General features: G+C 32.3%; 2 protein-coding genes across 6 annotated transcripts; one reads left to right on the forward strand and one right to left on the reverse strand.

Moving 5' to 3' along the window:
- Positions 1-9,837: 9,837 nt before the first annotated feature.
- On the reverse strand, positions 9,838-34,946 carry LOC143042027 (DCN1-like protein 5). Its single transcript, XM_076214244.1, has 10 exons — positions 34,841-34,946; positions 25,889-25,963; positions 25,316-25,449; positions 24,889-24,971; positions 24,390-24,463; positions 23,847-23,938; positions 21,489-21,597; positions 16,433-16,537; positions 14,928-15,030; positions 9,838-14,671 (listed from the first exon to the last, which is right to left on the reverse strand). Exons 2-10 carry the CDS (start codon positions 25,955-25,957, stop codon positions 14,613-14,615), a joined length of 828 nt encoding a protein of 275 aa, XP_076070359.1. The 5' UTR covers positions 25,958-25,963; positions 34,841-34,946; the 3' UTR covers positions 9,838-14,612.
- Positions 34,947-35,032: 86 nt separating this feature from the next.
- LOC143042028 (cytoplasmic dynein 2 heavy chain 1-like) lies at positions 35,033-105,422 on the forward strand. 5 transcript variants are annotated; one of them, XM_076214247.1, is made up of 78 exons: positions 35,033-35,109; positions 36,422-36,626; positions 37,460-37,772; positions 38,225-38,470; positions 38,870-39,102; positions 40,687-40,935; positions 41,943-42,016; positions 42,541-42,700; positions 42,949-43,124; positions 43,579-43,774; positions 44,098-44,206; positions 44,603-44,751; positions 45,291-45,389; positions 45,795-45,934; positions 46,465-46,693; positions 47,203-47,330; positions 47,993-48,236; positions 48,722-48,871; positions 49,336-49,538; positions 50,087-50,242; positions 50,733-51,015; positions 51,288-51,446; positions 52,117-52,340; positions 52,994-53,126; positions 53,514-53,744; positions 54,140-54,253; positions 54,541-54,818; positions 55,217-55,356; positions 57,661-57,779; positions 58,112-58,294; positions 58,833-59,056; positions 59,983-60,086; positions 60,584-60,798; positions 62,022-62,198; positions 62,839-62,926; positions 63,305-63,512; positions 66,251-66,380; positions 66,627-66,782; positions 67,335-67,433; positions 67,823-67,843; positions 72,264-72,430; positions 72,835-73,081; positions 73,259-73,410; positions 74,071-74,215; positions 74,598-74,868; positions 75,035-75,184; positions 75,483-75,715; positions 76,367-76,589; positions 76,971-77,113; positions 77,591-77,836; positions 78,575-78,712; positions 79,226-79,448; positions 80,401-80,452; positions 81,686-81,809; positions 81,954-82,075; positions 82,503-82,716; positions 84,161-84,412; positions 85,125-85,145; positions 92,091-92,189; positions 92,443-92,566; positions 92,985-93,148; positions 93,904-94,023; positions 94,462-94,596; positions 94,909-95,052; positions 95,478-95,633; positions 96,202-96,312; positions 96,663-96,867; positions 97,656-97,819; positions 98,533-98,658; positions 98,968-99,078; positions 99,420-99,575; positions 100,114-100,192; positions 100,611-100,804; positions 101,441-101,662; positions 102,247-102,462; positions 102,875-103,074; positions 103,585-103,783; positions 104,635-105,422. In XM_076214247.1, exons 2-78 carry the CDS (start codon positions 36,441-36,443, stop codon positions 104,791-104,793), a joined length of 12,933 nt encoding a protein of 4,310 aa, XP_076070362.1. In that variant the 5' UTR covers positions 35,033-35,109; positions 36,422-36,440; the 3' UTR covers positions 104,794-105,422. The 5 variants fall into 5 exon arrangements, with proteins under 5 accessions (XP_076070362.1, XP_076070360.1, XP_076070364.1 ...); XM_076214245.1 differs by lacking the exon at positions 80,401-80,452 and adding an exon at positions 80,721-80,772; XM_076214246.1 differs by lacking the exon at positions 80,401-80,452 and adding an exon at positions 80,721-80,772 and having other exon boundaries at positions 35,077-35,156.
- The last annotated feature ends 38,757 nt before the right edge of the window (positions 105,423-144,179 follow it).

The raw sequence follows: 144,179 nt of genomic DNA on the forward strand, positions 1-144,179 counted from the left end.
GGTAGTACAAAACACTACATTTATACGTCATATCACAATATTTCCGACCTATGGTCTCATTGGAGATTGCGGCTCGATTAAATGAGTATTTCCTTTATTAGTATAGAGATACAGCTATCAGCTGTGTTATGTATAGATAAATCTCACCAGTGTTATTTAGAACAAGCCATTCTCCTTCAGATCCATATCCTGTCATAACTCCTATAGACTTGATAGAGAACGGATTTGGGTCATGCCAGGATAAAACTTCGTTTCGACACCTATCTACTCCTTTTCCAATGCTGATCGATCCATTTATCCAAGAAATCCAAAATGCTTTATATTCATTGCAGTCCAAAACTCCAGCATGCATTAATTTATACGATTCCGCTTGCTGGTGTAATCTACGGATACGAAGTTTGAAATTTTGATAGGATCCAAAAGCAATCTCGTAATAGTTTTCTTTTGACGACATTTGCTTTGAGCGACATAATGAAACAAAAGCATTGTTGCATGCTTTTATCAGAAAAGTAACTGAGTTATCTATCTTGAAGCCGTACCTTGACAACGAAGTGTGGTAGTCCAATATGTTATCCGGGTACTTGTAGGCATCTTTGTTTTCAGTGTTATTGGTGTGAATAAGAATAACACAATTTCCTGTAAAAAATATTAGTTTATTTTCACTAAAATATTGAAGAAGTATTATAGGAAAATATTTATCTACCTTAGTACATTGATCTTGTTACCTGACAATTTTACCATGAACACGTAGTTTTACCTGCGTATTGTTTTTATGCAAATAATCGTTCAAGATCCAATTAAAACTCTTGCAATATAGTCATACCTCCACATGAATCTCTGGATTGTCTTCAAATGATATCAAATTTAGATATAACATTAACCAGTACCAATTTTACTGTAAATTTGTACATTTGTACATTTGTACATTTTTACCAGATGCAATATGGTTTCAATGATGTCGAAAGCTTTAAATCCTAAACATAATACACTGAAAAGCTGATCAAACCAAACATTACAAGTTGGAGAAAGAGCTGTCTCATTGGTAATAATGCAACATCTATTAAAGTTAAAGTATGTTAACTGATGCAGGATGGTTTTTGTAAAAGATTATATAACTGGAGAATTTCAGGAAAGGTGTCAAACTTTCGTAAAAAATCGCAGGGGTTCCGCGGAACCTAGTGTCTCGCCTACTTTTGCTGTTAATCGCAGTCTGAACAAACATGAGGGGAAAAAATAATAAAATATTCCTCTCGATACTATCTTTTCAGTGTAAGAAGCTTCACTCCAAATTTTGGTAAAAATCAAGGATAGTTTATGAATCAAATAAATGTTTTGAAAACTTTAACTGCAGACTGTATGTTATGTTAACTGGAAGAAAAACTAAGTCATTTATAAATAAAATACGGAAAAACAGGTACAAAATTTTAACACAATTTCTTCTAGATCCTAGCTTTTGATCATAAACAAGCTTCTGTCCAAGTCTAGAACAAATCCAGGATAGTTTAAAAAAGTTATTAAAATTTAAAAAAAAACTTTAACCAATGTAATGTTTCCTGGTAGAAAAACTAAGTCCATTCATAAGTAAAATACAGAAAAACAGGATTTTTTTTACACAGTTTACTTCTGGGTACTATTTTATGATCATAAACAAGCTTCTGTCCAAGTTTGGTAGAAATCCAGGATAGTTTAAGAAAATTATCAAAATTTCAAAAAACTTTAACCACAGAGTGAATGTAATGTTTTATGATAGAAAAACTAAGCTCGTTTATAAGTAAATACGGAAAAACTAGAATATTTTTTTACTTTTTACAAAATCACTTCTGGATACTATCTTATGATCATAAACAAGCTTCTGTTCAAGTTTGTTAGAAATCCAGGATAGTTTAAGAAAGTTGTTAAAATTTCAAACACTTTAACCACGGAGTGGATATTTGCGGACGCCGCCAACGACGGAATGTAGGATCAATATGTCTCACTTTTTCGACAAAATTGGAAGGCTCGACAATAAAATATACAAAATGTTTTTCTGAAAAATAGATTTTTAAGGGTTGTAACCGTGGAAATTTAGGCTTTAGATAGACAAAAGGAATACACTTACAATTATGGTATGACTAATGGATAAATGGCTTATGCACTATCAAAATAAATTAACTTTAAAATACTGATAAATGCGCAAAGTATTTTCTATTACAAACATCTAAAATGTATTATAAGTATTTCTTACCTATCCCAAAGCAGGTAAGGATCAGGTAAACAATTTTCATCCTTTGGTTTATATCTCCAAAATTTACCTCAAGTCATTACAGGAAGCCGAGTTTGTAACGTAGAATCGAACGATTCTGAATTGTAATATATTTTATATGCATAGGATGCATATGAAAGAAAAAGTTATTGAATTACGCTTACAACACTGAAATTAATTTATGTTTCATAAGAACAAAAGGAATTTATGCTAAAACTGATCTATACAATACAGATAAGGTATAGTGTGAATTTATAGCAGATTGTTCAGGTATGTTCGCGTTGTAAAATGACCTGTCACCAAATATATAGATATTGTACATATATACTGCAGCTGTACTATTTGCAAAGAAAAAGCCTCGCTTTCTTCAAGTTTCTACGCTTTGTACAAATAAAATTTAAATTTCACGACCATATGTATTGTTATTCTATACGCGGGATTCACATATTGAACATATGCTGTATATTTGAAAAAATTCGATATCCCCCTCAATTTTTCCATCTCATGCAATTTAAATACTATACAAGGTTAATAACCTCAAAAGTAAGGTTGGGGTTGATTTGGGGAGTTTTGGTCCCAACAGTTTAGGAAATAGAGGCCATAAGGGTTCAAAAGTAAGCTTTGTTTGATTTCATCAAAAATTGAATTATTGGAGTTCCTTGAAATGCTGAATCTAACCGTGTATTTAGAATCTTGACATTTTTATTTTTTTTAAATTGGTCTACGTCATTAAGGTCTAAAGGGTTCAAAACTTAACTTTATTAGATTTCTTCAAAAATTGAATTCTTAGGTTCCCCAACTGTTCCGGGTTCGACCTCTGCAGTCGTATAAAGCTGCACCCTGCGGAGCATCTGGTTGTAATATGTACAACAATCAAACATCAATCCACACCAAACTGAATGTAATTGAAAGACATCTAGAGGTCAATATACAGTCTCGAACAGAGGACAAAAAACCCCAGAAAAATATAGCGAATTTTGGAGAATTTATATTATTACATGTACATGCATTTGAAATATTTAATATATATTGTTTCAATTTTTTTAGTTTTAGGTTCCACCTAGCTAACATTTTAGAAAACTTGGATTTCAATGTTAGTCTATTAGAAGGATATTTGATTTTCATTGGTTGTACATGTAGATATGGAATCTTATTTTATCATGAAGTCAGATTTGAAAATGACTTGGGGAATAAAGTTTTCAGTAAAGACTGAATGTCAGTTTTAGTCTTATATATGTACTTTAAAATTTTAGTCTTACATGTGTATGATTATGTGTACATATATCACTGATTCAGTGGCAATGGTAAATAGACACTGACAAGTCTTGGATAACATTTTATAGTTTTGAATGTTTGTTTATCAGTTGTCTAAAATTAGGTGGAGGTGTGTTCTTATTTCCAACAGAGGGGCACTCAACCTATATCAATTTGTGCATGAAGCAAATTGATAGTTGCTAGATACTGAATGATTATACCAGAAGAAAGTTTTAACCTGTGCGTATATATTTAAAATAACATAAAAAAATCATGTCTTTTTCAGGACTTCTTATCCAACCATATAGTATGGCATGTTATTGAGATATGGTTTTGGTCGATGGATGTTCATGAAGAATCTGTAGTACAAAGTATATCACTGGATTTAGCTCTTTGTCTAAGTGTATAATGTATTATTAAAGTACTTTGCTTTGAGCTCAGTTCATTGTTATGCAATTCATTCTTTGTGAAATAAAGATTTGACAGACAACTCTCATGTACAAGGATTTGTCAAAGAAGTATCATCTATGTACAATGTAAGTAATAAGGAGATAAAAGCATTCTGTTTCGACTTGAACCAAACATTATACAAATGTATGTTCATTGACCAAATTTAAAAAAAAAAGACCAAATTTACCCGACAATGCTACTCCCACTACTAGCAATATGATGCTAGGTTGTTTTAATACATCTGTTCTGCCTACTGATGACTCGGTCCTGAGTGTAAATGGTCCTTCAATTTAATGTTTAAATTTTTTTTATGAATTACAGTAAATGTTAATTACTACACTTTCATACCACAACAAATACTGTATTGGTACATGTATCATTTATATTTGTATCCATATAACCAAAAAAAAAATGAAAAGAAAATAATTTTGCATAACCTTTTGAATACTATTACTTTGTAAATATTTAGACATATTAAGACTAATTAAGTAGCTGTTGATAATATCCACTTGACATGCTTGAAATTCTATCAGATTACTTTTGGAGCAGTTATGAGTCTTTGAAGCATGCTCACAAAGGTTCTTTTGGTGAATCATTGTCATATTGGTCAAAAATTTTCTTTTCTTCGACCGGATTTGGAGGAGATATTATCAAAGAATTGATAAAAATCAGCACAAAGATTTACTTCCTAGATCATCTAGCCCAAGCATCATGTCAGTCATTGTCATTACTAAAAAATGAATAGAATAGAACCATACAAATAGTAAGCAAATGCATATAAAAAAGATGTGGTATGATTGCCAATGAGACAATTCTCCACAAGAGACTAAAATGACACAGAAATTATTAACTACACGTCACCATATGGCCATCAACAATTAGCAAAGCCAATACCCCATTATCAGCTTTAAAAGGCCCCGAAATGACAATGTAAATCAATTCAAACGAGAAAACTAACGGCCTTATTTATGTACAAATAATAAACGAAAAGTGAATATGTAACACACAAACAAACGACAACCATTGAAATACAGGCTTCTTATATCATGTTATCAAATCTATAGTTCATCTCCCATTTAGAAAAAAAAAAAAACACATGAAAAAATGAACCTATAATGTGTTGCTCTCGTATCTACAAAATGTATCCAAAATCAAAGATGTGGAACATATTCTATCATAATCATTTGGTAACTAATGTAATTACTGTCTCTTCCATGTCCGTCTTGAACATACAAACTAAATATTAAATAAACAATACTCCTAATGCTCAGGTTGGTTGTCATCGTGCAACACAGTTAATAACACCATATAGGAAAACATAGAACTCCCTTTTGTCATAAGACACTGTCAAACATCCAAACATACTATCCACACTCATCTGTGTCCACACTTGTAAATACTATAAAATAAATATAACATAGGAAAAAATAAAAAAATCCTCAACAGTATCAGTGACTGCTGTGGGTTGTAAACTTGAGCCAAGATGGAGGTCAGGGGCGGATTCCACTATTCTAAAAGGGTGGGGTTACAACCATTTGTCCCAATTCAAAAGCATTGATCATCAAAAGAATGGGAAAGGGGGTCTTACCATTGTGTCACTTGTATAAAACGTAAATTTTCTGCTGTAATGAACCAAGTGCCAAAATATATTTCTTACCATGGAAAGTTTTCAAGAGCATCCTTGTTCCGATAAAAACAACTGCACATGTCTTAATAAATATTTAACAATCGTATTAATTAATTCATAGCGATATCAACAAATTGAATGCATCAAAAGCTAAAGGACTTTGTAAGATTTGGGGATATTCTTTTAAGTTGTCTACAAAAATATTGGCCACATGTATTACATTTTTTCTTCTTAGAATCTACTTTAAAAACTTTTTTTAAAATTCATTTCTCTTTTCAAGAGTGGTGATAAAGACACCAGGAAATTAGACACCAAATTCCATATTGCCGACACTAATCATTATTGATGGACTGGTCAGTAAGTAACAGTTAGAAATAACTATTGGTACTTCCAAGACAAATGTGTTTTTTGGAGGTAATCATTATATCTTTTTACCTTAACCGCAAAAAGTATTAAAAAACCAGATGCTCCGCAGGGTGCAGATTTATACGACAGCAGAGGTTGAACCCTGAACGGTTGGGGCAAGTATGGACACAACATTCAAGCTGGATTCAGCTCTAAATTTGGATTGTGATTAAATAGTTGACACAACATAGGTTCCTGACACAGAATGAATGTGGTCTAATAAAGTTAAAATTTGTTTTTGCCTTTGAGCAATTCACTATGCTGTTGAATATTAATCCTCTCAAAAAAAGTTAGAAGAAATTTTCTTTTTATTTATGAAATCTGAAATGAGAAAAATTGACCCCCCCCCTAAATTTTTTTTTCACATCCCCTTTCCCTTATTCCAAAACTGATCTCAATTCAAATTACTAATGGAGTTTACAACAATAACTACTCATTTAAATACATCATAAAATATTAAAATGTAAAAAAGTGCTTGTTATCACTGAATGGTAAAGATTGTTTTAATTTATCAGTTGGTAGTAAAAGTGAATATACATTGTATATTGTATAAAACAATGATTTAAGCTGATTCAACTACTATTCTGGACAAAGAAAGATAACTCCAATTGAAAATTTCTTGCTATTGCACAATATTGTGCAATTAGATATTTCTTGCTATTGTGCAATACTGTGCAATTGAAAATACTTGCTATTGCACAATACTGTGCAATTGAAGATTTCTTGCTGTTGCACAATACTGTGCAATTGAAGATTTCTTGCTATTGCTGAATACTGTGCAAATGAAAATTTCTTGCTATTGCACAATACTTAATATAATAATTTTGGATCCTGATTTGGACCAACTTAAAAACTGGGCCCATAATCAAAAATCTAAGTACATGTTTAGATTCAGCATATCAAAGAAGCCCATGCAAGAATTCAATTTTTTGTTAAAATCAAACTTAGTTTAATTTTGGACCCTTTGGACTTTAATGTAGACCAATTTGAAAACGGGACCAAAAATTAAGAATCTACATACACAGTTAGATTTGGCATATCAAAGAACCCCAATTATTAAATTTTTGATGAAATCAAACAAAGTTTAATTTTGGACCCCGATTTGGACCAACTTGAAAACTGGGCCAATAATCAAAAATCTAAGTACATTTTTAGATTCAGCATATCAAAGAACCTCAAGGATTCAATTTTTGTTAAAATCAAACTAAGTTTAATTTTGGACCCTTTTGGACCTTAATGTAAACCAATTTGAAAACAGAACCAAAAATTAAGAATCTACATACACAGTTAGATTCAGCATATCAAAGAACCCCAGTTTTTGAATTTTTGATGAAATCAAACAAAGTTTAATTTTGGACCCTTTGGGCCCCTTATTCCTAAACTGTTGGGACCAAAACTCCCAAAATCAATCCCAACCTTCTTTTTATGGTCATAAACTTTGTGTTTAAATTTCATAGATTTCTATTCACTTATACTAAAGTTATGGTGCGAAAACCAAGAAAATGCTTATTTGGGCCCCTTTTTGGCCCCTAATTCCTAAACTGTTGGGATCTCAACTCCCAAAATCAATCCCAACCTTCCTTTTGTGTTCATAAACCTTGTGTTTAAATTTCATTGATTTCTATTTGCTTATAATAAAGTTATTGTGCGAAAACCAAGAATAATGCTTATTTGGGCCCTTTTTTTGCCCCTAATTCCTAAACAGTTGGAACCAAAACTCCCAAAATCAATCCCAACCTTCCTTTTGTGGTAATAAAGCTTGTGTCAAAATTTCATAGATTTCTATTTACTTAAACTAAAGTTCTAATGCGAAAACCAAGAAAATGCTTATTTGGGCCCTAAGTAGCCCCTAATATCTTAACTGTTGGGACCAAAACTTCCAAAATCAATCCCAGCCTTCCTTTTGTGGTCATAAACCTTGTGTTTAAATTTCATAGATTTCTATTTACTTAAATTAAAGTTATAGTGCGAAAACCAAAAGTATTCTGACGCCGACGCCGACGTGATACCAATATACGACGCAAAAATTGAAGCAGTCGTTTAAAAAGTTTGGTTTGTGATTAAAAAAAAAAAAAAAATCTTCAATAATGCTTTATGTTGTACATATTTTAACTAATCAAAATGAAAAGCAAATTATTTATTGAAGGTAACAATTAACAACAAAATCAGTATCCAGTACATAGTCTAAGCAGGGGTTTGAGGTCAGCATGTTTCATGTGGTACAACTCCAGACTAATTAATTAGGAATAACAGTACTGTAGTTGAAGAGTGCCACCGTCAATTGTAGATTTGACGGTCGCAAATGCAGTTTTACTGGCGACACGTAGCGGAGACAGTAAAACGGAAATTTGCGACCGTCAAATCAAAATTGACGGTGGCAACTCTTCAACTACAGTACTGTTATTCCGATTCTAATGCATTTCAAAAAGAAATAATACGATAAAACTTGGAAAAATGTCTAAATTTGACAAATAAAAAAAAATCCGCGAAACTTCATGAATGATTTTGGCGCAAAGACGTCATGGGTAAACGTGACGTCATACAAATAAAAACTTACAAACTGGAGGTTATTACGTTACCTGTACGCTTCAAATTCGGATAAAATAACTTTAAAACGGCAAATTCGAGGTAGGAGTTGTTTTATTTTAGATTATATGGTAGTAATCGAATATTTGTTGATTAAATCATTTCAAAATGGTTGTCCCTCCTTAGTTACGCCTGGTCAACTGTGGATTTGACGGCAACTTTTAGCCAATGAAAAAAATTGTTACATACAAATTGCATTAGAATGTGGGATAACTTAGTCAAGAGACAAGTCTGAAGGAGTCAAATAAGGCTGACTAATAAGTTAACTTGGACTGTCTACCGGTATTATGTATTGGGAATGAACAATTTTCAACACTATTGTGCTATTTCATGGCAGTCAGTTTTTCTTGGTGGAAGAAGCTGGAGTTCCTGGAGAGAACCATCAACCGTCTGTAGGAAAATCCTAGTCAAATGAAGATTGGAGTTGTACGCACCTACCACATTCAGGAATCAAACTCACAACCTCAGTGTTGACTGGCTAGTGATACATTAGTTTAATTATATAGACCACTAAGCCACCAAGGCCCTGAACCTCTGTGCAGACAACTCAAATTATCAATAAGGCAACTTTTGACCGTCAATAAAGTCAACTTGGACCGTCTTTTATGACAATTCACACAAAGTATTAAAAGAGGACTCGAACTATATCAATGATTTTAAATTTTTAAATGTTATTATTTTACATGTCAAAAAAATTTGCAAAACATCATATTATATTATATAATAAGTTATACGTAGTGCTCATATTATATGTATCTTATGTGAATGACATACTTTTTTGGAATTAGTGTGTACATCTTTGGTTGTACTTGGTGCTTGAATTCATAAAGCTTTATTCAACGAGTTAAATTGTCACCAATTTAGCAGCCTTCAGCTGCTGTTGGTGTGTCTTGCATTTTGATCCACTTATTATGGAGATGTTTTTTGTGATTTGTGTTTTTTTCTCCTCGAATTTTTGACATTTTCTGATTAAGCATGAAGTAGTTGCTACAGCGCAAGTAACAAACAACACTCAATCAGTCAATGTTTACCCTGCAAAATTATAAAAGTCAGTCATTTATATTTGTAAGTTTTATTGGAAGACACTTTAAATTCAGCCTGATACATATTTGACCTTATTACAACTCAGTCCCTAAGTTTTAGTTTGTAACCCGGATTTGTTTTCTGTCCATCAATTTATGACTTTCGAAACAGCTGAATACTACTGTTGCCTTTATCTATTCAAACCAAGTGAGATCAATATATCAATGGTTATGTAGAAACAAGAACTACATTATTTATTTAATTAGTTTATTTCTCTTGATGATATAGAAATGATAACAGCACCTTAAATAAAACTTAAACATCTTAATAATATGTTAAAATATTATGTTGATTCAACTGCATCTTTTGTTACTCTAGTTCATATCCTAGGAAGAACTATTCAATAATTTAATATTACATATCAATATATTTAAGAAATACAGAAGAGCTATCACTACAATAGTTATTTTAGATATATAACTGCTTTTAATGTTCCTCCATCTCAAAAGCAAAATAAATATAGAAGTTGTAAGAAAAGTATCAAATAAAATAATTCAATATTAAGTAATAACTGTAATTTGAATTGGGCTTTAGGTGTAACGACTTTTTGCTCATTAAATTGAAATTTCTGTAGTCTTAAAATGAAAAATCACCTCTGAATAAATTGATATTCTTCAATGAAATCAATGGTTTCAATTTATTTTAATTCAAATTTAATATATATAAAAGAATATGTAGGACCAACCTTTTTTATTATTCTGAAATCAGAACTATTTAAATTTTAATAGCTTATGTGATACAGAATACATATTGTGATCTCAAAACTATTTTGTTTTTAACTGCTGTCAGATGTTAAAATATTGAAAATGTAAAAAAAAAACCAAAAAACACAGACACTGAATTGTAGTGTTCTTTGCCCATAAATTCTAAAGACATCTCAAGATGTAGTCTTACTTAATGATGACAGAAAACAATATCATTTTAATGGTAGTGACCATCACTTAATTCTGTACATTGATACACATTCATTATCATAATTAACCTGAATAAGTTATGTATGCAATACATCTATATTCAAATACTTTCATGAAATAATTTTTCATCCATCTGACATGAACCAATTCAAGATAGCCTTGCTATAAATGAATTAATCTTTCTCAAGAATATTAAGTTCTTTGAAATTAAATTAATCTAAGAACACATTCTGTAGAGTTCCACATGTCAATTGTATACCTTAAGTAAGTAAGTACATACATATGTCCACTTTCATAAGCTTTTACTCCATTCACTTTTGTAGAATACATTACAATTTTTATAAAAATCCACAAATATCATATAAATAATCATGTGTAAGACATACCATAGCATATACATGAGTTTAAACGAAAGACTGATTCTACGATAATGTTGAAGACAGCTGAAACTAAACAAACTTTTTCTGAGTCTTGATTATATTTCCCGGGAATGCATGGAGAAGCATAAATTAAAAGTTGAAGAGAAATCTAAAATATCATATACATGTATTTTAAATATTCAATTAATATGGACAGAAGACAATTTTAACAGTATATACACAGGTTTAGCACTGTTGATGTTTATTTGTTTGTACAACTAAATTTTACATTATAAAACTTTGTTTAAAGTTAAGTTTTGTTCTAAAACTAGTCGTCTGAGAGAAAATAGTGTTACATGATTATCAACACTTATGTTTCTTCCCCTGACCTTTTACCAACTAACCGTTTAGGTTGCAAGATAAGAAAATTTGAAAACTGTTTGAAATATCATTTACTACTGATATTTGTTCAAGTTTACTTGAAATGAAATTGTCAATCTTGTTTATACAATGATGCTGTTAAAATATTCTACGAGGTACACATAAAGATGGAGGATTCTGAAATTGGGATATTTAGGCCAGTGCTTAAAACAGCAAATGGAAACCTAAATCAACCATGCAATCTACAAAATGTCTGGAGTGAGAAAAAAATGTAACAAAGAAATAATGAACAAACATGTTAAACTTGTATGTACCCACTATATATATCATTTATAAAAATCATCACAGGACGAGAAACAGCACTAAAATGACATTCAAAAACACACACACGCACATAAACACAGTATTCATAACATATTCATACATATACTATGTATTCCAAATAAAAACATTTATATTTGTAATATTCATTTTAAAACACACTTTCACATGAGATATCTGTTAATAGTCACACATATAAACATTGAATCTATTTTATTTACACGAATCTTCAAAGAGATAATTAACCTTTAATTAATTGGAATCAATCTTACAGCAGAATGCATTGAGTGTGTAGGTAAAGGTAATAATATCTTCGGTTAGCTTGCTTGCTAGCTGAATCTTTAAGTCATTATCATGATTATTAAGTTAGGTAAACTACCCTTCTTTAAGAGTTGACTAGTCAGACATATATATCTTATCAGTCTGTAGGACTAGACTACTCCCAAAGGAAGGTAGTATACCTAATCTTATAATGACTTCACAGTCCAGCTAACAAGCAAGCTAACCTTTATCTACACACTCAATGCAATTTCCAATACAAATTACTGCGATAAACAGAATTAAACAACTGATATTTTCTCATACAATTAAATTAAGTTTTTTATATATCTAGTATATTACCTCTAAATTGTTATAAATAAGTAATTTGCTTATTGTTCAATTTTTATTTATGTAACAAGTTCAATAAATACATAAAACATAACTCTGATGATATAAATGAAGAAATGAACTGTTTTATCTACAAATGAGCCAGTTTTATAGTAAAAGCTAATTTTTGTTAAATCAAATGAGGGCAGAAAAAAACATATATATACTGTGCAAATTATGAATAATATAGGAATACTTAATAGTAGTTTATAAATAATAAGTGTTTTTTCAAACCAATATTATCTGAATATACTTATGATAACAATAATTTAAATACTTGAGGCCATATGCGTCAATTGTTAGTCACACGATACTGATAATTTTGAAAAAACTTATTATTTAGAAAACTTAAATTCATTTTCAAAAATTGTTTCCAATTCAACAGTCTTCTTCATCATATTTGTTACACCCCTCAATAGGAAGTTCATGAAATGTTATGATTTATCCTGTATAGGGGCATAGAAGACATAATTAGTAAGATGGAAGAGGGTCAGATTGGGGGTCCTTTAATCCTGTATTCTTCAAACATTTTAGGCCATTTTTCTCTATTCATTATAAACTTTGCCTTTATTTTTAATCTTTTCTGTATATTTTAGCACCCCATTATTCTCTATTCTTGATTTTTTGGTCAATCTTTCTGCAGTTTTTGCTATTTATTCTCTGCTTTGTACCCGGAATAATTGAAAAGCAATACCAAGTTGCATATCTTCTGACAATTTCTAAATTAACTAAGAGTATGAAGAAACTTTAAACTAAATAAGATGAAGTTTATATCTGTAGGAAAAAGATTTCTGAAAAAGTATGCAAGAACAAATTCACTGGCAGGTACTTCTGATCATCTTAAACACAATAACTCTGGACAAAGTAACATCTACCACATACATATATGGAAAACAAATAAATACATATAACATTAACAATTAGAAAATTTTCCCAAAAAAATAAACCAATGAAAATATAAATAGGTAGCAGTTTTTTTATACATGGCAGTTATATAACACAGTACTTGCAAGATACTTTCAAACATAGCTTCCTAGGAAATCATTCAGATATCCATTTTATGGAGGTTCATATAACAATTTACAAGAAAAATATTGAATTTGTTTCAAAGAAAGAATAGTTCAATTATGAAGTCACTTCCTTGTGTATAACAGATGTTCATATGTCAAGCATAACATTAGCACCTAACTACATGTCCATACATATCTTAATCTTTTATGAAAAAGATAAAATTATAAAGGCAGTTATGTGTCGTTAAATATAATGTATACATATTTTATAGATCTGGTACTTGAAACAGACCATTATCAAGGAAGCCAAGAATTTCAAATAAATGCATATTTTGGCAAGAATAGAATTCATATTGAGAATGGACAAAAAATATGCATCTGAAAAAGGAAAAAGTTATAATAATACATGTAAAAATACAAAAATTCTCTTGACATATCTTAACATATTTGCTAATTGCATACAAGAACACATTAACTACATGTTTATATACAATACGTTAGCAATGAGCTGCTGAGTAGCACTATATAAATAAGTTATTTTCTAATATGAATGATTCACAACTATCTATCATCAACATGTAAATCATAAGTCAATGTCTTTCTGGTATATACAAACTTTCATACTTAACAATTAATTCATGTTTTTAACACTTTTTAAACTACATCAATGCTCAATAAAATTGAAATATTAAACCCTGCTTTTATATGTAAGCAATATGACTACAAAATTACTTAGGTATGGTCCATCTAAATGTCATTTATTTACCCTTTTGACTATCAAATTTTCCATTCATTGTTAAACAAGCCTAAAAAAGTCACAATTTAAAAACAAGTATAAACATCTGAGGTCTTTATTTACAATTTTGGGTGTACTTTACGTAATGCATATTATACACCAGGAAACATTTTTATACCAATAATGTGCAATATTTCGTAAGTTGTTCAATTGTTTTCAAGATGTAAACTTTCCATTTCTATCATTCATTATGGATATCACAACATAGCCCTTGCTTCTCAAAAAACAGATAAAATCAATTTAACAATCATTACCAATATGTTCACTAAGAATATTGAAATACCAGTAAAATAATTGATCAGATTTTTTTTTTGATTTGTAAGAAAGTTTGCATATGGTAGGAAGATCAATAAAATATTATAATAATGCAATAAATATCTGTTGTTAAATATATTTTTTTTCCCCTCTTTATGGCTAAGTTTTATATGACACAAATCTTCCATTTGTTATTGTAACATTTTGCCCAACCACATGGGGATCATGTGACTACCATGTGACCAAATAATGGAAGCTCCAGGATTTTACAGTTCAATGTTTCAGCTAGCCATTCTGTGTTCTTTCATCCATTCTACAAACTCATCTAATAAAACTGGCCCTTAAAGTAAATAATGATTTGATTATTGACCAATTCTAAATATCTAATAAAAGCAACATCAGTTTTAAAATTTTCTGGTAAATTATATATTTTATAAAATACAATGTACAATTGAAAATAAAAATGATGCCTCTGCTTGCATTTAAGTATGAAGGGGCATAACGTGGAAAATCATTCAGCCTAGATTTCAAAGGGTTCATAACTTCCTTTTTAAGTCCACAATAAATTAACCTGTTAGTATACATGTACTACTTACATGCTCCATCTTCATCATAATTGGATAAATCAACATTAACAAGTCGACTGAACTCTAGTATATTGCACCATTGGTCTTTATTTATTACTTTATATTTAGATTGCTGAAAATAGAAAATCATTTCTTTTAAAGACAAATTTGGAATTCAATTGTAGATTTTTAAATAGTAAACTTAATTCCCTTTTTTCTCAAGAACATCTCATAATTTCAAATCTGAAAATCTAAGACACTTGGTAATGATCTTTTTATTATTGGTAAACTGTATTTAGAAATTTTTATGTTTCCAATATTCTATTCTTTTTTATAAATATTGACCTAAGAAAAGATTAAATTATTCCTTGAGATTAATTGAACTTTATTCTAATTTTTGAAATATTTTTCATCGTTTTTACAAGTTTATCTAATGATGCTTACATTACTAACATATATTTCAGTCAAATTAAAATGTAAATTACGACTGTTTTACAGTGCTTCTTACATAAAGTTTTTGAGTCGTTCCTGTCATTGTAAAATTGTAAAATTGCAGAATTATGTCAATGTTGAGGTTAAACTGATACAAGTTCTTGAAAGTGGCAATAAGAAGAAAATATTATTTTATAGTGATCGTATCTTTTAATGTAAACTCGCTGCATTCAATCAAAATGCGGATATAACATGATCAGGTGTAGATTTAGTAAGTGTTTGTAAACAATTGCCATGTGTTTATTGTGCAACAAGTCTTTACATTACTAAACAAATGACTATATTTAGTGACAACTTGAATGTTTTTAATCAACTAATAGAAGTTCCTGTGTATGTTTCACGCAAAAATGCATGAATGTTGATGTATATTTTCGTTTCCGGCTTTACCAAGTGTGTAGAATCTAGACGCTATCGTGTTTTTACCTCCAAATTGAAAAGTTCAAGTGCTACCTTTGCTCAAGAATTATGTATTCGGAATTAGCGTGACTTTAATCTTCCGATAGATGGAGCAACATTGATATCACAAATGTTAGCTTAATCTGCCAAGGGTGAAGAGAACGGGAATGGATCGTAACCCTTGGCTAGCGAATGGTTTTAAGGTCACTCTGTCACAAACATTTAAAACACATCTTACTTTATATACAAGACATGAATCAAAATTTACAGATATATTCAAATTTATCATACAGAAGCACTAATGCTTAGAAATTGCAATAAAAGTTGAGAAAATTGAATTTTGATTGTAAAAATGAATGAACAGGTATTTAGAATACAGCAAAACAAATAGAGTTTGTATTGTTAAATTTTTACTAATTTGTAGAGATCCTTATAGATCTTTTTGACATAGAACCTTTCAAAAACACTCTATTGAGGAAATCCCTCTTTATAATGTAAATTTAAACATTTATGAAGACATCAGCATGATTTCTATTAAAGGTCAGTGTCAAAGTGGCAGAAGGGGTGGTTTCTCAAGACTGGTATTAAAGTGCAATTCATATATGTAAAATAAGCTACAATCAGCTACAATACAGAAAAATAATTACCTCTAAAAATTGATGGAACGATCCAAACAATGGCCAATGTTTACCTAATACTAATGCTAACATAGCTTTGGCTGTATCTATATCCATACTTCGTTGGTCTTTATCCTGGAATATACAAACAAAACATTTCTTGAAATCTTCTCAATATGTTAGACAACTAGATGTTATAATAATTGTAACCAGATGCTCCGCAGGGCGCAGCTTTATACGACCGCAGAGGTTGAACCCTGAACGGTTGGGGCAAGTATGGACACAACATTCAAGCTGGATTCAGCTCTAAATTTGGATTGTGATTAAATAGTTGACACAGCATAGGTTTCTGACACAGAATGAATGTGTTCTAATGAACTTAAAATTTTTGTTTTCTCTTAGAGCAATTCACTATGCTGTTGAATATTAATCCTCTCAAAAAAATGTTTGAAGAAATTTTCTTTTTTATTTATGAAATTTCAAATGAGAAAAATTGAACCCAATTTTTTTAATCACATCCCCCTTTCCCTTATTCCAAAACTAATCTCAATTAAAATTTCTAATGGAGTTTGCAACAATAACTACTCATTTAAATACATCATAAAATATTAAGATGTAAAAAAACTGCTTGTTATCACTGAATGGTAAAGATTATTTTAATTTATCAGTTGGTAGTAAAAAGTGAATATACATTGTATATTGTATATAACAAAGATTTAAGTTGATTCTGGACAAAGAAAGATAACTCCAATTAAAAAAAAATCTTGCTATTGCACAATATTTTGCAATTAGATATTTCTTGCTTACTATTCTGGACAAAGAAAGATAACTCTAATTAAAAAAAAATTTGCTATTTCACAATATTGTGCAATTAGATATTTCTTGCCATTGAGCAATACTGTGCAATTGAAAAGACTTGCTATTGCACAATACTTAATATAATAATTTTAGATCCTGATTTGGACCAACTTGAAAACTGGGCCCATAATAAAAAATCTAAGTACATTTTTGGATTCAGCATATCAAAGAACCCCAAGATTTCAATTTTTGTTAAAATCAGACTAAGTTTAATTTTGGACCCTTTGGACTTTAGTGCAGGGCTCACGCTACCAGGCGACTTGGGCGAAGAAGTCGCCTTCCCGACCGTCACTTCGCTTTCCCCGACCCCCAAAAGCGAAATCAAGTCGCCCTGTTCTTGACGATAGATGCTTTCAGTCGCTTCCGTCATCGGACATTTTCAATTTTTACCAAGTTGATGAAACATCAATTTTTTACTGATAATTAAAGAAATTCAGACATAAACGATTCATTATCTTTAGAAAAGAGGTTGAAGCATTGTCTTCGCAGTGTGTAGCAGGTTATTTGATAAAAATACAACTTTTTATCACTTCCTGCATTCCCGCAAGTTTCGGTGCTTGTTACTCGAAAACGTACATCAACCTAAATTTCGGCGGCAAAATAAGTTTGTTACTTCATTTAAACGTGACAAAAGTTGCCTCCAGTAAATGTTTAATCCATTTATTGCATTAAAACCGTCATGTTCCTTTCCAAATAACTTGTCAAACATCGTTTATTTTTGTAAATTTTCTTGCATTCGTCCGCCATTGACCGATTCCTAAAATACGGATCTGAACCGGACCAGCTATGACCGAAATCCGTACTTTTACAATATTTACTACGGACGCACGGATGGAACAGCTGACAGAAGAATATTGATCCCAAAGGGGAAAATTACGCATTCCACACGCATTAAGAGACTTTTGGTTACATCTAATTGATTGGTGTATATAATTCCCTATATTTTTTACGGATTGTTTCAAACTATTGATTAAAGTTGCTTAACTCTGAGACTATTATACTAATATCAATATATTATGGCCCAGCTTAATAACTTTTATATTTTTTTATGAGAAACACTGAATTTCATACACAAGATAATTTTTAATTAAATTGTAATCATGTAATTGATATATTATAATTTCTTTACATTTTTTATAATAATTTTTTTTTTTAGTGCTAGATATCTATTTGGTAGTTTCTCACAAGAACCTTAAGTTTCAAATGTTACTTTAATTGTAATTTTTTACTCATATGAATTGAACAACATAAAAAGAACATTATTTACATATGGCCCTTTATACTATTGTAAAATCCAAACATTGTAGCGCACCGCGCGAATGAGCACTTCTCTTTCAAATCTCACCACTTCTCCCTATCAGTTTCAAAAAGAGAAGTCACTTCTCCCTATAATTCTGAAGTAGTGTGAGCCCTGCTTTAGTGTAGACCAATTTGAAAACAGGACCAACAAGAGGCTGTCACAACGACAGCAAACCGGATTTATTTACATTTATTTGTGTCCTGGCAATATCAGATGATATCATTACTGATGAATGGTGAAAGTGAAAATCATCAATATCAAATTTGACCTCTATTTTGTCATCAGTATCAACATTTTGAAATAATAATATTTGAAAAGCTTAGATTGAATGGTTCATGAGTAAATGCAACAACGTGAATGGAAACGCCATTTTACGATCTTTCAAGAACCATAACTCCTGAACAGTAAAAGTCAAAATCGTCATTATGGAACTTGACCTCTATTTTGTCATCAGTAACAACATATTAAAATTTCAAAAGCTTTGGTTGAATGGTTCATGAGAAAATGCACGGACACGACGGGAAACACCATTTTTCAATCTTTCAAGAACCATAACTCCTGAACGGTAAAAGTCAAAATCGTCATTATTGAACTTGACCTCCATTTTGTCATCAGTAACAGCATATTAAAATTTCGGAAGCTTTGGTTGAACAGTTCATGCATAAATGCACGGACACGACTGGAAACTCCATTTTTCAATCTTTCAAGAACCATAACTCCTGAACGGTAAAAGTCAAAATCGTCATTATTAAACTTGACCTCCATTCTGTCATCATTAACAATATATTAAAATTTGGGAAGCTTTGGTAGAACAGTTCATGAGTAAATGCACGGACACGACTGAAAACTCCATTTTTCAATCTTTCAAGAACCATAACTCCTGAACGGTAAAAGTCAAAATCGCAATTATTGAACTTGACCTCCGTTTAGTTGTCAGTAATAACATATTAAAATTTTAAAAGCTTTGGTTGAACGGTTCATGAGTTAATGCACGGACAACATTTGATTGCTGCCTTTCAAGAACCATAACTCCTGAACGGTAAAAGTCAAAATCGCCATTATTAAACTTGACCTTCGTATAGTTGTCAGTAATAACATATTAAAATTTTAAAAGCTTTGGTTGAACGGTTCATGAGTTAATGCACGGACAACATTTGATTGCTGCCTTTCAAGAACCATAACTCCTGAACGGTAAAAGTCAAAATCGCCATTATTGAACTTGACCTTCGTATAGTTGTCAGTAATAACATATTAAAATTTTAAAAGCTTTGGTTGAACGGTTCATGAGTTAATGCACGGACAACATTTGATTGCCGCCCGCCCGACCGCCCGGCCGCCCGCCGTACATCCCCAAATCAATAACCGACATTTTTGTCACAAAAATCCGGTTAAAAATGAAGAATCTACATACACAGTTAGATTTGGTATATCAAAGAACCCCATTTATTCAATTTTTGATGAAATCAAACAAAGTTTAATTTTGGACCCCGATTTGGACCAACTTGAAAACTGGGCCAATAATCAAGAATCTAAGTACATTTTTAGATTCAGCATATCAAAGAACCTAACTGATTCATTTTTTGTCAAAATCAAACTAAGTTTAATTTTGGACCCTTTGGACCTTAATGTAGACCAATTTGAAAACGGGACCAAACGTTAAGAATCTACATACACAGTCATGACAGTTAGATTCGGCATATCAAAGAACCCCAATTATTCAATTTTGATGAAATCAAACAAAGTTTAATTTTGGACCCTTTGGGCCCCTTATTCTGTTGGGACCAAAACTCCCAAAATCAATACCAACCTTCCTTTTATGGTCATAAACCTTGTGTTTAAATTTCATAGATTTCTATTTACTTATACTAACGTTATGGTGCGAAAACCAAGAAAAATGCTTATTTGGGTCCCTTTTTGGCCCCTAATTCCTAAACTGTTGGGACCTAAACTCCCAAAATCAATACCAACCTTCCTTTTGTAGTCATTAACATTGTGTTTAAATTTCATTGATTTCTATTTACTTAAACTAAAGTTATTGTGCGAAAACCAAGAATAATGCTTATTTGGGCCCTTTTTTGGCCCCTAATTCCTAAACTGTTGAAACCAAAACTCCCAAAATCAATCCCAACCGTTCTTTTGTGGTCATAAACCTTGTGTCAAAATTTCATAGATTTCTATTAACTTAAACTAAAGTTATAGTGCGAAAACCAAGAAAATGCTTATTTGGGCCCTTTTTGGCCCCTAATTCCTAAAATGTTGGGACCAAAACTCCCAAAATCAATACCAACCTTCCTTTTGTGGTCATAAACCTTGTGTTAAAATTTCATAGATTTCCATTCACTTTTACTAAAGTTAGAGTGCGAAAACTAAAAGTATTCGGACGACGACGACGACGACGCCAACGTGATAGCAATATACGACGAAAAATTTTTCAAATTTTGCGGTCGTATAAAAATAGCAGTCTACTGACAAATGGTCTAAAAAATTTGTATTTTATAGAATGTTTTTGATAAATATTGGTCCTGGTATTAATTTTTTCTTTCCAACTGTATAGATTCAAGCACCTAGCTTATGTATATGCTTTTATATTCCCAAGTTTTTTCTCCATTTCAAACATGCAAGGTTAACTTCACTAAAAGGCAAGTGTTTTTGCATATATATAAGTTACAGTACACACATAGTGAATGAAAACAGTTCAATCTTTGTGGAAATTTTTTACTGAAAGCTGATGATTTGCTGTGATATTCAATCTCTCTGCATATTCTATTGATATTACAGTTTATGGTTGTAAATCAGTGTGTCGTCACTTCAAAACACCAGTTATCAACCTGTTTTAAAAATTATTCACTGAATATAAGCAAGAGTAATTTTAACTGAGTCATTTTGTGTGCAGTGAATACTAAGGTAATAACTATTAAAGTGACATACTCTTGCAAAATCAAATGCAAATCTGTAAATATTTTTAAAAGTAGCTGGATCATCCAACAATGTTCTGAGGTAGTCTAATCTTAACTGTAGTTTTCTCACAGAATCACACCTACAATTAAATAAATAATTGTTAAACTTACTTACACACACATAATAATACAATTATCACCAATTCTAATGCTATTACAGCTGAATACATTGAGTATGTAGGTCAAGGTAATATCTTTGGTTAGTTTGCTTGTTAGCTGAACCTTGAAGCCATTATTAGGTTAGGTAAGCTACCCTAACAGTTGAATTCATGATTATTGATAATAATGTTGTGCAATTTCATTAGATGTTTACAAGACATTTGTAAAGGTTAATTTCAAACATTTTAAGAGTATTGCATCAAAATAAGAATAACAGTAATGTATTAAGAGTTGCCAACACCAACGATTTGACGGGGGCAAATATCTGCTCTGTTACTGTTATCCCGTAATTCAACAGCATGCCATAATATATAACAATATTCTAGTAATCAAAGTGCTTATGAGCAATGAAGGGTTAAGTTTGCACACATTTTGCAATTTTGTGAATCTAAAATAAAACTAAATATTGAATTGTATAAAATTTAGTAAGGCAAAACTTAAATAACAGTTCATGAATAAGGCCAGGATTTTTTAATTTGTTGGTTTACGGATCCGCCGACCCGATTTTGCCGATTTGCAAATAAAAATAAAATTGACTTTTCATGCTTTTTTATTCCTGACGACCCTAACAAAAACATTATCGCAAAAAAATAAATAAAATTTCTTTTTTTTATGAAATGAAATGCATTAACCACTAACGGAATTGATAATACTTTAATTTGGTGTGAAAACTAAAACTTCCAATTTACGTATCTCAAAATAGACAAATCAATCATAACTGACCTTGAAATGTCGTTTGCGCAAATAATTTATCGGAACGAAACCTGTGTTTAAAACCCATTACACATTAAGTTCTTTTTTCGTATTTGTCATCATTCCGTGAGATAGAAACATGGAAAATGAACTTGTCCAACAGTGGAAGACCTCTGACAAGTTGAAGAAATTAATTAAAACAAATCCTTTGGAATTTTCTTCAGACTTGTGTCATTGACAATATTTTTTTTTTTAATTCCATTTCGATATAAAAAAAACTGGAATGCATGACAACTTATGAACCCGATTTCCCTTTTATAGTGGACGAGTCTATTACGTTTTTGTCATGTGTGTTGAGACTTATTTTCGTACAACGTTTTTTTCTTTTTAGAACCAAGTTTCCTGAAATTTATTTAGGGCTACGTTTGTGAAATAACGATTTAATTTCGTATTTGTCCGTCGACACAAACCCCCTTTTTCACAGAAAATTATTAGACGATGTGAAGCTATAAGCAAAAATATATCATTGAACTTATATATAAGAAATGATGATCAAAAAGCAAACCAAACATATTGTTAGAAAGGTGAAATATATATTTTTTGCATATTTTTCTGTTTTGAGAGATATTTTATTTCTTTTTTTTTTCGACTGACCGACCTGACTTTTTCATGGAGAAAATCTGTAAACCAATAAATTAATAACCCTGGCCTAAGGAATTGTAGTAGAACCTTTTTTTGTAACAAAATAATACACCATGTATTTTTGATGTAAATTTTAATGAAGAAAATTTTCTTAATAAGTATGTTTATTCACAAATACATCATATTGTAACTTAAATATCTAAGTATAACATATCATTAGGAAATTGCTTAACATTCGTGTTGCTTATTCTTTAGTTTTATATGTTGTGTCGTGTGTACTATTGTTAGCAATGGTGTTGTCAGTTTATTTTCGATTTATGAGTTGGACTGTCTCTCTGGTATCTTTCATCCCTTTTTTATTGGAACTATGAAAGATAGTGAAAAATCTTGGAATTAGATTTCAAATCGGTATCGTACGGTTTTGATTGTTTTTCATGAAATTTTACCCAAAAATTTAAGCAAAAGTCATTCTGTATTCAGAGGAAAACTAAAATTTCTTAATATATTAAGATTTGGTCAAAAGTAAGAAAATTTACAGCAGATTCCATTGAGTGTGTAGCCAAAGGTAATATCTTTGGTTAGCTTGCTAGTTTTAGCTGAATCGTGAAGTCATTATTAGGTCAGGTATAGTACCCTTCTTTCAAAGTAGCCAAGTCCAACAGACAGATAGGTTGGTTATCTGCTGGACTAGTCTACTCTTAAGAAGGGTAGTTTACCTGACCTAATAATGACTTCACAATTCAGCTAACAAGCAAGCTAACCAAAGATATTACCTTTGGCTTCACACTCAATGAAATCGGCTGTTTATTTTGCTAGTTTTTTTTTTAAATCTTACTGTAAGTCTGTCATGCCTTTTAACCATTCTGCTTTAGTGAAGAACCCCATTGATTTGGCTTCTAACTTCCATGCTAGAACCAACATAACAATCTGAAGATATAAAGCACACATAAAACATTCTGTAATATTGATTTTTAATTTCGTTTAATTGGTATCCAATCAATTCAATATAGTATTTTTAAAGTTGAAAACAATATGAATATGCAATAAGAACGCATATATATGTTGCTTTGCTAAAAATATCACATAAAAATATAAAACAAGATGCCCCCCCCCCCCTTTCACACTATCTTTGTCTTTGTTCAGTGGACTATGAAACTAGGACTTTAGTTGTATATGCCATATAAGTATGTAAAGTCTGAACATGCTTAAGGATTTGCAACTTCTGATATGTCTACTTGACATGAGGTTCTTACTCATTCTTTTACAAAGCAAATTCAAATCCTTGTTTTGGGTTATTTCATCAGAAATCATATCACATCTCCATCATGATCATTGTGTCAATATCTTTTTATTATCACTATACTGTTCTAATACTAACATTTTCTGGTTCTACACCAATGTCTTCACAAAACTTTTCCATTCCTTCTGGACCTAATGTGTCTTCATCATCAGCTATAAATTAAAGAATGATTATACGAATTGCTCAATAGTCATTAGTAAACTAAAACGTATATAATAAGCATTATGTGAGTATTGCATAGTCCCCAACCAGTTAAAAATTCATTGTAATGGAACAAAATTCTCATTTGATCTACTACACCTTGTAATGGTGAAAACTATAACAAAAATCAAGTCAATATCTTCAGGCATGACGAAAAACTGTGGATTATTGATTGAATTTTAAAGTCCAAGGACCATAACTCTGCATAGAATCATCAGACTAGAACAAAATTCAAACTTGATCTAACTTGTCATGATAAAACTAATACTATATACCAATTTTCAAATCAATATTTCAAGCAATGTCTGTGACATTTGGTTCTTGTGTAGAGTTGTCTCATTAGTAATCATACCACATCTTCTTTTTCTATACTTACTTGTATATTCATGGAACCATGCTATACATCTTTTATTACTGAACATGCTATCTGTGTCCTGGACTCTTTGGTCACGTCTGCTCCTGTTTAATGAATGAAATATTCATTAACATCTATAGCGTTTACAGTAAAGAAAGTATATCATATTTTAATTATAAATTATTTTGGGAGCATTCACAAAACTGTTTTTTTATTCAAACACCACTAAACATACATTGAACAATAATTGTCAATTATTTTTTTTTATGCATTGTGCTACAAATTTATTTTACTGATCATTCAACAATTTCAACTGTTACTTCAAACATGAACAAGACCTTATTCTGGTACTGGACAATCTGAAATAATGACCACTGGCCTGTTCATACTGTAGTTTTGCCAATAATGAAATTATTCCTTTGAAATCTATAAAAAAATATTTTCTTACCAAGAAGATGAAACTTTTGCTTTCTTAGATCTGGGGTCATCAAAAGTAGGTGAGGATCTTTTTCTTCTTATAGGCATATTAAAATAATTTACATTTACGCAGTGTGTGTGGCAAGTTGATCCTTCTTGTATGTGCTGAAAGTAGAAATTTTAAAGTTCAAAGAAAAATATTCATAAACTTATTTCCATAAGACAATATCTTATTGTTCTGAAAACAACTGGCCAAAGGCCCTGTAGAGACTTTCTCCCACACAGAGAACTATGTGCATCTTTAACATTGACTTCTCTCTAGACACATGATGAAACAACAAATTCAACATTTTCCCCACTGTACATAACCATAATCATAACTTTTTTCGATCAAATTCTTGACTGGTTTCTAGATTAATTTATTGAACTACATGTAGATAATTTTTGTTTACAACACTAGCATCAAATTGAATGATCTTTTCGGTTTATTGTATACATGTATGTGTTCAATTTCACGAAATTGAACCTGTCTTAAAACAAATATAAACACATGTGTCATTGTGTGTAGCAATCCCCGTTTACAGTTTCGAATAATAATATTTACCAAAGTATTCAACTGACTGAAAAGATGACCTTCTGATTCTTCCTCTTCTTCCACGCTTAAATCATGCATACATACCTACAAAACAGTAAACATCCAATACAATATACATCTGACAGACAGTATTTTTACTTCTAGATTTATTTTGCGGTGAAAGTAGTCATGGTTGTAGACTTTACATTATTTCATTAAGCAAAGATCTATAGTGACCCATAAAATTAAGAATTGAATATGTGTCAAAGAGAAAACAACCTTCATGACCTTCCCAAAAGACAGAAAACATCAAAAGGCTATGAAGATTGAGATCTGGTTTGAAAACTGAAGGATGATGACTTTTGGTTCTAACTATTCTTTGCCCTTGCTTACAATGTACAATACAATTGATCAAGGTTTCCCCTGGGTCAAAACGTAATTAACCTTCATTCATGATATTTTTTTTAAAAACAACTTTAAATTTGTGAAACTTGGCAAGTACAGACGAGATTTAACTCTAATAATAATCTCATTTAGTTTAGCTTGCTATTATATCAATTGAAGAACCCCAAAGACTTTTAGGAATATATATATAGTTTTTGTCTCCATAAAAGACGCTTAAATGTCCATGTCATTTTTTGGTCTTTGGCTCGTTTTGCCATTTTGCAAACATGACTTCAGCAATGTTCAGCGATTTGCTGTTTTGTTCTATGAATTAATGGTAGTCTATACTGTTATTCTTGTCACCGTGATGAAGTTATAATAATACAAGAAGTGCAGAGGAAATGCCTGAAATGTCCCCTGATACGGAACGTCTGGAATAAGTATGGTATCGACGAAGACCCAAATTTAATGTACAAAAAAAAACATGATCATGAACAAGGCAACAGTACCAGTTTAAACATTGTAAATAAAGGTTAACTTAAATATTGTTCGGGTTTGAAGAAGTTATTGTATATTCATTGAAAACTGCATTTTACCCCTATGTTCTATTTTTAGCCATGGCGGCCATCTTGGTTGGTTGACCGGGTCAAGCCACATATTTTTTAAACTAGATACCCCAAAGATGATTGTGGCCAAGTTTGGATTAATTTGGCCCAGTAGTTTCAGAGGAGAAGATTTTTGTAAAAGATTACTTAGATTTATGAAAAATGGTTAAAAATTGACTATAAAGAGCAATAACTCCTAAAGGGGTCAACTGACCATTTCGGTCATGTTGACTTATTTGTAAATCTAACTTTGCTGAACATTATTGCTGTTTACAGTTTATCTCTATCTATAATAATATTCAAGATAATAACCAAAAACAGCAAAATTTCCTCAAAATTACCAATTCAGGGGCAGCAACCCAACAACGGGTTGTCCGATTCATCTGAAAATTTCAGGGCAGATCAGTGTTCTCCCCAGGCCCTTAAAGGACCACGGGCCCGCAATGTATAATTTTCTACCGTGGTGGTTTCGTTCTTGCCGCGATGTATAACTTTTCACCGTGGTGCTAAAATTTTCGGTAAAAAAAATCATATAACGGTAAACCTTTCCGTGGGGTATAAAATTTCAGATGAAAATTGACCAGTTCAAACCAGTTCAATCCAGTTCTGACAACCAAGATTGTTAACACCAGTGATCGATTTACCTTTTGAGGTTAACCTTGATGATTGGGTTTAATCGATGCACATGATTCTTGTGTTTTAATTAACTAAGAGATCATAACTTAATGATCACAGACTTATGAGACTTTGGAGGGACAAGCAGACATTTGTTAATAAACTCTATTACTCCAGCCTTTGGCCATAAAAGATTTGCGTATTTTTAAAAACGTGAGTTACTTCCCCAGATTTAGCTTATTACAAAAATGTGCTCCTAAAATATTACCCATCATTTAAAATAGAAATAAAGTACAAATCGAATGCAAAATTATATAAGGATGTTACCTCAAGGAAAAAAACTTTCTTTGAGTATACAACAAAAATATATTGCAAATTATTTTTGACAATCATACTTTTATTAAAGCACAGACATATTATATTAAATAAGTAGTATATCCATTTACACATCTACTGACTGAGTTAGGGCTGTATAGTAAAACAAGGTTGTTGAAAACATCTGTTCATATAGCTGAATAGTATTAAAAAAATTTAATGATTAACTTTCACAAAATAAATTTACAATGATTGGAACTCAGCTAGACATGACAGCTAGATCGATGTCTAAAAGAATCATGTCTAAAGCTTTGGAAAATAGTATTTAATTTACTAAACCTTCTACATTAAAATTTAATCTTGTTTAAAGTTAATTGTTATGGTGTAATCTAACAAAAATGGGGAATGTGGGGAATGTGTAGTGTAACTATACAAGTATCAGGACAAAATTGGCTTGATCAAAGTATAAAAAGTGACTAGTTTAAAGACTAAAAGTGCTTTCTGTTATTTATTCTTAAAAGATATTTAAGTAAACAAACTGTTTGATTTACTTTTTTTTTACCCAAAGTCTACATAAAACAGTAAACAAAACAAAAGACAAAAAGGCACAAAAACTAACAAGAAGAAAAAATAAGCGATGCAACGCGACACGACATATTGTACAAATCATTTCGACACGTGTAACCCTGGTGCTATCCCAAAATCCTGGGGAGAACACTGGGCAGATAGATCTTGACCTGATAAACATTTTACCCCATGTCAGATTTCCTCTAAATGTTTTGGTTTTTGAGTTATAAGCCAAAAACTGCATTTTACCCCTATGTTCTATTTTTGCCGTGGCGGCCATCTTGGTTGGTTGACCGGGTCAAGCCACACATTTTTTAAACTAAATACCCCAAAGATGATTGTGGCCAAGTTTGGATTAATTTGGCCCAGTAGTTTCAGAGGAGAAGATTTTTGTAAAAGATTACTTAGATTTATGAAAAATGGTTAAAAATTGACTATAAAGGGCAATAACTCCTAAAGGGGTCAACTGACCATTTCGGTCATGTTAACTTATTTGTAAATCTAACTTTGCTGAACATTATTGCTGTTTACAGTTTATCTCTATCTAATAATATTCAAGATAATAACCAAAAACAGCAAAATTTCCTCAAAATTACCAATTCTGGGGCAGCAACCCAACAACGGGTTGACCGATTAATCTGAAAATTTCAGGGCAGATAGATCTTAACCTGATAAACATTTTTACCCCTGTCAGATTTGCTCTAAATGCTTTGGTTTTTGAGTTATAAGCCAAAAACTGCATTTTACCCCTATGTTCTATTTTTAGCCGTGACGGCCATCTTTGTTGGTTGACCGGGTCACGCCACACATTTTTTAAACTAGATACCCCAAAGATGATTGTGGCCAAGTTTGGATTAATTTGGCCCAGTAGTTTCAGAGGAGAAGATTTTTGTAAAAGCTAAGGACGACGGATGACGACGCCAGACGCCAAGTGATGCGAAAAACTCACTAGGCCCTTTGGGCCAGGTGAGCTAAAAAGATGCTTGAATTCAAAACATGTACCATTTCTTTTGAATATTTCTGGAAATATTTTGCTTCATTAAGCACAAAAAAGGTAGGTCTTTATAACTAAGTAAAAAATTTCTAGCCGGCAATATGAATTTCATGTCAAAATTAGGTATCAAAGTTCCCCCAAAAATTTGCTCTCAAAGGCCAGATGTAAACTAGAGGCTCTAAAGAGCCTGTGTCGCTCACCTTGGTCTATGTGAATATTAAACAATGGACACAGATGGATTCATGACAAAATTGTGTTTTGGTGATGGTGATGTGTTTGTAGATCTTACTTTACTAAACATTCTTGCTGCTTACAATTATCTCTATCTATAACAGTACTTTCTGTGGAAAATGTTATTGAAAATCTTCAAATTTTAAGAAAATTGTTAAAAATTTACTATGAAGGGCAATAACTTCTTAGGGGGTCAATTGACTATTTTGGTCATAGTGACTTATTTTTAGTTCTTACTTTGCTATACATTATTGCTGTTTACAGTTTATCTCTATCTATAATAATATTCAAGATAACAAAAAAAACAGCAAAATTTCCTCAAAATTACCAATTCAGGGGCAGCAACCTAACAACCAATTATCCGATTCATCTGAAAATTCCAAGGCAGATAGATCGTGACCTGATCAACAATTTTACTTCCTGTCAGATTTGCTCTTAATCATGTTAATGCTTTGGTTTTTGAGTTATAAGCCAAAAACTGCATTTTACCCCCATGTTCTATTTTTAGCCATGGCGGCCATCTTGGTTTGTTGGCCGAGTTACCGGACACATTTTTTTAACTAGATACCCCAATTATGGCTAAGTTTGGTTAAATTTGGCCCAGTAGTTTCAGAGGAGAAGATTTTTCTAAAAGATTAAGATTTACGAAAAATGGTTAAAAATTTACTATAAAGGGCAATAACTCCTAAAGTGGTCAACTGACCATTTTGGTCATGTTGACTTATTTGTAGATCTTACTTTGCTGAACATTATTGCTGTTTACAGTTTATCTCTATCTATAATAATATTCAAGATAATAACCAAAAACAGCAAAATTTCCTTAAAATTACCATTTCAGGGGCAGTAACCCAACAATGGAATGTCCGATTCATCTGAAAATTTCAGGGCAGATAGATTTTGACCTGATGAACAATTTTACCTCGTGTCAGATTTGCTCTAAATGCTTTGGTTTTTGAGTTATAAGCCAAAAACTGCATTTTACCCCTATGTTCTATTTTTAGCCATGGTGGCCATCTTGGTTGGTTGGCCGGGTCACCGGACATATTTTTTAAACTAGATACCCCAATGATGATTATGGCCAAGTTTGGTTAAATTTGGCCCAGTAGTTTCAGAGAAGAAGATTTTTCTAAAAGATTACTAAGATTTACGAAAAATGGTTAAAAATTGACTATAAAGGGCAATAACTCCTAAAGTGGTCAACTGACCATTTTGATCATGTTGACTTATTTGTAGATCTTACTTTGCTGAACATTATTGCTGTTTACAGTTTATCTCTATCTATAATAATATTCAAGATAATAACCAAAAACAGCAAAATTTCCTTAAAATTATCAATTCAGGGGCAGCAACCCAATAACGGGTTGTTCAATTCATCTGATAATTTCAGGGCAGATAGATCTTGACCTGATGAACAATTTTACTCCGTCAGATTTGCTCTAAATGCTTTGGTTTTTGAGTTATAAGCCAAAAACTGCATTTTACCCCTATGTTCTATTTTTAGCCATGGCGGCCATCTTGGTTGGTTGGCCGGGTCACGCCACACATTTTTTAAACTTGATACCCCAATGATGATTGTGGCCAAGTTTGGATTAATTTGTCCCAGTAGTTTCAGAGAAGATTTTTGTAAAAGATAACTAAGATTTACGAAAAATGGTTAAAAATGGACTTAAAAGGGCAATAAATCCTAAAGAGGTCAACTGACCATTTCGGTCACGTTGACTTATTTGTAAATCTTACTTTGCTGAACATTATTGCTGTTTACAGTTTATCTCTATCTATAATAATATTCAAGATAATAACCAAAAACAGCAAAATTTCCTTAAAATTATCAATTCAGAGGCAGCAACCCAACAACAGGTTGTCCGATTCATCTGAAAATTTCAGGGCAAATAGATTTGACCTGATAAACAATTTTACCCCATGTCAGATTTGCTCTAAATGCTTTGGTTTTTGAGTTATAACCCAAAAACTGCATTTTACCCCTATGTTCTATTTTGGTTGGTTGGCCGGGTCACGCCACACATTTTTTAAACTAGATATACCAATGATGATTGTGGTTTTAATTGGTTTAATTTGGCTCAGTAGTTTCAGAGGAGAAGATTTTTGTAAAAGTTAACGACGACGGACGACGACGACGGACGCAAAGTGATGGGAAAAGCTCACTTGGCCCTTTGGGCCAGGTGAGCTAAAAATGGCTTCACAGTGATATTGTTTGCCTCAAATAAAAGCCGAAATTCGGCCTTTTCCCCTAGAGAAAATTCCCAATTACTAAAAAAAATGGCTTAAAATTCCTCCCAAAAGGGTCTACATTTCCCCCCAAACAGTGATGGCATTGGTCATGTTGGTAGTAATGTTTGTAAATATCGTATTCATGTTATTATTTGGGTGCTATAAACAGTTTCGTACTAAAAACTAGGGGTATTTCCCCAGTGAGATTTACATACTGATGGAATTCCCTGCTATTTATATACCACTAAATGAAAAAGTTGATTGTTTTTTATGTTCAATGTGAAAAACATATATTGAAGTTCAATTAAAATGCCACTTTTGTCAAGATTTAAAAAAAAAAAATTTTTTTGTGACTTCCTACTATATGGGAGGCAACTCCATAAACAGCTGATTTTCACCTGTTGCAAAAAGCACTTTGATTTGTCAGGTAAGATAGCTCCTTTCGGAGCAGGCGAACGTAGGCTGAAACTACATTTTCTTAAATCAGCCGGATAAGCTCTTCGAAATGCATATTATAAGAAATCTCAAATATATGCACAGGTTACTGATCCGTGTGTCCAAAGGTGGTCTGTTTTTAAGGTTTTTTAGGGGGAAAATGCCTAATTTCCAGCTGATAACTTGTACCAATTTGCATGTTTAAACAAGAGATGTTGGATTTTTTTTTATTTATTCAGAAAGTTCATAGAATTATCTTTCCATTGATGTATAGATATCTATATAACTATGAATATCTGACTTCTGCATGATGGGTCCACTATTACATGCCCTGTTACAGAATGACGTCACGTAAAAAACTGTTGATTGCACCCTTAAGGGACAAATACAAAATATTAGTGATGTTTTAGCATAGAAATGTGTTTGCGAATGGAGTAAAATAATTCTGAAAAATATTGTACGGCATGTATACATTAATTTAAAAGCATCAGTTTGGTATATTTAATGCAAATATTACAGATTTGTACATAGCAACCAGATATAAGAAAACCAGACTCTGTGCGAATATTGAAGTTTTTTAATTTTTTGCGACGTCATGATATTTTTATTCAATCTCTCATATATTTGGAACCAAAAGTTGCATATGAAAAGTGTAGATTTTTTCTACTTTGACCTTTACTCCTGATCAGTGTTACATAAAGTTTTATTCATTATAATATATATTTGGTACTTTTTATAGTAAAAAAGGTACACATGCCATTCCTAAGAAAAACACTATTTCAATATTTTCTCAACTCAGCTATAACTTAGTTCATATAGTACTAGGAACAAAATCTATCTAAAGTAACTTTATTCATGCCTATTTCATAGTTTTTATTCTATTTATTTAAAAGAAACCCTATTTTATGATTTATTTTCTTTGTAAAACTGATGAAAATGTGATACAGGAAATGTTTGGGATTTGCCAGTTAAACTGTTTGCCACTGGCCAATATGCCACTACCGCGAGACATAAAAAAAGAGCTGTAGTTTCACTATTTGTGGTCACAATCCTTAAAGTAAGACATCATTTTAATCGGTATAGTGTACAGATTCAGAAAAGCTGAGAATTTTTTATATATCGCATACAAGGTTTTGCTTAAGGGTGCTATAAACAGTTTCGTACTAAAAACTAGGGGTATTTCCCCAGTGAGATTTACATACTGATGGAATTCCCTGCTATTTATATACCACTAAATGAAAAAGTTGATTGTTTTTTATGTTCAATGTGAAAAACATATATTGAAGTTCAATTAAAATGCCACTTTTGTCAAGATTTAAAAAAAAAAAATGTTTTTGTGACTTCCTACTATATGGGAGGCAACTCCATAAACAGCTGATTTTCACCTGTTGCAAAAAGCACTTTGATTTGTCAGGTAAGATAGCTCCTTTCGGAGCAGGCGAACGTAGGCTGAAACTACATTTTCTTAAATCAGCCGGATAAGCTCTTCGAAATGCATATTATAAGAAATCTCAAATATATGCACAGGTTACTGATCCGTGTGTCCAAAGGTGGTCTGTTTTTAAGGTTTTTTAGGGGGAAAATGCCTAATTTCCAGCTGATAACTTGTACCAATTTGCATGTTTAAACAAGAGATGTTGGATTTTTTTTTATTTATTCAGAAAGTTCATAGAATTATCTTTCCATTGATGTATAGATATCTATATAACTATGAATATCTGACTTCTGCATGATGGGTCCACTATTACATGCCCTGTTACAGAATGACGTCACGTAAAAAACTGTTGATTGCACCCTTTGATATTATAAAGCACTTTAGAGATCCGGCTTTCTGATCAGAATCATCATGGTGTTTGTAACACAAGTGGTTTTCAATGCATTAAGCACCATAATTGCTTCTGTTTCTTTCCCCTCTCTGAAAAGTACCTTATGGTTGAAAATGTCTGTCAACGTAAATAAAAATGAAAAAACAGTGCAAAAAAGACAGCAAAGGTCAGCAAAAAATCGGAGATGTGTTTAGAATAATATTTCCCAATTTCAGTACAAAATATGCATTTTCCCAATAAAAAACGGTAGAGGTAGTTTTGAAAAAAGACAACAATATCACTGCAGAATAAAAAATGATGTGCATCCATGTATTTGTGCATCATAAAACAGTTTTCGACACTTAAGTGTAAAAGTTTTAATGAAATCCATAAACAGAACATATTTTTTTACACATAAAAACGTACAATACGATTCAGGAAAAAAAAAAAAAAAAAAAAAAAAACCTAATGTGTGTGGGTAATGTGTGTGTGTCTTTCATGAAAAAATTTGTATTAATAATAGGGTAGACTTGGTCCAGTTTGACCAAATCTGCGAGTCTTTTTGTCAAAAACAATGTTACTTCATGTATAGCAATATCATTGAATAGTCTTTCAAAAAGAAATAGGAAACGCAAAAAGTCGCGAAATTCACTAATTTCTTTGCTAAATAAATCATCGATTTTCTTTGCCCTGACGACGAAATTGTGTAAGAGATAGAAAGCAAAAACGTTTATTTTCTATGTTTCCAGCGTTTTGAAATTAAGAAAAAAACAAGAGCATATTTCAATCGTACATTTCTTACCACATCTATAACTGGAATGCAAAAATGGTTGAAAATAACGATGTTCTAAAGTAATCCGATGAGTATTGAACTTTTTCAGAACCTTTAGAAAGCGGAAATGACCTCTTTGAGCAGGCGCACCAACTTTAACCGGATGCTGATTAGTTTTTGTTAGCCTCTTTATGATTGGAGGAAACGTAAGAGCGTCCAGATCAACCAATCAAAACCACCGTTTCAATAAAACATTTCTGCATTCCTGGAGGAAAGGGACAGAAAATATGTGCATGCTGGTAAAGTGATAGTTTTATGATAGAATATTTGACATAAAGCAAGTTAGGTGAATACATGCCTCTAACAAGATGTTCCCAGATAAATATTTTAATCAAATATTAGGTTGTCATGTTGAAATATTGCAACTTATTGACTATTTCTTATCATTTCCTTGGCAATGCCAGTGCTAAATCATCACAGTAAATCACTAAATGCTGGCTTTTATTTCTTTCAATAGAAATGTCGACTATCAGTTTATAATAAAAGAAGGTGGTTAACTATTGTTATGAACAGAATCTTCTTTTCTTAATTTTGGAGAACTTCTTTGCTCTGATAAAATTTTAACTGTTTTTCCTTAGCAGACTTATCGTCGTGTCATATGTTATCGTATAATTCCTGACATATGTTTTTGTATCTTCCATTTTTCATCGGTTTCGATTTCACACGAGTATATATTGGCGTGTTTGGTATCTATATTTTGAACAATTGTGAAAGGGGTCTCTTCCGGTATTAATGAATTAATAATTAGAAGACTTTCGGATGCTTTATTACCAGAGAATAAAAACTCACTTTTGGATTGAGTTCTCCAGGAAATAAGGAACTTGGCACAAAGTATAAACAAGTAATCTACATCAGAGTCTAGTCATGTCTAGAAAACAGTAAAGCTGAATCTAGTAATATATAATCTGTAAATGTTTCTGATATAACAATAATCTGGATAAATAAATGGACGACCAGTGTCCAGGTAAATTCTACCCAAGGTGCTCAAAGGAAAAACTCAACTTAAACTATATACAAGTTAGTTTTAGTACTGAAAAGAATTAAATAACTCTTTTTATGATTCAATCAATTACCAGAACTGTGACTTTAGAAAATACTCATTTCCAGAATTTATAATCATTTCCTGTGTGTGTACTGATCCAATTTTTACTTCACATATGAAAACATATGATGCCGTTTTTGACATATGAAAATTGCAAAATAATCTGAAAACCTTAGTAAAAACATTTGATAGTGATTCAAGTGATTAAAAACTCCAGTGAAAACCGTAAGCAGTGAGAAAAATTGTTAAAAGCATATGTTTTTAGATCTCTTAACTTGAGAATTTTTGTAGGATTGTCATGTGATTGTAGAAAAAAATTACTTATGCAAGTATATTTTTGAGAAGATAATGAGGAGATTATTCAAACATTACAATTAAAATAAATATTACTTGTACAAGTAGTACCTCTGACTATTGACAGATGTATTTGACAATATTTACAAAAATTACTTGCTTTTTTTCATAACTTATGTATAAATTGTAGCTATATATTGTTATTTATGTTTTAGAAAATGAAGTAAATTCAGAATGCCGGGAGATTCACGTAAAGAGTATGTGTTGGCCACAACAGCCAATTATTTTGGTGTTGCTGTGTCCGATGGATCTATTTCTGCATTGGCTGATTCAAGGGCCCTGAATAATTTTTTAGATGATGGTAATGCCACAGTTCTAGCTGGAAAAAATGAAGGAAAAAGGATTAATTTTTATAATAAGGTAATTAATGGTTTGTGAGTTTATGACTTAAACATGTATGCATGTGTTGAATACCTGCTTTTATACTTAAACATGTGTTGAATACCTGCTTTTATACTTAAACATGTGTTGAATACCTGCTTTTATTGATCTTATTATCAAAGAATGACCACACATTTAAATAACTTGAGAAGCTTATAATGTTTATTGTTTTCAAATTGCATATACACAAGTTTGATTTATTGTTGTAAACTTTGATTTCCAGTGCCAAATATTTCATAGATATTCATGACAAAGTATTTGGTTCACTAGCTCATAATTTTGGCCCTAAAAATCTGAAAGTTTTTTGAGATTTCCATCTTTTACCTACAAATATATTTGCTGAAATATTTGTATACACCATATATGTATTCTTTACTCTTCAACAAATGTTTCAGTGGGCAACCTGTGGCACCACATTTATAATCATGAAATGAGGAGAAAACAAATTCTAAGAAAATTGATGAAAATGAAGTATTTTTCTATTTTTGGCATATATCTATATAAAAAATGATAAATATGAAGCAGATATACATTTTTTGCTTATTGTACTTCTAGATATTATACATTCATACATTAGGAAATGCATATATCATGTATATATTAGATATACATTGATAGTTACAGTTTTAAAAAAAACTTGACAAGGCTGATTATTTGGGTTCTTGGCTCTTCTCATTTATTAAGGTATGCTGGACTATAAAGTTTTTGCTTTCTTAACATGCCTAATAAGCATGTTTAAGGATTTTTCCTTATTTGAAGAATGTTGAAAAGCTAGTATATTTTCATTGTATCATTCAACAAAATATTTCCAGGTTGAACCTAACGAAAATAAAGAGCAGGTGATAGTTTTCTTCAAGATTCGTCCAGATGTCATTACACCAGATAACCTTCATAACAATATTATTGTCTCCTCAATGGTAGATTCTCCATTGAACACATTGTACCATGCTGTTCAAAAGGTCTATGCTCCACTCATGTTGGAAGACGGTAAATGGAGCAGAAATCTGGATCCAAAACTTCAAAGCTTGATAAGTGAACTGGAAGCCGGTCTTGGAGCTGCCATGAGGAAACAAGATCCTTCATTTAGAGGTAGAGGAAAAGAGGATGATTCAGACAATCTTGGAAGTAAGTAGCACATCTGAAAAGATTAAAATATTACCAAGAACCTCCTGTTGTACCGGATTAAAACTTGTAGGAGAAATTTCCAACAGAACAAAAAATAAATAAAATGACTTTAGCTGGAAGCACATAAAGAAATTTCTACAACTACATGAATATGATTTACTAATGAAGTATTTATTTATTTTTATAAAATTAAATTTTATTCTATTAATATTTGTCCTTGTCAGAAGATGATCTGAACTTCTAGGAGTTAATTTGAACCATCCCAAACTAATTTTTATGGACAATTAAAGCTTCTGACAGGTCAAATGCAGGTTGTTGTTTTAAAAATTCAGACAAGTAAAGGTGAATTGCCAGTCTGAATAGATTGCTATTTGTTTAATGCACCTTTGACTGGTAAATAGTCAAACTATTATAGGTAAGTTTTTCGAATTATGTAAATATGATCATTTCAGGTATTTTGAGCCCGGTAGATGAGTTTCAGTACTGGGGAGATTTGTCAAAGAGAGACGAGAGAGCTGCCACCTATGTTGACCTATTTAAGCCTGTATCTAAGGACTTTGGTGGATTGGATGCTATGTCACTACAGGATGTTATGGAGCTGGTAGATATTACCCAAGATGCACTGGATGATGTCTGGAAATGTATAGAATATGACCTATATCCTGAACCAAGAATGAAACATTTCATGGATGTTATTGGTAATAAATCTATTTGTATTCCTCCATTAGAGGATTGAGAGAACAAGAAATTGGTGCAGTTTTATGAGCACTATGTCAATTACACTGTCTGGATGGAGTAAGAATGATCCAACTTAAAAAAAAAAATTATTAAAAGATTTTAAAAAATACTAATACTGCCTTCAAGCATATATTAAGTTTAAATTGCTTGACCTTTCTAAAAAATGAATTACCAATTAAAATTATTAATCATTAGTATTGATTGATTATAAGGAATACAAAAGAACCTTGCTAGTGATGTAATCTGAAAGCCATAATAATGCTAATGTTGAGAATATTTAAATAAAATATTTTAGTTACAGAATTTCCTTCAAATTTTATTACATGATCAGTTCATACTATAAACAATGTTATTCACAGGTGGCTCTCTGGGACGATATATACAAAGGAAGTTGTCTGAGGAAGATCTATGGATGGGAAAATTTGGTACAGTAAAGGAGTCTTTGAGGTCTGCTGTATCTATATGTGACAGGTGGCAAGGAGTTTGTGAAACACTGACTGGACAGTTCTGGAAACATTTCAAGGCTCATCCATGGAAAGGGGAGAGATATACACCTAATAACTTGAAAAAATTATCTGAGAGATTAGATGAGGTACCTTATAGGGACTTTGTTTTTATGTTGAAATAAATTTGACATCATTATTGACCATCTACTTTTAAAATATCTTCAAAAAATATTCTTAGAATATATGTAGGACTCTAAAGTGCGAAGGTCTACGATAAAGTACGATGGTGTCTACGGTAAAGTGCGATTGTTGTTTTTCGCCAAAGTACGATGGTATATCATGCTAAAGTTTAAAAAAAACCAACCACGTAATTTCTACTAAAATGTTAAGATAAATGTAAAAAAAAATCTATATTTCCTGCAAATGATTTTTAACCATTCGCCAAAAAATATTTGCATAATTGGTGTTACTTGCCGTTCACAAAATCTATCACTAATGTGAACACCTCCCCTTTCAGCCGTTATTGTAAATTACAAATAAAAAAAAATCGTTTATTGTCGGCATACATAAAATTTATTTGTCTCCGAGCTTTCTCCATTTTCGTATCAAGTACAAATAAGAATACATTCGTTTGTGTTTACTATTTAGTATCTATAGTACATGAAATAGTCATCTGCAGGACACGAGTCCTTCTTCAAAGAACCAAAAAAAAAAACGTGTTTCAGCTGTCAAAGTCCAATTAGGTTTAAAATAATTAAGTCATTTACATTTGGTTTACAAGATGTTGATCAAATATTCATAGAATTTATCTTACTGCATGTACATTTTTGGTTTGTATAAAAGACTGTTCACGTCATAATCCAACTGCGTTTCTTATTTCTATACTTTTGCGGACCATCAGACTTTAGCGTATGGAGGCATCGCACTTTAGCGCAGGTCATCACACTTTAGCATAACCATCGTACTTTAGCGTCCCCATCGCACTTTACAGTCCTACATATATAAAATATTTTCAAGATTATTTGCAGTGTCCATTATTTTATTGAAGCTGTGAAACTCCTTGACAAAACCAAACCATGACATAAAGTTTTTCATCTACATTTTGTACTATTCAAATGTTTGATCTGAGTGATTTGTTTGGTTTCCCATACAAAAATATTAAAATTTATAAATTTTGTCAAATTACATTATTTTTCATAAATGTGTATTTCCATTTTACTTGAATATATACAAGTATGTGCACTTGGAGCAAAATTGAGCATTAATTCCCATTCTTGTTTAGAATTTTACTTTTACAATGTGAAATGTTTATGCTGTACTATTGATGGTGAGAATTTAAAAAGATATTATTTAAGGAATGACTGTAATATTTTTTCTGTCTATGAAGAAATAACATAAAAAATGTGGTGCACACTGAATAACGCGCGTAGCGGGTTATTTAACAGTGTGCACCACATTTTTTATGTTATTTCGAATAGACAGAAAAAATATTACAGTCATTTCTTATAATTTAATTCTAAATTCCATTTTAAACCGTAGAAAACCATGAAAAAACGTTGATGACGTCACGGTCACATGACTAAATTATGTCTGAGCTCATAACAAAATAACGTCAGCCAATCAGAAGATGCGTTACATCCAAAATTAAATTATTGTATTATATTGTTTAAAGATGTAATTGAGATATTTACATGCAACAGATGATAAAATGAAAATTTTATATATTCCAGATCTTAACCCTGAGAATTGTTCATGAACAACAAATAAGATTACTAAGTTCCCAAGAACAAAAGGAACTAAGAACTAATGAGGCATTCAACTCATTTCTTGGATTAAATCCCCTCCAATACAATCCATATACACAACCATTATGGAATGCTGCAGTAGCACAATATGATAGAGTAATGGCCCCTGTTGAGCAGAAAATTGCTGTGAAATTGAAGCAACAACTGAAGGGACTGGAAGGTTATCCTCAGCAAGTAAGTGCAACTTGTATATAAAGTTTTTTTTCTAATTCTTACACTGATTAAATTTTCCTGACTGTGTTGATTAATTTTCATAGTTTGTTTGATCTCAAATTTTTATGATGACTTTCTTGCTTTCCTTAAAATTTTCTTTTGACATGTCACTAAAATATGAGACCATGTCTGATGACTACACATATCAAGAACATGATGGTAAAAAAATTATCTACAGTTTGTCTAAAAATCATTAGAAAAACAGATTTCACCACTGAATCTTTAAAAAAAAAATGTAACAGCTCAAAAAGACTCATGTTTTTAAAATGGAATATTAGTCCTGAGTGAAAAAATATTGTATCACACTTGATGTAGTGGTAAAAACCTATATGATTCTGTGTTTTGAAATTTAAAATTGAAGTTTAATTTAGCATTTAAAGCAAGAACATAACTACCATTCTAAATTTCTATGCCTCATTTATGGGCATTATGTTTTCTGGTCTCTGCGTCCTTTTGTTCGTCAGTCTGTCCCGCTTCAGGTTAAAGTTTTTAGTCTAGGTAGTTTTTGATGAAGTTGAAGTCCAATCAACTTGAAACTTAGTACACATGTTCCCTATTATATGATCTTTCTAATTTTAATGTCAAACTTTTAGTTTTTACCCCATTTTCACGGTCCACTGAACATAGAAAATAATAGTGGGGATGAGGCATCCGTACACGCGTGTAGTATAGACACATTCTTGTTTCTTGATAACTCAAACATAGAGTCATTCAGAGCTTAGTCATAAATACATTGATATCAAATTGAGTATCTACTGCAAAAATGCTATTGCATAATGTGGGAGTTTGATTTTTGATTTATTGTATTAATGTATGAAAGTGTATTTAATTTTGTTTGTTTGTGTGCAAAGTGAGAACTAAGAAGACATGAACTGTTGATTTACCAATATTTTGCAAATAAAAATGGCATTCTTTGAAAAACTAACATTGTATTTATGAAATATTCAGTATGTATCTTCTATTTGTAGTTGTTGCGAGAGTTTCAGAGATATAAAGAATTGATCAAAAGACAGAATATCAACAGAGATATGGTATCTGAAAGGTAAACTTGGAATTACCCATTTGAAACTATTCAAAGGATAACTGTGTTCAAATATGCCCTACCATGACTTCATTATGAAATTATTAAAATCTATTTAAACGTCACAAATTCATTTTACTGGCAACATGTCAGTGGAGTCAATAAAATGGTATTTATGAATTTTTAAATACAATACTGTTACCTCATTTAAAGTGCAACTGAAATTTACCACTTAATCATACATTTTAAATCATTAATTTGATTTCTGTGGTTGCATGCACATTTTCAGACTATCAGTCAAGAAATTGATGCACTAAAATTTGTGGTGTTATCCAATTAAAATTAAGGTTATTCATGTATATATTGCCATTGTTTCACAATTCATTTTATGAGTACAAAGTATTATAAGCGATTGTTGACTAAGGACTTCAATTTTGTTTCTTATATGTTACAAAACTATAAAGACATATTGCTAGATCACTTAATTCATGTATTTGGTGTGAGGCTATTGATTAACTTGATATCATTATCCTTTTTTTTTGTAGAGAAACTTTACTTGGTCAGTTGACTGTACAAATCAGAGAAGCTGAAGATGACTTCCAGAAGAGAACAGGACAGAGAGCTGGTGGGAAGGGAATCCCAAAGGGGAAAAATTTACCTGAAATTGTCAATTCTATTGTATATGTTAGGCAAACAGAAGCCAGGGTAGGTCCAAAGTTTTTTTCTATCAAAATTATTTTAAAATGAAAATTTGTGTTAATTCATATATATATATATATATTTTTGTTTTGTGAGAAGGAATTTCATGAACTTAAATTGTAGATGTAGATTTATCAGTACTTTTAAAAGCAGTTAAAATATTTCAATAAATGAACAGACTTACTAGAGGAACGAAATTACCTGCTAGAATTGAAGTACATTTGACTTTAATGGGATTTATTATAACTTTATAGCTTGAAGAAACCATGAAAACAGCAGAGACATTGCTTGGAGATTTGGCTGGATATAAAAAGTTCTACAAAGATGGACATGATTTATTGGAGGAACTTAGAACATGGAGGAATGAATCATTTGATGATTGGTCCAGGGACATTTTAGATCAAATAAATGATACAAGAAATCCCCTTAGGTACTATTCAGGCTAAGATTATTCACATGTTCTTTTTACCATAGCAAATCTATTTCAAACAGTGAAGAATAGCTATTGTTTTTATTTAATCAGGGTACACTCAACTCCAATCTTAATTGACTAGGATTGTCAGTTTTCTATGGAAGGTCGGTGGTTTTCTCGGGGTACTCCAGCTTCCTCCACCCATAAAAATGACTGCGACAAAATAGCCTAAATGTGGTGCTTAAAAGTGGTGTTAATGCACCAAAAATCAAGTTTTATTTGATGGGACAATAGAACTGACAAAAATTTATAAATACATTGACCAAGAGTAGATGATTTGGTTTGTAATAAATGTTGTTGTTTATTTATCAAAGAATCCATGAAAAATGCATACCCCACAAATAAAAATGAATACACAGTAATAGTAAATATTATAATATTGATATCAGAAATTTATTTGATTATTTCATAGCTTGGAAACCAGTGGAAGGCTGATGGAGTTGAATCATAAAACAGGAAAGTTACATGTGAACTATGGTGACAGATTGGTGACCTTGATGAGAGAGGTCAGACAGCTAGGGTCAATGGGGTTTGCTGTACCTGCTAAAATACAACATGTTTCTAATACAGCTCAAAAGTTCTACAGGCATGGTGTGGTTTTGAAACAGGTAATTATTTTACATAAATTGTGAATGTTACTGATATTATGATGTAGATAAAACAATTGTATAAATCTGGTAAAGAGAGGGAAGTTTTGGATTATATTTGTTCAAATTTCTTATCATTTCTATAATTTTTCAGCTTTAAACATTCTAACCAGTTATTTTTGTTAAGTTAATACTACACCCAAAAATTTAATTAATTTCTGTCTTGCTGTTAAATGTTAAATGTAATAAAACTAGCAGTTTGTACATTCTGTACTTAGTTCAGTTTTACTTTTAACCTTAAAGTGCATGTGATATTGATATCTGTATTTTTCCCCCATTTTCAGGTTGCTCATTTCTACAACTCGATTGACCAACAAATGATACCCAGTCAACAAGCTATGATGTTAGATTCTGCTCTATCTTTTGAGAAACTTGTCAAGAATCCTAGATCAGGTAACCTATACCTTCCTTACTTTAGATAGATTTAATGTTGTTTTTGTTAGAAATTTGTATTTTATTTAATTTAACATATATCATTAAAAGTCCTGCATATATGTTTAAATCTTTGATTATATACTATCAATATTTCTCATTCAACATTCACAATCAGATGTATCCAAACACTCAACATAAAATTCACAGACACTAGGTCTGCTGTCTACTTAATTTTGATTGGTTATTCAAGAATGGTAGCCTGAAAAATTAAAGGAAATAATCATTTAAAAATTAAGGATAGCAGGATTAAATAAAAAGTGTCTTCTGATCTCCCAATATTTTCATTTCTGGAACAACCCTGAATTTTACACCTCGATACATTTTTACAATGAGTACATATATTTATAATTATAGGAAGTAAAACTAAGGGAGAGAATGTAGAGATTACCTGGGACAACCCGGAGGAATTAGATAACTATATCCACAAATTACAGAAAGCTGCTGAAAGACTTACAACAGAGAATAGAAGGCTCAGAAAGTCTCATTTTACTATCACTGATAAGGCAAGCCTAATGTTATGTCATGGCAGGGTGTATTTGTCTTTTTAAGTGTGTAGTATTTTAATTGATGAATTTTAGATAATAAAATTTTCTGTAGACAGCACACTTTCTTCTGCAAGTTCTGAATGCCAAACTTGCTATCAACTTTTTATTTCACTATTATATACTAGGTTTTAGAAAATGGTGCTTTTCCAGAGAAAACTAATCACAACACAGAACTAACTTTACTTGTTACTTGATGAAACTCAATTAACTTAATGTTCTGAAAAATTTCTCACATACTAAATTTCCTCTTCTTATGCATGGGAAAGAAAGAATAAGGATTAAGGATTGCATTATTGTCATGTCCCATTTGATTAAAAAAATAGAAAATGTGAGCCTGTAATTTGAATTCCACATGATTAGCATGCAAAAAGATTGTGAACGTTCTAAAAATCATCAAATTTAAGTACATTGTTTTTACATGTTATATTGGTCAAGATAATGAACCTCTTAAAGAGTTGATAAAACCTGATTATATTATTTACTGCTTTATATAACAGGTGACACAGATGATGAACATTGACTTGTTACGACAACAACAGAAATGGAAAGATAGTTTAATGGATATCAGACACATGATGGCTGGATTGGTACAGCAAGTGAGTTAGATTTTAGAAATAAAAGTACTGAAATTTATAATTTGCCACGTCAATCTGATATTTTGACAGTCATATATGCACTTTAACTGGTGAAGAAGAGTAGAGCAATGTTTACAGACAATTCCCAATTTGATGGTTGAATTTCTTATACAGAAATGTTATTCCTATGTATTTGCATTGCAAAACAAATTTCTTTTGATAGAAAAAAAAGTATAAGGCTTTCAAGTCATTATCTCTTAAACAATAAACTTAATAAATATATATTTAATGATAAATAAATGAGTATTTCAAGTACTTGGCTTTGAACATTCTTGATGAGGGTATTTCCTGAAAAAGTGCTTTGGACACATGAAATATATAAAGTATTGTTTTCATTTTTGATAATTTAGTCATTTTGAATTTCAGGGATTTTCTGCTGACATGATGAAACCATGGAAAGCCCACTGGGATAGACAACTGTATAAGGCATTGGAACATCAGTATCAAATGGGACTTGAAGCTCTTAATGAAAACTTACCAGAAATCAAGGTAGAGCTCACATACAGGTATGTCATTCACAATAGTTGTATATTCATAAGGTGCCAAAAAGAGTAAAATAAACAAAATACCAAACATTAATGAAAATTCATAAAAGAAATCACTTATCAAATGGTAAAATCAAAGGCTCAAACACATCAAATGAATGGAAAACAACTGACAATTTCCTGAATTGGTACAGGTATTTCCTTATGTAGAAAATGTAAACCTTGTATTATAGCTAGCCAAAGCTCTCACTTTTATAATAGTCACATAAAATTCCATTATATTGACAACAATATCATGTTAAAAGTTAAACTTACAAGTAATAAGTCCACCAATAAGTCAGTCAGCCTTGTTCAATATGAATGAAGAATTTGTAACTCACCATAAGTGATGCATATATAAATATTGCTTTTCCTATTTTAATATCCCATTATTTTTTTGACGGCTATAATTTCACACAGTATCTGATTACAAACTGTAACACTTCTTTTGGAAAAAAAATGCAATTTAGTGAATTTAATTTTGTTTTATAAAAGTTTTAATATCTTTATAGACAACAACAGTTACAGTTTAGACCTCCGTTTGAAGAGATCAAGGCTAAATATTTCCGTGAGATGAAGAGATTTATCAGCATACCCAACCATTTCAAAGGTGTGAGTGAAGATGCTACCAATCTGATCTTCCCCGCCATTATAGACAGGAACGCTGAAGGATTTATCACTTGTTACAAGAAAGCTGATGTCTTGTTTAAAAGGCTGGATGAGGCACAGACTCAATTCAAGGTATAATGTTTTCAAAACTTAATGGAATATTATTTTTAATTTAATACTTATAAGAGTTGCCTGTCTCTTAGCCACATTTCAAAAAAATTATTAATCCATTTTGTATTACGAAAGGACTTTTTTCACATAAGTTATTCTAAACGTGAATAGATTTAAGAATAGAACATGGTATGAGTGCCAATGAGACAAGTCTCCATCCAAGTCACAATTAATTAAAAGTGACCATTATAGGTCAAAGTACAGCCTTCAACACAGAGCCTTGGCTCACACAGAAAGGCAAGCTATAAAGGGCTCTTATAATTACTACTGTAAAACCATTAAAACAGGAAAATCAACAATCTATTTTTATTAAAAAAAAAAAGAAAAAGAAGAGAAATGAGAAACAATAATGACCCACAGGTTTCTGACTTAAGACAGGTGAAAACCAATGCAGCTTGGCAAATTAAAGTTAATATATTCTCAAAGACCTCAAACAGTCAAACATGTTTACGTTTTATATGTTTTTTTAGGAATGGGTAGTTTTAGGGGCAGTTGACTTGGACGAGTTTGTAGAGAAACATCTGACCCAGTTGTCTGACTGGGAGAAAAACTTCAAAGGTCTCAAACTGAGAGGAAGAGATGCAGAGAAATTGCCAAAGTAAGAGCATGGTATATTCATGAGGGTGTGGATGGGGAGGTGTATTCATTTCTTTATTCATCCTGACTATTATTCTCTATTCTTTATATATCATAAAACCCCATCATTGATGTTTGTAATATTTTTTTACTCCATTTTTCTGTAATCTTTTTTTTTGTCTATTATTCTCTATTTGGTATTTTGGACCTATTTTTTTTCTTCATTTTTCTCTATTTTGTGAACCCCACCCATTAAAGTCCTTGTTCATATCAAAACTTCTGTTTTTTAATCAGTGAAAAATCTTTGTAATTATCAGCTTGTTTTCATTCTAAAATGCCTTTTTAAAGAAATATTTAGTTTCAATCTTTTAAAAGGATATCATTATTACAAATATTTGATCTAGTATAATACATGTATGTATTAATTTGGTCACTAAAACCTTCTTAGGTAGAGTTTGAATAAATTTTTGCAGTCAAGTCTCAAGTCAAGTTCTAAAAATTCTTTAAAGATATATTAGCGCTATTAACTGCTTAAGTGACTTTGATAGACACCCATGGTGTTATGTCAGTAACAATTTATATCCACATTGTAATGTGTCTGTCAAAAATGTCACATTTTCTCATAACTCTTTCTTAACTCCATAAATATATGACACACCATCTTGGTTTTTTTTTAAATTTCAGTCAAGTGAAGATAGATTGTATAACAGTCAACACCACACCTGTCAAAGGTGTGATTGATGATCATATACAGAGACTGTTTGATGCTCTTCTCAATTCCCTGAGAAAGTCTATAAGTACAGAGGTCAACACCATAGATTCGTTCCTGAAGGATGCCATGGAAACACTGTCTAAAAGACCACAGAGCGTGGAGGAGATAGGAGAAGCCAATTCTAAACATGCTGAGTTTTTGAAAACTAAAAAAGATGTAAGATATCAATTTTTCAAGTTTTGTTATTTTGTTACTGCTGTCAGGTTGAACCTGACAGGTTCCCAATTTTTGCTATACCATTCTAGAAAAGTAAGTTTAATTTTACACATGTGAATAGTATAACTGAAATTTCAATACACATTTAATAGTGTAAATATAGAAACTAGTTTTTTTTTTTATTTAATGTGATAGTGTGACTGGATAAGTATCACAGTAATATAAACTCGCATTCTGATGTCAGATGCATTTCCTAAAATCGCAATGATTAATCATGGGTTTTTGTCCATTCTTCTAAAATCTCAATAATAAATGCTTGCAAATAACTTTCTATTTTACAGTATTTAATAACAAATTATGGTACCATTATCTTTTATCAACTAAGATATGATCATTTGAACTATAGAAAGTCAAATATTTTCCCTGATGGTAAAATATAAGTTTGTGAAGAACTCTTTTTTTTATGTATTTGTATAAATTGACAGGTTAGTCCCTTGTTTGAGAAAGCTGAAGCTAAGAACAAGTTGTTGAGGTCTGTAGCTGGTGGAGGTGTGGACTCCTTGAGTCAGTTACAAGCATTCTGGGACAAATTTGAATTGATGATGGAAAGTCACCAACTGATGGTCAAAGAACAGGTTAGTTAACTTATCATTAACTCATGAACAAGATAAAATTTCAAAAACCGCCCCTTGCATATTTAAATTCAATAATTTAAGGACACAGAAATTCAAAGACAAGAAACATGCCAAATAAAACCTAGCCAACAACTCTGGACTTGGAAATCTTGAACTTAAAATGATGCAATAGTTCCTTGTTTCCTATCTTCATTTATAATGTTTGAATTATGTTTAATTTTGACACTGTTCACAACTTAATTTCTCTGTTTCTTTATGCATAAATATGCTTTGAATCTTTATAATTTGTCAATTTCGTTTATTGATTATCCAGATACAGTAATCATGGTAATGTTTGTCTCACAACTGCTGCACACATTTGCTGACACCTGAATATTCATGAATACTATCATGACTGCAAGGGAAGGTTTTGTTGATCATAGTTTCTGTTTTTCTGTGCTATAATGAGTCCCTTTTCTTCACAGGTTGAAGTAATGAAAAGCAATGTTGACTCCAGGGTGAAGGTCTTTAAACAAGACATTGAGAAATTTGCTGCTAGATGGCATCAACTAAAACCTGGGGATGACGCCTTGGATGGAGACAGAAAGAAATGTGAAGCAGCTGTTAAAGTGATCAAAGAGAAGAAACAGGAGTGGGAGGAGCTAGAGAAAACCAAGGCTACACTACTGTAAGATTTCTGTTAAAATACAGTTAAATGTTATATTGTTGTCATTACCTCTATTTTATAGACATCCAATTCCGTCTATAAAAGTAACTGTCATTATGAACCTATCTGCATTTTATATCGTTCATTTAAGTACTAGTGCAAATATGATATGAAAAAAATTGTGAAAAAAATGAATGCCTTATGATTAGATATTTGAACACTTATTCATTAATTGTCTCTTTGGTTTTACTGGTCATGTTATGCATTTATCAATTTAGTGGTTAAATATGCTTACTGTTGATTCATAGATTATTCCTTGTATACCATTTTACAAGGATTCTGAGAGTATGAATGCAGCACTAATTTTAATGTTCAGCAAAGGAAGCATTTTCTAGAGGTCTGGGTTTTTTTTTTGCAAAACCACAAAACCAAATATCCTGGAAAATGCAATTTTTCTTCAATCTAGTAAAAATTGGTTCGCCAGTAAATTATGAATTCACAGTAATATGGTAGAAAATGTTTTAAGATTTCAATTGAATGTACAATAAAGATGTTTGATAATTTTACAGGACTGATTGTTCTCACTTTGGTATGGAGATACCTGACTTTGAGATTGCCAATGATTTGAAGCAGGATATGTCAGCATTTGAGTCTATGTGGGGTCTGTATGACGAATTTAACAATGGTCTGCAGGAGCTGGCAAAGGAGGACTGGATCTCATTTAGGTAAGATATTTTCTCTGCCAAAAGGGATTAGTAAGGGTTCCATATATAGCAATGAAAGACCAAATTGACATATTGAAGAAATTAAAATCATATCGATTAATGAAAAGATGTTGTTCAATGAAGCAGCATAATTACTCAAATAAGACATCATTAAGGCTCTTCCTACAGGGAAGTATTTGAAAATGTGTTTGGCACTAAAAATATATGTTTGTTTGACGAATGGTGAAATTTTTCCTTTAGCAAAATCAGAAATTTTATAAAATTTGTTACTTTCATATGGATAGTTTGAGTGCTTCTTAACACGCCTTCATGCTGAAACATTAAACTACCGAAAAGATCTATTATAAGCCAGTTTAATTTTCATGATTACAAAGATTTTTTAATATTACATGGTTGAACTTGTTATGATAACTATCAAGTACATTTGAGTAAATCCAAAGTCCAATATGTTTATATACACAATAAGTATGTGGATATTTTCTTTTTATAGAGCAAAGACTTACATGTTTGAGGAGTTCTTGGGTGGATGGTATGAAAAACTTAAATCAGAGGAAACCACCACAATGACTGTCAAAATACAGAAAGATATCGATAAATACAAGAATGTTCTACCCGTCCTCAAGTGGGTCAGAGGTGAACCATTGTCACAGGACCATTGGTTAGAGCTCTTCAGACTGCTACACATGCCAAGAGGGACAACTCTTGAGAAACTGACCTTTGGACATGTTCTAAACTCCAGCGATGAAATTATTAAGAATGCTGATGTTCTAAAGGTATTTGAGAATATATAACTCACTATTGTAAAAGATAAGCCATTCAAAATCAGCATATGTTTATTTTTACATCTTGAATATTAAAAGTTTGATAAAGTACTGAAATTTGGTATTAAACATTAAGACATAACAAGCCAAATTTTAGTGTCTTTGAACAGTTACAACTAAAAGCTTATGACTGATATCTATTTAAAAATATTCTTCTATGCTTATAAGTCATTGTGGCTTGTTTAATCTGAACAAATTAACTTTTTTCATTCCCATTTTTTTAGGAATTGAACCAGAGAGCCCAAGGGGAGGTAACTATTAGAGAAGCCATCAGAGAGTTAGATCTATGGGGAGCTGGAGCAGTATTCTCTATGACAGAATATGAGGATAGCAACAAGAACTCAATTATGTTGATCAAAGATTGGAAGGATCTTGTCAGTCAGGTAAGGCTTTTTAAAGAATACTCATTGCATTAAATTAAAATAGGATATTTATCAAAGAACAAGGAAAGAATTTTTTGAAATGAGAAACAATTTGCTTTTTTCTTCTAGACAAAGATATTTTAGTCTTATTTTGCCTGGTATATTTAGCCTCTTTCACCAAAGTTTAAAAAATAAAACAAAAAATAAGACAAAAAAACATCATATTATTCACACCATTTCCTGCTAATTTGCATGCCGGTATTTTGAACCCGCTAAAAAGTGAACCCAGGGTCAAAATACCATGCGGTAAAATGACCTGCATGGTATTTTGACCCTGGGGTCATTTTTCCCATATGGTATTTTGAACCCCCTTGCGGTACATTGAACCCCCTGTTTTTGATAAATAGTATTGCAGATAATCTAATTTACAATTTACTATGAACAAAAATTGTAATAAAACAATGAAAATAGAATTTGTATCATTTTGCAGATTTCAACCTCTTTCCCAGACGCCTCATGATGTTACAATAAACATCAACAATGTTATATTATAAGAAAGTTTTATGATCTACTGAACCACATTTATATTCAAACCACAATTTAATTTGATATGAATTTAATCACTTTAAGAACTTATCCTTGAAAAGTCCTCTTTTTTTATAAAATTATTGAACACATCGTTTCATTTCAGGTTGGAGATAACCAAGCCTTGCTACAGTCTCTGAAGGATTCACCCTATTACAAGAGTTTTGAAGACAAAGCATCGGTGTGGGAACAAAGGTTGGCTGATCTCGATGAATACCTACACAACTTAAACCAGATCCAGAGAAAGTGGGTATATTTGGAACCAATCTTTGGGAGAGGAGCTCTTCCCAAAGAACAAGGCAGATTCAAAAGAGTTGATGATGATTTCAGGTAAATAAAAAGCTTAGTTTTAAATTTAATTCCATAAATATAATGATCTCATTATTGGAGAATAAACACTGTTATTGGTAAGGAAACATTTTTATGCCCCATTTATGGGCATTATGTTTTCTGGTCTGTGCGTCTGTCCATTCCTCTGTTTGTCCCGCATCAGGTTAAAGATTTTGGTAGAGGTAGTTTGGATGAAGTTGAGGTCAAATCAACTTGAAACTTAGTACACATGTTCCCTATGATATGATCTTTCTAATTTTAATGCCAAAATAGAGATTTTCCCTCATTTTCACGGTCCACTGAACATAGAAAATGATTGTGCGGATGGAGCATCCGTCTACATGGGACACATTCTTGTTCTAATCAGTAATGGAAAATTAGTGCATATAAATATTTAAAATCAGTTTGCTATTATAGCATAATTTAGGCAAGGGAAAACATTTTAAGAGTTTTTAAGAATTTTTACATATGATCATAAATTTTAAAAGGAAAGCACTAATAGTAATATCATTTTTAAGAAAACAATTCAGATAATCAAATAATCATTGATCATGTTGATAGAACTCTTTCATTATATTCATATTGCTGCAACTTTTTTACACATCACAACACAAACTGTATTAAAAACTTAAAACTTGATGATTATTTTACAGGAACATTATGATGGATGTGAGAAGAGATAACAGAGTGTTGTCTATTGTTAACAAAGCAGGACTGAGGAATCTACTGACAACAATGGTAGACCAGTTACAGAGATGTCAGAAATCTCTCAATGAATTCTTAGAGGTACGTAATATTAAATATCTGTTCAATGTCATAAAAAGTTTATTGTGTATCACAATGCTTTTCTGTTTTTGTAAATTTGAATAAGTAAAACATGTTAAGATTATTTAATGAAATGCTGTTATAGCTAAAAGCTATACATAACAAATTCTGACAGATTTATGTTATCATTTGCTGTTTGGATAAACATGAACATATAGATTTGAAGAAACAAAAATCCAATTCTTGTGAATACCCAGAATTAAATTGTGCTAATGGAAATTAATGATTTTTATTATACTGGGTAAATGGGTGGGATATACACAAAACAAACATTCTATGAAAAAACTGTATTTGTATATTAAATGCTTGCATTTTATTACTATTCCATTGATTTATTTTCTTTTAAAGGAGAAGAGAAGTTTGTTCCCCCGATTTTACTTCATTGGAGATGATGATTTGTTAGAGATTCTGGGACAGTCTACAAACCCCAATGTTATCCAGACACATCTGAAGAAACTGTTCGCTGGTATACATAGTGTACAATTTGATGAGAATTGTCAACATATCATTGCCATGAAGTCACTGGATGGAGAAATAGTACCCTTGCAGAGGAAAGTCAAGATATTACCAGAAGTAGAGGTATGCTGTAAATCATCAACAAGAATAGTCTTTTATGAAGGTTTATATGAATGTATAGAAAAAATAAAATATTAGGTTCAACATCCGCAGTTCTTTATTCTGTCAGTTATTTAATAGTTCACAACATTTCTCCTGTTATATTTACCCCCAGAAAGTTTGTCTATTTCAAAAAATATCTAAAGCAGACAACTCCTAGTAAAGAATAGAAAAGGTCAAAGGACTAGTGTATCAATATACATGTACTATTTTTACAATAGCTTTCATTGATAAAACTGAAATGTGATAATTGTACATATAAGTAATAACGTTTTCATCATGTTCATTATGGCTAATTATCACAGATTTTGGCATGCCCTAACAGTATTATTCTAATATGAAATGAACTTTATTTACAGGTTTGGTTGAGCAAGTTGTCCGAGGAGATGGTAGACACTTTACAAGAGTTATTGAGAACTTGTCTCAAAGATGCTCAAAGAGGTGATCTTGACCCTAACAAATATCCTTCACAGGTAAAACATAATGGTACTCTTGTAATGGTTGATGCTTGAGTACATATCACAGGAGTGTTTTACGACCATGATTTGCTATAAAGCTCTTGGAATGATGCTTGAGTGAACTTTTTATGCACATTACTCAAAATTATCAACAATTGTCTTGAGCATTTAAGAATAACTTAGGAAGATATTTTTGTGAAAACAAACACACATGTTTTGTAAGAAGAAATGCTCAATGCTGTAAGCGCTCAAAAATAAGTTCTAGTACCGAACATTTTTTATATTAGAAAGATTTTTTGTAGATTTTGTGTTTAGCTGAACAGATCAGGTTTACAGAGAGTTGTGAGAAGGCTGTAACTAGTGGTGGCTTATCATCCTACAACAAGGAGCTAGACAGTCAGCTAGAATCATACACTAGTGTTGATATGTCAGAAAGTTCAGGAGAAACCGCTGGACATGTTCTAGAACTCAAACTGAAGGCCCTGATTCTGGATACTATTCATGCTATTGATGTTGTTCATCAGCTGCTACAGGCAGGAACTCGGTCACCAGGAGACTGGATGTGGCAGAAACAACTTAGGTTAATACTTTTATATGTAGTCTAGTATTGTATGTGTGCACATCATCCAAAACTGTGTATTGCATAGACCCGTTAATTTACATGTGGTGATTTCCAAATGGCATTGTAATGCTGTTGTTGGGTTGCCACTTATATTTATGTTATCCCTATTCTCTTTTTACACTATATAGTTGCTAGTCACATGCAACAGCAATATATGAATTCTGATGACAAAAAACTGGTTGAAATCCAACATAGTTTGTCAACTTCGATATTATATCTATTTCAGTTCTTGCCACCAGTTCTTAATATTAACTAAAATGCCAGGAATGTGTTTATTGTGGATTTTTTTTTCAATTTACAAAAAAAGATGCTTATAATAATTTATTGTTTACCTTATTCAAATCTATGAATTTCAGATACTGCATGAACAAGAAAGGCTTGTGTGTCATGAAAATGGTAGATGCAGAGTTTGATTACACTTATGAGTACCAAGGAAATGCTCAGAAACTTGTCCACACTCCACTGACAGACAAGTGTTATCTTACTCTTACTCAAGGTGAGTAGACATAAACTAGTACACACTCAACTACTCAAGGTGAGTAGACATAAACTAGTACACACTCAACTACTCAAGGTGAGTAGACATAAACTAGTACACACTCAACTGACAGACAAGTGTTATCTTACTCTTACTCAAGGTGAGTAGACATAAACTAGTACACACTCAACTACTCAAGGTGAGTAGACGTAAACTAGTACACACTCAACTGACAGACAAGTGTTATCTTACTCTTACTCAAGGTGAGTAGACAGAAACTAGTACACACTCCACTGACAGACAAGTGTTATCTTACTCTTACTCAAGGTGAGTAGACAGAAACTTGTCCACACTCCACTGACAGACAAGTGTTATCTTACTCTTACTCAAGGTGAGTAGACATAAACTAGTACACACTCAACTACTCAAGGTGAGTAGACGTAAACTAGTACACACTCAACTGACAGACAAGTGTTATCTTACTCTTACTCAAGGTGAGTAGACAGAAACTAGTACACACTCCACTGACAGACAAGTGTTATCTTACTCTTACTCAAGGTGAGTAGACAGAAACTTGTCCACACTCCACTGACAGACAAGTGTTATCTAACTCTTACTCAAGGTGAGTAGAAAGAAACTTGTACACACTCCACTGACAGACAAGTGTTATCTTACTCTTACTCAAGGTGAGTAGACAGAAATTTGTACACACTCCACTGACAGACAAGTGTTATCTTACTCTTACTCAAGGTGAGTAGACATAAACTAGTACACACTCCACTGACAGACAAGTGTTATCTTACTCTTACTCAAGGTGAGTAGACATAAACTTGTACACACTCCACTGACAGACAAGTGTTATCTTACTCTTTCTCCAGGTGAGTAGACAGAAACTTGTCCACACTCCACTGACAGACAAGTGTTATCTTACTATTACTCAAGGTGAGTAGACATGAACTTGTACACACTCCACTGACAGACAAGTGTTATCTTACTCTTACTCAAGGTGAGTAGACAGAAACTTGTACACACTCCACTGACAGACAAGTGTTATCTTACTCTTACTCAAGGTGAGTAGACAGAAATTTGTACACACTCCACTGACAGACAAGTGTTATCTTACTCTTACTCAAGGTGAGTAGACAGAAATTTGTACACACTCCACTGACAGACAAGTGTTATCTTACTCTTACTCAAGGTGAGTAGACAGAAACTTGTCCACACTCCACTGACAGACAAGTGTTATCTTACTCTTACTCAAGGTGAGTAGACAGAAATTTGTACACACTCCACTGACAGACAAGTGTTATCTTACTCTTACTCAAGGTGAGTAGACAGAAATTTGTACACACTCCACTGACAGACAAGTGTTATCTTACTCTTACTCAAGGTGAGTAGACATAAACTAGTACACACTCCACTGACAGACAAGTGTTATCTTACTCTTACTCAAGGTGAGTAGACATAAACTAGTACACACTCCACTGACAGACAAGTGTTATCTTACTCTTACTCAAGGTGAGTAGACAGAAATTTGTACACACTCCACTGACAGACAAGTGTTATCTTACTCTTACTCAAGGTGAGTAGACATAAACTAGTACACACTCCACTGACAGACAAGTGTTATCTTACTCTTACTCAAGGTGAGTAGACATAAACTAGTACACACTCCACTGACAGACAAGTGTTATCTTACTCTTACTCAAGGTGAGTAGACATAAACTAGTACACACTCCACTGACAGACAAGTGTTATCTTACTCTTACTCAAGGTGAGTAGACAGAAATTTGTACACACTCCACTGACAGACAAGTGTTATCTTACTCTTACTCAAGGTGAGTAGACATAAACTTGTACACACTCCACTGACAGACAAGTGTTATCTTACTCTTACTCAAGGTGAGTAGACATAAACTAGTACACACTCCACTGACAGACAAGTGTTATCTTACTCTTACTCAAGGTGAGTAGAAAGAGAAATGTTCATATTCCACTAACAGGTCTATAATCCCTAGGGAGTTACAGAAACTTGTAGATTTTATCTATATACTTTAACTCACTTCAAGTTGACTGAAACTTTAAGGTACCACAGTGAAATACATATATGCAGTCATACTCTCATTGAAGTTAGTATTGCTTGATTTTCAATAAGATCTAAGACATCATTGAATAAAATCTCAATAAACCTCGGTATATGGTAGAATTATTAGAATTATCATGATAATTTGCCTTAAATGTTATTTGTTTTGAAGAATAGATTTTAAATGCTGTGTGTGTGTTGACTAATAGAATTTCATAAGTATGTGATATATGTTGTAGGTATGCATATGGGACTTGGAGGAAATCCCTATGGACCAGCTGGAACAGGGAAAACTGAGTCTGTCAAAGCAATTGGTGGGCTGTTTGGTAGACAGGTCCTTGTCTTCAATTGTGATGAGGTAAAATATTCTCAGAAGTTCGACTTAGTACAAATTTTCACATTGGCTATGATGAATTGTTAGGGATCTTATCTTAAGTCCTATGAGAATTAAGTTTTGGGAATTCTGTTAAAAATTGTTCTGAATCTTTAAAAAAATCGAGTTCACAGTGGTGACTATGCATGCATTTGATTAAAGGTTATGCAACTTATGAAAAATCATAAACCCTACCACATAATAAAATCTACTTTTACTGATAAACTGTATATCCTCTTGTATATTGAAAAGAAGCCATATTTTGATTTTATTCATATGCCTTTATTATAAATCTAAAAACGATTACTTGTTTACAGGGTATAGATGTGAAATCTATGGGACGTATCTTCATTGGTCTTGTCAAGTGTGGAGCCTGGGGATGTTTTGACGAGTTCAACAGATTGGAAGAAGCTGTATTATCAGCTGTCTCCATGCAGATCCAAGTTATACAGGACGCCATCAAAAACAGAGCACCAACGGCTGAACTGCTTGGCAGACATGTCAGTATAACCAAATGATAAAAATTATGAATATTGACCCAAAATGTGTGATAAGATAACAGTTTGTAAAAGGGAAACATTGAATGTCTACATATTTCTGCTTATATGGTACACTCAACAGTAACATAAGTTATATAATATAAAAAAGCATCAAAAAAAGTTTTGGAACATTGTTCTTATTTATTAGAATTCCCTTAAACTTCATATGTGATGGAGAATATTCATTGACAACTTTCATGGTTATAGACATATGAACAGTAAAATTGAGAATTGAAATGGGGAAAATGTTAAGAGACAACAACCTGACCAAATAGCAGAAAACAGCCAAAGGCCACCAATGGGTGTTTTGTATTTAAGGTCAGCTTGTCTGACAAGAACCTTCTGTTTTTTCTGACAGTGACAATTTAATGGAATATGATTGTGAAAAATATCTTATAATTTGCAGTATATTTAAAGTTTAAACTGTTAAAGTTTTTCTGTCCATTCTATTTTTTTCTAATACAAAATCTTTTAACTTATTTCTTTCTATTATTTACAGGTGAACATAGACCACAATTCTGGAATTTTCATCACCATGAATCCTGCAGGTAAAGGTTATGGAGGTCGACAGAAGCTACCTGATAATTTGAAACAATTGTTCAGACCTGTTGCCATGTCCAAACCAGACAATGAACAGATTGCTGAAGTCATTCTCTTCTCTGAAGGGTTCAAACATGCCAAGGAGTTAGGAAGGAAACTGGTGGCCATCTTTAATCTTTCCAAGTAAGTGCTGTTCTGAAATTGTAGTATTTGAATTATATTGGAAGTAGAACATTTAACATTATGAATGAAAGAAATATGAAATTATCTGAAAAATTATTTCTTTTTGTACCGCCTCGATGGTCTTGTGGAAGTTTGTTCGCCTCAAGTGTGGGAGGCGATGGGTTTGAACCCCAACCGGATGAAACCAAAGACTTTAAAATTGGTATTTGCTGTTTCTCTACTAAGCATGCACGTGGCAGTAATTGGTAAGAACAAAAACTGGTCACCTCTGAGTTTTATAATTGTGTCCAGGTAAGATGATGTCTACTTGCATACTGTAATCTTGTGATCAAGCATGTTAAAATCCAAGACTTTTATGTAGACAGATTAATGATTCATGATTATGAACACATTTTTATGCCCCACCTACGATAGTAGAGGGGCATTATGTTTTCTGGTCTGTGCCTCCGTCCGTGCATCTGTTCGTCCCGCTTCAGGTTAAAGTTTTTGTTCAAGGTAGTTTTTGATGAAGTTGAAGTCCAATCAACTTGAAACTTAGGACACATGTTCCCCATGATATGATCTTTCTAATTTAAATACCAAATTAAAGTTTTGACCCTAATTTCATGGTTCACTGAAGATGGAAAATGATAGTGCGAGTGGGGCATTCGTGTACTATGGACACATTCTTGTTTCCCCTTATTTAACCCCACCATACATAAAATTTTAAGTGATTATTTCATATAATTGATAAGGCTATCTGTCTAAAATAACCACCACCAATAAAAAAAAAGTAAGCGTCACATAAATGAGGTATTCTTAGTTTATTTGTGAAACTCCATAATAGACTCTAATCATATTAGATAATTAAATGTGTCTTTAATGTTTTCTGCAGCAGTTTTACTAATTTCAGCTTGGTTAAATGTAAATGTATCTTATGTTTAAAGGGAGTTGCTGACACCACAACAACATTATGATTGGGGATTAAGAGCTTTGAAGACAGTGTTGAGAGGTTGTGGTAGTCTCTTACAGAAAAGCAAGCAAGGAAAAGGTATGTAAACTTCACCTGAAAAATGACTCAAAAGTCATGTAAGGCCAATATTAATTCACTGAGTGATTTCATACCTGCCAATTGCTCAAAATCTCAAAAATGTCTTGAAATACAGAACAAAAATACATACATGAGGCATTCTGTTCTATAACAGAGAGTTTCAAATGTCAGATCAGCACTTCGATTGTGAGAAACTCCCTATAAATCAGGAAAGTTGTCAGATCTGTCTGTATTTATTGTATGTTGAGAAAAGAGGATAAAAGTAAGGGTAAGAGACACAAAATCATAAAATACAAGAATCTATGTAATATATCTAAAAATAAGAACTCTTTGTTGCTGCTCTTCATCTTGAGAGTTGATGGTATAATTAAAAGAATGAAAATGAAGCTTGTAATTTTTCGTTCTTATAACCAAAGTGGTTAAGTTTATTTTCATATTCAACTCAGTTGATAGTAATCTTTCACAGAAATTTTGAATTATATATTTTATATTTTTAGAAAAAATTGATGCAAAACTGGAAGCCAAATTAGTTGTACAAGCATTGAGAATCAACACATTATCAAAATTGACGTTCTCAGATTGTGCTAGATTTAATGCCTTGGTTAAGGATGTTTTCCCTGGCATTGAATTTAAAGACATTGAATTTGACAAACTGGCAGAAGCCATCAGGGAAGTTTGCAAGGAACAGAATCTCAAAGCAAACGAGATACAGGTTTGTGAGATTTATTTTATCAGGTGTACTATTTAACCCTTTCGCCGATGAGTCCCGGTTTACCGGGATTCACGCTTCAGACAGCTGACGATGAGTCCCGTTTTACCGGGATCGGAATACCTCTTTTATGTTTCCCGCTTAAAACAGTGCAAACATGAGTTATCTTTCTTTGATGGATACCCGGATGAAAGTGTAAACATGTCGCTTCCGTTTGTTGAAAACCGTGTCAAAATCAGAGGAAATTTACGGAATTTACGAGAATTTGAAATGAGGGAACATTTTTTTTGAAAGAATATGGAAGAATTGAAGCCAAACTAGTATACTTTTTTGACATGAAATGTCGTTTTAAGTACAAAACACTTGGAATGGACATCGTTCAGTGTGAGGAATTTGTACAGCCTCATAAAAATTTTCAAAAGTTTGCCGTTTTGGGTTAAAAAATTACGATTTGGGGTCAAAGAGCAGAATTTTGAGAATTTCACCTAAAAATGCCGAAAATTTGAAAATTTGAATATTTTAAGAAGAAAAAATTATTAAAACATGAATAAAACTGTGAACATGGTGTTTAGTGAATGAAATAAATACACAAATAACTACAAACAAGTTTTTATTGACATTTATTATGAAGATCTCCCACTTGAGTAATAGTAGCCAGGGAAGCCATCGTCTCAGAGTAGCTTCTGTCTGGGCAGCAATCGGTGAAAGGGTTAATGTGAATACATTTTCAGATACAAGAGTATGTTGTGTTATCAATCATAAACAAATGGAAGAAAAATACTATGCCAAAAGAAAAAAAGACCAATACAAACAAGTCTATAAAAAAAAAACCCAGTAAAATAGAAGAGAAAATATTGAGCAACAAAAACCCTACCAACAATATGGGAGGAGCTGCTCAATGTTTCTTTTGTTAAAATACATTGACAAAATATATCATGCATGTAATAAATTAAAAGATTTATGAATTTGGTTAGACAAGAGAACCTCATAAATCGTCAGTACATGTAAATTTGCTAACCCTTAATTAAGAAGGAGACGCTTACACAGTCTACATACTAGATCGGGCACCTTTTGCTGTTCATGTGATTCCCTAAGTCTTTGTTTGTTACCATGAATTGTATCGTCTTTATGGATGTAATTAGATTTGAACATAAGTAAGACTATTTAATCTCCATTACCTTAATAAGATTGAGTTATAAGTTTACTATTAGCCTTTAATTCTACAGGTAAAGAAAGCATTGGAGCTTTATGAACAATTGAGACAGAGAACTGGTGTGGTTGTTGTGGGACCCAGTGGTTCTGGGAAGTCTACTTTATGGAGGATCTTACGGCAAGGGTTACACAAGATTGGGAAGGAAGTTAAGAAGTACACTATGAATCCTAAAGCTATGCATAGGACACAGGTATGGCATAGACTACTTGCTCTTTTTTTTTATGCCCCACTTACGATAGTAGAGGGGCATTATGTTTTCTGGTCTGTGCGTCCGTCCTTCCGTTTGTCCCGCTTCAGGTTAAAGTTTTTGGTCAAGGTAGTTTTTGATGAAGTTGAAGTCCAATCAACTTGAAACTTGGTACACATGTTCCCTATGATATGTTCTTTCTCATTTAAATGCCAAATTAGAGTTTTTCTCCAATTTCGCAGTCCACTAACATAGAAAATGATAGTGTGAGTGGGGCATCTATGCATTTGGGACACATTCTTGTTTTTAATATTATTAGAATATGTTATAGAGATTTTTTAAATATTACATTTGATATATATATATATGCAAGTTGAAACTGAAAAGTTTCATTATAATAATTCATGAAATGTAGAACAGGAATTATCAAACATTTTTGACATTAAAGCAGACCACACCTAACGGCAACTTGACTTTTCTTAATAAACAACAACAAAAAAGATTGGAACAGCAGTATAAATCTTCAAAAATTGAGATAAGAACTCAAAAATATATACAATTTTAAGGTTACTGCAAAAAGATATACAGAAGAAAAAAGATGTTCAGAATGGATTGTTGAAATTGTATATTTATTTGTTTTTAGTTGCTGGGTTCTATAGATATGGATACTAGAGAATGGACAGATGGAGTACTGACCTACAGTGCTAGACAAGTTGTCAAAGAACCTCAAGGTACAGAAATAAAGTCTGGTTATAAAGAATTTTGCATGTTGGGGGATAGTTGTCTACTAGGCAATTATACCACATCTTCTTATTTTAGATTTTGCATTCTTGTAGGAGATTGAAAAAATCTTTTTTTACAGAATTTTAGTTCATTTATCATGTAAAAAAAATATGCGTTCTTATTTTTTGAAGAAATTAAACAACTTTGTGTAGCTAATCTTATGTAAATAGTTCATGGTAAAGGAAATAGTTATAGTGTATTTACTCCAATTCCAATCAAATACTTGTTTAAAGGTTTATTATTATTATAGGTATATATCTTATTTCAGATGGATATTGAATATAACATTTTCTCACCTTAATAGTGATTTAATTACTTTGTTTCAGAAATTCAGTCCTGGATCATTTGTGATGGAGATATTGACCCAGAATGGATTGAATCTTTGAACTCTGTACTAGATGACAACAGACTGTTGACCATGCCATCTGGTGAAAGAATCCAGTTTGGACCTAATGTTAACTTCCTGTTTGAGACACATGACCTGAGTTGTGCCTCACCTGCTACTATTTCTAGAATGGGAATGATCTTCCTCAGGTAAAAATACTGTAATGTGTGGCAGGGATGGGGTCGATTACTTTAAAATGTAATCAATTAAATTACATTAACTTTGCTTATAAAATGTAATCGATTACATTACAATTACACATTATTTCAGATGTAATTGATTACATTAGATTACTTTTCTTTAAAGTAATCATGATAACTTGTGATTAATTATGATTACATTGTATATTGCAATATTAAAGAATTTCTCATAACTTTTTATATTCAGGAAAAAGCTAATTTTGGTGATTTTTTTTAAAGCCATAATTTATTAATCTTATTTAAAAGAATTAACACAAGTATGGTGTAACATGTGTAATTTGATAACAAATCTAAAGACAAGTGTCCTTTCTCTATGTCATGTATTTAAAAGATATAACTTTGTTTTTTCTACAAATTTTAACCAACTGCCCAATTCACAAAAAAAACGGACAAATAATGTAAGTATAGTTTTATTATCTGTGAGGACATAATTGACACATCCATATATGTTTTTACAGGTGTTAATCGCTACTTCCATTTTTTTAACAAACAATAGGTGAGCTTGGGTATTAAAATTTTATTGTCTTTTATTGGAACTTAATGTTTTCTGCTTTTGAATTTCATTGTAGTTTTATAAAAATATTGGGCATACCTTATATGAAATTGGAGTTAATATCAGAAGTGTTCAATCAATAAACAAAAATGCTTTTAAGACATACTCTTATATCATAAGAGCTCAATCTCACAAACACTGGAAAGCAAATTCCTTTGGTAAACTGTTAACAAAATAAAACACTTTGTTATACAAAACTTGTTATATAAATTATACTATTTATCACAAAGTCCCATCATAGTGAATACTCGTTTCATGATTTTTGTCGAGCCTGCAACTTTTGTTGCAGAAAGCTCGACATAGGGATAGTGGTCCGGCGGCGGCGGCAGCGTTAGCTAACTTCTTAAAAGCTTTATATTTTAGAAGGTGGAAGACCTGGATGCTTCATACTTTGTATATAGATGCCTCATATTATGCATGTTACGAAGTTTCCGTCAGTCACATGTCCAATGTCCTTGACCTCATTTTCATGGTTCAGTGACCACTTGAAAAAAAAGTTCAAATTTTTTGTAATGTTGAATTCTCTCTTATTATAAGTAATGGGATAACTATATTTGATATGTGCGTACCTTACAAGGTCCTCATGTCTGTCAGACAGTTTTCACTTGACCTCGACCTCATTTCATGGATCAGTGAACAAGGTTAAGTTTTGGTGGTCAAGTCCATATTTCAGATACTATAAGCAATAGGGCTAGTATATTCGGTGTATGGAAGGACTGTAAGGTGTACATGTCCAACTGGCAGGTGTCATCTGACCTTGACCTCATTTTCATGGTTCAGTGGTTATAGTTAAATTTTTTTGTTTTGGTCTGTTGTTCTCATACTTTATGCAATAGGTCTACTATATTTGTTGTATGGAATGATTGTAAGGCGTACATGTCTAGCGGGCAGATGTCATGTGACCATGACCTCATTTTCATGGTTCAGTGGTCAAAGTTAAGTTTTTGAGTTTTGGTCTTTTTATCTAATACTATATGCCATAGGTCAACTATATTTGGTGTATGGAAATATTTTATGATCTTTATGTCAGTCGCGCAGGTTTTATTTGACCGTGACCTCATTTTCACAGTTCATTTCACAGTGGTAAGTTTTTGTGTTTTGGTCTATTTTTCTTAAACTATAAGTAATAGGTCAACTATATATGTTGTATAGAAGCATTGTTAGCTGTACATGTCTGCCTGGCATGGTTCATCTGACCTTGACCTCATTTTCAAGGGTCATTGGTCTTTGTTTAGTTATCTTGGTTACTGTTAAGTTTTTGGTACAGTTGTTATAAAGCCTAGCTTTTTACTTAGGACTATCAACATAATATCAATGATTAGTATAGAAGGCGAGACATTTCAGCGTGTGCACTCTTGTTTATTCATGTTTTACATTTTCATATTGTCTATCAAATACTATTTTCCTATATACCAGTATACAAGATTTGTAATCAGCAAGTAATCATAGGAATGTAATCTTAAAGTAATCTAAAAGTAATCATGATTACACCTGTTTTTGGCAATGTAATCGATTACATTATGATTACTAATTGTACAGGATTACACTGTAAAATGTTATTGATTATAGCTGATTACGATTACTGATTACGATTACCCCATGCCTGATTGTGTGGTAACATTTTGTAGATTTCATTTTTTGAGGCCATGTTACTTTTTCACAATCTCACGATGTAGCCTCTTTTTTTTTTAAAGCAAACATCAAACATCAATCATTTCTCACATGTATACATGTAGGATTCAATCAGTCAAATGTTACTTTCTTGGAGAATTTAGAGGTTATACAATGACATAAATCAAAAACTATCAAATTTAAGTTATAACAAAGAGGAAGAAGATACTGTAGGTATTTTGAAAGCTCTTAAGTTGAAGGGAGACTGGCAAAATTATTATAAAAAAAAATGACTTAGAAAACCATAAGTCTGCAAAAAACTTCATTAAAAAAATAAAAACTGAACAACATGAAACCCACCAAAACAATGGGTGGTCTTGGGTGCTCCAGAAGGGTAGATATGTTCTGCTGTACATGTGACACAAAGTTTTTTTATATAAAACTCTACAATTTGAAGATTAAGATATATATGATTTAAAGGTAATTTAAATAGAATATTATAGAAATGTTGTATGTATTTCAGTGATGAAGATACAGATGTGAAAGCTTTGGTCAGTTCCTGGTTAAGCTCTCAGCCAGACTCTGACCAACAGATTCTATCAGGATGGATAGAGGATTATTTCTACAAGGCTGTGGAATGGGTCCTCAAAAGGGTAAATTGATTTTGTCATTTTCAAGAATTATTTCTTTATTTCTTTACATACTAAAGTTTGTTTTAATGATCTCAGCAATGGTTATGTCTATATCTAACAAATATTTGAAAAGCTCTATAAAAAATTAAAATTAAATTCACCAAAAATATATTAAGTTGAAGTCATTAGTGTAAAATATTGTTTTGGTTGAAGTTTATACCTGTGTGTAAAAGAGTAATTTTGATTATTTACTTCATTATATTACAGAGTGACTTTGTAGTAGATACAAGTTTAGTTGGTTGTGTGTTAAATGGACTGTCACATTTACATAATGTTAGAAATAAAGCACACTTTGCTGTATGTCTGATACATGGATTGGGAGGAAACCTCAATGAAGGCAGTAGGGAGGAGTTTGCAAAAGAGGTAGGATAAATTTTAACATTTGTATTTATAGTAAAAGTCTTATTTAAACACTGATGTTGTTCAAACATCCATTCTTCATTCATATTACCATGAAAATTCACAATTTTAGAAGCTTATGCTGCATAACCAATAAAACTGAACACCAGGTTAAGTCTTTGTTTGAAATTACATTGTTTAGGACTTTGTTTTACAATTCAAATGTTTTGAAAATATTTCCCAAAATGCTTAAAAGTTTTTGAATTAGAGAAAAGTAAATAAGATGTTGCAATATTTGTAAAGACCATTTGCATTTGCTAACAAGACAAAATTTCTGAGCACTACTTGATTCTTAAAACAGAAATTCTCTAGTAATTACTTTAAAAAAACTGTTTCAATAGAGTTTCAATGCTTGTTCCTGTGATATAGTATGTAAATGGACAAAATGAATGATATGATCTGATAAAGAAGATGTATTTCTGTAATATATTTATTTTGTGCATTATTCTTTTTTTTTTAAATGAAGAACAATGCATTAAGCTTAGATTAAGTTTAAACGATTGATATAATTTGTAGGTCTTTTCTTTGACACAAGAACAACCACCAGAGAGCAGACGGCCACTGGACACTTATTATGATGAAAACATGGGACGTCTGATGACCTACGCTATGGAGGTAAAATAGATTAAACATCTTACTTACTGCATTTTGTTCTGTCAAGTAACAAGAGTTTGACAAAAAGCTATTGAGACTCTTATGATCAAATTCAATGAAACTGAAATTTTTGCTTCAATTGTTCTTCTTTTCATGATTTGTTTGGTACTGTTAACAACAGCTGGATTTAAAACAGAAAATCTGTCCTGGGTGGTTGGGTATGAACTGTTTTGATTAATATCTGTGTTTGCTAATTATGTACTAAAATTATAGAAAGATATTAGTCTTTCAGTTCATGCTAATTCATTAATGCATCTAAGTTCATTAAAATGGGATACAGGTAGATGGAGCAATTACATTATCTAACTAATCATACTTTTACCTTTTTACTTATTATGCATTAATTACAGGTACAGGTTTTCCAAAATGGGGTATGATGCTGTACTACTTTGTATATAGTTATTATTTAATTGCTTTATTCAGCTTTGAAGTTACGCTTTGCAGTTACTTTGTATTCATAGATATTTAGTCATGGGATATTGGATTACAAATCTGACACCGTCCTTGAAGTAATGTGATATATGTTTTGTTTCTACATTGGCTAGAGGTATAGGGGGAGGGTTGAGATTTCATAAACATGTTTAACCCCGCCGCATTTTTGCGCCTGTCCCAAGTCGGGAGCCTCTGACCTATGTTAGTCTTGTATTATTTTTATGCCCCACCTACGATAGTAGAGGGGCATTATGTTTTCTGGTCTGTGCCTCCGTTCGTCCGTGCGTCCGTCCGTCTGTTCGCTTCAGGTTAAAGTTTTTGGTCAAGGTAGTTTTTGAAGAAGTTGAAGTCCAATCAACTTGAAACTTAGTACACATGTTCCCCATGATATGATCTTTCTAATTTTAATGCCAAATTATTGTTCTGACCCCAATTTCATGGTCCACTGAACATAGAAAATGAAAGTGCGAAGTTCAGGTTAAAGTTTTTGGTCAAGGTAGTTTTTGATGAAGTTAAAGTTACATCAACTTGAAACTTAGTACACATGTTCCCTATGATATGATCTTTCTAATTATAATTCCAAATTATAATTTTGACCCCAATTTCACGGTCCACTGAACATAGAAAATGATAGTGCAAGTGGGGCATCCGTGTACTATGGACACATTCTTGTTAATTTTAGTTTCTTGTGTACAATTTGGAGTTTAGTATAGCATTCATTAACACTGAACTAGTATATATTTGTTTAGGGGCCAACTGAAGGACGCTTCTGGGTGCGGAATTTCTCGCTACATTGAAGACCTGTTGGTGACCTTCTGCTGTAGTCTTTTCTATGGTCGGGTTGTTGTCTCTTTGACACATTCCCCGTTTCCATTCTCAATTTTATTTGTGCATTACACACCTGTTTGAATAAATATTTTTAGAAAGGAAATAAGAAATGAAAATGAATTAAATGAGATGTGGGGTATTAGGCAATGAAACCGTCAACAAGCAACACTAAACAAACATACACAAACAACATTTTGTTTAGGGACTAACTGAAGCCCACCTCTGATTCGCTATATTGAAGACCCATTGGTGGCCTTGACTTGAGCTGTTTTCTGCCCATTGGTTGGGTTGTTGTCTCTTTGATGCATTTCCCATTTCCATTCTCAATTTTATCAAGAGACTGATATATGGTCTTAAACAATAGACAAGTTTCGAAATGAAAAGAAAAGTGAATAAATTAAACATTATTATACCCCACGCAACGAAGTTGCGGAGGGTATAATGTTTTTGACCCGTCCGTCCGTCAGTCCGTCTGTCCGTCCGTCCGTCCGTCCGTCAGTCCGTCAGTCCTGTTTCTTGTCATCGCAACTCCTCTCAAACCACACAACAGAATTTCACGAAACCTTTTCAGATAATAAGGACATACTATGTAGTTGTGCATATCGACGGGAAATTGCGATTCAATTTTTTTTCTAGGAGTTACGCCCCTTTGAACTTATTTACTTTAATGTACTACTGCAACAGTTTGTCATCGCAACTCCTCTCAAACCACACAACAGAATTTCACGAAACCTTTTCAGATAATAAGGACATACTATGTAGTTGTGCATATCGACGGGAAATTGAGATTCAATTTTTTTTCTAGGAGTTACGCCCCTTTGAACTTATTTACTTTAATGTACTACTGCAACAGTTTGTCATTGCAACTCCTCTCAAACCACACAACAGAATTTCACGAAACCTTTTCAGATAATAAGGACATACTATGTAGTTGTGCATATCGACGGGAAATTGCGATTCAATTTTTTTTCTAGGAGTTACGCCCCTTTGAACTTATTTACTTTAATGTACTACTGGAACAGTTTGTCATCGCAACTCCTCTCAAACCACACAACAGAATTTCACGAAACCTTTTCAGATAATAAGGACATACTACGTAGATGTGCATATCAACAGGAAATTACGATTCAATTTTTTTTTCTAGGAGTTATGCCCCTTTGAACTTATTTGCTTCAATGTACTTCTGCAACAGTTTGTCATCTCAACTTCTCTGAAATCACACAACAGAATTTCATGAAATTTTGTAGATAATAAGGACATACTATGTAGATGTGTATATTGACAGGAATTTATTATTCAGTATTTTTTCTTATACAATTTTTTTTCTTATACTTATTTAATTTCTCCAATGACAATGTGGGGACGTGGGGTATGTGAGTGTGCTCACTAAGGTTCTTTAATTTATCAAAGATCTGAGATAAACACAAAATTCTCCAAAGAAAACAAAAAGATAAATATAAAACTACAGACACAATGATGAGGACCAGGTTTCTGACTTTGGACAACAAATAATAACTATAGGTTAAGGATAATTGTAGTCAGGTCATAGCTAGAAGATAAGTTTGATACCGTGTGTCACTACATTGCCAAATATATACATGTATAATAGTTATAGTCTGGGAGATGGAAATTAGGCACAAAGTTTGATCACAATACCGGGTTCGGAATAGTTTAATGATAATCTTACACTTGCAGATTGTAACTAACTGAAAATTTGGCATCCAAAATTTGATTTATTATACAAATGCTGGCGAAATGGGTTTATTTCAACAGTAGTAAAGATAATGTGTATTCGATCAAATAAAACATAGTAAGAGAGCTGAAAATTTAAACAAATGTTTTTTGTATGTTGACCCCTTAAGCAGGTTGGAGTGTAGGTATGGGTTGAATATTCATCTACAAACTTAAAGGTTTTGATTTAAATGTCAATCAATCCTCGGTAATTATTTGCAGTTCCATTTTACTCCTATAAGTAATTGTGTACAGTATAAGTTAAGTTGATCTAATTATATTTATGCAATGTATCAGTTTAGGTTTTCATAGTACATGTATATCTGTAATGCAACAGGCTAGAATTAGGATAACTATAAACTGCTATAGAACTATTCATAATGCTAAAGTTAGTATTATAGTAATATCTATTTTTACTTATCTTCAGATCAGGGTAAGCTAAAAATAGATATCTCTAACTCCATTGTAATTTCCTCATAGCATGTTAATAGCTTTAGTAAAGAAGTACTTACAGAATGTGAATGTTTTCAGCAAATGGCTGTTAACAATATTTATAATTGCTTCAATTCATCCATGATACATTTTTGAAAGGTCAATTTTAGAAAAGGTCATCATTTTACAAATTTGCAATTATGTTTGGAGTTTTCACGGAACATACTGACTGTAAATTCAGAAATTATTGCGTGCATTTATTATTGCGATTTTCTCATTTCAGACTTAAATATGATTTATAAATTTTATATGTTTTTGAGAAAAATTCTGTTTAATTCATATAAAATATTCCAAAAATGAGTTTAGATTATTGCGTTCACAACTCTGTCGCATTTTTTGCAATAATAAAAACCTCGCAATAATTTCTGAATTTACAGTATTCATCTGAACATTGATCAGCATGAACCAGTAATGTATCAGTCATATAAAAAAATTTAAAGCACCATTTTACAAATTGCCAATACATTTAGAGTCTTCTTAGACCAAACTTGATTTTCATTTCGTGTCATTTTTTAGTTGCATGTTTTTTACCTGTTCTTATATAAAGCATGATGAAAGAGAAATGCATGTATAGTTCCATTTAACTAGAGAAGACACACAACACAAAAGCAATTAAGTTCAAGTTTTTACTGTAGTATATTACAATTAATTAATTGGAAAATATTGCGGGTCATTTCTTTGGTATATATTCAAGCTATAATTTATCACAAGGAAAAAAAGATTTTTTCACAATTGCATTGTACCTGTTTATCTTAAACCAAGGATTTTGATCATAAAACTATCATCATAATAGCAGTATTGAATTGAGAGTTTAGTTGAAATCAGGAGACATTGCAAGTTAAAAAATCATTGCATGAACTGTTTATCTTAAACCAAGGATTTTGATCATAAAACTATCATTATAATAGCAATATTGAATTGAGAGTTTAGATGAAATCAGGAGACATTGCAAGTTAACAATCATTGCATGAACTGTGTTAAAGTAATTAGAATTTTCTTAATGCATGGGAACAACTAAACACATTAATTTATAAAGGGTTATAAAATACTAGTATCTTGATTTTCAAATTACAAAAGGAATCAACCTTGATCGTCATACAGATAGTTTTATATTTTCAAACAATACAATGTAAACTACTACAACACAATGATGTATAAAAGTTTTACTCTGGAAAAAAAAGTTTATTTTAACAGGGAACAAGTTGTAAAGGTTTGTCATTCTAAAAATGTTTGTCAGTTTATAAGTAATGCTACAGACTTGTCTTCATAGAACGTTATAGCTAATTTAAAATTTGGTTTTGTTTGTAGAGTGCCACTGATTTGTCAGCAGACAATTTTACAGCCAGTTCTTCAGCCTCACTGCCTGTCATCAGAACAGCAGATGTACAAAAGAATTTGGACTATTTTGCACCATGGCTACAGGCAGACAACAAACAGCCATTTATACTGGTAGGACCAGAGGGATGTGGAAAGGAGTAAGTTACTACTAATGTTAATATATTGTAGGCATAGTCTTTAACACAAATTATTCTTATAGGTAATGAGAAATGACAAGAGTATTAGGCCTAGGGAGTTTAACTTGCTCTAGAAAAAATGAAAATTATATGTACCATATTTGGTTCAATTATTCATTTGACCTTCTACACACAAAAAAGTTGCTCTACTAGTTTTAGGTGCAGAAAGTATATAATTTTTCAATACAGGACTTTGTATATAATGATCACAATATTGTAAAAATAACTACATATTTATACGTCCTGGCGAAATCTAGTATTTACACAGCATTAGAAAACTGCATTGCCATTGTTTACATGAAAATTAGAATTATTATTCATTCCTGTGTCTTATTATCATTCTTTGTACTTAAATATCATTTCAGAATGTTGCTGAAGCATTGTTTTGAGCAGCTTAGGTCTACACAGATAGCTATAGTCCATTGTTCTGCACAAACCAACCCTACCCATGTTCTACAGAAGTTAGGCCAAACTTGTATGGTCCTAAACACTAACACTGGTAGGGTCTACAGACCAAAAGACTGTGAAAGACTAGTCCTTTACTTGAAAGATATCAACCTGCCCAAGCCAGACAAATGGGGCACTTGTCAGCTAATTGCTTTCTTACAACAGGTAATTGAACATTTCAGTTAAAAATACACAGACAATGTCTGCCAGACATGCGTATTATAGTTGAGAGAGAGAGAGAGAGAGAGAGAGAGAGAGAGAGAGAGAGAGAGAGAGAGAGAGAGAGTTTTGAAGTCTTCTTTCCAAAGATTATGCAACTTATATTATTTTTGTTTGTTTTAGGTTGTGACTTACAATGGATTCTATGACTCTAACTTAGAATGGGTAGGTTTAGAAGGAGTACAGATTGTAGCCAGTATGAACGCTGGTACAGGATTGGGACGACATAAACTGACTTCACGTTTCACGTCTGTTGTCAGGATATGCTGTATTGGGTAACTTAATTATTAAACTCTTTTGCCTCAATATAGTTTTTTGTGCTGATGCTGCGTAAAGCCATCACCAATCTATTAATCAGTCAATTATAAAACTTGAGGATGACACCAACTGACATCCTACTTCAATTTTATCTAAATGATTTGTACAGTAGATTGAGAGAAAACAAGTTTTTGAAATTTTTACATTTAAGGTGGTACCTAACACTACAGGGAAATAACTCTGTAAAAATCAGCTAAACATTTTAATTACATTGTTTTGTTAAGAAATATTAAGCTTCTCAATGATCAAAATGAGTGTTTGTCAAACTGCTATATAACCAATGAAATTTTTCTTATAAAGTGGTTGGTTCAAAATTTTTGAAATTTTTATATTTTTGTCAAAGGGTCAAAGTAAACATTTTGTCAAAATTTTATGCAAATTAAACGAGCCAAATTAATATTAGTCAAGGTGTTGAGTACCACCTTAAACTACTTATTTAGAATTGAGATATACGAATTCTTTCATTATCAAATCAATGTCCAGTAAAATATATTTGTCTTGCTTAAGGCTTAGGTACAAATCAGACAAAACATCAAACATAGAATTGTAAACACATCAACTCATTAAGACTCAGATGGTAGTTAAAAATAAGATAACACTTTATGTTTTTTAATTAGATATCCAAGTAAAGACCAGCTACAAACAATCTACACATCCTATCTGACACCAATATTACATAAACAGTTGAAGAAGCATCCTGTATGGGGGAGTGGATCTAAGATTCATGCTTTAGCTGGTTCCATGGTGCAGTTGTATGATCAGGTAAGCGTACTGTTTACATTTATAAAATCCATGTTTTAGGGAGTTCCATTGGTCCACTGTATGATCATATCAAAATTAAGATTGGCAAAGTAGTTCAATCAAAAAAACTTTTATTTCACAGGAAAACTGACAACTAAATATTGTTTTTTGCTGGGGTGACACTGAGGTACATAAACTGATATATTTTATATGAGCAGGAGCATTTTTTTATCAGGACATTCTGTTAAAATAAAGTTCTTGTTTTATGAGTTAAGTTTTTTTGCAGATATTTTTTTTTCAATGAAAGTCCCATACAGTTAGGTCTAACCCTATGATTTTTTTTTTATACATTCCTATTATGTGTTCTGTTTACAGTTTATAATTGATATGATCTATCTTACAGCTGAAGTCAAGGTTTACTGTGGATGACTACAGTCATTATCTGTTCACACCTAGAGATCTGACTAACTGGTGTCTTAGTCTGCTAAGATATGATCTGAATGCAGGAGCCAAGGAGGGATCCAGTGACCACTTGCTAGAGATCTGGGCCTATGAAGCTAGGAGACTGTTTAGAGATAAAATTGTAGGCAGTGATGGTCTTAATAAATTTGACAGTATACTGATGTCTGTGATCAGATCTGATTGGTCGACAAATATCTTTGATAATCTAGAAAGTAAGTGTTTTGTATTAATGGATACTGTAAACTTACAAACTTGCACACATATAAAAATAACAGGAATATGCTTAATAAACACTTATAGTGATTTCCCTCAGTATGAAGGAATTTTATTGTTACAAGATTTATTTATTCTAAAGATGATTATTACTTTTATTTTTAGATGATTTCTTTGTAACATGGGGAGCCAGAACAGAATCAGGAGCACCATCCGTAGCAGCTGGAGCACCACTTCCACCCATGGGAAAGTCATTGGGAAAATTGACTGGAGATGATCTTGTTTCTGTTGTTGAAAGAGGACTTAAACTGTACAGTAAGTGTATAAATAGATTTATTGATAAACTACTGAAATGTACACGATTTATTGACACAACTGTACTTGAGTTTGAAGACAACCACTGGAAATGCTTTTATGATGCTTTCCCACTTTTTTACAAAAAATGTATAAAAAATTTAGAATTCAGATATTACTGAAATGAATATTAAAAATTAGGTATAATTGCCATTGAAACAACTCTCTAACAGGAACCAAATGACATACATTTATGTAGAAGTTAACAAATATAGTCTCATTGATTTAGAATTATTTTTAATCTTTTGTTATTTAACAGGTAGAGAAAACAGAGATTTAGACATTTTGATCTTCAAGGAAGTACTAGACCATATGGCTCGTGTAGACAGGGTCCTGACAAAACCTGGAGGATCTCTCCTAATGGCAGGACAAAGTGGAGCAGGACGTAGAACTGCTGTTCTGTTGGTAGCACACATGCACATGATGCAGTTGTATTCTCCTAAAGTATTCAGAGGATATAGCATGAAGCATTTTAAAAATGATCTGAAACATGTATGTACATATAAAAATAGTTATATGTGGTATGACTGCAGATGAGAATAACTCACCACCACAAACAAAATTACATAGAGTTTAAAACAACAATATTTCACTGTTTGACCTTCTATCACCAACAATAAACAAAACCCATTGACCAATGTATATTTAATTAAAAGAATATTTTTTACACTCAGCAATTTATTTTGACTGAACACAGTATGTATTATTTATAATTTACTCTTTTTCACTTTGTAATTACATTAGATATGTGTTTCATTATAATATGTTATTCTGATTGTTTAACCTTAATATCAAAATGAATTGTAACATTCATGATGACACAGGCTTTTACAATTAAATAAAAGAAAACTTTGATTGTAATCATGTTTTCATGATCATAGCGAAAGAATGTAATTATAAGTATTGAATGCTTCTTTTAGAAATTTCATATGCTTCATACAAAATTTACTTCAATGTAATTATAAGTATTGAATGCTTCTTTTAGAAATTTCATATGCTTCATACAAAATTTACTTCAGTCAACACTTTTACATCCCAATGAATTTACAAAAAGACGCATTTGATTCTAAGTAAAAGATACAAAATATGAAAAATGTTGTGTTAACAAATGTATGGAATATTGTTTACTTATATTATTTACAGGTGATGCAGCTAGCAGGAATTGAGGGAGAACAAGTAGTACTGTTGCTAGAGGACCATCAATTTATTGAACCTCAATTCTTAGAAATGGTTAACAGTCTGTTGTCCAGTGGTGAGGTCCCTGGTCTATATACCCCAGAAGAATTAGACCCTATCTTGGCACCACTGAGAGATATGGCTTCAGAGGCAGGATTCAGGGGAACTATGATCAATTTCTTTGCTTCTAGTAAGTGATGAAGCTGACATATTCTGTTATTTGTTTTTTTTAAAACTACTTATTGCATCAATTTTAAAATTTGGAAAATTGCTCTTTTTTAAAGTACATTAGACATTTCAAATTTTGTTTCTTTGCTAATAAACTTTTCCTGTTATGAATCAGTTTTTTCCTCAGTTATTCTTGTAATTGAAAATATTTAAAGTCATTTTGTTTCTGTTGGAAGGTTGTCTCATTGGCATTCATAACACATCTTAGTTTTTTATTTTGGGTAAATAGAAGTGAAAATTCAATTGACAGAAAGCATTAATAACATTAGTTTCAACGTTTGATAGCTAAATGATATTCAGCTGAAATAAATTAAGATGTTAATAAATGTTTTATTTTGTTCAGGAATAAAGTGTAATCTTCACATAGCTTTAATTATGGACTGTACTAATACTAAGTTTACAGTAAACTGTGAGAGTAACCCTGCTTTGTATAAGGAGTGTGCTGTTCAGTGGATGGAAGGGTGGAGTAGGGATAGTATGATCAAGGTACACATTTTTTTGAATAATACCTATATACATCGACAAATCTCTATGCAACAATAATAAAATGAATTTAGATATTTTAATTAATTATGATTGCATGAGGATGTAAAGAAATATAGGTCATTGTACAACAATAAGCAAAACACAGACAGTAAAGTAAGCTAAATATAGCCTTGGTTTGACCCAATGACCTAATTAGTGATAATCAAAACAAAGGAAAATCAAATCAAATTTATAAGTCTAACAACAACCATCAGAAACTACTAAATCTCAGGCTTATAACTTGGGACTGGCACACAAAAAATGAGACAGGATTAAACATGTCTGTGAGCACTCAACCTCATCTAACCTGAAAAAGCAAAAGATAAGTACATACTGCAAAAATACTAACATAACATTATATTCATTACTTGGCAGTTTGTCACCACTGATTATGATTCTAGTTTTCTTGTATAAAATGTCCTTGTTTAATTTTGTCAGGTACCTTACATGCTATTGACAAAGCCACCAAAGATAGAAGGAGCCTCCATTGGAGAAAAGAAGACACGACAAAGAAAGTTATCTGGAGGAGAGGAACTCCTCAAATGTTTCCTACATGTACATGAACATTGTGCACAGTTAGGCCTTGGTGCCACACCAAGGAGATATGTAGCTTTCCTTAATACATACCAACAGGTTTATAATAACAAGAAGTCAGGAATTGAAAGAAGACAACATCATTTACAGGTATGAATCAAGATAATTTAGGGATTTTAAGCTTAATGGTGTACATGAAACATGTGAAGAGCTCAAAATATCCAATTTTACAGCGTTTTTCCTTCATAATATAAAAACAAGAAGATGTGGTTTGCCTGCAAATGAGAAACACTCTCCATCATACAGCAAATCACATAGAAGCCAGCAAGAACAGATCACAGCATAGCCTTTGACAATGATTAAAACCAATACACAAAAAAAAAAGCCATAAAAGAACTTTTTTCTCTGTATTTTTACAAATTTGCCGTTTTTGAAATTTTTCAGTCTCAAAACCTTGTAATCAAACTCAGCATAGAAAACAGAATTTAAATTGTGTACACAAACTTGCATTTCTTCAACAACAAACTCATCAATGTAATTGTAGTTTTGAAGATTCAGATGTTCCTATAATACAATGTTATTTCTGAATTTGTCCATTGTTATAAAGATATACATGACCAAAAAATAAAATTCACTATAACAAATCTCTCTTTACCCAAAAATCACTTATTTGAGACATTATAAAGTCATGCACTACACTATTTAACTGTTGTACATGATGCAACAGAAACACAAAGAAAGAAAAATACCTCAAACAATTATAAAAAGAAAAAAAGAAATGCTTTGTTTTGAATTGCCTTTTACTTATAAATTGGTAGCCAGATCAGTTTTAGAATAAATATTCAGTATTGTTCTATTTTTACCTCATTCTCTTTGTTTTGAAAATAGGCTGGTGTAAGTAAACTAAATGAAGCCAAACAACTTGTGGATGAACTGAAGAGAAAAGCAGCAGAACAAAGTAAACAATTAGCTGTCAAACAATCAGAGGCTGATAATGCATTGAAGGAAATTACTGTCAGCATGCAGGTATGATATTACATACATAGAAAACAAAGAAAATGTGGTATAATTGCCAATTAGAACTTTTTACACAAGACCAAATGGAGTAGATATAAGCAACTATAGGTCACCATATGGCCTTTATCAATGAGCAAAGCCCATACCGAGTAAGCTATAAAAGGCCCAAGCCATACCGAGTAAGCTATAAAAGACCCAGAAATGACAAATTTTAAAATTCTAAACAGAAAAAAACAATGAACTGACTCAGGACAAGCAAATGCACAAATTGGCAGGTATAATAAAGTTGGCTCAATGTGGTGACTCTTAGCTACAGCATGTTAGTTCTGAATATGACATCAAACTGTCGCCAGTGAAAAATAGCTCAGTATGGATCAGTATTCTAGAACATCTAGACTAGAAGACAATATATTTTATTGTACAGAAAATAATTTACCAATGAACGAAAGCTATATATATGATCAGTGATCATCTTGTATTTGATTTTATATTAAAAATGATTTTCCTAATTTTACATTACAGAATGCTGGAGATCAAAAGAATGAAATGACAGTATTGAAACAACAAGCTGCAGAGGAGGACAAAGTTCTTCAGAAGAGGAAGAAAGTCATTGATGTTGAGTTAAAGGATGTTGAACCTCTGGTCCAGGAGGCAAAAGCAGCTGTAGGCAACATCAGACCAGATTCTCTCACAGAAATAAGGTCCCTCAGAGCCCCACCAGATGTCATAAGAGACATATTGGAAGGTGTACTCAGATTGATGGGTATATTTGATACATCATGGGTCAGCATGAAAAGGTGGGTGTAGATAGGGACATATTGGAAGGTGTACTCAGATTGATGGGAATATTTGATACATAATGGGTCAGCATGAAAAGGTGGGTGTAGATAGGGACGTATTGGAAGGTGTACTCAGATTGATAGGAATATTTGATACATCATGGGTCAGCATGAAAAGGTGGGTGTAGATAGGGACATATTGGAAGGTGTACTCAGATTGATGAGAATATTTGATACATCATGGGTCAGCATGAAAAGATGGGTGTAGATAGGGACATATTGGAAGGTGTACTCAGATTGATGGGAATATTTGTTACATCATGGGTCAGCATGAAAAGGTGGGTGTAGATATTGGAAGGTGTACTCAGATTGATGAGAATATTTGATACATCATGGGTCAGCATGAAAAGATGGGTGTAGATAGGGACATATTGGAAGGTGTACTCAGATTGATGGGAATATTTGATACATCATGGGTCAGCATGAAGAGGAGGGTGTAGGTAGGGACATATTGGAAGGTGTACTCAGATTGATGGGAATATTTGATACATCATGGGTCAGCATGAAAAGGTGGGTGTAGATAGGGACATATTGGAAGGTGTACTCAGATTGATGGGAATATTTGATACATCATGGGTCAGCATGAAAAGGTGGGTGTAGATAGGGACATATTGGAAGGTGTACTCAGGTTGATGGGAATATTTGATACATAATGGGTCAGCATGAAGAGGAGGGTGTAGGTAGGGACATATTGGAAGGTGTACTCAGATTGATGGGAATATTTGATGCATCATGGGTCAGCATGAAAAGGTGGGTGTAGATAGGGACATATTGGAAGGTGTACTCAGATTGATGGGAATATTTGATACATCATGGGTCAGCATGAAGAGGAGGGTGTAGGTAGGGACATATTGGAAGGTGTACTCAGATTGATGGGAATATTTGATACATCATGGGTCAGCATGAAAAGGTGGGTGTAGATAGGGACATATTGGAAGGTGTACTCAGATTGATGGGAATATTTGATACATCATGGGTCAGCATGAAAAGGTGGGTGTAGATAGGGACATATTGGAAGGTGTACTCAGGTTGATGGGAATATTTGATACATAATGGGTCAGCATGAAGAGGAGGGTGTAGGTAGGGACATATTGGAAGGTGTACTCAGATTGATGGGAATATTTGATGCATCATGGGTCAGCATGAAAAGGTGGGTGTAGATAGGGACATATTGGAAGGTGTACTCAGATTGATGGGAATATTTGATACATCATGGGTCAGCATGAAAAGGTGAGTTCAGATCACTCAAATTTTATTAATACATGTATGACCAACCATTATATACTGTATAGTGGGTTATTTTCGCCGGGTTAAGTTTTCACTTATTTTCGAAGATAGAATAGAATCGGCAAAATATATTCCACCAATTTAAAGGGCACATGCAAAAGTAATTAATTTGGTTTACTTCTTTCAATGAAAATTGTGAAATTTTACTCTCGCCAAAAATAACCTGCTATACGATATATCATTGTAGATTTGAATCTAGTGAGAGAAAAAAAGACTTTATCGGCCAATTGATCAAGGTACTTGGTCCACATATACCAGTTAGATCTCTTAAGCTGGGGTATTTAATTATTAAAATTGTACCTATGTGTATTAAGAGAGATGTTAACCACAACAAAATATAATAAGTAATTCATATACATATCTCTTTATCAATTTAGTCTTAGTTATACAGGATCCTTGTCTTATATAAAAGTATTAATTAACACCAGCCTAATTTGTTTTATTTACTGTGGATTCATTATTGTTCGTTGGATTCCAATTTTTCGTGGTTTTTAGTGGTGATTAGCGAACCATGAAATTAAATGTATAAAGAATTATGAATTCTATATAGGCTTGAATGTAGTCGTTGGCAAAACCACGAAATCGATAATTCATAAAAATGCAACTTTTCATCAATCCACCATAATTGGTACCCATGAAAATGAATGAATCCACAGTACCTGCTGCTGACAATATTCTTAATCCTATCTTAGTTAACTACGATTGCCAGTTTTCCTGATGAAGGTCCATGGGTATGTGTTTTCTCTGGGCACTCCAGTTTCCAACACCAATTAAAGTGAATGTTGCTGCAAGTGATGTAATAACAAACTGTCTATCAATCTCAAAGCTAAATATTGATAATTTTTCAAATTTGTAGTTTCTTGGGAAAGAGAGGAGTAAAGGATGAAATTCAGACATTTGATGCTAGAAACATTAGTCCAGAAACCAGAAAAAGTGTGGAAGAAGTTTTAAGAAAGAGTAGCGCCTCGTTTGAAGCAAAGGTGAGTGAATATGTAGAAGATTCAACTGAATATTCTATCAGCAGAACCCCGGAATAAATTTATTTGTGCTTTTTTGAACATCAATGACAAAAGAAAATCTATCTTATGTCTGACAGTTTATGTTTATTTTTCTTGATATTGTAGAATGCCAAGAGAGCATCAGTAGCAGCCGAGCCTTTAGCAATCTGGGTGAAGGCTAATGTCAAATTCTCCTATGTTCTTGAAAAGATTGGACCACTGGAAGCTGAACAAAATGAACTGAAAAGGTACGCTGAATAGGACTGCCATGATGTTTGTTATAAAATAACTATTGAAAAAACAAGAATATGTTTGTGCTGATAACTCAAATTTAATAATACTTTCTAGTACTTAAGCTAATTACACTAAAGATAGTTATTGTTATTCAAACAAGTAATTATTTTTTGAACTTATTAAATAAGAAAATGTAATGTTACAATGAGCATAAAGCATGACACAACAAAACTATTTCTTAAACAGAAAACCAGAAATAAGTGTAAAAAGGAGATAAAACAAACATTTCAAGTCATATTTTACAATCATTCTAATATTTATGAATTATGGAATATACTTTTGCTTGTCATTAACATCCATTTATATATATATAGCTAAGTACTCCACAAAAGAAAGGTATAATCAAATCACCTTCCTTAAAAATTGATATATCTATTTAAGGAATTTGGCAAAGGCACAGGGTAGAATGGACAAATTGAAGACAGCTTTAGATGAAGTAGATGCTAAAGTTGCCTCCCTTAGAAATCGTTTTGAGACATTTACCAAAGAAGCTGCTGAGTTAAAAATCAAATTAGACAGAGAAAATGAAACCATTATTGCTGCTGAGACACTTGTGACCAAGTTAGATGGAGAATACCAAAGATGGAATCAGCAGGTCTGAACATTGGGTTTTGATCACAGTTTGAACTTTTATAGCATGAGCAGTTGAAGTTTTGATGCCTTTATTGTTTGAATTTCACAGCCTTGTTGGATGCATTCAATGGACAGTTAAATGGTTAATAGATATAAGATGATGTGGTATGAGTGTCAATGAGACATCTCTCCATCCAAGTCACAATTTGTAAAAACAAACCATTATAGGTCAAAGTATTGCCTCCAGCACAGAGCCTTGGCTCACACCAACGATCAAGCTGTAAAGGGCCCCAAAAAATGACAAGTGTAAAACCATTCAAACAGGAAAACCAACAGTCTAATCTTTATAAAAAAGCAAGACACACTTATGAACTACATCAACAAACAACAACTACTGAACATCAGGTTTAAAACCTTTTAAAGAATAGAATAATTTAACTGTGCATATGGTTTTGTTAATAGGCTGGGCCTTTTGAAAGAGCAGTTAATATTTCTATGATTTAATTGTTTGAATTTCACAGCATTGTTCAATGCATTCAATGGACAGTGGAATGTTTGAATAGTGAAAACAAGGCACAAACAAAATTTCCCAAACAACAGTATTTTAACCCTCTTGCTGCCGACGTTTTTCAAGGTTGCATTTCATATGCCGGAAAATACGACAGCTCGATGTCTGTGACTTAACATGTCAAAACAACGACGTCATTCAATATATGATGTCGCGACATAATGACCGTTACATTTGGGACACATTGGAGAAAACATAACACTGTTTAATCTTCGGTCTTTTAATTGACAGAGATACAGCATTGATGAGAAGTTTGCATAAATTTAACCATGGACATATGTGTCCCTCCGGCAGCAAGAGGGTTAAGCACATCCCTTTATTTCACAAACATCTGTTGAACCATTAACTATTCTTCTTCTGAGCATTGTTGTATTGTCAGTATTATAGATTGACTTTGCATGTTTGAACAGAGCATTTTTATGCCCCACCTACGATAATAGAGGGGTATTATGTTTCTGGTCTGTGCCTCCGTTCGTCCGTCCGTCCGTTCGTCCGTCTGTGCCTCCGTTCGTCCGTCTGCTTCAGGTTAAAGTTTTTGGTCAAGGTAGTTTTTGAAGAAGTTGAAGTCCAATCAATTTGAAACTTAGTACACTTCTCCCCATGATATGATCTTTCTAATTTTAATGCCAAATTATAGTTTTGACCCCAATTTCATGGTCCACTGAACATAGAAAATGATAGTGCGAAGTTCAGGTTAAAGTTTTTGGTCAAGGTAGTTTTTGATGAAGTTAAAGTTACATCAACTTGAAACTTAGTACACATGTTCCCTATGGTATGATCTTTCTAATTTTAATTCCAGATTTAAGTTTTGACCCTAATTTCACAGTCCACTGAACATAGAAAATGATAGTGTGAGTGGGGCATTCGTGTACTATGGACACATTCTTGTTAATTGTAGGTTGGTGAGCTTGCAGCAGAAATACAAGAACTTCCAAAGAGAGCTCTACTAGGTGCTGGTTTTATCACTTACCTAGCTCAGGCTCCAGAGGATGTTAGGAGGAATTGTCTAAAGAGCTGGATGGAGGCACTTACTGTTGAGGGTTTTGATATGAGGAGGTTCCTTAGTACGGAGAGTGAACAGCTGATTTGGAAGTCTGAGGGATTACCTTCAGATGACCTGTCTATGGAAAATGCATTGGTGATACTTCAGGTATAGAATGGATTTGAAATTAAACAAATATTTGTTAAAAGTTTCTTTAACTATTATTGAATTTTTTTTATTCATTTATCATTGTTGTTTGATTTTTAAATTTTGAAAGATTGAAAGATATAAAAAAATGAAAAAAATCTTTTTAGTATGTATTAAAAGATAATATTTCAATACATGTAATCACCTTAAATATGCATGATTTAAAATAGAATACTAAAATTGCATGAAATGAACATAAATATGCATGCATGTTTGTCAGATTGCTTAAGATAATGCTTTTATTAAATAAAGTAAATACTAGAGATACAAATATCATTGTACTCTGCAGTGTCTTTGAAACAAGAAATTTTATATATTTTTGAAAAAATATTAACATTTAAATTTTGTTCTGTAGTTACAGGTAAATATTGCATGTAGTTTCAAAGATGTTGACTATAACAAAAATTATAATGTTTATAGATATTTATAATGCTTTGTAACAATTTACATATAAACGGAATTTAATGTTTAATTTATTTATTTTAATTTTTTCCTATTTCATATCTGGTTGGAATGGAAATACTGTTAGTCCAAAGTCACCATGCAAACATTGTTTGATTTGATTGACTTTTTTTGATAAAAACTGAAGACTTATCATTTTGCATGGTGTATTTTGACTGACTGTAATAGATATATAATGCTTTGATGTATAACTGTAATCAATAATTTCTAGATCAACTGTATAGAAGCTGGGGTAAGAATTGGTTCAAAAAGTTGAGACATTTTCCCCGACACAAAATGCACCCTATTTTGTTTTATCCATGTTCAGCTCCTAACAATGATTTTGTGCACATCTTTGTTTTGACTGATCACATTTATTTTTCTTTCCATCAAACTTTCGTTTTATAGGTGCAGTAGTTTTTTTTTTTTTTTTGCCATTATGTTTAACCTTACCTACCTGCCATCAAACAAAACAAAATTTGACAAAATTGTCACTAGCTGTAACTATAACTGTTCAATTTTGATTTATATAAGTGTATGTAGAGCAATGTTGACCATAATGGAATTAAAAACAAAACTTTTTTTCAAAGAAATGAATAGTACAGAATTGATTTAATTTTATAGCAGTATAAAAATTGTTTTAGATTATTGGTTTGTTCTGTAAATTTAAGTATTCACATTTCAATTGCACCATGCTTGCTGCTTCAGCAATGATTTCACTGTTGAGAGTGTTAAGTTTTAGCTTTAATACAAGGGCAGCAGTTAAGCTTTTCGTCCCAAACTAGGAATGGCTGTGTTGCAATTTTACTTTCTTAAATAATGGGCTTGCTTTGAACAAACTTTAATATTGATTTGTGAGGTAATTTGTACAAAAAAATAAAGGAGACCACTGATAAAGAAAGTGAAAGTTTTACAACATATCTACTTGAGTATATAGATAGAACAATGAAGTTAAGGGTTCTCGTGTCTGCTGGGTGGACCATTACAGCATTATTATCTTTTTTTTACTGCCTATTATTAACAAATTATATTAAAAACTTGTCAATCAAACTATTAGACATTAAAATCAAAGATGACTTTAAACAAGACTTGACCAGTTTATTTAAATATTTACCCACTCTGAGCATTACTTTGTTAGACATAATAATTCACAGTTAATCTAACAAACATACTTTATATGCACGAAAGACACTTTCAAATCATTCAATCATAAAGTACAAATTTAAATTTAACTTATAAATACAATACACCTGCATTAATGCTTATTTTCACTTGCTGTACACTTTACAGGGAGGCATGGTAAGTTCACACAATAGTATCAGCTGTTTTCTCTGAATATAAATAACATGACTCCAGATCAGCTTAATGATTTGACTGTTTCAGTGATAAATACCCTCCCATTCAGCTTCTGTTATACAGTTGATGGATACGATTTCGCTAACATAATTATTAACTCAACATCTTATATGCTAGTTTTTTATACTCTGAAGCAATTTTTTTTTTTAATGTGATGTAAAGTAGCTAGAAGTTACTAATACTGATAGCAAAGAAAAATAATTTTAATTCTTTCAATTGTATATTAATATAGTAGCAAGAATTAAATTAGTGCTTTAATAGTAGACTCCAATATATAGTTAGGTATCAGTCTGATGTTAGTTCTTTTGATTTAATGTAGCTAGGACAATTTAGGCAGGATATTTTTATTTAGTATATATTTGGTTGCTCCAATAATTCATACCTGCCAATCCTCCTGCTCAAATGACAAAATTTGGAAAATCTCTGGCTTGCCAGTACCCTCCTGCGCGGGAGTAGAATCTCCTGCTTTTGGATACTTAAGCCTTGATTGACAAGTCAACATTTATTTACGTTTTTGTGTCACTGATGAGGGTTGTTGTTACCTGTAAATCACAGACCATGATAAATTAAGGGCATCCGATACAGTTTCTCGATATAATGTCATTTTTATAATTTTGAAATATGTTGTAGGCCTTGGCGAGTTATAAAATAAAACACAAAATAAAACATAGGTCACCGTGCTTGTTTTCGAGAAAATTGAGGCTGAAAATTGGGGATTTGTGCAATTTTGTAAAAAAATTAGGCAATGTTATAAAATTTTAAGAGCAGATATTCTTCGTCGTAAATTATTAAGATCGGGTTCAATCTGAAGCTGTGATAAGTGGCAATAAGGAAAAAAATAAATCACTATACGAATAACTATAAAATTATTCAAGTCTTGCTTGACATTGCGGACCAGATGCTCAAAGTGGTATTTTTCTAAACCTAAAAAAATGGAAAAAAAACTGTTTCTGAAAATGTCATTTTTATCATTTTTCTGCATAAACTGCATTTTGTCATGCTTTCTCCAAATCTCAAATAAAAAATATAGGTCACTGTGCTGGATTCCATGATAATCACGATTTATCCTAAAAAATTGCGTCACCCCTGTGTAACCTCAACGTTAGCGCTAAAGTGCACGACGTCGCTGGCAGACTTTTTCGACGTAATCGTTGCAAATTACCGGCGACATTTTTCAGATGTATAAATATTACTTGTAAAGAGCTAACTAAAAATTGGTAATATTGTTTTCGGAAATAAAATCATGTGAATCATAAATGCATCTCGTTGTTTGTGGTCTAAATGAGAAACACCCCAAGAAAGTGATTACTGACTGTTGATAATTTTTACGGCTTTTAAAATTAAAGACTTGGCAATTTAAAACTTGACATACAGTTGACTATGCAGTATGGGCATTGCTCAATGTTGAAGACCGTACGGTGACCTATAGTTGTTAATTTCTGTGGCATGTTTGTCTCTTGTTGAGAGTTGTCTCATTGGAAATTATACCATATCTTCTTTTTTGTGTTGTCAGAAAACAAAAACAAAATCTTATCAAGGAATATGCTAAAGGATGCTTTTGTCCAGAGAGAGAAACTAGACCTTATTTTGAAATTTTTGGATTTCGCAAAAACGATTGAATTAATAGCGAGAGAACTGGACATATTACCTATGCCTAATTTCATTGGTAAATAGCTATATATATTTTCACCAAAGCGCGACGCATTGCGGGGTACATAAATTATCACACGTTCATTCCTGTGTCTGTCCTTTCGGTCCTTATGGTTAATTAGATTTTTCAAGTGTACAATCTTGCCAAATTTCTATAAAACTGATATCGTATGGACACGTTCGAAAATCAGTGCATATCAACTATTCTTTAAAAGAGTTATGCCATTTGGAAATATTAATTATATTGGAAATTGCATTGTATTTGCTGTCATTTCATCATTTCTCTTAAGATATTTGTAAAAAAAAAAAAAAAAAAAAAAAAAAAAAAAAAAAAAAAAAGCCAAAATAAACAACTGCGCTACGAGCGCATGATACGCCCGTCGTCTTATGAAAAAAACCCATAATACATGTTTTTGAAATAACACGGGGCTTGCACAGGAAGTCATGCTAAGTATATCCTGACTCATTTGTTATTCTTGCTCAAAAGGAAGTTTATAATGACTATGATATCAAATTGAAGCTCAATAAAAATTCAAAAACTAAAAAATTAATTAAAGAATCATCACGAAAAAGTATACAGATCTTTAAGAATAATTTAACTAACAAGTATATGAAATTTTATGCAATAATTATTAATAGTTTTTTAGATACGGCTCGACATGTGAAAACCCCCTCTTTTTTCATAAACTCAATAAATCTAAAATAAAAGAATCATCCTCAAAAAGTATACAGATCTGAGATTCATATAACTAAGAAGTGTGTAAGGTTTCAAGTCTTGTAACTCAAAAAGTTCGCCAAAAAGATATACAGATCGTTTGGCCATCATGAGAAAAACAACCATATTTAGTTTAATGACTTTAGGATTAAATGCTGTACCATTTTAAGACGTACAGACGGACGCTGCACATTTGTATACCATAATATGTCCCGTATGTACGGGCGTAAAAAAAATATTGTTGCCTCTTGAATTTTCCGCGGAGTTCAGTATTTTTTGTCGTTTTACTTTTTGTTAGATAAAATACGTGTTACGTGGAGGTAATAGGAACTTTATTAAAGTTGTATCATTGTTGATATTAGCGGAATGCCATTATTTATCTAAAATAAATAAATTGTTCAGTTAGGAAGTTTACTTCTTCTTGTACCTAAATTTTTGGTATTAGTTTTAAAATATCATTGTCGGTTTTCTGTGCTGTAAAAAAAATGACAGAAAATCGGAGCCGGACTAAATTGTGAATGAATAAAAGATAATTAAAATGTCCTATGCTTGAACAGAATATTTTTCCATCAATATGGGAATCAGAATATGTTTTCAAGACAAATACTATTAGTAGTCCAAATAAGTATGCCTGTAAGGAAGGGTATGACGGCCCGCCTTCCTGTGACGTGTGAAAGAAAAAAAATATAATAGCCTTTCAAGACGTTTGGACTAGTAAAATACCATACCTCCTCCAACCTTTTGAAGTGCAATGATCGTTCCATAAATATTTTACATCTGAATTTATTATTTTATTTTAGACAAAAACTATATCATATGTAGGACATACGTCCTGAACATGCATTAAATATTTGCCACTGGACGTTTAGCAAACAACATTCAATCAATTTATTGGACATAGTCTTGGTATAAAGCTGGAATTTAAGGTAGTTCCTCATATTAAAATGATAAGTGACATGCATTATATTAGTAACATCAAAAGGGTCGGTCATCTTGAGATTGCTAACTATACAATATTTACATTTGTTGAAGATCTCACAGAAACAGTAATGTGTTTTATTTCTTATGATTTTATTAGACTGTTATCCTTTTAGAATCAAATGCACTAACATGATGGTGTAGAAGTTGGCATGCGGGAGAAACAGAAATTGGAGCATCGGAAAATCCACATTACGTTTCTTATTACGGAAAATTACACGCATTACGTCCCGCAAAAAGTGACGTTTTGCGGGAATTCAAACGCTTAACGTCGCGCCAAGAGTTAACTCCCTTGAAACTGTATCGGATGCCCTTAAATGGTTTCACTTGACAGCTTGGGTGTGAAACATAGTACTAATTAACGATCATTGACGACTTTTGCTTCAAGCTTCAAAGAAATTTCGGGTTACTTCCCCTGATTAATCCTGTTTTAAGTTATCCTTCTTAAAATAATGTGAAGTGATAAAACGATATAAACTAAAGACAAATTGAACAAAGAATCAATAAAAGATGTCAAGTAAATGATTTTGTATGCCTTAAGACAAAAAAAAAAATATATTATGAAAATCACTTAAAAGATTTATACTTCTATTCGATGTTTGAATTGAAATTTATAAGATATGTATGGAACAAAGTTGAAATAATAATTCCCATCACATCCAGTCACGTCTCAGTCATTACAGCTGAACGGACGTGCTGGGCCAGCTCTCCTTTACCCGCTGTCTTCGATGAGGGTTTACAGTTAGATATCAACGACTTACTACTTAAGATGACAGAAACCAATCCATGCCGTACAGATAGACGTAGTAGTTGGCATACCCGCGTTAACATGCACTCCAAAACCATTGTATCATGGGGAGTGTTATGCCGATTAACGTCCGAGGGCTGTATCCTAGGCTGTTGGGTGATACGACCTTCATTTCACTGCCTCACGGCTTTGGTCCTGATAACGCTTCCTGTCATCTTTCGAACTACGTCTGAGATCATCTACCAGTACTCCATCATCGAGGCTAGCGGGCTGCCAAGCTGACCAAACTGGCCCTGAAAGCAGCCGTTGTGAAGTAAACCAACATCAAAATAGTCAACAAAAGAAAAACAACTCACCAAAACCAAGATGGCGGCCTACATATTGCGACCTCCACTACTTGTTCCTGACCCATGGCATCAAAATATGATAAAGCTCACCAAACGCCTTCGGGCACCGAGCCGACCGTGCGAGGGCTGTATAGCCAGTCAAGGTCGTTAAACACCACCACATATATATTGAAATAATGCTAAAGTGCATCTGTTTCTGTATGAGTAAACTTTAGAAACAAACTAGAAGCTGTGTATTGGGATGCAAATGTGAAAAGATGATGAATGATACATATGACTCTACTATAAATAGAATATAATCAAAGTTAGAAAAATAAGTCCAGCTATAAACTCTTATATGTGTTTTGAAGAAGAATAAAAGGTCATATATTTCACTTGAAAAGGTCATTCGCGTAAACCCCCCACCCTTAGCTATCATAGCTGAGAGGGAGATCTCCCTCTTTGAAGGTTTCAGAGGTTGGCAGGTATGATAATGATTCAACTGTGCCAATTTCTAACACAAATGTACATTATCAAGACTTTCCTATTTTTAACTGGCAGTGGATATATTAAACTAATATTCTGTTTAGTTAAGCTAAACAAATCTTAAAAATGAAGGAGTTATGATAAGAGGCATTTTCTGTGCCCCTGAAATTACAAAAATAGTTCAATCCTTGGAGAATTAAAAGTATGAAAGTTCTATTGATCATTGTGATATAATCTGACAACTGGGCGAGTTATGATACCAGTATGACATATTTGACCTATTTACACACCTTTTTGGGCAAATTAGAAATGATCTGAAGGTTTTACCAAAAATATATTTTACCTGCGATAAGATAGGTCACATTGATGCAAAATATGTTCAAATGCAAAGTCAAGATAAAGTGACCTCATCATAACTTCTCATTTGTGTTGTACTGATCAATTGTTCAAGACTATGTGTGTAATGGTTGCCACTGGTTGTTACGCAATCAACAATCAATGAATAAGTAAACACTATTGATTAATTATGGATTGATTTTTTTAGGAAAACTTTTGTTGATAGCTTAACTTAAGACTTCTATTTCATAGAGACAATTTTGATCAAAATTTAAAAAAAAAATACCTTATTAAGGACTTTGGTATGAAGTTACCATTTGTAGTTTAACCAAAACATTTTAATTTGAATTTATGACCAGAAAAAGTAAACTGATATTGTAAGTTATAATGAACTGACTTTTGACAAATAATTTAATAGTTTCTAGAGTAAGATGAAGTGTTTCAAAAAGTTTCATTACAATTCTTTCTTGGATAATTTTCTTTTGTATTAAAGATTTGGAGAAAAAACAAATTAAGAATGTTGAAATCTTAGAAATGATGATTTTTTAAAGGTTTTATTATGTTGTACAGTTCTTTCAGTATATTTTTATTTTATTTTAACAGAGTGCACTAAGGCCCTTCCTTATAGATCCATCTTCAAGAGCCACAGAATGGCTGAAAACTCATTTGAAAGAAAACAGACTGGAAGTTATTAATCAACAGGTAAATATAATCATGGTAATCTTGGTAAATGAAGAAAGGAGTTGAATGAACCTTCCAAAAGCGAAGTTCAAACTCACAACCTCAGTGTTGACAGGCCTATAATCACTATTAAAGAACTACTTAGTAAAGATATGACTTGTACCTCACACCCTAGTTAAAATAAAAATCATAATAATGCCATGTCTGCAACAGAATTGACTTTTAGGATATATGTATATTAATGTTTATTATGGAGTTGTGTTTTATTTTGCAGGATGCTAACTTTTCCACCTCATTAGAACTTGCAGTGAGATTTGGTAAAACACTCATTATACAGGAGGTCGATGGAGTTGAGCCTGTGTTGTATCCACTGTTGAGAGGAGACTTACATGCACAAGGTACAAAACATATTTGAACATTAGATATTTCAACAAACATATAATTTCCCCGATAATTTCATATGGAATTAGTTTATATAAGAGAAATAATATCTTGTCATACAGTCTTTTTTTACAATAAATATTATTTATTTGAATGAATATCAAAACTTTTAATGTTGAGTGCTTATAGATAGACTATCAAAATATTCGTCACTTTAAATCTTATTGAAAATTTATTTTTTATAATGTGCAAATAATGTTATGGTAGATCTCTTTGAGAAAACAAAATTATAATAAAGCTTGTAATAGGTTATCACAATTTGCTGCTCTTGATGATTGATGGTAGCATTTATATTTTTTTTATTTATCTGAAATCTGACTAGTTTAGTTGCATTTACTTTTCAGAATTTTTTTTATATTAGTTCCTTTGTTACAGGTCCCAGATTTGTTGTACAGATAGGAGAGAAGACAATAGATTACAATGAGGAGTTCAGACTGTTCTTAACGACTAGAAATCCTCAGCCTGAGATCCCACCTGATGCTGCCTCGGTCATCACAGAGGTTAACTTTACTACCACCAGGGCTGGTCTTACTGGACAGGTATGTAAAGTGAAATATGATTGCACACCAAAAACCTTTTAAACTAAATGCCTTATGAATATTTCTTTATTATTATATGTGTATCAGCTGTGGCATAATGTGCAATTACACACAAAGAGGATTAAGTAAAAAGTGTATTAGCTGAATACTGCCAACAAAGTTGTATACTTAAAAAATGTATAGTTTAAACAGGTTTCACTGTTGCAGGTGTTTGTGATGAATTAGTATAGTATTGTGTCCATCTTGGGCATTATGTTACATCCTACATTTACAGACAAATTTAGGAATGTGAAATCTAGTCTCAGATAATTGAGGCGCCCGCAGGGTCAAAAACGACCTGCGACCTCTGGGCTTTTTAGAGGCGACTTCCGACCTGAGGGCCTTCTAAAAACAACCTGCGACCTGTAAAATTTTGAAAAACGGCCTTCGACCGACTTGCGTCCTCTGTGTTGGGAAAAACGACCTGCGACCTGTACATTTCCCTTAAAAACGACCTCTCGACGAATTTAAAAGCGACCTTGCGACCTGAGGGGGGTACCCTGTGGGAGCCTTATAATTAATCTGAATTACATAATTCAATTTGTACTAACAGATCTTTTACATACAGCTTGCTAATAAATTAATAGATTCATAATTTATTAAATACAGTTTTCCCTCTTGTCATGTTCATAGTTGCATATAATTGTAGCAGTTCCTCCACTTGTCATATTAGATAATTTTTAGTTGTCTAATTGTTTGAATTGAATGTTTTGCAGCTACTGGCCAACACTATCCAGCATGAGAAGCCCGAGTTAGAAGTAAGGAAGACAGATCTACTTAGGACGGAGGAAGATCTCAAGATACAGCTGGCTAAGATGGAGGAATCTTTACTAGAGGTTAGTTTTTAAAATGAAAAAAAAAAAACACAAAAAAAAAACATCATAGCTTGAAGAAAAAAATAATGAATAAGTTTTGATCCTTTCTGCAAGTGACTACTATTATTCATATAGAGCCAAAAGTAAAATACCAAAAATACCAAACACCGAGGAAAGAAATCAAAATGGTTAGTGCCTTATTAAATGACCAAATCAAAAGCTCAAACACATCATACCGACATACGAATGAAAATCAACTTTTATATTCCTGATTTGTCTTCGAAATAATGGAAAATTTTAAATAACAGTTTTAAATGTCTATCTAAGATTTTATTTTAACAATAGAATGAAACTTCACAGGATTGAAATATTTTATGATAATTATATAATTATTTTGATTGTTTACAGGAAAATTTGTATAGATGATTTAAAAACTTTTAAGACATTGGTTTATTTCAGGAATTAGCAAGTGCTAAAGGAAACATTTTAGAAAATAAAGAACTGTTGGATTCCTTGAATAAGACCAAAGCCAGTAGTATAACTATTGCTGATTCTCTGTCTGAATCTGTCAGGCTGCAGGCATCTCTTGATCAGGTAATTCACTAGGAAATTAAATTAATTCAAATTTTACAACAATTGCATTTTTACCATATATATGTGTTTGCATGAGATTATATGCATTCAAAGGTAGTAGACATCTAACCCACAAGACCTAATTTTTTGTAAGAATAAGAATAAATGCTGAATCTGAATCTTTGGATGTGATATGCAGAAGATGTAATTGATATACTAGTAGTAAAATATATGCTATGTATGTAATATTCTAGTAAATAGTATTATTCTCAAGTTTTTTTAACACTTGGGGAAAAAAATCTGTTATAATAATAAATATATTTTACTTTACAGGAACGTAACACTTACCTCCCCCTGGCAGAGAGTGGAAGTAAACTGTATTTTGTCATCAGTGATTTGGCTAAGATCAATAACATGTACAGATTTAGTCTGGCTGCATTCCTCAGACTTTTCAACAGAGCTCTTACAGCTAAGCAGGTAAGGAAATCATTATTCATAATTTTATATATTTTCTAAGCGGAAATCCACAATCAAATAGCAAAACCAAAGCTCAAACACGAACACAAGAAATGAATGGATAACAACTGTCATATTCCTGACTAGGTGGTACAGGCATTTTCTTATGTAGAAAATGGTGGATTAAACCTTTTGTTATAGCTAGCTAAACCGCTCACTTGTATGACATTCACATAAAATTCTGTTATAATGACAACAATATGTGAACAAAACCAACAGGTATTAAATAAGTGGTTCAGGAAATCCATGAATATTGGCATCTCATGAATAGTTGGGAATCCATATAATACTTTGAATAACATAAAGGGGTATTCAGGTATGAGAATAAATGGAACTTCTGGTTATAATTGTCAAACTATGATTTGATAATATATTTTTTCCTGTAGGACGGAGCTGGCACAGATCACAGGATTAAAGCCTTGTCACAGAGGCTAAAGATGTTGGTCTATGAATATGTATGTAGATCATTATTTAAAGCTGATAGACTTATGTTTGCCATGCACATGGTTCACGGAACAAGACCAGAGCTGTTTCAGGAAAATGTAAGCATAATAATTGTTAAACATGTTTTGTTCTAAGATTTATGGGTAAGTGCTGATGTTGACATATATGTGTTTAGTAACTGATCATTTGTTGTATAAAAGTTTTTTTTATTTTTGTAATTATTTAAACATTAATATTGATAAATGTATAGGATCATAGTCTCTACTGTTGTTTTTTACCTAATTGACATAAAAGGAAATGATGTATTTTCTATAAATGCTGACGTTGTCATTAGGGCTTTAATTTCATTTATTTTGTGGAAATATATTATTAATCTATAAGAGTACTCTCTTAAACTTGAAACCTCTAAAAATGAATCATTACAAAATAAAATATGGAAACAAAAGCATTAAATTTCAATCAACTGTACCTAACATATTTTCAGTTTATAGTTAGGTGTGTTTAAATTTATGAAAGTTAAATTAAACAATGACTTCATTGTTAGCTATACTGAATTAAGATTTGAAGAATCAGCAAGATTTTCTAGAGGTCAATTATTGTTACATTAACTATTTTAGAATTTGTAACAATTTTCTATGATAAACATGGTATTATTTTTCATTACAGGAATGGGAACACTTTACTGGAATGTTAGTGGCTGATGTGAAGTCTGACGGACAAAGAGGTGCACCATCCTGGGTTGACCAGGAGAGAGGTCAAGCAGTGGCTAACTTCAGGGTAATTACCATACAAACCTGTTAGGATATAACATCACAGTTTAAAAACTTGTTTATAATGTTGTAACAGCTCTTCATTTAGAGCATGTTTGTATTTTTGGTTAAAATATTTGAATTTTTAACTTTATGATAAAAAATTAGATTCTGTGACACACTGACAGGCAGTAGAACATATAATTAGCAATTTAAAACATTTCCACATGTGGTGATATTATGATACAAGATTATATAAAATGTAATGTTAATGATCAATATTTTAGATGAAACTAAATTTTGAATTTGAATATTTATATTTTACTATGAAAAATTTGTAGTCATGCTTGTATATTTATTTTTTATTTCTCTTTTTAGTCAAACTTCTCCCAGTTGTATTCCATATTTAATTTTGATGACTCCTCCATGTGGTCTAACTTCTCTCGCAGCAGTGAATGTGAGAATGAATTCCCATCAGCCATTGAAAAGAAGACATCTTTGTTCCAGCAGTTACTGGTTGTTCAAGCCTTCAGACCAGACAGGCTTCAAACTGCTATGGGTCACTTTGCCTGCAAAGCTTTAGGTACAAGAAACTTTCTTTTGTATAAAATTATTAAAAAATCTATACTTTTTATGCCTCACCTACGATAGTAGAGGGGCACTATGTTTTCTGGTCTGAGTGTCCATTCATTCATCCGTCTGTCCATCCATCCATCCTTCTGTCCTGCTTCAGGTTAAAGTTTTCAATCACAGTATTTTTGGATGAAGTTGAAGTCTAATAACTTGAAACTTAGTTTACATGTTCCCTATGATATGATCTCTCTAATTTAAATGCCAAAATAGATTAAACCCCAATTTCACAATCCACTGAACATAGAAAATGATAGTGCAAGTTTCAGGTTAAAGTTTTTGGTCAAGGTAGTTTTTGATGAAGTATCAATTTGGAAGTCCAATCAACTAAAAAGTTAGTACACATGGTCCATATGATATGATCTTTCTAATTGAAATGCCAAATTAGTGTTTTATCCCAATTTCACTGTCCACTTGACATATAAAATGAAAGTGCAAGTGGGCATCCATTTACTTTGGACACAATTTTGTTCAAACATATGAATAAGATGAACAAAAATAATCTTATGGACCCAGGAGTGGAACTAGAACATATAAATTTGTATTTTGTTGTGTACTTGTAAAAGCACTTTTTTGTTTATGTGTGTCTGGTTAAAATATTCTTTTCTTGCATTGTTTTTTTTTAACAATTTTTATAAAGGATAAAACAACTCTCAATTTAACAGTTTTGTGCATTAAATAAAAACACTTTTTTCCTCTCTAGAATAAGTCTTTTTAATTAACCAATCTGTATCATCTTAGGTATGCAGGAACTATCACCACCATCTGTTAATCTGAAGAAGTTGTTTGAAAGCGAGACAATTCCAAGTGAGCCTATTCTGATAGTGATCTCCCCTGGTGCCGATCCTTCACAAGAATTACAAGACTTAGCAACCTCGACCATAGGCAGTGATAAATATCATCAAGTAAGTTACCTCCCCTGGTAATGATCATTCTTTATAACAAGAAATGTCATTCCCAAACCATTATTTTCTACTGTGGATTCATTATTGTTTGTTGGATACCAATATTCATGGGTTTCTGGGTAACGTTGAACTACAAATTCAAATGTTTGACGAATTACATATTTTCTAAAGCTACCATATGCAGAGAGTGGCAAAACCATGAAATCAAATATCCTGGAAAGTTATCCTAAATCCATGAAAAATTAATACCCACGAAAATAAATGAATCCACAGTATGCAGAGCCCTATTATTGAAATACCTATGTTTATCAATTGATTGTTACATTTAATCAAGATACCTTGCATGTTTTGATTAAAACATGGTCTTCCTTTTCATAAGTTCTATCCTAACCCTGATTGTGGTAAGAATTAGATGCAGTCATTGACTAGGATTGCCAGTTATACTGCTGAGTTTGGAAGTTCTCTCAAGGTACTGTTGCTTCCTCAAACAATATGAAATGGTCATCATAATACATAGCAAAGTGAGTTCAAAGTGACATTAAACACAACAATAAATCATTTTACAAAGAATTCATTTTAAGTTGCACATGGAGTAAAGTGTCATTCTGATATTTTATGTAATCTACATTGCCACATCTTAAATTTAATTACTTTTCACTAAGAATTTAATAGACAGACACTGTATAAATGAAATGATAACAAAATCATTCCAGGTAGCTATGGGTCAAGGGCAAGCAGATATTGCTATGCAGTTATTGAGAGAATGTTCACAAAATGGAGAATGGCTTTGTTTGAAAAATCTTCATTTAGTTACAGCCTGGCTTCCACAACTAGAAAAGGTAAGATTAATATTGAAGAAAAATAGCATACATTAATTTATGGAACAAGATAAATTGGGAAGTCAACTTGCCAAGCAGTTGTATTGGCACTAGCACATTTCCATGGGGATTATTTGGTGCCGTACCCTCAGTCATTTGCTTCAAAAGTTTTGCACAGTTTACAAACAAGTTTTATAATTGGAATTTCAACATTTTCCATTATACTATCAAAATTACATACAGACATATCTTTTAAGTTTAAATATCTTTTTAATGTTTTCTTTGTATTTTAAATGATATCACAAAACATCTATAAACTTATTAATTCAGGAAATTAACACATTGAAACAACATGAGGACTTTAGACTGTGGATGACAGCTGAAGTACACCCTAAGTTCCCTACTATTCTCCTGCAGAGCAGCTTAAAGGTTACTTATGAGGTAAGTATGTTAGAGATATTGTCAATGTAAATAAAGGGTTTAAACGTTTTATATGAATGCATACATGTTTATCTACTGATCTAAGAGGCTAATATTTCTTCTTAGGGTTAATGTTTTTAAAGAAAAGGGAGCACCCATACAACAAATGGAAAGCTCTAACCATTTGAAAAAAAGATTTTTAATATATAACTTTGTTTAGATAAAGGAAAACACACATTTCAAAGTTTTAAAAAAATTGTGTGTTATTGATTATTAAATTCATTTTTAAATTCATTTTTTATTTGTTTTCATTTATTTGCCCCACCACATCGAATTTATTTCCTAATTCTTTACATATATAGGCCCCACCAGGACTGAAGAGAAATCTGATGAGGACGTATGAATCGTGGAGTCCAGAGTATGTCAGTAAGACAGGAAATGTTGTCAGATCACAGGCATTGTTTGCTTTAGCTTGGTTCCATGCTGTTGTACAAGAAAGAAGAATGTACATTCCACAGGTATAGTGTCCAGTTTTGTTCAGTATAATATGGATTTGTGATAAGTTGACATGAGTTTGACATAAAACTAATTCTTCATTTGATAATCTCTCATATATTCAAGAAGGCTCTTGTATATTTCTTCATTTGATAATCTCTCATATATTCAAGAAGGCTCTTGTATATTTCTTCATTTGATAATCTCTCATATATTCAAGAAGGCTCTTGTATATAAACTAAACAAGAGATAGAACTAAACAAGAGTTAAATCTGGTTATTCCAATAGTCCAGAAAAACAATGCTATGTTTTCAATGAACTGTCTCTCAGGGTAAAACTGATTTACGTTCTAATTTCCAGCCATCACATGCTAGATTTTAGCAAAATTACAGCTAAGACATACCGTATATTAAAATTGTATTCAGACATCATTTTTAACTGATTTTTTTTTTCAATTTCTCTTATACATATAGGTATAAAAAATTTACCTGTTCATATACATGTATTGCTTTACACAAGGATCTCTGCAAATGCTTAAGCGTATGTTTGTTTCTCTTTCAGGGTTGGACTAAGTTTTATGAGTTTTCTTTATCTGACTTGAGGGCAGGTGCAGATATCATTGATAGACTATGTAAATCTGGTAAGTAATAATTGTTGAAATATGTGCAGAGAGTGCTTTGGAATTTTAAAGGAATTGATTACTCATAAATGAATTTAAATATGAAAAGATAAAATGTAATAAAATGTTTCAATCAATAAAATTTGCATTATTCAATTTCTGATTTTCTCATTAATGTTTTTTTTTAAGTAAAATACTTGAAAGCGAAAAAAGTTGTACAGATGCTAATTTAAGTTTTAGATGGTTTTTGATGTTAATATTATTAACAACAAAAATGAAGCTAACCATTTTTAGTCAACATCAGGAGTTTGAAAAAGAAAATATAAAATGAACAACTCCAGCAAGAGACCCAAGATTGGACTCTTGAATTGTAAATTTTCTTTTCATTTAATTTAGAGCTTACATGCACAATAATTATTAATAAATTTAATATTTCTAGGTTCTGAAGTACAATGGCAGTTTGTTCATGGTTTGTATGAGTTTGCTATCTATGGAGGAAGGGTAGATAATCCATTTGATTTACGAGTGATGGTGTCCTACTTGAAACAGTTCTTTGATGGCAGTGTGTTATCCAGCCAATCCAGAAACAAACGTCTTGGAGCACTCAAACTACCATCATCTACTAACTATAGGGTATGTTTTAACTGTGTGATATAAATAATCTAAATTTATTTTAGATCTACATTTAGCTCATAGTTTAAATAAGAAACAGCTCACTTAATGTTATCCAAATTTTTTTTCTTCAAATTTTTAAATTAGCTAACTTGATATGATTTTCAATTTTCGAATACACTTTGATTTCCTTAACCACTGATTTAAATAAAAACATGGTTAACTGTAACAGTTTATAACTTATTTTAAAACTACTAAATAGGTTTTAGAAAGACATTTTGTGAACAGTTGCGTTAGAATGACATTAACAGTATGATTTTTTAAAAGTTTCTTGTGTCTCAAATACCTGTTTTTGGGGAGCCTTGATTGTTTCCAGTATACTACTTTTGACTATGATTTATACAGTTAATGACAGGTTATCTTTCCAATATGATAAAATTATCTCTTTGATATAGAAATAAAGACCTTTGAATATAAACAGTAAAACCATGAAAAACTTATAAAAAAAAGAAGCTTATTGTCTGAAAATAGTGATTTAATATTTCAACTTTAAATGCTTTGCCTAAGATTAATGAAAGAAAATTGGGACATCAGGCAGATTTACTTGATAGTTTTACATAATAGAATTTTATGTGTAATTTTACTTTATATTAACAGGATTATATTGATGCTATAGAAGAGCTACCAGAGTTTGATAAGCCATCTTACTTTGGTTTACCAGAGAATATAGAAAGATCTGCCCAGCGTATTGTTAGTTCACAAGTTATATCACAACTGAAGGTGTTACAGAGAGCTGACGTTAAAGCCAGCAAGTTTGATAAGGAAGTCTGGGCTAATGAACTAGGACCAGTTCTGAATCTGTGGAAGAAACTAAATTCTGTAAGTATATTATATACTGTACCATTTAAACCTCCAAAGCGGGAGATTTGTTGTAGAATGTATTTTATGATGTTTTCTTCAGTATCTAACCTTTCTTTAAGATAAGCAATTCTTACAATCTTTACTCAAATTAATCTAATCATTAATGAAATAATTCCCTAAAACATGTCATAAAGCTTGCTGTTCTTGAATATTTTCACTATTATTTGTCAAAAAAATGATGATAAGGAGGGTGAATTATGAGATATTTTTTCAGCAACGGAAGTATCCAAATTTAGAATTAAAGAAAAATAGAAGGTTCTCTCCAGTGTCTGGATAGTTCACACTTGTGATATTACTTTCAAAAATCAGATATTCACTGCATATTGAAATGTTAGAGTGCAAATTGGGCATGGTGTCCTTTCTACAAAAATTCTTGTCTAAGAGTAATCTTATTCTCGATTTTTCTTATTTACTTTTAAAAGAGAAAATATGATGTACAGTATTTTTACGCTACATTTGCAAGAAATTGATTAAATAAAATGAGAGATTTAGATGAAATTACACTACACATTATATTTCAAATTATAATTTTGTACTTTTAGGGAGCCAACATAATCCAAGCCAGAGTTTCTCCACCCTCTGACAAGACAGGACAGGAACTGCCTGTTGTATCATTCATCAAGTTGGAATATTACAATGCCATCAAACTGGTCCAAAGTATTCACCAGTCCCTGGCATCACTCAGTAAGATCATCAGGGGAACCATGTTATTGACCTCAGAGGCACAGAAGCTAGCTGCTGCATTACTGCATCAAGAGGTTGGTATTTTAAATATGGATTACATCTGTTCTTATTATTCAGTGTTTCCACTTGCAGTTTGCTTTTTAAAAGCCAGTCTTGATGATGAATTTCATTATTGTACTTTGATACAGTTTTTCAATAGAAAGACATAGTTATTTAGATGTAAAGTGGATACTTTCAGTCTAGAAGCTTGGTTTTTTTGTTTTTTTTTATATATATATATAGTATGTGATACTCATCCCATACCTAACAAAAACAAAAAAGCAGAAACAGAAACAGACAAACAAACCAAATAAAAAATAGAATACTGTGTCATAATATAAGACATTGCTTATTTATAAATTTTAAGTTCACCTTCACTATATTGAAGAAGAACTTTTGGGATATCTTTCTTGTTCATGATGTTTATATTGAGGTGTATTATTTCAGACTCCCCTAACATGGTTAAGTAATTGGGATGGACCAGAAGACCCTATACAGTACCTACGTGGACTAGTATCCAGGGCTATAGCCATACAGACCTGGGTAGACAAAGCTACACATAATACCATACTGAGAGATACATTAGATCTATCAGAACTATTCCATCCTGATACATTTATAAATGCTTTGAGACAACAAACTGCAAGGTAGGTCCAATCTCTCTCAGAGATAATTTATGTAAATAAAATTGAGAATGGAAATGGGGAATATGTCAAAGAGACAATAATCTGACCAAAGAGTAGAAAACAGCCGAAGGCAAAAAATGGGTCTTCAATATAGCGAGAAAAACTGGCACCGAGAGATGTGCTTTAGCTGGCCCCTTAACAAAAATGTGTATTAGTTAAATGATTATGGATGTCATACTTAAGTCCAGTTATATGCTTATATGCTTTCTTAAATGAACTTATGAGACATTCAAAAGCTATTTATACCTGAATCAGATTATAAAAAACTGTTGTTGTAAATTGAAATGGACAGTTGCCCTAGTTATCAGTATAATTTTCAGAACATATATTTTTGTATAAGTTATGATATTTCTTAGTATTCAAACTTTGTTTCTTTCATATATACCATTGTTGATGGCTAACATCTTTGTGTTGTTCATTAAATTTCATAATACATTTGCTGTTGATTAAATTTGTTCTTTTTATTCACAGAGAGTTAGGTGTATCTATGGACAGCTTGAAGTTTGGTGCCAGCTGGAAGGGGTCTATACAGGGAGCTAAAATCCAGGTTAGAATTGGAGGACTTCTGATGGAAGGCTGTAGTTTTGATGGTTCCAGACTGTCAGAGAATCAGAGAGATTCCCCCAGTGTATCAGGAATCCCACCATGTGTTATTGGGTGGATACCTAAGGTAATTATCAAACTAACTAGTAATTTAAAGCATTCTTGATTTGAATGCCTTGAAATTAATATTTTATGTCCCATTTATTATGCCCCATTTATGGGCATTATGTTTACTTTTCTGTGTGTCCATTCGTTCATCTGTTCATCTTGTCTGTTCATTCGTTTGTCTGTCTGTCCTGCTTCAGGATTAAGTTTTTGGTTGAGGTAGTTTTTGATGAAGTTGCAGTCCAATCAACTCGAAACTTAGTACAAATGTTCCTTATAATATGATCTTTCTAATTTTAAAGCCATATTACAATTTTTAACCCCATTTTCACGGTCCACTGAACATAGAAAATGATAGTGCGGATGGGGCATCTGTGTACTAGGGAAACATTCTTTTTTTCGTCCACAATATAAATGTACTGTAGATTAATAATTATTCCAGAGGTTTCAATTATTTGTGAATTTCTTGAAGAAAATTACATGAAATCTAGGCATAAAATGAACTGCAAGAAAATCATCAAAGGTCAGCTTTGCTTGATGATTTTAGTATCTTTTTTTAGTAAATTTTTTTGAAATTTTGTTTCAGTAGGATCATGTGCACATATTAGATAGACTTATGGTCCTAAATAACTGTTTGCTATTAAATGATGATGTATTTGTTAAAACTAATTTGGAGAAAAAAACATTTGGAAAACTAATAAAAAAGTATTTTACTGTGTATGATAATTGTGCTAATGGAACACAACCACCGAAATTAGGGGGTATATTTTCTAATGGTTAAGAATTATAGAAAAAAAAAGAAACAATTATTGAAACTTCAAATTTGAAAAGAAACCAGAGTTTTAATCTAAGAACCTTTTGAATTATTTCCAGGATTCTCCAGACGCATACAGTTTGGATGACACCATCTCTATACCTATCTACACCAGTAATGAGCGAGATCGTATTGTTGCTAAAATGGAGGTACCGTGTGGTGGAAATAAAAATGTCTGGCTGCAATGCGGTGCTGCCCTCTTCCTTAAAACTCAGTAATTGAACTGTTTTTATTTGAGACATAAGAGATATAATTATTATGTTGCATATCCTGTTTAGTTAGAGTGATATTGTGCTGTTATGTATTTATTTATTTATAATTTGTTTGCTGTTAGAATTTGGTTGTAATTCACCAATCACTGTTACTTTCATTTTTACTAGATTGCTTTATTTAAAAAATGAGTCAAAAATATATTAAATTGGTTTATATCAAATATGAAAATCATTTAAATAACGAAAGATAAGATTTTGTATTGTTATAATGTTAGTTTATCTTTTGGATATTAAAAAATATATATAAAATAAAAAACAAAATTGGACTAAAGTATTTATAAAATAAGTAAAATTTATTTATGAATTGTTGTTGAGATATGTACTAGAATAACTAATATAAAGATTTTTTAAGAATGTTAATACATCTTGGCAATATTAAAATAGTATATATAAAATGATATATGAATAGGATGAAACTATATTTTTATGATAATTTATGAAGATCATTGTTATATGACAAAAGTCCGTCCATTGAATAGTCTGTGATTTTATGTTATGAAATGTATTAATTATTTATTTATCTTATTAAAGTTAATAAGTATTGTTAGATCTGATAGATTAAATTCTGCACTTAATTGCTTTTGTTTTTTGTTATTCTCCAAAAACCTGGACCCTATAGCAAAGATAATATCCTAAAGTAATTCACGGGTGTATCATAATACAGCAATCCCCTTATTCTAAATTATTGCACAAGAAGGAGACTTCTTTTAATCAGTTCTACCTACAGGACATAGCCTTTATTTCTTCCTTTAAAGTCTTGGCTTTTAGCAATTATTTATCAATCTATCTTATTGTAAAATGCACAAAAGGATGTTTCAAGTGCTCATGGTGCAGCTGCTTATTTATAATGGTGTAATCTTTCAAAAATGGCCAAACTTCTGTCCAAGTAGAATGCACATTCAAGAAAAACGTTTAAAACTTTGCTGGCACAGAGTACACATGCTGGTTAAAATTGACTTAGAACACTATATGCATGTGAAAATTATGCTTGTTGTAAATGATAGTTGAAAAAAGAGTTAATTCAAAATGTGGAATGATTTACATCTAAGTAACACAGACAAGCACCTGAAAATATTCAGAAAAAAGTTGTGTACCCAGAGAGAGAAGAGTACAAAGGTAGTATGAAAGTGTTATTCAATAATAACCATGAGGGTTCTGTTATAACATGAGCAACATCACATGTGGAGCAGGATATGCTTACCCTTCCGAAGCACCTGAAATTACCTTAAGTTTTTGATGGGTTCCGTGTTGTTGTTCTACCCCTATTTGTGACATTTTGTCACACATTGATGTCAATATAATGGAATTTGATGCGACTGTCGTACAAGTGAGAGGCTCAGTGCTATAAAACCAGGTTCAATCCACCATTTTCTACATTTGAAAATGCCTGTACCAAGTCAGGAATATGATAGTTGTTGTTCATTCGTTTGATGTGTTTTTTCATTTGATTTGCCATTTAATTAGGGACTTTCCGTTTTGAATTTTTTCCTTCAGAGTTCTGTATTATTTTTTATTTTACTTTTAACAAGGGTATATAAATTGGTGTCTTGGGCTTCTTATCTGGGATTAAAACTAATGCTGAGGGGGGAGTAAACATCTCTTTTGCTATGATATATGAATAAATTCACAGCCATTATCCTGAAAGATTGTAGACACTGTTGCTATCCTGGTATTTATGATGAGTTAATTCCTAATTCAAGACACATTTGTTGTCTTATATTCTACATCTGCCTAGTAGCTGTAAAATTTCCTGCTTTTCATTCTTGGAGATTTACATTGCAAAAATGCACAATAGATGTATGTTAATTTATTCTATAAATTTCTTTAATATGCATGGAAAATAAGCAAATAATGAATCAATCAATATTGTTGTATCACCAGCTGACAGTGTAGCTGTAAAAATATATATAAGAACAGTTCTGTCATCAAACATTTTGAATGGAAATGGTGTATCTGTCAAAGAGACAACAACCAGACCAAAAAACAAAAAACAAAAAAACAGCCAAAGGCCACCGATGGGTCTTTATCCGAATAAGCTTTTATGTCATAACTACACTTTTTATGGTCCCTGGAAAAAAACCTGGAACCTAGAGTCATTCTTTTGTTTGTCAATCTGTCTAGCTCTCCGGTGTATCTACAGCTTTTTGTTTTCGGATGATATCTTGAGTATTCCTTGCTTGATAGTAATGAAATCAACACAGATGATATAGAAGAAAAATAAGAAGATGTTTATTTCCTTTAAATGGGCATACATTGAGCATAGTTCAATATAAGACATAAACAATACAATAACAAGAGGCCAATTTGGGGTCAAAAGGTTAAAGCTCATTGTTATTACTACTGAAATCAAACCCATTATTTTTTAACAACTTCCTCATCTGTCCTAAAAATCCTATGTTTATTCCAATGAAATCCATTTATTGAAACAGTTGAAATATGGGTCAAGCATATTTCGTGTAGCAATCACGCTATTTTGGCTTGGAATAAATTTTGAAATCTTCTGTACCCATGAAATAACCTTCGGTTTTTATTGAAAGTTACAAAAAATCACAAAAATACTGATTTCAGAGAACAATCCAATCGGAAAGTCCATAATCACATGGCAAAATCAAATGACAAAACAAAATGTTCTAATAATTTACGATATAAAAAGCAATTTACCATTAGAGCTATACCTGTAGTTGATATCATAGATTAACGATGAAAGTCATTGATGTAACATTTAAAAGTGCTAATGGCAATCCTTCTTTCCTAGCGGATACATTTGATATGACAGAATTTCTTTTCTCCGAGTGCGTTTTTTTCATCATTCCATTATCGATATCCGCCAGTATTGGGAAACTGAATATACCCACCATTCACATCGCTGACACCCTTTTTAAATGTGTGCACAACCCATTTCTATTTAATATTAACATACTCCCATGCTTTTCTTTTTCTTTATATTCGAAAGGTGTAATAGCTGATTAGTTCATTGTGAATGATTTTTTATGACATTTTTATGTTTTGAAATTTCAATTGTGATATCACTGCTATGGTTATGTAAAATCTTTTTGAACTCGTGAAATATCTTTGCCAAATTGCATTCACAAAAATGCGAAGACACTGAACATTTGCATGTTCCTACTCAGTGCTGGATAAACCACGTCAATTTAAAACGTTTAAAAACATTGCATATCAAAGAAGAAGAAAAATATTTAAATATAACTATTATATTCCCTGTTTTAATATCAAATATCAACGACCAACTTAAAATCAAAAGTTTACAGACTTCTTTAAGCATATATATGTATCAGAATTCCCTTAGTTTTAAAATAAACCAACCCCCTTCCCTCCACTTGAAATACCACACCACTGCTACATGTACACGAAACACTGGTATAAGGCGATGAAGTTCGAATGTCCATTTGATATCTTCTACCTCTCTCTTATAGCTAATTATAAGCGGCATGTCAAAGACGATATTTTACAACTGAATTATCAATTAAAATACCTCCTTAAACTTGATTTCTTTTCAAGACTTCAGGATAGGTTTATACAAAATTCCTGTTCAAATGAAAAGAGCACAAGAAACATAGTGACGCAAAACGAAAGAACACTTATGAAAGAAAGAAACCATTTGTGGAGACAAAAATAAGTAAGCTGTATTAGAAATTTCTTTGTTGGTTCATGTATTTTTTTTTATCATGACTATATTCAATTTGCCACTCGAAAGCAACTGAAGTACTAGACGCTGTGCACATTCACTATTTGCCACATTCTATTATATTAAGTTTTCATTCACGTCAAATTTTTAAAATTGCATTCAAACATTTAAGTCCCAACTCAGACAATGAGATATGAAAAATATAAATGATTTGATGATGCAGAATTCAAAATGGATTAGGTATAATGTATTCAATTCTTAGAATATATATAGTTTCAGTCATTTTTATACATATGTTCATGGCATTTAGAAACTTGTAGTGAAGATAGTCGTACTGTGTATCAGTTAGCTTAACATAAACATGGAGACGATCTTAAAATAATTGTATGACGCATACTCATTAGTTTTTGTCTTGAATTCTTTATTTTATCTTTATCAATATCTAAAATAAGTATTTGAAATTACAGGTGTCAACCACAAATGAACATAAACGAACATGACAGGAAGGAACAATCACTACTGTATCTAAGATTGGCTATGGTTGTACAGAAACAGATAGTATATTAGACATATTTATAACATCAATTCTAAAATTCGAACACAACGTTGGAAAATATTTAGACACAGGAATTGCCATTTGTCTTTTGTTATAATGTTCTTACTATAAAAAAATATCTGAGTGTGTATCTTTATGACCTTCTATGCCACATTTATGGGAATTATGTTTTCTGGTCTGTGCCTCCGTTTGTTCGTTGGTCCGTCCATCTGTCCCGCTTCAGGTTAATGTTTTTGGTCAAGGTAGTTTTTGATGAAGTTGAAGTCCAATCAACTTGAAACTTAGTACACATGTTCCCTATGATATGATCTTTTTGTAATGTCAAACTAGTTTTTACCCCTATTTCACGGTCCACTGAACATAGAAAATGATAGTGAGAATGGTGGGGCATCCGTGTACTATGGACCCATTCTTGTTTAATTATATTAGATTACTGTAAAATATTACGCCAAGTCACATTTGATAACAATATATCTTTATTCTCATAAACCAAAATCCATGGTACAGAGATATAAACAATTAATAATATAACATATAGTCAGAATTTATACAAATGTATGATCTACAACTGGAAAAATATTTCCAGCTACATGTAATATAAAAAAAACGCATTATGCATGTATACAATATTATATAAAAAAGTTATTAAACAATGTTTCCCCTAAGAGTCCAGCTGTTTATTAATCAGTCTGATAAATTTGCACAAATGATTCAACATACTGATGTTTCTAGTATTCATCAAATCATGAAATTTCAATATGTTTGGTCTATTTAGATAATATGGTTTCAAAAACTTTTCTCTATCATGATTAAATTTCGAACATTTAAAAATATAGTGGAATTCATCCCCAATATCTCCTGAATTACATAGTTTACAATTTCGATTTTCTCTAGGTACATTTTTCCACCTTCCAGTTTCAATAGGAAGTTTATGACCGAGTATCCTGAATCTACAAAAAGTAATAATATTTTTATCATCTAGGATCTTAAAATAGTTTTCTCTTTCAGCATTATCTTTGAATAGACGATAATTAATAGCTTTTGGCGATTCTAATAAGATAGAGTGCCAATTTTGTTTGAATTGGTCTACAACTTTAACCTTATGATATAACCATGTATTACTAACAAAGTACTGTGCATTCCAAACATATGACAGTCCACAACTATCTAGAATAGATTTTATATTATTAAGCCATAGGATGTTCATCCCATACTTTTTATATGCATATTTATACAAAATAACAGGAAGTTTTTCTTGCTTTCCACACATAAGTTTCGACCAGTAATTTAAAATCCGCAATTTGATATCAATTTCCAAAGGATATCTTCCAAGTTCTCCATAAATCATGAAATCTGGCGTTGACTTCTTTACATTTAACAAAATTTTACAGAATTTAAGGTGGACCCTTTCAATAACAGAATTATTGCCGACTCCCCAAACTTCACTTCCATACAATAGAATAGGCTTGACAATTTTATCGAAAAGATCGAGTTGGCATTCTATAGTTAAATTATGTTTTCGACCTTTTCGGATAACATCGTACATAGCGTGTGTGGCTTTTTCTGTTTGTGCCTTTTTTGCCTTAGAAAAACTTCCTGTTCTAGAAAAAATAACACCAAGGTACGTAAACTCATTTACAATTTCTAAAACAGTATTATTATATTTAAATTCTAAATTTGATAATGGTCTACCTTTTGAAAAAAAACTACAATTTTGCTTTTATTTACATTAACCTTCAATTTCCAAAGTTCACAATAGTTATACAAAGAGTCAAGCTGCTTTTGTAAGTCATTTTTTGACTCTGCCAAAAGAGCTGTGTAATCTGCATACAGAATCAGAAACAATTTTAAATAGTAGTCTAGCTCAATTTCTATATCATCGGATACTGTTTTTAACCCTTCTACATCTTGTTCTTTTAAAAAAATGTTCAAGATCATTAATATACAGTGAAAATAATAAAGGTGAGAGGCTTTCACCTTGACGTACACCGACATTACAAGGAAAATACTCTGAAAATACACTACCATCAAAAATTCTAGATTTAATATTACTATACATATTTACAATGGTATCATACATTTTTCCACTGATAAAATTCTCGAGAAGTTTTTGCCATAAACCAGATCGCCAAACTGTGTCAAAGGCTTTTGCAAAGTCTATAAAAGCACAAAAAAGTTTTTTCTTTCGCATCTTCAATAGTTCAAAAAGAATATGTAGGACAAAAGTACTATCTATGGTTGAATAGCCTTTTCTAAATCCTGATTGATTTTCATTTAACAATAAGTAATTTTCCAAAAAAGTGGATAGTCTTGAATTTAGAACTGAGGTAAATAGCTTTCCCATGCAGCTAAGAATTGTGATAGGTCTATAATTTTCTGGTTTTTTTGTATCTTTATTTTTGTAAAAAGGAATAATGTTACCAACTAACCATGCTTCTGGAATTTTACCGGAATCGAAAACAATATTAAAAAATTGAACATAAATAGGCATAAAAATATGGCATGTGCTTTTAATATATTCGTTAATAATTTTGTCATCTTTACAAGCCTTTCCATTTTTTAAATCTTTAATACAGTTAAATATTTCTTTTTCTGTTATGATACTATTAAGAGTTTCATTGAACTGGTTTGGTACTTGCGAAACAGGGATATCGTCGACTGAATCCGACGAATTCAAGTCTTTAAAGAAATCAAAGAGAACATCGATGGAAATATTTTGACTACGTTTTTCTCTTTTTTCATTTAAAATTTTCCAGAACTCCTTAGAGTTACTGTTTTTTAAATTTTGCATCTTTTTTCTAAAAGTCTTTCTATACTCTTGTATAGAACAATCCATCTGCTTTTTATACTTTCTCTCTGCATCTTTCATTTGAACTTGATTATCTGTTGTTTTGTTGTTTTTATATCGTCGTTTTGCAATTCGTGAGCACTTTCTTTGCTCCCAGCATTTTTTGTCAAACCATGGTTTGCTTTCCTTTTTGTTCTTTTTAACCTTCGTGTTATAAGTAATGGTACCTAGTACCTTTTCTTCTGATTCCAAAAGTATTGCATTTATATGTTCGGACAATTTATTTACAGAATTTTGCGACAAAACACTTGAATGCAAAAACACTAATTCATTTTCTAATTCTGCAATCTTATTTCCATCAATGTTCTCAATGAAATCTTGTTTTTTTTCATTATCCCATTTTTTTAACTTAATATTTTTACTACCACTTGTTACATCATTGTTTTCAGCTTCAGTTACATCAGTATTTTGCTCAATTTTAAATTTTAACAAAAGTGCCAATGGACAATGTACATCTGAGTAAAGAGAAGAAAACGTATCTACATGCATATTTACAACATGATATAATAATTCAAATGAGCAAATAAAATAATCAACAACACTAGAACTTCTACATGTAAATATTCCCTCTTTATCACCATTCACTCTACCATTCAATATAAACAAATTGTTATTTTTACAAATATCAAGTAAAGCGTTTCCATAAGTATTTTTCGATACATCTTTACTTTTTCTAATACTTAACATATTTAACTCTTGTAAAGTATTTGAGTAATCATAGCATAAATCTGAATCACTAACTATATCATGTTTGCTATTTACAATATTTGAAAAATCTATATCAGAAGCAGTTCTGCTATTAAAATCTCCGACAAGCATAATATATTTAAAGTTAACAGAAAGTTTCAACAACTCTTGCTCAAGTTCGTTTAATGCATCGGTTATTTTGTACAGCGAATTTTCAGGAGGGATGTACACATTCCCAATCACCAAGTCTTCATCAGTCTGTAGGAAATCTGCAGATATCTTAGCCCATAGCACTAGGCTACTCTTAGTTTCAATGATATGAATATATTTAGACATTTCATTTTTATACCCAAAAGCTATGCCACCTGATTTGACTCTAGAGTGTGACTTTCGATTTTTAAATTTAAAAGTATATTCTGGTATGTTAATATTATCAAAATTATCAGTTTTTGTTTCAGTCAAACATATAATATCATGGTCACTTATCAATTTGATAAATTCAGGATACTGCGATTTTCTCACTAAACCGCAACAGTTAAGGTTTAACATTTTAATGTCTTTTAGAAAAGCATCCGCAACAACTGACTCTCTATGGGGTTGCTAATAGTGTTTTGGCGTCGTTGTACGTTTGCGTTTTTGTACAGGGTTTTTATCTGGAGTATGCGACATTTTTGTGTGAGTCTGTGTGTTCGTAGCTATATCGTCTTCAACATTGCGTTCTTCATTATATATTTCCCCATCGACATACAAGATGTCCCTCACTAACTTGACCTGGCAACCTTCAGCTCGTTTTTTCTTCATGAGCGGGTAAAGACTCTTTCTAGCCTGCTCAATTTCGTCCGGGAATTGTTGGTTGACTCCGAACGGTTTACCTTTCAGGCGGTAGGTGTTAGATAGTACCCTTGCAAGATCTTTATAGAAGATAAATCTGGCTACGATTGGTCGCGGGCGGCCTCTTTTTCCTGCGCGAGCTCCACTGCCGAAGCGATGAACATTTCCCAGTTCTATCCAATCTGAAATATGCAATTCCTTGCGTATAAAGTCTTTCACTACTTGCTCTGTATTTTCGTGCTCCGTCTCTTGTATTCCTGTGAATACCAAGTTATTTTTCATCGATCTGCATTGTAAATCGATTACTTTGTTGCGAAGTTCTTCATGTTCCTCTCGCGCACCACTTAAAACTGATTTAATTGCTGACCTCAATTCGGTTGTTCGGTCGTCTAAGTCGTTAGCTACTCTACTAACAGAAGATCTTATTTGTTTTACATCTTTTAAATTGTTGTCATGTTTTACTTTAAAGTCGTCCATAAAATCACTTATACTCTGTAAATTATTATTCACTTCTTTATTGTTAACATGTAAATTCTTTACTTGTTTATCTAGATTTCCATGTTGTGTTTTAATTTGTGATATTTCGGACTCACTTTTTTCGCACCTTACATTTATTTTTTGAACTTTTGATTCAACTTCGTTAACTTTTGTTTTTAACTCGCTAAAATTTTTAGCTAAGGTTGTTAATGTTCTGTTCATTTGTGTGACTTGTGTCATTCCCGTATCAATGGAAGTAAGTCTGCCATTCATGTTTATAAGCAGTTGATAGACGTTTTGTAATGTTATGTCCTGGCTAGGATCTCCGTAAAGAACATCCCTACTTTCCGTTAATACTGTAGATGTGTCCGTTTGGCTTGACTCCATATTTTAACCCACTCGTATAGAGCCTCAATATATGAATCGTAGTTCTAATTACTGTTCACTTGGAATACAATACACTCCAGGGTACAGGTGATAAACAAATAAATAACAATGTCTCTCGGGATTCTACTTATTGTTGATACTGGATTTCAAAAAATAAATAAATTACCAAAAGAATCAGCGTCTTTACCATATTAATAACGGGCGAAAGGTCCCAATATATCAATTAAACACTTGAAAGTTCTAATTTCCAAAATTATCCATTTCATTATCAAATATAAGATGACTTATCTTAGGAGCGAAAAAATCAACACCTCCATTCATACATTCATAGTCTCTCATCTGGACAGTTCAACAATGTTTCATTGTTGTTTACCACACATGGCTTCGGACCAAGTACATACTTTCGAGATATGATCCTTTCTATTTATTAAAAGTATAATCTTAGTTGGATTTTGATAACGTTTATTTTTCGTATGGTAAAAAAAAAAGAATATAATTGCAAACAAAGCCAGAAAATTGGTCATTTTTTAGTCCCGAAAAAGAAGAAGAGTGCTTTTAGGCTATCTAACTGGCAATACTATATTGAATTTTATCAAGTATAATAGATTGCGATGTTTTGTATGATGTAGTTTGCGCTTTTATCGGATATAATCTTTTACAGCCCAATAAAATATATTGAAATTCAATTCTTTATTTATTTTCTATAATCCCAATCAAGTTATATAATTAAGTAAGTAAGTAAGTAAGTAAGTAATAAGTAATAAGTAATAAGTAAGTAAGTAAGTAAGTAAGTAAGTAAGTAAGTAAGTAAGTAATGACTTTATTTAAAGAGCTTTCGCTAATCTACCTTGAGGCCCTCACAAAGAACAAACAAAGTTATCCTCTCTAAATACCCGTCTTTTGGTGAAATTAGGTTGGGACAGGGCTTCCGTTTGTTTTTGTCTGTAATATTTTATTATAAATTTTTCAGAAATCAATTTGTTTGCCTCATTATTTGTTTTACATATTTTTATGTCGGGGACTTTTAAAGTTTGCTATGTACATATAACATTAGTGAATGCAGTACGGTAATCGATATTTGTTTACATCCACGTCATTCGAACTCTGGTAAATAGTTACTCTTTGTCAATCGTACCACTTCTACAATTGTTTTTGTCGAGCTTGCGACTTTTGTCGCATATTACTCCCCACAGGGATAGTGATCTGGCAGCAGCGGCGGCGGCGTTATCTAACTTCTTAAAAGCTTTATATGATAGAAGGTGGAAGACCTGGACCCTTCATACTTTGTATATAGATGCCTCATGTTACGAATTTCCGTCAGTCACATGTCCATGGTCCTTGACCTCATTTTCATGGTTCAGTCACTACTTGTAATGTTAATTTCTCTCTTATTATGAGTAATAAGACAACTATATTTGGTATGTGCGAACCTTGCACGGTGCTCATGCCCGTCAGATAGTTTTCACTTGACCTCGACCTCATTTCATGGATCAGTGAACAAGGTTAATTGTTTGTGGTCAAGTCCATATCTCAGATACTATAAGCAATAGGTCTAGTAAATTCGGTGTATGGGAGTATTGTAAGGTGTACATGTCCAACTGACAGGTGTCATCTGATCTTGACCTCATTTTCATGTTTCATTGGTCAATGTTTAGTTTTCTTGGTTGAGTCTGTTTCTTAGAAAATATTAGCAACATGTCAACTATATTTAGTGTATTGAATGATTGTAATGTGAAAATGTATTTCTTGTTTGGTTTATATGACCTTTACCTCATTTTCTTGGATAATGTTAAGTTTATGTGATAGTTGTAGTAAAGCTTCATATATAGGACTATCATAATAGATTGATTAGTAAAGAAGGCGAAACATTTCAGCGTGTGCACTCTTGTTTAAGTAGACAGTGGGGTTTTGTTGAAATTATTTTTTAAAATAACTCCTTTTTGCATTGAACAAGTTAATGATGGATAGCTTGCCTTACCAAATCAAGTGAATATTTGTTTTAATTTTTCTTGTTGATTATGCAGTTGAAAACTTCCCCATTCATACTTCCCTTTATTCACTGTTCATAATGAAAGCTTGTGTCATTTACAGAAACCCCATATCTTATTGTACTATAATATGCTGGAGCAAAAGGATTCTGTCTAACTCTTAAGTAATATTCTGTATATCATGGAGACTTTTTCATGATTCCTCAGGTAATGTCGAGCACATTTTGAAAGTCACGATTGTCTATGTATTGAATAACACAATAAGGTAACAACTCCCTCAGGCAAAGCTTACCGTAGAAATATTTAGATGTTGTTTTAACTCCTGTTTGGTCATATATCTCTTCAACTTTTTCGTTTCTTTTATATCCTTGGCTTTCAAATATTCGGGTTTGAGCGTTTCTGATAAAGGTTAATCCAGAAAATTACCTATGACGCATAAAATTCATGATCGATGTTTTGAAAACTTTTAAAATTTCCGACCAAACATTTAAGTTTGAAAGAGCTGATTTCCCTTATGTAAATCCATTTTATGACAGTTTTACCAAAATTATTCTTATCAAACAAGTTTGAAAGGTAACTTATGAATCTTAAAACTATTTTGCAACATAAAAACAAATTATCACAGAATTCTCCTTCATTGTAAAAAATATTTAGAACTTGAATGTCCCTTTGAAAATAATCCGTCTCTTTCTATTAACTCTACTTATTTTTTATCTTCATGAAAGGAGTAGGTCCAGTAAGACCCCTTTTTGGCCCCAAAATATAGCAGTTTTACAAAATTGTTAAAATGTAAACTTTAAGTTATTTATTGGACAGTAGAATGCTTCTGCTACATAAATATGGGCTGTTTTTGACAATACAATGCACATATATCGGGTACTAGCACAATTAAGTCATGCTAAATTACTGAAATCTTCACAATTCTAGCATTTTAGTTAAATTTTAGACAGTTTTCGTGTGAAACGAAAGTGGCCGCATTCGTGTTCATCCTTAATATTGAAATGTAAGTTGTATTTTATGATAATACATAACATATATAAAGGTTGAGGATGAACACGGATGCGGCCACTTTTATTTTTGACAAAAATCATCTAAAAAGTGACAATTTTCGGCATATTTGGTAGATTTTTCATATTTGAGCTTGAATTGGGTTGTTTTTAATGACTAAATCAGTTAAAATATTTCACATAAATTAATTGATTCAAATGAAATAGACACTTAAGTGTTTAAAAAGTGGTCAAAATCTTTCGTAAGATGAACCTGAAATTTGAGGCCAAAATCGGTCCTTACCGGACCTACTCCTTTGTCCAGTTTTGACATTATAAGTTCAATAGTTCGGCGAATTGTCATATCTCGTTAGAGCTTGCTCTATAAATAGTCAACTTTCTTTCAATGGAATCTTCGCCTTTCGTATCTAATTTTGTTGAAACTGTATTAGATGATATATCCTTGACTGGTTTATATTCAAGTGGTTCAATTTCCAATGTTACATCTTTATATGGATATGAAAACTTAACTTCTAGTTCTTTAGGACTTGTATCTGGCATCAAGGAACTTGATTCATCTGCAGTACCAATGACATATGTACTATCAAGTAATTTACTGACTTGAATCATAGGCTGAACTGTATTCAAAGAACACGATTCCTTCGTTAGTGCGATTGGCCCCAATAAAACGGAATTATCAATGTTATGAGTAGATGAATATTCATGAACATCGACCGACTGAACGATTGATTGATATGGATTGAGATAGCTAGATCTTCTTCCTTGTATGTCTGAGCTTGATGAAGTAGATTCGTGATTACTTGCGGGTCGATTATTTCCGTCTATTGACGCTGAAGATTCTGATTCAATGTCATTTGAGTTATTAGTATTTGCATCTTCATCCGTAGGTTGATAAGGTGTAAGATAATCGTTGTTGTCAGGCTGAACATAACTCCCATTTGTGTCGGAAACTGATAAATTGTTATCCCTATGGTCTTGAAAGTTATCTATCATATTTGTTTCATCTATCATTTCATATAAACCACAAATTTCCTCCAGATGACTTTCTGGTTGTATATTTTCTGTAACATTAACCCTTCGTCTACTGCCAGTTTGATACCTCTTTCCGTAAATCTTTTTATACCGATTCAGGCACAAAATGCACATAAGTATAAAGAACGCAAATGTACCGGCACTAATAGAATAAACAACTACTTCTCTATTATTCAAACCTGTAAATATTCATGTAATATTCAAATATAACAGTCACCGACAAAAATAGTTAAATTCATTGATTATGCGTTAAGAATAAAGTTTGCATAACAAGTATTATTAAACTTTAGAAATATTAAAAACAGGATGCATATAATGATTTCAATCCATAAACGAATGAAAATAAAGAAATAATTTCAAATTAATTTCAATTTCAATGAGAATAAGAAATGCCAAATATACAAATCTTAACAATATTATAAAAGTCAAAACTTCCTTCCAAGAAATGAAACAAATAAATCATGACTATATATTTAAAAGGATAATAAAAAAGGTTAAACTAACACCTCATAGTGGATCTTATTTTTAGTTAACTTTTTTCAGGGGGATGTATGAGATTATTTTTAGTAACGCACTATATTTTAATAAACATAATCTTGGTTTACCAAAACTCTATCCACATATTTTTTTTTTTATTTTTTACATTATTTCGAATAAATAGTTGCAGCTAGATCTGTTATTTTAATAAAAAAAAAAATAGTAAACAGGATGACTGATTGGTACAGGTAGTTAGTCGATACTTGCATGCTTTAGTGTATTTTGTTCTTGAAATATCCCTACTAAACAAATTTAGAAAATTAATAAGAAACTAAGAACCCAAACTCCCTCAGTCAAAAGTAACTTTCGTATGCATTTTTTTTCTTAGTATATTCCGTTCAGTCATTTAGCTCCTCATTTTTTCCTGACTAATGAGTTGATGATACTGTCGGGGACTAGCAGTCTACAAACAGCGGTACAAACAAAGGGCTAGAAAATGAAAAACCAAAAGAAAAACACTAAGTAAATCTAGCAAATTCATGCGTTTTTTTGGATTTACCGTAATTAGGAAACAACACAAAATGTTAAGAAGCTTTTTTATGAAAATCACGACCCATGAATATACTTCATGTCAAATTCATTACCCTTTTGTATAATTCTGAGTTAAAGATTTGACTTTTAAACATATTATACCTTAGGTGACTAGCAGTTCTTTAGCAGATATATTCACTATTATTTGGGATATCGTTTATAGTTAAACTGAATCTCTTTATTGTTTACACTAATTGAAAAGAATCATGATATTATATATACAGTTGTCGATTTCTTTTTTCGAATGCTACTGTTCACTCTTTTTTAGAGGAGAAATGGGTTGGACGAACTAAACTGTACGCCAGGCATCTTTGATGACCTTTTACTATCACCGTGTTGATACCATTATTGATATCATATCATCCGCGATAGTATCACAAGCATAGTTATCGGGTCTTCACTGCTGACATGTTATATGATAGATTTAACTATCTTGTCATATTTTTTTAAAAATTAAAATGTTTTGAAATGTATCAGGAATAACCCCCCTCTCCCCGTAGATATAAACGAATTCATCTGATCAATATCTGCTTCAAATTTTTTTTTAATTGTTCAATGCTTAATGATTTCTTGATTGATCTGCATTCAAACTGTCTTAATTCCTGAGACACTGATGAATAATAATAATCAAAAAGACGATAAATATGAAATTAAAGTTCCTATCTCTCAGAAAAAGTTGTCCTTAATGTGGAATAATTATATTCTTTTTAGGTCAAATAACACCTGATGTATATCTTTAAGTAGTTTTACATCATTAGCTTTTAAACTTTTGGGCTTGCAAATCTGATGATTTAAATCCAGAAAAGCTTTTCGGATGCACATACTTTTAAAGGGCAAAATTGATATTGTATCTTCGATGACTTTTGTACCACATTCATGAAAATCAATTTCATTTGGATTTAGGTACCAGTAGTTGTTTGGATCATTGAGTCATTTAAATCATAAAATGCTAACTGTTATGCAAATGTTTACATTTTGTCCTAGTGTTTCGTATTATGATAAATAAAAGTGTAATAACTTGTAAATTTACACTTTACCTAGATCGTTCGCTTTAGACTTTGGAGAAGTGATTTTTAAACCTCTTGTACTGATCATTACCGTTGAGGTCGTTCCACTAAGTGTATATAATTTCATGGCAGCAGACAAAAACGTAGAAAACCCACTACTGCTGTATTCTCTCAAAGTTGGTGTATTTGTCAGTGGCATAGTAGATTCTTAAACAATAATAAACACTAAACACATTTGCTATTCACGTACATATAGAGCAATAATTCAACCATTCCTCTCTCGATATCTACTATAATAAACGAAGAATTAGTTTTAGCTATTCCATTTTGATTTTTTTATCCTAATGTTCTTCAACTTTGTACTTGTTTGGCTTTATAAATATTTTGTTATGAGCGTCACTGGTGAGTCTTATGTAGACGAAACGTGCGTCTGGCGTACTAAATTATAATCCTGGTACCTTAGATAACTATTATTTTACCATTTTTACGATGAAAATATCATCCGCCTCGTCGTGCGGAATTTGTATATATCAATTAAAACGTTATGGTTGTGTACGGTCACACTAAACGTAAGCTCTCAATCTCTAAATATTCTGAAGTAATTCAATATGCTATTGCAAAAGTTAACATAAAAGTAAATCGTCATTGAATAGTGAATCACAAAGCGTTTGCAAAATAAATATCCACCAAAGGCTACATGACCAAATGTAATCGAATAAAACTACTTTTAAAATTAGGACAATAGCAGTTTGCCGACTTTCAAATCTACTATATGACCTAATATACTGAGTTATCCCAAAAGATATAATAACTGAGATATCACACCATCACTTACTATCATATTAAGGAAATCTCTGAACACAGGTTCTGTTCAATATGACTTAAAAATTATCTTGAGACACCAGTCCATACGCAAGGTGAAAACTATAACCCCAAAGTAGCGTTCCATTTCTTTAACCTGAAAATGCTACAGACTTGTTTTGAATAATTTTTTAATAAAAGATGCAAATATCTATCCTTTAAAAAAAAATCTGCCAAACTAGATCCTGTTAAAGAACTTAAATTTATTTATAATGTAACGCATTTACGGTACCAAGTTTACTGCATCAGATGTATCTCCAGCATCTTCAGTTATGATCGAGGCCAATATATTTGAAGAAAAAAAACAAGAGTTCACACGATGAAATGTCTCGCCTTTTTACTTATCATTGATATTTTGTTGATAATCCAATATACAGCTTTACTTCACATAAAGTTAACATGAAAATAAAGCTTTATTATAACTGTCACATAAACTTTATATTAACCAATAAAACTAAACATTGACCAATGAACCATGAAAATGAGGTCGGGGTCAGATGAACTTTGCCAGGCAGGCATGTACAGCTAACAATTCTACCATACAACACATATAGTTGACCTATTGCTTATAGTTTAAGAAAAACAGACCAAAACACAAAAACTTAACACACAGCAATAAACCATGAAAATGAAGTCAAGGTCAAATAAAACCTGCGCGACTGACATATAGATCATAAAATATTTCTATACACCAAATATAGTTGACCTATTGCATATAGTACTAGAACTTAACTTTGACCACTAAACCATGAAAATGAGATCAAGGTCAGATAACACCTGCCAGCTAGACATGTACACCTTACAATCATTCCATTCACCAAATATAGTAGACCTATTGCATACAGTATCAAATAAACATACCAATACACAAAAACGTAACTATAAGCACTGAACCGTGAAAATAAGGTCAAGGTCAGAAGACACCTACCAGTCGGAAATGTACACCTTGCAGTTCTTCCATACACCCAACATGCTAGACATATTGCTTATAGTATCTGAGATATGACTTGACCACAAAAACATAACCTTGTTCACTGATCCATGAAATGAGGTCGAGGTCAAGTGAAAACTGTCTGACATGAGGACCTTGCAAGGTTAACGCATACCAAATATAGTTATCCTATTACTTATAATAAGAGAGAATTTAACACTAAAAAAAATCTTAACTTTTTTTTCAAGTAGTCGATGAACCATGAAAATGAGGTCAATGACATTGTACATGTGACTGACGAAAACTCCGTAACATGAGGCCGCCGCCGCCGGATCACTATCCATATGTCGAACTTACTGCGACAAAAGTTGCAGGCTCGACAATTATAAAACAACCGATAAAAGTCTAATCCCAAGTATGAGAAATACCCATTTAAGGAATGCAGCTATGTCTGAGGGAGGTTTATGCCTTGATTTACTTTTTTAAATATCACAGAAAATAATGTCCCATGTGTATGTCAGAAACCCTTTCTTACAAAAGAATATATTTTGAGCTGAAGATATTCTATCAAACAGTAATCAAACAAGTAAGCATATCACACACATCAGTATTTTATCTATGTTCATTAATTTCAATGCATATTGACATGATTATTTGGAGTCATACTTATAATGTCTGTATGAACAGTACAGAAGCTAAATAATGTAATCACCTTTTGTCTCTCCTGTCCAATTGTGTTGAATATTGATGCATCCTTGTATGTGATTACATCTTCAAATATAAAATTACATTTAAGGTAGCAAATTCTTTCTAAAAAAATTCTTTCTGCATTATTATTTTTAAAATAGACATTTTTTATTTTTCTATATGTTTAAGGGAGAAGTAGAATATAATGCATTAATTCTATTTGAAACTTAAAAAGTTCTCATTTTTGTATATTGATAATTCAAATGAATATAAACACTGTAAAGCAAAATGTTGCACCAATATTTAGAAACTTTCTTATCATTAACGAATTAATGGCACAATAACGGATAGTGCGCTTTCTTATTCTGATTACATTATTCATTTAAAGAAGTGATCGCTATTAATTAACTCAAATGCAATAAATATTATTGTATACATTTTTTTTCAAATGTTAAAACATTCCATAAAGATAATATACAGAATTTGCATTGAATAAATACACGTAAAAGATTTTTTTTGTAAAGAGATTAAAGGCCATTAGCTACAAACTTATACCAAAACTTAACACCGGTTTTGTATTTTTTCATTTTTTTTAGTAAATTCATAAAAAGGGTATATTGAATTAAAATTTCGCAATTATTGGCATTCAGTTTGGTTAAATTTTAGTAAAAAACATATTTTATGCACCTTAGGCTGGCAAACCAATGCTTATTTCAATCCGTTTCATGCGACCTTGGATGCAACCTTTGTTGGGGATGGGTTACGCATGAACTGAGCATGTACAATGATTCCAACCCATCTCAGCTTAAAAAGAAACTAAGGAATAAAGCAACAAGATCGATTTTTGTGATTGATTCCAACCGCCAAAAATCAATCTTATAGTTATGAGTAAATGATTAAAATTTTATTTACTTGTTTTACCTATGAAATAAGATCAAAAAGGAATTCGGTTTAATATTGTTGCAAGTGCTTACCGATCTGTTTGTATTTTAATTTTACTTTAATGTTTATACCTATAATTATTAACACAATCGTTGATTACAGTTTATAGAGGTTATGTAAGTGTCAAGCTTTTCTAGTCTTTTTCTAAAAGTGGGCACGTCACTATTGTATGAAAGACAAATGTAATTCTAAGATTTTAAAAACATCGTAGAACTAATCGATATACTCAGTTTTCTTGCAGTAACATGTCTCCAGACATTCTTTTCCAAATAATCCTGTAGGACAAGGCTTGCAAGTACTGCCATCGAGCGATTCAAATCCATTCAAACATTCTGTTGAAACCAAAAAAGCAGAGATTGATTTTATAAATAATGTTCGTCTACAAGTTTTTGATTATTCTAAGACATAAGAATAAAACAATTTCAAAATTTAAAAGTTACAATCACTATTCCATTTTAGGTTGTTTGAGTTGTTTGTTTTGATAATTCCTTATGGTATAGTTAAAAGTAATATCGTAATAACAATGATGACTCCATATTCCTTAAATATTCTATTCTATGGTTTTCAAATACAGGGTTTGTTTAAAGTAATTTTTTTTTCTTTTTTTGTGCTCTGGCTTCTTTTTAAACTTAATGACCATGGTGAGTCCGAATCATTTTTCTGATTTACCTTCACCAGGAACGACCAAAGCCGAATATTTAAAAGAAAAGAATGTTTAAGCACCGTATATACATTAAATAAGTGTATTTAAAAAAAGCCCTTCTGAACAAAATCAAATATTTTGGGCTAAAGATCATTTTCATGGTGAAATATTTGTATCGCAAATTTTACGGACTCCATCCAAGTTGCTTGACCGTTATGAAATATCCATTTCACAGATGATATCAAATATATTCCTCATGTAGTAACTACAATCTCGTTTCCTTTTCACGAATGTGACCTACCGAATTAGACTATTTACCGGGTTTGTTATAACATGAGCAATACGACGGGTACCACATGTATGGCAGGATCTGCTTACCTTTCCGGAGCACCTGAGATCACTCCAGTTTTTGGTTGGCTTCGTATCGCTAAGTCTTTAGTTTTATATGTTGTGTCTTGTGTACTTTTATTTGTCTGTTTGTTTTTTGAATTTTTAGCAATGGCGTTGTCAGTATATTTTTGATCTATGTTTTACTGTCCCTCTGGTATCGTTCGCCCTACCTTTATATAATTACACATATTTGATTTTTTTAGATGCCTGACCTGATCAATATTTAATTATACCCTACTAGAAGGAACGGGAAATAGAATTTCTTTTATGTAACATTAAAAAAGAAAAATTTTAAAGACAATCGGTAGAGTGAATTTTTAAGCCCTGAAAATTGACAAAATGAGTGATTTTGAAACTAAAACACGTTTGTCTGGACAAAAAGTAAATAAAACTGTTGCCGGTAAAAACAACATAGACATCGAAAAATCAAAACTCTGATCACCAAAGTAAGAGCAACACGAACATTTTTTAAACATTACTAGTAAGATCTCAGGTGCTCCATAAGTATAAGCAGATCCTAGATCACCCGCCTCTTCTGACACCCTTCATAATGTTCATTGCAAGTACAAACTAGGTCATAGATCTAATTTGTTGCTGTCACAATCAAGGAAAAGAGGACAGGATTGTGGTAACGACAATTTCAACAGATCTACGTTCACTTGTGACACAGGTATTAGATAACGGTCATCAATTGCGAAATGGCCCCTGTAAAACTGTCGAAGGGATGACTTTAAATTTACTACTTTGATCATTGATTAAATAGCTTCCTTGTATGTCTATTGGTTGTTGTGTTATTGTGTAGTTAAATCGATGTCGATTTGACATATATTATGTATGCTTATTTCTCTAATTCTTCGTCAATGTATCCCTTTCTGCATTGTATAAAAATATTTAATCAACGTGTGGTTCGTTTGATGTCAGTTCTTCATTGGTTAAAATCCAATTATGACGTCGAATTTTCTTGCTTTCCTATGAATTATCTATTGTGACGGCATGAAAAAAGGCGACCATGCCTGATGACGTCACATAGAAAGAACACACCTTTTTGCAGATCATTCGAAAAGAAGGAATACGTTTGCCTGCATATTGTTTAAAAATCATTAGAGAAACAGAGTCTACCACCAAATCTCGTGTAATACGATATTTATCCACTCTCGACAATTAAATTTTAAATATTTAAAACGCTCGGCTAGCCTCGTATTTTTAATTTGAAAATTTAACCGTCTTGAGTGGATAAATATCGTATCACACTCGGTGCAGTGGTAGAATCTATATATATATATACACATGAACTTTATTTTCTAAGTGATGATCTGTTTGGTTGGATAATTTGTATGATAAATACGACTCTTGTCTAATATATATCATCTTGGATAGGTAAAACTGGTATTCCTAAAACAATAAGTGATACCTTAATGTGTTTTAGAAGAGTAAATAAAGGTATACTTATATTTAACTTTACTTGACCTCGCCGAACCTTATATCAAATGTTTACTAACCAATGCAGGTTCCATTAACGGTCTCGTGATTATTGCAACAGAACCATATTTCTTTTCCTGAGCTGGAATAAAACAATAAATACTATACTTAATTACTCGTATAAATCGAACATCTGACGATTGCAGCATGTCATTATGGCGGGTCATCCCTTACCTACCACATGTAAAATTTTAATGAAAATGCATTTTAAGTATCTATACGAGTACAAATGTTATAATTATAACTTTTCCCTACATTTCTGGCCAAACTATGACGCAACAAACCATAAATACTTCCCTATTTGAAAACAAACTGATCTATGAATTACTAATCTGATTAAATCATTAAAACGGAACTGTTGTGAGGGGTTGTTAAAAAACATAACATGACAGTGTTTGTTAATTAAATAAAGGCAACAGCAGTATACTGGTTTTTAAAAGTCATACAACAAATCCAGGTAACACAAAAAAAAAACTCCGAGGAAAACACATCAGCTATAAGAGGAAAACAACAGGAACATTGAAGTGCAACAAAAGCAAACGCTAGCATACATATACACGAACTATTTATAACAACTACCATATTCCGGACTTGGTACGGGACATTTTTAACCATGAATTCTGTATCTGCTATTGTGATTATATAGCAAAAGCCGGCTATAAAGGGTTTCCCAATAAACGTAATTTCCGGTCATTGAGCTAGTTACATTGTATTACTCTTTCAAATACGTACCAATGGACATTCTCACATGAGAGCAGTATTGAATGTATTGTCTACCTAATTAACCTACAATTTGATTTTTTTTTTTATTAAAAACCTTTAAAAATGATACATTGGAATTCGAAAACACAAATTTGTATATCGCTATCAACGATTATATCGTTATAATAAATTGACAGATTTGTTATCATGGCATAACTCATAATATTGACATTTTTTTTTATAATTGTTTTAATGCGTTATCACAGATTATTAAAATTTGGGTAACGAATCGAATCATTTTTTTTTTAATTTTTTTAATCAACTTTAGGTAGCAATAAACAGTTAGGAAAAAATACTAAAATTTGCCCTTTTGAATTTTACCATCCCCTTTTCATTGCTTTCTTGCAATACCAAGCTTACTGTTTGTGTCATATATGGGCATATGTATGTAATCAGAATCTTCCATAGATTTTATATCCAGTATATAAAATGGTAAAATATAATTTCTTTTTGGTGTATCCATGGCAACAATCTGCATTTATTTGTTATAAAATATTGCAAAAAATTTGGCTAAAAGTAGAATTTCAATCGCTTGAAGAAATACCTTTTCTGAAACTGTGTACATATAGCATTCAGCAAATCCAATGAAAATCATATGTCTTTCGTCTCATTTTTTTGTAAAATTGCGTCAAAAACTTCGTGTAGAAAAAGAGTGTTTGTAAACAGTACATTAATTTCTGGACCGATGGCCGGTCTAGCTATGAAAATACGGATTGTCAAACAGAAAACAGCCCATAAAACATGTAAAAAATAATCTTGATGCACTTATAAACCATCTTTGAAGGCTGAATTAGCACTCATCTGTCTAAAAATGAATTTTATTACACAATAACTTTCCTCTTTGAAAAATCCACAGGGGCCAAAATGCGAAACTAAACTCCTAACTGTGTATTGCTACCTCAGAAAAAAAAACATTTTTACAAGCTTTGGCATTCGTTTCCGTGGAGTCAATCTTACAATTAAATTTATCATCAGGAATTAGACAATTTTTTCAAAAACTGAATTGATATCATGAATCAAATAATTGAACAAGAATTAAAACAATCTGTGATAACATATTCAATCAAAAATTAAACTTTGTACTATTTGTAATTGTAAAAATACATTGTTATTATCCGGTTACGAAGCAATACCATATCTGTAAATTTAATTGGTTCCTGTATAGCAAAAATACAAATAACTATTTCCTCATTCCAGGACCTTTCCATATTCGCTAGGCTAGTTACATGCACTAGTTAAATGGTATGATTTCTCCCTAGTTCCTTGTCTCGACAGTTAAGGCTTTAAACAACAACAAAAAACAAACACTTTCTCATCGATTATCATTAGCTATACAATTCCTCATATTAGATAATACAGCAAGGCATGCGTTTCATAAGAATATGACACGATTAAATTGATCGTTAATCATGAATAATTCAGTATACTTACTTGCTAGTTAAACACAAACCTGATGAAACGAACGATAAATTATAATGGTCACAAATAATTTGAATTATAACTTGAATGAATAAATATACCTAATGATTGCTGATACAGTATAACAAAGGAATTTCCCCCACTTAGTGAAAATACTTCAGAATGATTTTTATCAAATTTCTGTAGGTGCTTATGATGAACACGTCTATCTCATCGAACTTGAAACAAAGGAAACAACAGATACAGTTAAGTATGCCTCGTATCTTGACTTGCATATATAAATTGACAATGAGGGTCTGATGAAAACAAAACTTAGCGTCACATCAAATGACAGCATCATCACAATTTTGAACTGGCAGCGTTTGCATATGGATTATATATTTCCCAATTGATACAATATTCCAGATATTGCATTTCTTTGATAGAAAGAGGGTTGCTGCATACACGAAAGCTATTAAATCAGGTCTTTCCATTGGTTTCGTTGAACTAATCCCTTTTAAAATTTTAGGGAGGCCAGTTGGTTGGCCGTTATTGAATAATGGTTTCACAGAAGACGAATAATGTGTTCAAATAGTCGTTCCTACAATCTTGTCCTCTTTTACTCGAATTTCACCAAATTCATGAAATTTAGACTTATTTCTAATTTTGTACTTACATTATCAACACGACAGGTGCAGAACATACTTATGATCTCCCGAAGTACCTGAGATCACACCAAGTTTTTTATGCGGTTCATGTTACAGTCTTTATGTTGATACATTATGTTTTATATTCTGACGTGTTCTAATAAAATCATAGTTTACCTGTCAAATTTGGAACATTCTCCTGTACGAAAAGATTCAACTTTGTCTAGCATCAGCAGTATATTAATAAATATAAACATGTTGCGAGCTTTTTTCAAAACTATGTTAATATGAATAATTTTGAGTGTGTATTTTAGCTAAATCAGGAAATATTATCATAGCATTTAAGTGGTTTAGGAAATTGACATTATTAAATCATATTTGCTGTAATGTTCCTTTGTACAATTGCACAATTTGTACACAAATAAATTTCAAACTTAGACGTAAATCTTTCAATATTGTCATGAGATAAATTCAGAGTTCAACATTACTGCTCTTCTAGCAAACCTGTCGAGTTGCCCATATAAACAGCTGCGTTTCTTGTGTATAGAAATGCATTAGTATTCGGATATAAGAAAAGCTCATCAAAGATATTAGAAGATAAGTATAAATTTGAATCGGATGTAAAATTTGCAGACCTGAGCAAAAATCTCATGATTTGTTGGTTAACAGGCAATCTATGTCCAAATGCAATATAATCAACATTATCTTTCATTTACCCTAGTTGCCCTAATATGACCGAATTTGTATGTGTGATTTTCGCTTTTCATGCATATTTTATCATTGTATGTATGTTATATATTTTCATATTTCTACTTTACTCCGTTTAGTATAAATGTAATTGTGTGATAAATGATAACGATTTGATGTTTGTCCAACATCTTCTTTATTACTTGTCGTGTCCACATTTCCGTCCCTTTTCCTCGATGTAACATCTCCGAATGTACATGTAGACACTGCGTAAATGTTCAAAAAATAAATATGGAAGGTTCACAAGAAAAACAATCAACTGTCGTAAAGTTTAGTTTAAGTCGATTTACAATGTATATTTGTACGTGTAAAAAGGTGCAGATATCAAGGGACCATTGGAAAAAACATTGGTCAGACAAAAACAAACATAGCATCATGGAATAAAGAAATATGACAACAAAACTAACAGTTTAAAAGGAAACAAGATAATTAGCAAGTCTAACTGTATCAGTCTGTATCTTTGGTATTAATTATTTCTGTCTGTAAAAAGACTAGGTGCAACATAGACCTATATTCACACCTATCCACAATGTTAGATAAAACGAAATAAATATACAAAGGTGATGAGGGTTTACCTGGGAATATTCCAGAAAGAACCTGAAACATTGCATATTGTTGGTTTTTTTTAAGTTTAATTAAGCAATAAAATGTACGTAGTGTCATTTTAGAAATACTGATGTAATACCATGAAAAAGTGGGTTTATGATTATTTAAAAAAAAAACCAATAAAATGGAAAGGGACAAATCCGGGTAACGAACTGAACAGTATAAGAAAGTGATGATTTCCTTTTTATTATTTTGCGCTCGTCATGTCTGTGTTTAAACAATACAGCAGCACCTTGGAGTATATACCACCCAGTCTGTACGATATGTCGGGCCTATAGTGTATTAAAAAGTTCGAGCTCGATTATCGTACTGTGACTCAGAATCAGACAATCTTAAAATTGTACAACAATTACTCAATAAATAAAATTGTTATGACCTAGAGCCAAGAACATGCAGTTCCTTTCCTATTTTTTTTTTTATTAAAGAGGGTTAATGTTCATAAGGAAAGTATTACATCAGGAATTCCAAATTGTAAGATTGAAGTAAATCCGAGAAGTATGTAAGAGACTAAAATGAGAATGGAAATGGGGAATCTGTCAAATAGACAACAACCCGACCATAGAACAACAGAAGGTCACCAACAGGTTTTCAATGCAGCGAGCAATTCCCGCACCCGGAGGTGTCCTTTAGCTGGCCCCTAAACACATATATATACTAATCCAGTGATAATGAATGCCATACTTAACTCCTAATTGTACACAAGAAACTAAAATTAAAAATAATACAAGACTAACAAAGACCAGAGGCTCCTGACTTGGGACAGGCGCAAAAATGCGGCAGGGTTAAACATGTTTATGAGATCTCAACCCTCCCCCTATATCTCTAGCCAATTTAGAAAAGTAAACACATACTAGTATCTACATATCTACATATTACCACAATAAAATCACCTTTTCCTCGGTCTCAAACTACAGAATGCACCTGACCATCGCATATTTACATCGAATGAATAACGTGTCGAATGTCACAAGTTCATTGTTAACTCTCAAGAGAAACTGATATCCGCTTTGGGTGTTTTGAGGATCATGTTGCTAAATCCCTAGATTGTCGTCGCGGTTTTTTTTGCCCACGATGTAATGTTTTATTCATTGGACTTAAAAATATTGCTCCGTTGGTATCTTCACTTTTTAAGTGTTTCAAAAAATACTGCTGGAAAAAAGCTAATGTCACCCATACACCAAAAATAATCATTTAAACAGGCAAAAAAGCGGGACCCCTTTTATGAAATAGATTCAAATGCATCGAAATTCCTTCTGTTAACTTTTGTATGTGTATATGATTGTTTGGCAGACAGTTGAAAATTGTGTTTAAAATCTTTTTAAATAGAATATTAAAAGCTGGGTTAAGGTTAAAACAGGTGTGGTATTATAGGTGATTTAAATGCCTATAAAATGTGAAACGTATCGGATCACGTGACTTTATTAAAATTTATTCACATTTGCTTTAAGGGAAAACGGTACTATTTCTTCTGCCATAGGCGACAATACTAACATTTTCTAAATCTACCACTTTTTAAAATAAAAACCTGGATAGAACAGTTATATGTGGTGTTAGTACTTTATTACTCTATTTTAAAAATTGAAGCCAAATAGTATCATGACCAATTTCCAACGGAGTTTGTTTATGTTATCCATGCCCACCGTCATTTTACACCAAATGCTTTTCGAATAATTCTCTAGAAAATATTTCAATAGGTTTTAAAATGTATATTGTAAATTTACACACTGCAGTTATTCATAGATAATATAAATAATATATTGTACCCTTACATCCAATCACAGCCCTCCTAAGTTGACTTCCTTCACCTGTCTTGGGTACACAAAAGGCCAACCTAATGCTGGGAAAATGTAATAGTACCGTTTTTCCTTAACATACTATTCATTTATAGTTTAGGACAGTTAAAATTAACGTTATGAATTCGATTCGACATATGATTTTTACATATCTCTTTCTTGGAATAGTAAGAATATGTAAAAAGGATTTACTTGCACAGATCCTTTTCATGATCCTACCAACATACATCATGTCAAAGCTAGCGGATTAAACGAAAATACTGTTAGTTTGGTAAGTGATATATTAGTCGGAAAGATCAAATAGTACAGTCTTTTGTTTTGAGACACCGGTAAGTAGGTGATTTTTTTAAAACTCATAAAAATATTTTTTCAGCTGTGGGAAACTTTTGAAGTTATGTGAAAGAAATGTGTTATTCAGTAAAAACTAACAGAAAATACGGGTCATGTTAAATTGTAATGAAATAAAACTAAATGGTCTACAAACAGAATTTCTGACCGATGTCCAAAGCAAACGGAGTATACATTTCCCAGTTAATACTATACTCCAGGGCTTGTATTTCATATCACGATATCCTTGTTATATTTTACGAACGCCATCACGAGTTGGTGGACCGTTCCATAGATGAAAGTGGATAATTTTATGTTCCAAATGTCGTAATTGCAATCCCGTCCCCTTTTCACAAATGTGACCTATCGAATTTTTACTTACACGAGCGACACGACAATTGCCACATGTGGAGCAGGATCACTAAAAAATGTAATATATATTTAAATGTAGGATTCTTCCATAGACTAAAAATTGTTTGGCAGAGAAGTGGAGAAATGTGTTTAAAATCCTTTTAAATGGAATATTAAAACCTGGGGTTAAGGTTAAATACAGATTTGGTATTTGAACACATATAAAATGTGAAAAGTGTCAAATCACGTGACTACATATTTTGATTGATTCACATACCTTATAAAAGTAACGTTAAACCTATGAATTCGATTTCACATTTTGGTTTTTGCATCTTTGGACTAGTAATATGTGAAACATTGTGAAAAGCTTAGCAAACTGAAGGGTTTAAAACGTCATAAATAACCCTAAATATAGTCTAAAGTAGAATTCAATCTGTTTGAGTGAGTTCTTTTCTGAAACCATTGACACTTATCTATCTTGATGACAAATAAAAACCATATGTATTTATTATGAAATAATTTTTCATTAAAATTGATTCTGAAAGTTTAAGCGTATAAAAAATGTTAGAAAACACGTTCCAGTAATTTCTGGACCTAATGTCTGTTCGGATGTGATACAAGTACTGTAAAAAAAATCACTATAAAATATGTTCAAGTACGGTATGAGTAGTAATAGCCGTGGCTGAAGGAGATTGGACCCGTTTCGTAGTGGACATTTTTTTGCCAACAATTTAACTGCTGTTATAAAAGCATTACTTCTTTTGTAAGACCCCAATGTTTATATCTCTTGCAAAAAATGATTTTATGATCAAATTGAGAATGGAAATAGGGAATGTGTCAAAGAGACAACATCCCGACCATAGAACAGACAACAGCAGTTTACCAGCAGGTTTTCAATGCAGCGAGAAATTCCCGCACCGGAGGCTGTTTATTAGCAAAATTTAAATGACTTCGTTTCGTAGTGGAAATTTTGTCAGGAATGTCAGGGACACAACATCTAAATTTAAAAATTCTTTGTCAAAAGCTGTTTATTAAAGTATGTTGGCTCTAAACACACTTTTGAATAAATAAAGAACTTATATTAAGTAATAACAACATTTATTTCTACCTTTTTATATAAGTATGAATGTTAATCAGGAGGTCTAGGGACATGCCATTTTGGTTATTTTGAACCACTCAGGAATCAATATCTTATTAATCCCTCTAAAAATAGTATGTTTCTCTGCTTAAAAATATAAAATATAATTCAATGTTCTCACTGCACAAAAAAAAAATCTTGTAAAGATCAAACACATGTTTTTAAAAGTGGCTGGGACAAGAAATCACGTTTTTATTGAAAAACGCCCACATGTCTTCGAATATCGTATGGCCACGCATATACTTTACGGCAAATATTGTTGATTAATTCGAATAACGGAGTTGTTGTCAATGCCACTACGAGTTTGTAAAAGCCTTCTACTATGAATCTCCCTAGTTGTATGTTTTTTACCTGTCAATTGATATAAAAGGTTTGATAGATATGCAAAATTCTTAATCAAAGTTCTATTATAATCAGCAAAACCAAGAAATGGTTCAACCTCTCTTGTTGTAGTAGGGTCTGTCTATTTTTTAACAACTTCAACATATTCACTGCCCATTGCCATGTCATCTCTATTGATTGCTTATCCTGGTTCCCGGTACTACGTTCCAAGAATTAGTTGAATGCCATACGCTTTGGCGAGGTATATGTGTAACATATTGAATATTGCGATCGGGAACCAGTCTACGCTACACTGAAAAATATAAAGTTTAGCAAAGATACGTTGCCGCTGTTTCTGAGTTTACAATTACTTAAAAGGTATCAAAACAGTCATTGTTATTTGTGTAATATACTAAACATTGCGATCTCGGGAACCTGATCTCTTGGTACGACAAATCTTGATTTAATCTCCTTCTTCTACTAATTTCTCAATATTCCACTATCATTTAAGTATAACATATCTCTGTTTATTCAATATTTGTTAGCTATCGGACTGCATCTGCATATTGTAGTCTCTGATGGCTCTGTTTTGTCCCTGAACCATACCAGTATTAACACCAAATTTGGGTTTCTAGACTGGTAATCTCGTAGTTGCTCTGATGAATATGTACTACAAATGTAGCTTCTATACCTGTCTGAAAGTGGTGTAGTGACTATTTCAACAGAACTGTGGCAAACATTTTGGTTCGGGCAAACTGTTGGTTGGTACTTCTGTCACGTACTCGATGTAGTGACTTCTGGGTATCCTACCAGAGTTTACCCCTGGATATTGGAAGATGCACCGTTTCTAAGCTTTCTATCTTTTAAACTTCTTTTGTTGGTCTCTATCACACACTAACAATGTGTGGGATGTGTTGCTATTTTTGCACAGACCTTATCTGTCCAGCAGCAACCAGTGCTAACCTGTGCACTATCTAAAACTTTGCTGTATTCTACCAATGCGCTGATTATTTCCTGTGCACCGTAACCCTGTGCGCTATCTCCCTGTTTCGCATGTGCACTGCTTAACCATTGTATTATCTGGTTTATGATATACTTGTACACTTGTTTACCCATGCACTTTAACCGCACAGTCGCCTATGCACCTGTTACCCGGTCCGTATGTTCCATTTATATCCTCCTGTAACCTTATTCAGGTACGCAGATAGATTCTCATTCAGAATCTAATTAATATTTTATAAAGTGAAGTAATAACCTTTTCCCTTCTTTAAGGCGTCTGGATTATCCATCAAGCGATCCTTGTTAAACAAATGGAAGTTTTTAACGACCTTGACTGGCTAAACAAGGTCGTTAAAAACTTCCATTTGTTCGACCCTTGTTCTGACATCGCATCAGCTTATATACTAAAGCTTTGGACCATACCATTGAATTTAGACGATATCAAATATCTTATTCCTTTGAGTGTTTATATATTCAGTGGCGGATCCAGGACTTTTCCTAAGGGGGGGCCCTCTGACTGACCTTAGGGGGGGCCCGTTCCAGTCATGCTTCAATGATTCCCTATATAATCAACCAAATTTGTCCCACGAAAGGGGGGGCCCGGGCCCCCCAGGGCCCCCCCTGGATCCGCCTATGATATTCCAAAATCCCTATTGCTAAACGTTTGAATGACGGCCCTTATGTTTACAACTACCGATCGAAATATTTCCGGTTTGCTAATCACAACCTTTCCCTTCCTGATTCTAAATATTATAAATTTCCATAGCAATGTAAACAAAACAAAACCGAAAGTAGACAACTGTTCAATTTTCAAACATAACGAGTTCGCAAAACAATATTTCAGCTTGATAAAAGGAATGAGAAGAAGAATTCTAGTAAAATAAAACGGGTGAACCATGTTCATCACATTACCCACGCCTCCAGGAAATGCATCCCCGCATTTATCGAAATCAATTGAGCACATCTTCATCAAGTGGACATTTTTCAGTCCCAAACTCTTTCCGGGTATATTATCTAACCATGTCATTGAAAAACCACAATTATTAATATCATGAAACAACTGTTACTTCTTCAACAACTATAACCCTTATAAATTGATATATGATCTACCCGACATGACCAGATTCCCACTCCACTGTATACTATTGTCTTAAAACTGGAGGAAACGTTTAATATATGCATCGACTAAATTACATCAACTTTATCCTAAGTACCCTTAAATCGGTTCACATCTTATTTCAAATATGCATGCTGACAGAGGAACCAAATTTTAACCTTTGAAACTAACAAGCCGAAGGATACATTTGAAAACTACTGAAAACATCACAAAGCCAAAACTGGTATGAAATAATTTTGCCTAAAAATCGGCCACTTATGGACCACTCAAAGAGCTTGTTGAGAGGTATTTTTAACGTGCACAAAGCGTGGTACTCCCTGAACACGGGACCTCGGATTGAACGTCCCCATCCGACGGACATACATATCAAAATATACAACTAATAACATTTAAATAGTGATCCTTCACTTTGCATAACTATTTTTTTTATATATTCATATACGACATGATAAGAATATATATATATATATTCATGCCTTATATATCATGTACTGTAGTACGCCGCTAGATTAAAACTGACGAGGAAAGGTAACACGCAGCCAGCGAAAGCTCTTTTTTTTGAGAGCCCAGGTGGTCGTGTGGTCTAGCGGGACGGCTGCAGTGCAGGCGATTTGGTGTCACGATATCACAGTAGCATGGGTTCGAATCCCGGCGAGGGAAGAACCAAAAATTTGCGAAAGCAAATTTACAGATCTAACATTGTTGGGTTGATGTTTAGACGAGTTGTATAATATATATATATATATTGGTCTAGCGAAATATTGCGTTTATTTTCATCATTTTGTAAATATTTTAAACATTCTTATATTTACATACTAAATAGTGTGTTATAATTACATTGTTAGGCAATCTATATAATTTATTTGTGTAATTGAATTAATCTCTGTACTGGTTAATCCACACTCCCTTAGATTTGTATGTCATGTGCTGCTATTTATAGGCACTTATATGTCATGTGCTGCTATTTATAGGCACTTATATATGTATATATATATATATATATAACAATGAGATCCACATTATCTAACGAAATCATGCAGCCATGCCGGCCGCTTGGTAACCCTGTGGACGCTCTGTGTAGTCTGACTCATGCCTTGAATCACTTTGATCAGCAATGCTGTCAGCACTATCAAGCTCGTCGGGCAAAACACTTTCCGGCATATAAGTATCATCTTGATTTTCGTTTTCATTCATCTCTGTTTCTACTCTCAGAAGGTGGCCCTTGCACAACCTCATTCTGTCAACATGTATACCCTGTGGTCGACCACGCCAACCACAGTTAATTAGATAATTCACATCCGAGTATTCTTTGAGTTCTCGAAAAGGACCACGCCAGTAGGATGTGAATTTAGGAGAATGACCAGCTTTTCGAATTGGAAAGAAAACATATACCTGGTCGCCTTTCCTAAACTTGCTCCAACTTAACTGTTTGTCATAGTATTTTTTCTGACGCACCATTTCTTGTCCTACGTGTTTTCTAACAAAGTGGTGATCTTCTTCCATTCGTTGCTGAAGTTCCCAGCCCCATTTGTTCTGTGTAATTTTCTTTAAATAATCAGGTACTTCGTACATAAGGTCAACAGCTGTAGCAACTACGCAACCTAACATCATGCGATTAGGCGTACATCCTGTGGTCCCATGTATGAGCTAATATATACCCTCATCACGTAGGGCAGTAAGCAATCCAAATTTGAATAGTGTTCATCAACATAATCACTCAACATTTATGCCAATGTGCTATTAAATCTCTCTACCATTCCGTCACACTGCGGATGATAGAGAGTGGTTCTAGTTTTGTCTGTAGTAACTGACACATTTCTTGAAATAATTCGCTCTCAAACTGCGCACCTTGGTCAGAGTGAACTACAGTAGGCACGCCGAAAGGCGTAATAACCTCTGCTACTAATAGATTGGCTACAGTTGACGTAATGCAAGCATGTTAGTCTCTTGAAAGCTTTCAGTTCATTCACTGTAATAATCAATTATGACTAGGATATACTTTTGTCCTCTCTCGGTTTCGGGTAGTTCTTTCAACATATCCATAGCAATCCTTTCCATTGGGTAACCCGATTTCTGCAATTGCATAGGAGCCCTTTGCCGTTTATTCGGACCTTTTCTCTTGGCACAGACTTCACAAGCGGCTATATATGCTACTATGTCCTGTCGTACACCAGGCCAGTAGAACCTATCTTTGATTCTCGATAGTGTTTTCTTGATGCCAAGGTGGCCTGACGTCTTGTTTTCATGGGACTGCTTAAGTATTCGACGTCTTTCTGTGAGGGGCACTATCACTCTACTTTTGTTATTGTCTCTGTGCACTTTGCAAAGTACTCCATCCTGAATCTTTATGCCATCAAACTGCGACAATAAGCTTTTAATAACATAATTGTACTCTCCTAGATTTTTCAAGGTAGGCTTGTGTTCATCTTGTACCCATTGTCTTACAATTTGCAAATTTTTGTCTTCAAGATGTTTGAGGGATATTTCTGTGTCGTCCTCCGTGTCTCTTTCACATTCATTGGGCTTTGATGACACTGTCTGTACAAGTTGTTGTGCCTTCTAATCAGAGCTATATCCACACTGTCTACAAGGTATCCTACTTAACGCATCTGGGTACTGGTGCTGACTTGTTGGTCTGTGTTTTATTTTCATGTCATACGTACTCAACACCTCAAGCAATCTTGCTAATTGTCCCTTTGCGTTTTTGAAGTTTAAGAACCATTGCAGTGAGCTGTGGTCGGTTCGAACGATGAATGTCCGGCCATACAGAAAATGACGAAAACTTTTGACAAAGTGTATCAATGATAAAAGTTCTTTTCTGGTGACAAAATATTTCCGTTCTGTTTTTGATAATGTTCTGCTTCCAAAAGCAATGACTACCTCTTTACCATCAATTTCCTGTGATAGCACAGCTCCGATAGGGTTATTACTCGCGTCAGTGTCTAGGATAAATGGTATAGATAAGTCTGGATGTGGAAGAATAGTTTTCCTTTCAAGGCTTCAAAAGCTTCCTGGCATTCTTCTGTCCATAGGTACTTTCGTCCTTTTTCTGTTAGTTGATGGAGACATTTGGCGATTTTTGAAAAATGTTCTATGTACCTCTGGTAATACACAAAGAGACCAAAGAATGAACGTAATTCGCTCGCATCAACTGCAATGGGCAAATCCTTTATGGGTCCGTTTCTACTCCTTCCGCGGTGACGACATGCCAGAGAAAGTTAACTTTCTTTGCAAATAGTGTGCACTTTTTGGGCTTAAGCTTTAGGCCAGCCCCCTTCAGCCGATCAAAAACCGATCTTAAATTCTCGAGCATTTCCTCAAATGACTTTCCAACCACAATTATATCGTCGAGATAAACTAGACATATACTCCACTGTAGTCCCGCCAGTACCCTTCCATCAATCATGCGAAGGTTGCTGGTGCGCAGGCCAGACCAAATGGCATCTGTCTAAATTGAAACAGTCCCCGCCTAGAGTCAAATGCAGTTTTCGGGCGATCTTTCTCTTTCATTTCCACCTGCCAATACCCCGAACAAAGGTCTATAGTAGAGAATCATTTCTTTCCGGACAATTTCTCTAACGAGTCGTCGATGCGAAGAAATGGGTATCCGTCTTTTACTGTTAAATCGTTAACCGTGGGATAATCAACGCAAAAGCGCATAGTTGGGTCAATATGCGCATTAGATTCTCCATAGGCCATAATGTTAACGTTTTCTTCTGTTGCTCAGGCCATATCGTAAACTTGGATATGTATGATAGCTCGTTTTGAAGCTGAGACACTTGGACACATGTGGTGCGATTTTCGGGGTGGCAAGTGTGATTCGTTTTCCCGTCAAGTGCCCAACCCCGAAAGATAGTGAAAAAAGTCACTCTCCACAGGAAATAATCCCAAAATTCTGACCATAAAAATCATTAAAAAATATGTCCTTTGTAATTTTTTGATCAGGTTTATTTTTGTATACTTATTTTCACATCACATCAGCTCTATAAAACACCAGTCCTAGTTCATTTATGTCAATTTTTAAAATCACAGCTCCCACATATGCATGGCGGACTAATTTTTTAATGAGAGTCAAAAATCTGTGTTCCTCATCTCAAGGTCCTTTAGGGGTCTTGTCCCATATTAGATCAGCTAATGTCAGATTCCACTTATTTTGCAGTTTGTATCCCTTCAGTACACATTTCTGAACAATTCTGTGAAGTTTTAGCCATATCTGAAATAAAATAAGGTCATTTTAATACTTTTAGGTAGCAATGTTTATAACTGTTTAATATCATTTTTAAGAAAGAAAAAAACACAATAAGCATATGCTATAAATTTTCATTTTAAACATTTGTTTTAACTTTTTTTGGTATAACTGCAATTCATAAGCCTCTTTTACCTTACAGACTTTCTACAAATCATCTTTTTTTGTTGATAAATCATGAAAATATAGTGTTTTTCACTTAAAAACTATCAGATTTAAGAAATTTTTCCACCCTGAGAGTCTTGTTTTCTATTATATTTTTTTTTATTGAATAAAAAGCTCTTATATCTTTGCATTACTGTAAAGATTAGTCATAGACCTTTCCAAAACTAGTCTTGTTTTTAAAATCCATCAAGTAATAAGAATTTTAGAGGTTTTCTTTGTATGTGTCATGAAAGTGGGAAAAATGGGTTATTTTTTTGGTGAAGAGTACATTGTGACGTCATGGTTTTTGTGACGTCATTGCATTGTGACATCATAATTTAGAGTTGTACACAACTTACAGAGTGTAGTAATTTTGAAAAATGAAAGGCAAAAAGAAACGAAACAAATTTAAGGTTGGTAACCAAGCATTTTTATCACGTTATGATTCCCTAGCAACAAATCAAGATTGCAATGGTGTTGCTCCATCTACAGCTCCATCTACACAGGTTTTAAAAAATTCATCTATGCAAGTATCATCTGCATCATCTAAAAGTGAATTTACTAATTCAACTACAAATGTATTGCCAAAAAAACCCACTGAATCCCTCTGGTTACCCCGCCTTACTGAAAAGGATTTTAAATTGTATTCTAAAGAAAGTTATGATAAGAAGTCATATGTAGCACCTCAGACTGAAAAGTGTGCTACTACCGTGAAACTCCTTCGTCCACATAAAGTGTCTGATGACTATTTGGATGAATATTTAGGGGATACAAATACAGAAAATAGAACAGTGGATAGAGATTTAAATATTTTAATGATGAATAATCTAATAATTTGTCATATAAATGAAAGTCCACATTGTAATGTTCCACATTTTGAACTTGTGCAAGAGACTCAGTGGGGTCTCGGTTGGATTTGGGAATTAAAATGTACAAAGTGTAAGTTTATATCAGAAAAATATAAACTGTTTAGAGAAATTGAGACTGGGCGTCCTGGCCGCAAGAGTGCCAGCATAAACTATGGGTTTCAAACTGGTGTAATAAACTCTAACATAGGTAATGATAGCGCGAGAGTACTTTTGACCAGTTCGTGTATTCCTCCTATGGCAAGAACAACAATGCAAAGAATAACCAATAATGTATGTGACAAGGTTGTTAAACTTGCTAATGAGGAAACTAAAAAGGTGGTTGAGAATTTTAAAAGGAGAAATGAAACCTTAGGGTTAAATAAAAATAGTCCAATAAAATTACAAATGGATGGTACTTACCAGAGTGTTTATATTAAAAGTAGACATAAAATGGGTCAAAATGCCTCACAAGCAATTGGCATTGCCTGTGAGAATGAAACTGACAGTCATGATGTTATAGGACTTCACTTAATAAACAAACTATGCTGGGTCGGTGCATGGTTACGGGGTAAAGGTTATGATGTTGAATGTCCTAACCATGAGCATTGTACAGCAAATACCAATAGGTATGATCCTTTGAGTGAAAAGGATCTAGGGTATGAAATAGGTAAAAAAATTGCCACAAATGAGTTACTTGTAGATTATTGCACTACTGATGGTGATGCAAAAAGTGTAAAAGGTTTACAAGAGGCCATGCAAGAGGTATTTGGTCCCTTATGGTCGGTTAACAGACTTGCCGATACAATTCATAGGGGTCAAAGTCAGTTCCGTGAAGGAATTCGAGCAAATTTTAGTGTTGGTATGTTCCCTGGTGTAACAAAAGCTCAGAAAAATGATATAAAAACAGCTTTTGCAAATGATATAAAACTAAGGTCGCATGGTATAATGAAATCATTATTTATGAAGTACAATGGTGACCGACAACAAATTTCAAAATGCTTGCCTGGTATTGTTCGGTCTGTGGTAAATTGCTACAGTGGTAATTGCGGTGATACGTGTAGATGGAGCATAACACTTTGTAATGGTGGTAAAAAAACAAGCTGGTGGTATAAATCAATAAACCTAAATAGCCATGGCTTACAAAATGGGTCTCTGATACCAAATGACAGAGACAAATTATTAATAGAATCATTGCTAGAGATGAAACTCTCGCAGAGTGCGTTAGATCAAATGAAATTTTTCAGTAACACTAACAAGTGTGAGTCTGTAAATAGGACTATTTCCACATACCTACCAAAAAATAAGAATTTCTCCCGCAATGCCATAGGTCGTGCTTCTGCAGCAGTCTTGAAAGTAAATAATAATAGAGATGTTGCCTTGGTTAAAACTCTAAAAGCTGTTGGCTGCACAATGGGTAAAAAGTCTCGTGCTGCAGTAGCTCTGAAAAAAATACGTAAACTTGAAATGTATGATAGTGCATATCAAAAAAGTTCAAAAGTAAAATATCGAAGGTTACAGGCTCGTAAAAGGCAGGCGATTAATTTTCTGCTTCACAAAAGTAACCGAAATGACGGGTACAAAAAACATCAGTTGGAACCAAAGCTTAGTCAGTTAACTAACTGCAAAGAGTTTGTTCCGCAGCCTGGTTGTAGTTTTTGGCCAGATTAACAAGGTCACAATTCCCATTTCTCTTTCAGCTATTTCAGGAAATAGTACATGTACAAATGTATTAATTTATTTAGCTATTTATTTATTTTTTATGATTACAGGGACTAATAAATGTTATATAAATTATTGTGATGATAAATCAAAATCTTTTTCAGTAATATGCATGTGCATGTTGTTTTGAGTTGAGTTATTTCTATTTCTATAATAAAGAGTTTGTTTCATTTTAACTGTTTTGAAAATGGGATAAAGGTCCAAGACATTGAAACATACCACACACAGCATCATACATGCAAATTTAGACACATGTATATATTGCGTAAAAATTTGTGTTTCCTATACTGCACACATTAGTTGAAACTGAACATACAAGGAAATAAAATAAAATAAAATAAAATAAAATCATGTCCATATTTACTTCCATTCTGTTTTGCAACTATTTTAGTTCTGTAGGCTTTTTCTTTTACTTTTTGATATCCTAATTTTATAATTTTGTAGTTTTTGTTTGATTTGTTTGGTTTTTATATTGAGGATTTCTTTTCACTCGTGCTTACTTCAGTTGGTTCATGTGGTTTGATTGTCCCAATTTCCTGACACAGGTAAAAATACATTTGTAAACAACAAGAGTTACTCCCCCTTCTATGTAAAGTAAAATGTAAACACTCGTGAAACCAGCCGTAAATGTTTTACCTCAGGTTAATAAACATGCATGTTTGTTTCAGTGTCTTGGAGGGTAAGAGGGAGGGCTTTTATCCC

Source organism: Mytilus galloprovincialis, chromosome 8 (assembly GCF_965363235.1).
Source record: "Mytilus galloprovincialis chromosome 8, xbMytGall1.hap1.1, whole genome shotgun sequence".
NCBI lineage: Eukaryota > Metazoa > Mollusca > Bivalvia > Mytilida > Mytilidae > Mytilus > Mytilus galloprovincialis.

Bases quoted from the DNA above. Each gene is read 5' to 3' on its own strand.
- LOC143042027 (XM_076214244.1), bottom strand. From the start codon at position 25,957: ATGCATGATTTAAGCGTGGAAGAAGAGGAAGAATCAGAAGGTCATCTT. The intron at 16,538-21,488 runs GTATGTCACTTT...TGTATATTCCAG, and splicing joins TTGCATTTGATTTTGCAAGA to GATAAAGACCAACGAAGTAT. The intron at 14,672-14,927 runs GTAAGTAGTACA...ATTTACTTTAAG, and splicing joins TTATGATGAAGATGGAGCAT to GGCCAGTTTTATTAGATGAG.
- LOC143042028 (XM_076214247.1), top strand. From the start codon at position 36,441: ATGCCGGGAGATTCACGTAAAGAGTATGTGTTGGCCACAACAGCCAAT. The intron at 74,869-75,034 runs GTAAGTGTTTTG...TTTTATTTTTAG, and splicing joins TATCTTTGATAATCTAGAAA to ATGATTTCTTTGTAACATGG. The intron at 80,453-81,685 runs GTGGGTGTAGAT...TCAAATTTGTAG, and splicing joins TCATGGGTCAGCATGAAAAG to TTTCTTGGGAAAGAGAGGAG.